Here is a 138,880-nt window from a genome sequence, read left to right as displayed (position 1 = left end):
AGGACCCAGCAGTCTAATTCTGAAAAGAATTAGCCAGTGAAAACCTTGTGAATAGCAGGGGAACACTGCCTGATAGAGTGCTGGAAGATAAGCTCCCCAGGTGGGAAGGCACTGAAAAGAAGACTGGAAGAGCTGCCTTCTCCTTAATGACGTGGATGGAGTCAAGCTTTTGGAACCTACATCTGCTGATGTAACACAACTCAAAACGAGAAGAAACAGCTGCAAACATCCATTAATAATCAGAAAGTGGAATGTATGAACTATGAATCTAGGAAAATTGGAAATGGTCAAAAATTAAATGGAACACATAAACATCGATATCCTAGGCATTAGTCAGCTGAAGTGGACCGGTACTGGCCATTTTGAATCAGACAATCATGTAGTCTACTATGCTGGGAATGACAACTTGAAGATGAATGGCGTTGCATTTTTCACCAAAAAGAACATTTCAAGATCTATCCTAAAGCACAACACTGTCAACGATAGGATGATATCCATATACCTACAAGGAAGACCAGTTAATAAGACTATTGTTCACTTTTATGCACCAACCACCAAGGTCAAAGATGAAGAAATTGAAGACTTTTTACCAACTTCCGCAGTCTGAAATTGATCAAACATGCAATCAGGATGCATTGATAATTATTGGTGATTGAAATGCAAAAGTTCGAAACAAAGAAGAAGGATTGGTAGTTGAAAAACATGGCCTTGATGATAGAAACGATGCCAGAGATCAGATGATAGAATTTTGCAAGACCAACAACACATTGCATTGGGCAAATCTGCTGCAAAAGACCTCTTTAAAGTGTTGAAAAGCAAAGATGTCACCTTGAAGACTAAGGTGTGCCTGACCCAAGCCATGGTGTTTTCAGTTGCCTTATATGCATGCGAAAGCTGAGCAATGCATAAGGAAGACCAAAGAATTGATGCCTTTGAATTGTGGTGTTGGAGAAGAATATTGAATATACCATGGACTGCCAAAAGAATGAACAAATCTGTCTTGGAAGAAGTACAGCCAGAATGCTCCTCAGAAGCAAGGATGGCAGGATTACATCTCACATACTTTGGACATGGTATCAGGAGGGATCAGTCCCTGGAGAAGGGCAACATGCTTGGTAAAGTAGAGAGTCAGTGAGGAAGACCCTTAACAAGATGGATTAACTCAGTGGCTGCAACAATGGGTTTGAGCATAACAACGATCGTGAGGATGGCGTTCTGTTGTACATAGGATCCCTATGAGTCAGAACCAACTCCATGGTACCTAACATCAACTGCCAACAATGATGTCTTCATTACAATTACCTTTTTTCACCAATATAAACAGCAACTATACACGTGGACCTCGCCAGAAGGAACACACAGGAATCAAATCAACTACATCTGTGGAAAGAGACAATGGAAAAGTTTGATATAATCAGTCAGAACAAGGCCAGGGCTGACTGTGGAACAGACCATCAATTGCTCATATGCAGTTTCAAGTTGAAGCTGAAGAAAATTAGAACAAGTCGACGAGAGCTGAAGTACAACCTTGAGTATATCTCACCTGAATTAGAGACCATCTCAAGAATAGATTTGACATATTGAATACTAATGACCGAAGACTGAACAAGTTGTGGAATGACATCAAGAACATCATACATGAAGAAAGCTAGAGGTCATTAAAAAGACAGAAAAGAAAGAAAAAACCAAAATGGATGTCAGAAGAGACCCTGAAACTTGCTCTTGAATGTCGAGTAGCTAAAGCAAAAGGAAGAAACGCTGAAGTCAAAGAGCTGAAAAAAGATTTCAAAGGGTGGCTTGAGAAGACAAAGTATTATAATGACACATGCAAAGAGCTGGAGATAGAAAACCAAAAGGGAAGAACATGCTTGGCATTTCTCCAGCTGAAAGAACAGAAGAAAAAATTCAGACCTTAAGTTGCAAAACTGAAGGATTCTAGAGGGAAAATATTAAACAATGCAGGAAGCATCAAAAGAAGTAAAGAATACACAGTCATTATACCAAAAAGAATTGATCGATGTTCAGCCATCTCAGGAGGTACCATACGAGCAGAAACCAGCGGTACTGAAGGAAGAAGTCCAAGCAGCACTGAAGGCATTGACAAAAAACAAGGCTCCAGGAATTGATGGAATACCATCTGGGAGATGTTTCAAAAAACGGACACAACGCTGGAAGTGCTCACTCGTCTATGCCAAGAAATTTGAAAGACAGCTACTTGGCCAACCAACTGGAAGAGATTCATATTTATGCCTATTCCCAAGAAAGGTGATCTTACCAAATGTGGAAATTATGAAACAATATCATTAATATCACACACAAGTAAAATTTTGCTGAAGATCATTCAAAAGCAGCTGCAGCAGTAAATCTACAAGGAACTGCCAGAAATTCGAGCCAGATTCAGAAGAGGACGTGGTACCAGGGATATCATTGCTGATGTCAGATGGATCCTGGCTGAAAGCAGAGAGTGCCAGAAGGATGTTTACCTGTGTTTTATTGACTATGCAAAGGCACTCAGCTTGTGGATCATAACAAATTATGGATAACATTGCAAAGAATGAGAATTCCACAGCACTTAATTGTGCTTATGAGGAACCTGTATGTAGATCAAGAAGCAGTCGTTTGGACAGAGCAAGGGGATACTGAGTGGTCTAAAGTCAGGAAAGGTGTGAGTCAGGGTTGTATCACCTTGAAGACTGAGGTACAACTGACTCAAGCCATGATGCTTTCAATCGCCTCATATGTATGCGAAAGCTGAATGATGAATAAGGAAGACTGAAGAATTGATGTCTTTGAATTGTGGTGTTGGCAAAGAATATTGAATATACCATGGACTGCCAAAAGAACGAACAAATCTGTCTTGGAAGAAGTACATCCAGAATGCTCCTTAGAAGCAATGATGGCGAGGCTACATCTCACATGCTTTGGACTTGTAATCGTGCTTGGTAAAGTACAGGGTCAGCAAAAAAGAGGAAGACCTCAACGAGATGGATTGACACAGTGGCTGCAACAATGGGCTCAAGCATAACCACAATTGTGGGGATGGCGCAGGACCGGCGCGGTGTTTCGCTCTGTTGTAGGTCGCTATGAGTCGGAACTGACTCCGCAGCACCTAATAACAACAATCAAAATGTTACCCCAATTTCCAAATCGTATATTAAATAACTTTAATCTATTTCTATTATTGGCTAAATATGATTTTTATTCTAACATTCTGAGAGTTGCATGCTAACATTTATGGTATTTTAGACTCCATGAGTGACAGGGCAGTTGGGGCAATCACCCAGATTTGCCAAACCCTTAAAACAAGTCTAGTCGGGACTGACTGGCTTTCAGGCTGGGTCATTTCTTCCCAGTATGTCTATTTCAAAACAAAAACTGGTTTGATTCTTTTTCTTTCTCAGACTCATCTACAAATTCAATGTATCAACTTTGAATGCTTGCAAGTCTGTCAGCTGATGGCTTATTTGAGTCAGGAGAAGCAAGCTCTTAGAACTTGACAAAAAGTGACACCTCCCCAATGTTTTGATGTGCCTTAGGGCTCTGCTCTTGTTGCCAAACCGATACCAAAACACACACCTCTCCACACAGTGTGAATTTGTTTTCTGGGGGAGCATCTGCTGCCTGTTTCAACTTTCTCACCCATTTCAGAGCAGTTGCAAATCTATTCTCAGCCATTACAGCCATTTTGGTCTAGTTACTAAATAGGACAGAGGAAGTCAATGCTAAACTCCCACACCTCATATGACTGTGACACAGGGCTTCTCGACTTCTGGGTACTTGAAACAATTCTGATTCCCGGCTCACCCCAGACCAATTAAATCAGAATATTTGGGAATGGGATCTTGGGTATCTGGTATGTTTTAGAAGATTTCCAGGTGATTCCAACGCTTTGCTCTGGTTGAGAGGTACTGTGCCGTTTTCCTAAGAGTAAATCCCTTGCTGTGTGTGTATGTATGAAGGAGATCCTCTTTGTCCTCTGTGATTCTCAAAGGTGGGAGTCACACACACACATACACACACAAGTGAGAAACTAGCTCCTGAACGTCCAGGATTATTTGCTTTTAAAACTGTTCATCAAACAGATGGAATCCCAACCTCTGCCATCAGGCTCCTTGCTGGACTGTTGATCCAAACTGTCCATTTCTTGGCCCGCTCTAGGGTCTGAGATCCTGGCCCATCAAGCCAGAAGCTGTGTGAACGGAGAGATGGGCAACAACCTTGAGAAGGCTGGTCATAATAGGACTGATGAGAAAAGGAAATCCCAGACACCCAATGCTCACCAGGAAAAAACTGGAACATGGGAGCTGTCTACTTATGCGTCAGACCACAGCAATACCTGTCTCCCAAGAAGTCACACCCACAGCATGAAGAAGAAATGCACAATCCTGCCTCAGAATAATGGGAGGCACTAAAGAGAATCATGTAAGATATAAAACCACTCAAGTTCCCACACAGTGTTTGCTCAGCTTGACAATCTCTGAAGTCCTATAGATACTTTTGTCTTATCATGTTCTACTTTGTACTGTACCAGAACATAGCATTTTTAACTTATTCTAAATCTCCACTGTCAAAGTGCTTTCACATTCATTATTCCCTTCAGTCTACACATTAGCCCTGCACGATAGGCATTATCACCATTCTACAGATGAAGAAATTGAGGTTCAGCGAGACTTGTTCAAGTCTGCAACAAAGATCTTTTATTTTAAACAATTTTCATTAGGGTTTTGTCTTGTTAAATAAGTAATATATATTAATTGAAGTAAAAACAGATACACAAAGATTAAAATAAAACTACTCATCCTGTCACTTCCCAGAGATAACCATTGTTAACATTTCGAGGTACATCCTTCCAGTCTTTATTCTATCCCGAGAAGCAATATGGAATAGTGGTAGGAGCAGATTCTGAAGTTAGCCCAGGCTCAAATCTCAGCTCTGTGACTTATTAGTATATGACCTGGGCTGGTTGTTTAGTCTCTTTCTGCCTCAGTTTCTTCACCTGTAAAATGGGATAATAACAATACCTAACTTAGGTAGTTAGCGTAAGGATTAAATAAGTCACCATTTTTCAAGTACTTAGGATCATGCCTGGCATATAGAAAGCCTTCGATTACTGAAGTGGGGTTTTGTTAGTTTTTTTTTTTTAAACAAAAAATGGTACCAAATGGTTTATATTCTTTTGTTGCCTGATTTTTTGCACTTTTTAAACTCAATATATTGTACACGTTTCCATGTATACACACATATCTACATCATTGTTAAAAGTACTTTATTATATGACTGTCATTAATCTTGTCACCCCATTGTTGTTTTCAATTTTTTGCTATTATATGCTGAATTGAATATTCTAATAGGTTAATCTAAGGGGCCCTGGTGGCGCAGTGGTTAAGCACTCGGCTGCTAACCAAAAGGTCGGTGGTTCAACCCCACCAGTGGCCCCGCGAAAGAAAGACATGGCAATATGTTTCCATAAAGACTATAGCTTTGGAAACAGTTCTACTCTGTCTTATAGGGTCTCTATGAGTTGAAATTGACTCGAAGGCACACAGCAACCGCATAGATAGATCTTCATGCATATCCTTAATTCCTTTAAATTCCTAGAGGTGAAATTACTAGGTCATAGGGGAAATATATAGGAAAGACTTTTGATACAAATTACCAAATGCCTTCCAGAAAGTTTGTATCTGTTTACAAGTGGGGTCTCCATGAGTAGGAATGACTCTAAGGGAATTGGTTTTTTTACAATCCCACTATCAGGATAAATATCAAGTCCCAGGCTTTGACTTTGAGGATACTTTTCTCCCTCCTTGTTTATGACTTCTTCCCTGACGTTGAATCTGTAAGAGTTGGTGAATTTACAGAGAGGGGAGGTAGTTGAAAGAATTCTAGAAGTTTTTTTAAACGTCACATATCAGAATTGGCTCAATGGAACACAATAACAACAACAAGTTACATAGAAACAAACCCTTTCTCCAGAGGAATATGGAACTAGTAAGGTCTACTTAGTCATCATAGTTGACAGCCTCCATAGCTGTTAATTTGGCTGTTAAGGAGCTACAAAAACCAAAAAAAAAAAAAAAAAACCCACTGCCATCGAGTCGATTCCGACTCATAGAAACCGTATAGGACAGAGTAGAACTGCCCCATAGAGTTTCCAAGAAGCGCCTGGTGGATTCGAACTGCCGACCCTTTGGTTAGCAGCCATAGCACTTAACCACTAGGCCACCAGGGTTTCCAAGGAGCTATAAGCAACTGGAATTGTCCATTGACTCAGGCAGGCCAATGTTTGTCCCCTGGCTGATTGCCTGGTTTGAGGAAGAGATTGTGAGTCACGCTTGCAAGGCCCAAAAGCCTGTGTTTTGCCACCGCAGAAAAAATACACCAATTGACACAGTTGAAATAGATGATTAAAAACAACTGCTTGGTCTACTTGCCACCATGGTGTTCCCACAGCTTCTAAGGCATGGGGAGGTGAAGAGATTTGCCCAAGGACAGTCTGATTTCTGGACTTCACTTAATACTCTTTCTAGTTCACTGCGGTTGAATTTTTACACCATCGCCTCGTCTTTAACTGATAGGTCTTGTTTTATTTGATTATAACTGTGACCTTTTTCCTACCCCCATTTAACAGACAAGAAAATTGAGGCTCAGAGAGGTAGGTTAAGTGATTTGTCCAAAGTTGCCCACATGGAACTTGAACCTGAGTCAGTCTAATACCAAAGCATCTGCTCTTAGCCACTCTGCAACACTGGCAGAGTCTTCAGGGTCCAGATTGCTAGAAAGTACTCAGAATACAGCTTGCTCTGGGGTGGGAGGTGACCACCCTTCTAGGTCCAAGCCATCTTTGGCCCAGTAAATGTACACATATGTTTTCAATGCCCATTAGAAAAGAGGTAAAGAAAAATTAGACTATTTATAGACCCTCACATGAGGGATTATTTTCACAGGGATCCTGCCTGCCAGGGTGGCCCCTGAAGTAAGTCTTGCTCTGAGGTGTACTGCTGAGAGGCAGAACCTGAGGGAGCCTCCAGGGCTGGTGCCCAAGGCGGGGCATTGCTCATTGCAAAGAAGTTGCAGCCAGGAGAATTCATGATAAGGCGTTTGCTGAAGAGCCCCCAGAGCACTCATGAGAGGAAGAGGCAGCTACAGGCATCCATCAGGTCAGGAAAACATGAAGCCATCTGACGGACACTCTAGTCCAGCAAGAATTTTCTTGCCCGGCTTTATTGTCCTCCCTCCTCGACCGCATGCCCAGAGAGATCAAAAACTACAGTTAGCCAGCTGCAGAGGGAGGACTAGGGAAGTAGAGAACATTCAACTCTCATTCAAATTCAGAGTTTTGATTATTACCTGGACTGGCCAATTTTAATTACTGAATGGAAATTGGATTGACTACAGGATTCTATTACCCAAAAGAAAGGGTAATAATGAAAATAACAGCTGCTAGAGTGCAGATGGAGGCCCTGGGTGATGTAAACAGTTAATATGCTTGGCTGCTGAGAGGCTGGCAGTTCAAGTCCATCCAGGGGTGCCTCAGAAGAAAGGCATGGTAGTCTACATCCCAAAAATCAGCCATTGAAAGCCCTATGGAGCACCGTTCTACTCTGACACACGTGGGGCCGCCATGAGTTGGAAACAACTCCACAGCAGCTGGCTTTTACTGGTATAGCACAGACAGAACAGACACTCAACTAATCAAAATTAAACAACCAGGAGGGCCATCCGGAGCGTACTGGCTAAGCATCAGCTCTGCCTAGAAGGGAGCAAAAAGGTCACTTCCCCCTTTCCACACACACACAAGTTTTCATTCAGTGGCTGGAGAAGAACTACCCACCTTGAGCCAATTTCAAGGGAGAATAAGTAAAATAAGGGTACTTCTTTGTACTGTGGATTCTGTTTTTCCAACATATCAATACACTTGCTGAGGCCTGTCCCTGACATTTGTGGAATCTGGGACAAGAATACAAAGGGAGGCTCACGTATCATTTGTCTAAATATTTAAAAGGGGCAGGCTAACATTGCAGCAGTATTCACAATAGCCGAAAGGTGGAAACAAGCCAAGTGTCCACCAACAGATGCACGACTCAACAAAATGTGGCATCGTTATACAATAGAATGTTATTCAGCGCTAAAGAGAGATGAAGTTCTGACCCATGTTAGACATAGATAAACCTTGAAAACAATATGCTGAATGAAGTAAGTCAGACACAGAAGGACAAATATATGATTTCACTTATATAAAATTTCTGGAAGAGGCAAATGCGTAAAGACAAAAATTTATCAGTGGTTCTCAAAGGCTAGGAGTCCCTGGGTGGAGCAATGGTTAAGGGCTGTACTATTAACCTAACAGTTGGCGGTTCAAACACACCCTGAGGCACTTTGGAAGACAGGCCTAGTGATCTGCTTCTGAAAGGCAACTAAAAACAACAGGGGTTACAGGGAGGGGAAAATAAAGTTTTTGCCAAAGGGCTGCTGAGTTTCTGTTTGGGGTGATGAAAAAGTTTCAGAAATAGATAGTGATGATAGTAGCACAAGATGGCAAAAGGAATTAATGTCCCTCAATTGTATGCTGAAAAAAGGTTCAAATGGCAATTTCTTGTTATATGTATTTTGGCAGGATAAAGAATTTTACAAGGACAAGCTAACAAACATTTAAATAAGAGATGTTCCATCTTCCGACTTTGACGGGTTTACACTCGTCACAACAAAATCAACCACATACCTTCATGCAGCTTGAATGCACTTGCCTTTTGTTTTGAGGTCATGGGACAAGCGATGTGGTGAAGCATCCCTGGGGCCTTAGTATGTTGGTGGTGAGAGTGGATGTTGGGGTAACAGGTTGTGTTGCCCCAGCCCTGAGTGCCAGGTCCTGAGTGATAGGAGTACCCACGCGTTCTTACCATGCAGCGCAGTCCTCGTGACCACGTGGTGATTTGACCCCTACAAAAAACCCATGGCTGGCAGAATTAGGTTTATTCAGACATTCTAGTTTTCATTCCTGTATTCGTTTACCTTTTATACGTTCTTTCATAAATTTATTTTATGTGTGGTTGTGATTGTGCATTGTATTGGGCAAATCTGCTGCAAAAGTCCCCTTTAAAGTGTTAAAAAGCAAAGATGTCACCTTGAAGACTAAGGCGTGCCTGACCCAAGTCAATCTCCTCCTATGAGTGCGAAAGCTGGACGACGAATAAAGAAGACCAAAAAAGAACTGATGCCTTTGAATTGTGGTGTTGGCAAAGAATATTGAATATACCATGGACTGCCAAAAGAGCAAGTAAGCCTGTCTTGGAAGAAGTACAACCAGAATGCTCCTTAGAAGCAAGGCTGATGAGACTACATCTCACAAACTTTGGACATATCATCAGGAGGGATCAGTCCCTGGAGAAGGACATCATGCTTGGTGAAGTAGAGGGTCAGCCAAAAAGAGGAAGACCCTCAGTGAGATGGATTGACACAGTGGGTGCAACAATGGGCTCAAGCATAGCAATAACTGTGAGGATGGTGCAGGACCAAGCAGTGTTTCATTCTGTTATACGTAGGGTCGCTATGAATTGGAACCAACTTGACAGCACCTAACAACGACAACAAAGGGTGGGACTCAGGGCAAGAGCCACTCTTGCTTGATCTAGGGGAGTAATGTATTTGCTTACATGCCCCTAAAATCTGGTAGAAATAGAGATCAACTTGGGCATGTCCTGTGACAGCTATCTCCATTAGAAAGACCCTGGAGTAGTCATTGATCCCATAATGGGACCACAAGTGCCACCAACTGCTATGGCTCAGGATCTTCCCTTTGGAACCCCTTTTCTGGTAAGACTCTGGTACAACTAACACCTCAGCCCCCCCCCTTCTTTCCTTTTGAAGTTCTCAGACACATAAAAGAGTGTCTGGAAATCCAGTAGAAAATCCCATTATGGCTGCCCAAATGCCAAACCATTCCTTTGATTGACTGTCCCAGCCTATTCAAACATCTTTATAAGTTCATTGAATAAATGCATGGATGGAAAAGGCAGAGCTCCAGGTAACTAAATTATGCATTCATACTATGATTTAAAAATTTGAGTTGTAGAAAAGTATGTGAAAATGTAAAAAAAATAAAAATAAAAATAAACAGATTATAAAAGAGTATGTTCCATATTAAATCATTTGTATAAAAATAGTAATAGCTGTCTTGATAATTTTTTTTTGCTGCGTAACAAATTACCCCAAAACAAGGGCTTAAGACAACAAACATTTATTACCTCACTGTTTCTGTGGGTCAGGAATCTGGGTGCGGCCTAGCTGAGTCCTCTCTCAGGGTCCCTCACAAGATTTCAGTGAAGGTGTCAGCTGGGGCTGCAGTGATTTCAAGGCTCCACTTGAAGGGGGAATTCGTTTCCACACTCCCTCACATGGCGGTTGGCAGTCCTCAGGTCCTCACACTGTGTGGACTAGAGAGACATCATGTCCTGCCACATGAGCCTCTCCACAGGGCAGCTCACAATGTGGCAGCAGCTTTCCTCAGGGTAAGTGAGAGAGTAAGCAAGACAGAAGTCACAGTCTTTTTGTAACCTAACCTCAGAGGTGATATCCCATCACTTTTTCTGTTACTATTTCTTAGAAGTTGAGTCAGTAGGTCCAGCCCACACTCAAGGAGAGGAGATCACACAAAGGGCATGGTTACCAAGAGGCAGGGACTACCGAAGCCATTTTAGAGGCCGTCTACAGTAACATTTACTAAGGACTTAATATGTCCATCCAGAGGCACCTCAAAAGAAAGGCCTCGTGGTCTACTCCCCAAAAACCAGCCACTGAAAACCCTATGGAGCACAGTTCTACTCTGACACACATGGGGTTGCTTTGAGTCAGAACTGACTCAGCAACATCTGGTTTAATATACCAAGCCACGTGTGCACACACTCATTTAATCCTCACAACAACCCTGGGAATCTGGAAATATTATTATACTCATTTGTACTAGAGGGAATTGAGGTTTAAAGAGGTTAAACAACTTAGCTATGACCCCATAGCTGAAGTGCTGAAAAACAAAGACATCACCTGTGAGACAAAGGTGCATTGACCCAAGCCATGGTGTTTTCAATCGCCTCCTATGCCTGTGAAAGCTGGACGATGAATAAAGACTGAAGAAGAATTGATGCCTTTAAATTGTGGTGTTGGGAAGGAATATTGAATATACCATGGGCTGCCAAAAGGACAAACAAAACTATCTTGGAAGAAGTACAACCAGAATGTTCCTCAGAAGCAAGGATGGTGATACTACGTCTCATATACTTCGGATATGTTGTCAGGAGGGATCAATCCCTGGAGCAGGACATCACGCTTGGTAAAGTAGGGGGTCAGTGAAAAAAAGACCCTCGATGAAATGGATTGACACAGTGGCTGCAGCAATGGGTTCACACGTAACAATTGTGAGGACGGCACAGGACCAGACAGTGTTTCGTTCTGTTGTACACAGGGTCGCTATGAGTCAGAATGGACTCGATGGCACCTAACAACAACAGTAACACGACCCCATGGCTATGAGATGATGGAGCTGGGATCCAAACCCAGCCTGTCCAAACCCAAAGCTGTGCTTTTAACCATTGTACTATCTATGCACATGCGGTTGCTTCAATATCTCTGGTGAATGTGAAATGCCCTTGGTTATAATTTAAAGCTTAGCTTTATGATTTGTAAAAGTCTCAGATGGCTGCTCATGAGTAGAAGACTAAGCTCTTTCAGCTGTATTTAGGTGTGGTCAAATAAATTTGAGAAACCCTTCTATTTTAGTTCAATGACAACTTGCTATGAAAGCTTCCTACCCACTGTGGAAAAGGAAACACAAGCCCACTAGCACAAATATGTCGAAGAATTTTCCTTCCTGCTACATTGGAAACTATGTTCAGGTTCTTCAGGCTTCTATAAGAAAGGCGTTGGCTTGAGGGAGGCTTCTGGGCCTAATTTCATATGCAGCGGCCTCATAACATCAAAGTTTCTCTGGAGCTTCTCCCAGAGTTTCTGGGTCAGTTCACACACAAGAGAGCTTTGTGAAAACAAGTTTCAACAGGGCCTCTTGACAACTCCCCCTCTCCTCCCCAGCGCTCTACTTTCAGATAATCCTCCACCCTGTCAGGTTCTGCCACTTGTGAATGAATGGCCTCCTTCCCACCCTAAGGAGTGTGTCAGGCACCATCTGATGGAGTCCTGAAGACTGTTTGCTTCTCTTTTTCCCCTTCTTTTGAGCCCACATCTGCAGACTCTCAGAAAGAAAACACTGGGTTGAGTTTGAAAGCCCAGACTAGAAAGCTGAAGTTAGAAGTGTTTCAGGAATGTTGAGAATTTGTTTTAACACGTTTGTAAAAGGTGTTCTTCTTTTCAGTACATTTTTCTGAGTAGAAAATGGGTGGCGCAAATGGTTAAGCACTCAGCTACTAACTGAAAAATTGGTTGTTCGAAACCACCCAGAGGCACCTCCAGAGAAAGGCCTGGCGATCCGCTTCTGAAAGGTCACAGCCTTGAAAAACCCTATGGAGCGCGGTTCTACTCTGTAACACATGGGGTCTCCATGAGTAGGAATCCACTGGACAGCAACTGGTTTAGGTTTTTTCGTTATTGTTGTTGTTACTTATTGTTCCCACTGAAAAAGGGAATCCACTCAATTCAGACATTTGTTCTCAGCCCACTTCAGTCCTTGGCCCTGGGTTGGATGCTGTGCAGGGTGCAGAGATGAATTAAGATGTGAACCTTGCCCTTAAGGAGCTGTGCCAGTCAGTCCAGAAACAGGAGGAACTGTCTGTAATTCAAGGCAGAGCAGGCCAAGTGCTATAAAGGAGTTGCGAATAATTATAAAAATGTTTCCTCAACTTCGCATATAGCACTTTTTTTTACAGAAGCCCTTTCATAAGTTTCTCAATGGCATTGCACCCCTGCCCCCACCCAAGCTGGGTCAATACCGTGTAAGCACAAGCTCTGGAGCCAGACAGCCTGGTTTGGAGCCCCAGCTCTGCCACTAGGAAGATGTGTAACCCTCGGCGACAATTACTTAATGCCACTGAGTCAGATTCCTCACCCGTAAAATGAAGATAATATTTCCTGCCTCATTGGGTGGTTGTGAGGATTAAGTGAAGCGGCTCTAAAGGATTTAGTACCCAGGACGCAGAAGGTGCTTCATAAATGTTAGTAGTTACAACTTCTCCACCTTATACATGAGGAGGCTGAGGTTTAGCTAGTCAAACTGACTTGCCCAGAATTACTCAGCTAGTAGATGGTGGAACAGGGCATGTACCCATGACTTCTGACTCCAAATCCAGTGCTCTTTTTATTATTCAACAGCCTGAAAGCTATGGGGGATCAGAACCTGCCCCGAAGGCTGCAGAAGGAGCAGTTGGGGAAGGGAGGACTCCAAACACTCAACTAAACCCGTTGCCATCAAGTGCATTCTGACTCTGAGTTAAACTGCCCCATAGGGTTTCCAAGAGCAGCTGATGGGTTCGAACTGCCAGCCTTTTGGTTAGCAGCCAAATGCTTAAGCACTGCACCGCCAGGGCTCAAACACTCAGCTAGGCCCTTAATATAGATTATTTCACCTAATCTTCATGTTGAGCATAAAATGGGGATAATATACTTAACTATATTTGAGTTAAGTATATTATCCCCAATTTATAATTGAGGAAGCTAAAGATCAAAATGGTGCAGTGACACGGAGAAGCCATGATTCAAAATTGTTCCCGAGCCTATGCCCATTCCTTACACCAGGCTGTACTCCCAGCATCAACATAGCCTGGTCACTTCTAGGGCCTTTGGGCCTGTGCCTTGGTGAAACTCTTTGCCCTCCATTTCTCCAGGGCAGGTCCTACAGGCCAGGGAAAGAAATGAGGGAGACATGGCCTAGGGCCAATGGCAAGGAACCCCAAGTCCCGTCCCAGCCACGGGGCTTCCAGCTGTGGTCCCAGAGGTTCTGGCTGCAGAGCATAGGGTGCCTTTATTGTGCCCTTATTAATAAGATGACAACACCTATACACACGTGGCAAATAGTTTGTCTTGGTGACATCTCCAATCAGTTCACTGTGGCAACCTAGACTGCTGTACTGAGAAGGCTCATGAGCAGCACCTGGACTCCACAGTCATGAGGGTCTTGATTGACTAGTCATGTCTGCCATGGGCTGGTAATGAAAGAGTGTCAGCCCTCAGGCCTTGCTTCTGCCTTTGCAGCCTTATAATGTTAGAGGATACGAGGTGAGCACTGTGAGAGCAAGGATTTTTGTCTGTTTTATTCACTTCTATATCCCCAGCACTTAAAACAGTGAGGGATTGTTGTTAGGTGCCATCTAGTCTGTTCCAACTCATAGCAACCCTATGTACAACAAAATGAAACACTGTGTGGTCCTGTGCTATCCTCACAATCATTACTATGCTTGAGCCCATTGTTGCAGCCACCGTGTCAATCCATCTTATCAAAGGTCTTCCTTTCTTTTGCTGACCCTCTACTTTATCAAGCGTGATGTCCTTCTCCGGGGCCTGGTTCCTCCTAATAACATATCCAAAATACATGAAACGAGGTCTCATCATCCTCACCTCCAAGAAGCATTCTGGCTGTACTTCTTCCAAGAGAGATATATTTGTTCATTCTTCTGGCAGTCCACGGTATATTTGGTATTCTTCACCAACCCCATAATTCAAAAGCATCAATTCTTCTTTGGTCTTCCTTATTCATTGTCCAGCTTTCACATTGTATATGAGGTAAGTGAAAATATCATGGCTTGGGTCAGGTGCACCTTAGTCCTCAAAGTGACATTTTTGCATTTTAATACTTTAAGGAGGTCTTTTGCAGCAGATTTTGCCCGAAGCAATACATCATCTGATTTCTTGACTGCTGCTTCCTTGGGCACTGACTACAGATCCATGTGAAATGAAATCCTTGACAGCTTCAATCTTTTCTTCATTTATCATTATGTTGCTTATTGGTCCAGTTGTGAGGGTTTTTGTTTTCTTTATGCTGAGTTGTGATTCATACTAAAGGCTGTAGTCTTTGGCCAGAGGGATTAGGCTCTCAATATGTATTTGTTGAATGAATGAGACTGTTATGGTATAGAGGGTAAACAGATTGGCCCCACGGTGTAGGAGTCACAGTGCTGGGTTTGAATTTCAGCTTTGTGTATTGTTGGCTGGATGGATGTCTTAGTTTCCTAGCACTGCCATAACAAAACTACCACAAGTGAGTGGCATTAATGAACAGATATTTTTTTTCTCAACGTTCTAGAGCCTAGAAATCCAAATCCAGGGCACCGGCTCTGGGGCAAGGCTAATATGTGCTTCCTTCTCTCTGTGTCATGAAGCCCTGGTGGCACAGTGTTTAAGAGTTCTGCTGCTAACCAGAAAGTTGGTGGTTTGAATCCGCCAGCTCCTCCTTGGGAACCCTATGGGGCAGTTCTACTCTGTCCTACAGTGCTGCTAGGAGTCAGAATCAACTCGATGACAAAGGGTTTGGTTTTTGGATTGGTTTGTTTCTGTGTCTAGGCTGCTCCTTATAAGGCGGACATGATTGGGTATAGGACACACTCTATACTGATGTGGAACCATTAACATAGTAAAGAAATCCCAAATGAGATTATATACCCAGATATGTTGTTGTTAGTTGCCACTGAGTGATTTTGACTCATGGTGACCCCGTGTGTGCAAAGTAGAGCTGCTCCATAGGTTTTCAAGGCTGTGACTCTTTGGAAGCAGATCACCAAGTCTGTCTTCGCAGGCACCTGTGGGTGGGTTCAAACCACCAACCTTTGAGTTAGCAATCGAGCGCTTAACTGTTTGCACCACCCAGAGACTCCTTTCACAGGTATAGGGCCAACACAATTTTGGGAACACAATTCAATCCATAACAATGACCTTGGATAAATTATTTAGTTTCTCTGAGCCTCAGCTACCTCATTACTTAATTCATTTAACAAATATTAGTTGAGCACCAGCATGTATCAACTACTGTTCTAGGCACTGGAATGTAAAAGACAAAACAGACATAGACCCCTGCTCTTGTGGAGTTCATATTTTAAGAAAGAAACAGACAAGTGAACAAATAAGGAAAATATATAGTGGGTCTGAGATGGTAATAAGTGCTTTGAAGAAACATTAAGTGAGGAGGGGGACAGGAGATTCTGGGGTGAGGTGGGAGGAGATTTGCCTCCTGGTCTATAGGACCATTTGAAGAGTAGATCCCTGGCTGGGCAAAAAGATGGTGGATGTGATCTTACTCAAAGCACCTGAAGCTTCTTTCACCTCCCTCCTGGTAAAAGTATTCTTGGGGAATACTATGGTTAAGTGTTGTGAGGATTAAATGAGAAAATATTTGTCAAAAGCTTAGCTCTATGCCTAGTGCTAAGTGAGGGTTCAAGTTTTTATTGTTTTCCGTTTATTTATTCAATAGACATTTACCAAATACCTACTATGCACCAAGAGTAGTCCCTGGGTGGCACAAATGGTCAACTACTAGCCAAAAAATTGGTGGCTCAAATCTACCCAGAGTTGACTCTGAAAAAAGGCCTGGTGATTTGCATCCAAAAGGTCACAGCCATGAAAACCCTATGGAGCACAGCTGTCCTCTGATGCACGTGGGGTTGCCATGAGTAGGAATCGACTAGATGACTACGAATTATTGGTTTTCACACCAAGCACTAGCCAGTGGAGATAAAGACCTGAATGACTCCTGACCCAGTTTGGCCAACCTGCCTGTTACAGGTTGAATTATATCCCCCCAAAATTGTTATTGTTGTTGTTAGGTGCCACTGAGTCGGTTCCAACTCATAGTGACCCTATGCACAACAGAAAGAAACACTGCCCGGTCCTGCGCCATCCTCACAACCGTTGTTATGCTTGAGCCCATTGTTGCAGCCACTGTGTCCATCTATCTCATTGAGGGTCTTCCTCTTTTTTGCTGACCCTTTACTTGACCAAGCGTGATGTCCTCCAAGGACTGATCTCTCCTGATACATATCCAAAGTATGTGAGATGTAATCTCGCCATCCTTGCTTCTAAGGAGCATTCTGGTTGTACTTCTTCTAAGACAGATTTGTTTGTTCTTTTGGCAGTCCATCATATATTCAATATTCTACACCAACACCACAATTCAAAGACATCAATTCTTCTTCAATCTTCCTTATTTATCGACCAGCTTTCACATGCGTATGAGGCAATTGAAAATACCATGGCTTGGGTCAGGCACAGCTTAGTCTTCAAGGTGACTTCTTTACTTTTGAACACTTTAAAGAGGTCTTTTGCAGCAGATTTGTCCAATGCAATACATCATTTGATTTCTTGACTGCTGCTTCCGTGGGTGTTGATTGTGAATCCAAGTAAAATAAAATCCTTAACAACTTCAGTCTTTTCTCTGTTTATCATGATGTTGCTTATTGGTCCAGTTGGGAGGATTTTTGTTCCCTTTATATTGAGGTGTAATCCATACTGAAGGGCCTCAAAATATGTGTTGTAAATCCTGATCTCTATGCCTGTGGTTATAATCTCATTTGAGAATGGGTTGTCTCAGTTACGTTAATGAGGCAGGATTAATGTAAGGTGTATCTTAAACCAACCTCTTTTGAGATATAAAAGAGATTAAACAAGCAAGCTAGAGAAGCTGAGATGGGGGAAGAGAGATGCCAAGCCACATGATGATGGCCTGGGACCACAGGCTCAGAGACAAGGACCTTCCTCCACAGCCGACAGAGAGAGACAGAGCCTTCGCCTAGGGCCCACACTCTTAATTCAGACTTCTAGCCTCCTAAGCTGTGAGAAAATAAATTTCTGTTTGTTAAAGCCACCCCTCAATGGTATTTCTGTTATAGCAGCACTAGAGAACTAAGACACTTCCCAGTTGGATTATAAACACTTTGAGGGCAGGGGCTGTGTCTAATGCAGCCTGACACAGAACGTCAGATCTGGAAGGTCCATCCCATCCTCTAATTCTACAGGAGAAGAATCTAAGACTCAAACTTGACAAGAGCACACAGCCAGGATGATGCAGAGCCAGAACTCGGTCCCCTGATCGGATCTTTCTTTCCTCCTCATCCACCCAAGCCTTCCCCACCACCCTTTGCTTACCGTTTCCTATGCCCTTTCGTGGGCCCTGCAGCTATTCAGCCTCAATGTAAAACCATGTAAGAGTTCAGTCAACTTTCTTTTCCCAGAAGGTCCAAGATAAACCTGCACACAGCTTCTCAAGCCACCTCTGGGTCCGCAGTGTCCAGCCAGTTTGGCACCGTGGCATCAGCCCAGAGTGGAAACTGCAGTTGCTAACCCTGGGATTGCTTAATCACCGGTGACCCAGCCAGAGTAGTGGCAGGAAGCACTTCCCTCTGACCCATTTCCCTGCACTCCTGCACTGGGGCCTTGGGCTTGGGCTTCTCTTTGTTTGGGAGTTAGCTTTTCCTGCCTCTCCCTTCCCCTTTGGGCTCTGCTTTTGTCCTCAGACCTAACTCTTTGGCAGCCATCGCCTTTGAATTCCTGCAGCCCTGAAGGTGGGGACAGGGGGTTGGGGGTGAGAACGGAAGGAGGGTTCCCTCACCTTCCTCCTCTTCATTCCTATATCGGCTGACTGCTCAAGGCCCATGTTCTCTGTGTCTTGTCTGTCACACCAGCTCAGCACATGGGTCCCTGAACGTGTCTAAGGTCTTTGATTTCCCCAAAGCCCCTAGCACAGTCCTAGATACATAAATACCTGCCCATTTATTGACAGAGAGAGCCACTTAAGAAAAAAAAATAACAGTACAGATTAAGAAGTGGAATTCAGGATCTAGCAGGGAGGCTTCCTACAGAAGAAAGGATGTGAGTTAGGCCCAGGAGAAGGCATTAAGTTCAAAAAGTCAAGTAGGAAGGAGAGGGCATTGCAGGAAGGGGAACTGTGTGATGAAGCAGAAATAGGAGGCAGGTTAGAAATCCAGACCTAGGGCAGATCCTCTCAGATTGCAGTTTGTGATAAAAGTGGGTGATAAAGATGATTTTGTTGCTTAAAAAAGTTTTTAGAGAATAAAATAGAAAGGAAAACATCAGAGTTATCTCACCTAGGAAGAAGAGTAGTTATTATTTCTAGAAACTCATGTTACAATTTTACATACAATATGTAAGTGTTACATGTGTGCTGGGTCACAATGTAAAATGAATTTCTTATGGACTATAGTTAAAAAAAAAAAAAAATCCCTACCCAACTAGCTGTCATTTTACAGCTGAGGGGACTGCAGCCCATAGAAGAAAGGGTTTGCTCAGGCCCATAGAGGGCGCTAGGGCAGACCTGGGAATTGGACACAGGTCTCCTGACTCCCTTGCTCTCTCTCTATGTACCATTCTCCTTCCTGAGCTAAGCACACAGATCTTAACTCAAATACTATGGTTCCTATTTTTTGCCATCTCATGGGCACTCAGCACTTATTCATTTAGCAAATACTTATTGAGGGAGTTGGACTTGACTCTAAGGCAGCCGGTTTGGTTTGGGTTTGCCCATGGGCTTGGAGGGCATTGGTGGTTCAGTGGTAGAATTCTCTCCTTTCATTACAGGAGATTGGGTTCCATTCCTGGCCAATGTACCTCATGCAAAGTCACCACCCATCTGTCAGTGGAGGCTTGCATGTTGCTATGATGCCTAACAGATTTCAGCAGAGCTTCCAGATTAAGACAGACTAGGAAGAATGGCGGGGGATCGACTTCTGAAAATCATCCTGTGGGTCACAACAGTCTGGTCAGCAGCCGATTGTGGGGATGGTGCAGAACCAGGCAGCATTCCCATGGATCGCCATGAGTTGGAGGCAAACTCAAAGGCAGCAAACAACACCACAACCATTGGGCATTTGTACCAGGTGCTGGCATAGCATGGTAAACACCACAAGAATGTCTGCTTCCATGGAGTTTACAACTGGAGTGTAGAATTTACTGCCTGACATTGGTTTTCTCGTGGGTTAATTTTTTGTTATTATTGGGAGCAACATGTATGTCTTATTTATGTTGAGTTTACACTAATTCCTGTTATATGTATGGTACACCACCCCAGTGCCATGGTGCTTTTCAAAATTTTTTTGCATTTGATTTGCTTCAACTAGGTAGGTAGAATTAGTACGATGCCCATTTTAAAGACGGTAAAACTGAGACTCGAGGAAGTTACCAGGTTCGTATAGCTATTCAGTTTCAGTGGCAGAGCTGGGAATAGAACCAAGCCTATCTGGCTTCAGAGGCCAAGCTTTTAATTATTGTGCTATGTTGCTTCTTATGGCCAGGATTGAGATTGAAAATTCAAATCTAAACTTTTCCTGTGAAAGGTTCCTGCCTGTCGTGAATTGAATTGTGTCCCTCCAAAATACGTGTCAACTTGGTTAGGCCATGATTCGCAGTATTGTGGTTGTCCTCCATTTTTTATTGTAATTTTATGTTAAAGAAGATTAGGATGGGGTTGTAACACCCTTACTAAGGTCACATCCCTGATCCGTTGTAAAGGGAGTTTCCCTGGGGTATGGCCTGTGCCACCTTTTATCTTACAAGAGATAAAAGGAAAGGGAAGCAAGCAGAGAGGGGACCTCATACCACCAAGAAAGCAGTGCCAGGAGCAAGGCCTGTCCTTTGGCCCCAGGGTTCCTGCATGGAGAAACTCCTAGTCCAGGGGAAGATTGATGACAAGGACCTTTCTCTTGAGCCAATGGAGAAAAAAAGCCTTCCCCTGGAGCTGATGCCCTGAATTTCGACTTCTAGACTACTAGACTGTGAGAAAATAAATTCCTCTTTGTTAAAGCCATCCACTTGTGGTATTTCTATTACAGCAGCACTAGATGACAGACACTGCCCAGTTCTATTTTGGAGGGTAGGGTGTTAGCTGCCCAGGAGTCAAGGCTATTATTAAACTCTTAGGTCCCTGTGCCTGGTAGGCTCAGGTCTGCCTTCAGCCACTGCCCACGCAATTATTTATAGATTTGATTATTGACTGCTTGGGCAGGGCTGTGAAACAATGGAATTGAGCCAGTCAAAATACCGGCTGGTGCTTGACCTGAAGGACTGTCTGCCAGACATTCAGAATGTTAGAATGTCTGACAGACATTTCCCTCCCCACCCCCCCCCACCCCCCCCACCCCTCCACCCCCACCAAGAAAAGCTGTCAGTAGCAGCAGTAGGGCAGCTCAGATGGGGCTTCTTTTCCAGGGCAGATTTCAGACAAAGCTGTACTCCATATTCAAGTTCTATTGGTCAAGCCTCTAGTTCATCTCTTGAAATGTTCCCTCCAGTCTCTGTCCCCACAGCTCCCATCCGTGTGCTGGGTCACTCAACACCTCTAGCCTGGACACTTGTGGCAACCTAGAGAAAAACACGCCTAAAAGTTAGCTGTGGATACATCCCAGTGATTGGATCAGAGGGCGTTTTTGTTTTGTTCCTTATATTTTTCTAAATTTACAAGACATCTGCAATGGGATTATTACTTTTTTAGAGGAACCCTCAGGAGCAGATGTTATCTTATGCAAATACCCTTCCCAGTTTATGGCTCACTATCATTGTCTGGTGGCACAGTGGTGCTAACCATAAAGGTTGGCAGTTGGAATCCACCAGCTGCTCCTTGGAAACCCTGTGGAGCAGTTCTCCTCTGTCCTATAGGGTTGACTCAGCAGCAGTGGGTTTGGTTTTTGGCTTAACATTATACTGGTGGCCCCTGGTAATGCAGTGGTTAAGCGCTATGACTGCTAACCAAAAGGTCGGCAGTTCGAATCCACTAGCTGCTCCCTGGAAACCGTATTGAAGCAGTTCTACTGTGTCCTACAGAATTGCTGAGTTGGAATCAACTCGACAGCAACAGGTTTGTTTTTTTTTTATCATCATACTTTGCGCAAGGCCTCTCTTATTCAATTGAGTCATTAATGCATAGAATTTCTTTCATCCCATCCTGTTTCTCCCTCTACCCCTCACCACTACCACAGGTAATCCCTCTGGGTACATCTTAGGTATGATAAGTAACCTTGACTTTGAAAGTATCCTTGCAGAATGTGTTGTATTATTTGGTATGTGTAAGTATTTTATAACCTACATAAAAGGCACCTCGTTACAGATTTTATTCTGTTTTGTCCCTATTTTTTAACTTGGCACATGTATGGACACCTGGTTTGTTGCTTCTGTTTACTTTCATAATCAGAAAAAAATGGCATAGCAAATAAGAGAGGTTGGCAGCCCTGGTGGGTTTCAGGGATAGCTGGGAATGAATGTTGTCTTAGACTGGGTTCTGTAAAGAATCAAAATCAATGAAGAATCTAGAGAGGGAGAGAAATAGAGATTTATACCAAGGGAATGGCTCATGCAGTTGTAGAGGCTGAAAAGTTCCAAATCTGTGCGTTCTCCTGACTCATGCAGCCGCAGCGGCTGGTGAACCTAAGACGGCAGGTCAGACAACAGGCCTCTAGCTCACAGCTGCAGAGGTCAACAAATCCCAAGATCAGCAGGTAAGCTGGCAGGCCACTGGCTCACAGACAGCAGAGGCTGACAAACCCCAAGATCAGCAGCTAAGCTGCCAGCTCAAGTCCCAAGAACCAGAGGTCAGATGAAGCAGGATCCAGAGCAAGCAAAAGCCTGAGAGCCTTGGCAGAAAGTCCACCTATACTGGATGCAGGCCACATGCCAAGGAAACTTCCTTTCAAGTGATTGGTTACTCACAGTAGATCCCATCATGGAGGTGATCACGTTATATCAGATCTCACCATGAAGGTGATTACATTATTATACGACTGTCCTGAGTCCAAAGAACACACTACACTACTGAGCTAACAGAGAGGGAAAGCCTTCCCCTGGAGTTGATGCCCTGAATTCAGACTTCTGGCCTCCTAGACTGTGAGAGAATAAATTTCTGTTTGTTGAAGCCATCCACTTGTGGTATTTCTGTTATAGCAGCGCTAGATAACTAAGACAGATGTGAAGTCAAATGTTCCCTTCCCTCCTTGGTAGGTGCCTTGTGGAGCCCCTGGGGGGTGCAAACTGATTAGTGCACTTGGCTGCTAACCAAAAGTTTGGAGGTTCAAGACTACACAGAGGCATCTCAGAAAAAAGGCCTGGCAATCTACTTCCAAAACATCAGCCATTGAAAACCCTGTGAATGGAGAAAAATGTAGAACAAAATTCTAACTCAAAAAGAAAGACCAGACTTGCTGACCTTGCAGAGACTGGAGAAACCCTGGGAGTATGGCCCCTGGACACCTTTTCACCTCACTAATGAAGTTACTCCTAAGATTCCCCCCTCAGCCAAAGATTAGACACACCAGCCCTGGGGCAAGAACTAGAAGGCAGGAGGGGACAGGAAAGCTGGCAACAGGGAACCCAGGGCTGAGAAGGGAGAATGTTGACATGTCATGGGGTGGTTAACCAATGTCATGAAATAATATGTGTACTAACTGTTTAATGAGAAATTAGTTTATTCTGTAAACCTTCGTCTAAAGTACAATAAAAAAAAAAAAAAGAAAACCCTGTGAAGCAGTTCTACTCTGACACACATGGATGGGGTCGCTGTGAGTCAGAATCTACAACTGGTTTGATTAAAGTGCCCTTGGGAGGGAGCCCTAGGGGTGCAGTGGTTAAAATCCTAACCAAAAGATCTGTGGTTGGAACCCACCAGCAGCTCTGCAGAAGAAAGATGTGGCGGTTTGCTTCTGTAAAGACTTATAGCCTTGGAAACCCTACAGTGCAGTTCTGCCCTGTCCTATACGGTCACTGTGTGTTGGAATCGACTCGATGGCAACAGGTTTGGTTTGATTTTGGGGAGGCGGTGTATACGTACTCACATATGTGAAGCATTTAGCTGTCCTCCCTGGGAGGGGCAGGAGAGGGAGAAGATGGGGCCCAGCACAGAAAAGGCAGAGTGGGAAGGGCCCTTAGGAAAAGGTTGCAAACTGGAGGCCTGGGGGATGGGAGCCTAGATCAGCCCACAGACATGTTTTCTTTGATTGATCCTTACAGTGTTTGATTAAATCAAGGAATTTTACGTAAAAATCCCTATTTTTGAATTCTTTTGAAAAACCGTATGTTCAGCCACCTGAATCCCATTCCCATAAGAAAGAATCAGCAGAGCTGAGGGGCACTGCCTCCTTTAGGCCCAGCACAGGCCTCCCCTTTGCCTCAGGCATCTCCACTCCCTCCTGACACCCAGCTCTCTCTCTGCCCCCTGAAGACACTTGATTTGCAACCCTCATCTTAGACTCCACCAGATTCTCACAGGGGGCTAAGACCCATAAAACCTTAAGAACTATTGCTGTATTCCAAGGATGCCAAACCCTGGCCTGCCAACTACCACTCCCCCTTCTATCATTACAAACCTCATTATTGGTTATGGCACTCTTTTTTTTTTTAATAATTTTTATTGTGCTTTAAGTAAAAGTTTATAAATCAAGCCAGTCCCTCACATAAAAACTTATATACACCTTGCTACATTCTTCCAATTACTCTCCCTCTAATGAGACAGCCCGCTCTCTCCCTCCACTCTGCCTTTTCGTGTCCATTTCGCCAGCTTCTAATCCTCTCTACCCTCTCATCTCCCCTCCAGACAGGAGATGCCAACATAATCTCAACTGTCCACCTGATCCAAGAAGCTCAACCTCACCAGCATCCCTTTCCAACTGTTTGTCCAGTCCAATCCATGTCTGAAGAGTTGGCTTTGGGAATGGTTCCTGTCCTGGGCCAACAGAAGGTCTGGGGGCCATGACCACTGGGGTCCTTCTAGTCTCAGTCAGACCAATAAGTCTGGTCTTTTTATGAGAATTTGGGGTCTGCATCCCACTGCTCTCCTGCTCCCTCAGGGGTTCTCTGTTGAGTTCCCTGTCAGGGCAGTCATCGGTTGTAGCCGGGTACCATCTAGTTCTTCTGGCCTCAGGATGATGTAGTCTCTGGTTCATGTGGCCCTTTCTGTCTCTTGGGCTCGTAATTACCTTGTGCCCTTGGTGTTCTTCATTCTCCTTTGATCCAGATGGGTTGAGACCAATTGATGCCTCTTAGATGGCTGCTTGCTAGGGTTTAAGACCCCAGACGTATGGCACTCTTTCTTGCTGAACTGAAACCCAGCTCAGAGTCCTTCTCAACACATGCCCTAGGCAGCAAACCACCAAAATACTGGACTTGACACTCCAGATAAAAATCTGTGTGTCATCCCTGGAAGCCCAACAGTCTCATTTGCAGAAGAGGAAACTAAAGCCCAGAATGAAGAAATGACTTACCCAAGGTCTGCACACTGTGAAGTCAACATTGCCCAAGGATTAAGGTTATATTCACCAAGTCTCCTTCTTATGCTAGTTTTTCTCCCAAATAAAACTTGAGTGACCTCACCTAGATTTATTTACTCATTCACCATTGTTTATTGAACACCTACTATGTACCAGAAGGAGCCCTGGTGGTGCACCACTTAAGCACTTGGCTGCTAACCGAAAGGTTGGCCCTTCGAACCGACCCAGCAGCTCCATGGGAGAAAGACAGGGTAATCTACTTCCCTAAAGATTACAGGCTAGGAAACCCTAATGGGGCAATTCTACTCTGTCATATGGGATCACTATGAGTCAAAATTAACCCAATGGCACCTAACAACAACACTGTGTGCCAGGCACTGTGACCAGTTGCAGAGAATATGGCAGTGACTATGACAGGCAGCGTTTGTGCTTTTATGGAGTTTGCAGTCATCCGAAGGGGAGGACAAATAATTTTAAGTGTTAGAAATGCCATGAAAAAAAAGTACTGGGTGCCATGGACGCTTTTAACAGTGGGGCTTAACCTGCCTGAGTAGACAAGGAGGACTTCCCAGGGGAGGCAATGACATTTCAGGTGACACCTAGAGGATGAATCAGGAGGGAAGAGCTGTCTAGGCAAAGAGAATGACACTGAAGGCCCTGATGTTGGACAGATTGTGGCACATTTGAGAAACTGAGATAAGGCCCCAGTGGCTTGAATATAGAGAGGAGAGAGGAACTCTAGGAGATTCTAGAGAGGCCAGAGACTGGGTGGGGACAGTCAGTCTAAACCAGCTGACTGGAGTGTTTTTCTCTTCTGTTTCAAACACAGCGGCAGGTGCTTTAAAAATACTTGCTGAATGATTGGATTGAGTGAATGAAGTCACTCCCAGACCAGCGCGATGTAATGGACTGAGAACTGGCTGGCAGACAGAACCCGAAGTGCCGGCAATGCCTCTGGCCATCTGTGTAAACGTGGATGAGTCATGCCATGTCCCTAGGCCTCCGTTTCCTCGTCTGGGGGTTGACGGAGGCCTAGATGATCTCTACAGGCCTGTTCTACTCTGAGAACCCTTCAGGCCGATGAGGAACGCAGATGAGGAAAGCAGCAGCGTGATCTCTTTCAGAAGCTGAAGAGTCTCAGTGTTCTTCAGCTTCTCTTTATCATCTTATTTCACTTCCTTCTGTTACTTTTCTAGGAATTCTACCTAGTCTTTCCACATTTAAAAGTCACTTCTAGCCAATTACAAAAATAGTGACTGGTTATTGAAGACTTGGAAAAGACACTTTTTAAAGACGAAAACAATGACCATCCATATAAATAAATTTTGATGGATTTTCTTTTTTTCTATAGGTATATGTAAAATCTCCCCATAATTCAGATCATGCTATAAGTAAAGTTTTAAAATACTTTTTATTGAAATATCATATACATACAGAAAACTGCACATTCATGTGCACATGTCTTAGCTATCCGGTGCTGCTATAACAGAAACACCACAATTGGTGACTTCAACAAACAGAAATCCATTTCCTCACAGTTTAAGAGGCTGGAAGTCCGAAATCAGGGTGCTGGCTCTAAGGAAAGCCTTTCTCTCTCTGACCACTGTTGGGGAAGGTCCTCATCAATCTTCCCTTGGGTCTAGGAGGCTTTTAGCTCAGGGACCCCAGTCCAAAGGACAGGGTCCACTCCTAGCTCTTCTTCCTTGGTGGTAATAGGTCTCCCCATTTCTGCTCACTTCTCTCTCCTTTTATCTCTTGTAACACAAAAGATGACGCAGGACACACCCCAGGGAAACTCTCCTTGCATCCAGTCAGAGCTGTGACCTGAGTAAGGATGTTGCATCCCACCCTAATCCTCATTAACATGGCCTAATCCTGCCTCATTAACATAACAAACAGCTCACTCCCAAATGGGACCATAACCACAAACAAAGAGACTAGGATTTACAACATGTCGCAAAATGGAGGCCAATCAGATCCAAAATGGAGGATAACCACACAATACTGGGAATTATGACCTAGCCAACTTAACACATATTTTTGAGGGACACAGTTCAATCCATGACATTCTACCCTTTGGCCCCCAAAAATTCATGTCCTTACCACATGTAAAACATTTTCACCCCATCAAATCATCCCAAAATCTTAAATCAACTCCAAGTCCAAATCCCATCCTGGGGCAAAACTCTTCTTCATCTGTGAACCTGTGAAATCTAGAGTATAATTATCTGCTTCCAAATTTCAATGGTGGAACAGGCACAAGGTAGACATTTCCATCACAAATGGGAGAAACTGGAGGGAAAGAAGGGATAACAGGCATCAGGCAAGTCCAAAATCCAGCAGAACAATTTCCATTAGCTCTCAAGACTTGAAAATAATCATCTATTCTCTGAGGCCACCTAAGCCATTCCCTGCCCTCCAGATTCTGGGTGTTGGTCATGCTCTCTGGATTCTGGGTGAAGGCTCCTCAGCCCTAGGCTTCAGCTCTGCCTTTCAGGTCCACTGGGAGAGCAGCTCTGCTTCCCCGGCTTTGGGAGGTCCCATTTCCTAGTCCATCTGAGTAGTAACCCTATGCCCTCAGCCCCAACAGATCCCATTCTTCTGCCCCTTGGCCATTGTAGCCCTGCCCCCTCAGCTTTGGGCGGTGGATCTGGCTCCATCCTCCGGGCACTCGTGAAAGATGGCCCCATACTCCAGAACTGAGTTGGTGAAGATCTGACTCTTTGAGGCTTAGGAGGCTGTAGCCCCACCTTTTAAAACCCCGGAGGCCATAGCCCTACCCCTTGATACCCCACAGGTCATGGCTGTATCCTCTGAGGCAGCTCTGCTTCCCTTGCTCTTTGTCTCTTCAGTTTCTGCTTCCTGTTTCCTTGGCCTCTTGGCTCCTCAGCCCCTTGGACCTCTTAGGCTGGCCCAGCCTCTGCTCTGCTCTTCAGCTCTACCAACAAGTGTCCAGAGGCACCCTTCTCTGCCAGTAAACCTCAGCCTGAAGGTACTTAGCTCTCCCACTGCATGGGTCGGCAAGCCTAGCTCTGCTGACAAGTGCCCAGAGGCACCCTAGTCCGCCAGGAAGCCTCCTGCCCAAAGGTGCTCAGCTCTCTTGCTCCGTAGATCAAGTCCTGCACCATCTCGTGCCAGTCTCCTGGTTCTGCTGCCACCATTTCTCTGCCACTGCTTCTTGCCATCTGTGCTGTCTCCGGGGTTACAGCTCTCCTCGCTTCCTTCTGAGCCCTCATCAGAATTGCCTTTGACATCCATAATTCCACCAACAGACTTTTACTATTAGGCACCTTAAAAGTCTTCCATCCTCTACCCATTACCCAATTCCATAACCACTTCCACATTTTAGGTATCTCTTAGAGCAGCACTCCACTGCTGGTACCAAATTCTGCCTTAGTTATCTAGTGTTGCTATAACAGAATTACCACAAGTGGATGGCTTTAACAAACAAATTTATTCTCTCACAGTTTAGGAGGCTAGAAGTTTGAATTCAGGGTGCCAGCTCTAGGGGAAGGCTTTCTCTGTCCACTGTTGGGGAAGGTCCTCAGCAATCTTCCCCTGGGTCTAGGAGGTTCTTAGCGCAGGAACCCCGGATCCAAAGGACACACTCCACTCTCAGCCTTCTTTATTGGTGGTAGAAGATCTCCCCATTTCTGCTTACTTCTCTCGCCTTTCATCTCTTGTAAGATAAAAGGTGATATAGACCACGCCCCGAGGAAACTCCCTTTACATCCCATCAGGGCTGTGACCTGAGTGTGTTGCATCCCACCCTAATCCTCATAAAAAAAAAAAAAAAAGTGCCATCGACATGACCTAATCCTGCCCCATTAACATAACAGACAGTTCACTCCCCAATGGGACCATAACCACAGGCATTAAAAAAAAAAAAATCCTTTCAGTAGAATCAATTCTGACTCCTAGTAATCCTGTAAGACAGAGTAGAACTGCCCCATACTGTTTCCAAGGAGCTCCTGGTGGATTCGAACTGCTAAACTTTTGGTTAGCATCCGTAGCTCTTATCTACTACACCACCAGGGTTTCCATAGAGGCTAGGATTTACAACACATCACAAAATGGAGGCTAATCAGATCACAAAATGGAGGGCAACCATACAATACTGGGAATCAAGGCCTGGCCAAACTGACACATATTTTTGGGGGACACAATTCAATCCATGACAGCACATAATTCAATGAATTTTTACAAACTGAACACTAGTGTATAATCAGCATCCAAATTAAAAAAAAAAAAAATAGAACATACTAGCACCCAGAAGGCCCCAACATACTCCCTTCCATTCACTATCCCCTCAAGGACAACCATTATCTTAACTTTTAAGACCATAGATTAGTTTCAACTGTTTTTGTACTTTGTACAAAGAACCATCTTTATAGTTATAAGATTCATCAGGAGGGGCATTTCTGGGGCATAGCATATCTTGTTTAGTTCTAGGGGATTCTTCCAAACAGTTTCCCAAGTGGTTGAACCAATTTTATCTCCCACCTGCTGTGTGTGAGCGTTCCAGTTCCTCCACATCCTCATTAACACTTGACATAGGCTGCCTTATTTCATTTTTACCTTTCTGGTGAGTGTGCTATGGTAACTTATTCAGTTGAAATCTGCATTAACTTGATGATTAATGCTGTTGAGCACTTTTTCATGTGTTTAATGGTCATTTGCGTATCTTCTTTTGATGGCCACTTTTCTAATGGGTGGTTTGTCTTGAAAATCGTTTTGTATTTTGAAAACTTCATTTTTAATAGTTGCATTACATTCCAACACAGTTGTACCATAATTTATGGAATAACTCCTCTATTATTGGATGTCGAATGTGTTTCCAAGTTCTCACTATCATAAATAATACCACTGTGAACATCTCTGATCATTTGATTAATTTCTTAAAATCTATTTCGAGAAGTATAATTACTGATTCAAATGCTATGAACATGTTTAAGATTCATAAGAAATGATAATGTTACACAAGTTATCTTAGGTAATACCCACAATCATACTTTGAAGATTTCCAGGTGAGGAAGCTGAGGCTGGGAAGGAAGCACCAGCCAACATCACATATTCACACAGGTCACCTGAGACCTTGTTAGGAATGCGGGGTATCCAGGCCACCTCAGTCCTGCCTGCTGAGTCAGCATCACAAGCTCGCTCAGGAATCTCTACTTTAACCAGCTTCTGATGCAGCTAAAGCTTGAGAAACATTGATAGCCTCCAAGTTCCTCATTTTGGGTTCAAGAAATTGAAACCAGAAAAACAGATTGCCTTGCCCAAGGTGATGTACATTCTCCTGAGCTAGAATTTAAACTAAAAAAAAAAAACCAAACCCATTGCCATTGAGTCGATTCCAACTCATAGCAACCTTTTAGGACAGAGTAGAAGTGCTTCCATATGGTTTTCAAGACTGTAATTTTCACAGAAGCAGGCCGCCCCATCTTTCTCCTGCAGAGCAGCCGGTGGCTTTGAACTGGCAGCCTTTTGGTTAGCAGCCAAGTACTTAACCACAGCACCACTAGGGCTCCTTAGAGTTTAAACTTAGATCTAGCCTAATTCCAGAGACTGCTCAAAGCACCATACCACACCGGAAAACCTAGCGTCAAGTTAGTTCCCCAAAAGCTTACACCAAGTTTCACTCCCATCAACAGGTGTATGAGAGTGTCTATTTTACCACACAGGAGTGCCTGTTGTTGTTGTTAGGTGCCATCGAGTCAGTTCTGACTCATAACGACCCTATGTACAACAGAACAAAACTCTGCCTGGCCCTGTGCCATCCTCACAATCGTTGTTATTCTTGAGGCCCTTGTTGCAGCCACTGTGTCAGTCCATCTCATTGAGGGTCTTCCTTTTTTTAAAGCAGATGACCCTCTGCTTTACCAAGGGACCAATCCCGCCTGATAACATATCCAAAACATGTAAGATTTAGTCTCACCATGCTTGCTTCTAAGGAGCATTCTGGTTGTACTTCATCCAAGAGAGATTTGTTTCTCCCAAGACAGATGGCTCTGTCTAACTGAAAGGTAGGCAGTTCAAATCCACCCAGAAACATCTCAGAAGAAAGATCTACTTTCAAAAAATCATAGCCATTGAAAACCCCATGCAGTGCGTTTCTACTCTGACACACGTGGAGCTGCCACGAGTCGAAATCGACTCCATGGCAACAGTTGGTGTTTATCCTATCAGGACCTTGCCAATGCTATTGTCTCTTTTTTCTTTTTTGCCTAATTCAATAAGTGGATCACCATGGTTTAAACATGGCTTATGGAACCACCTAAAAAGGTGCCTGTAGTATAGAATTTGTAATACATACAAATCTTTTTCCATAGAAATATCCCCACCAAGGTTTGTGTTTAGTATTCTAAGATAATCGCATGCCAGGTTTTTTAAAAGCAAAAGATATCACGATTTGGTGAAAATATGTTTTATGTTATCCCACACGCTTGCAGACTCTCTCTTTTTCTGCCCCACTTAATTCAGGCACCAACATCTATATTGGAAACCGAATCATCTGAAGGGGTCAGATGGCCCAGACATGACAAAAGCTGCTTCCCTCTGGCCTACTTGGAAAGGCACCACTGGAGAATGTTCCTCCTTCAATCAGACCATAACTGTGGCTGAGCTCTGGGCCCAGCCTGGAAGATCCAATAGATGGCAGCATCTCACAAGACACGGGCCGTTGGGGATGGAACTCAGAGAAAAAACCAACTCCTGTGCTTGCCCTTCTAGGGGAAAAGGAGAACAGACCTCCCGTATGGGCCCCATCAGCCCTTCCCAGGTACTGGGGGGACTTCAGGATCCTGGAATGACTGAGCAAGATGACCCTTAGGGGTCATCTTGTCCAATGCTACCCAATGTGGATCCAAGAACCGGCAGCATCAGCCTCACCTCTGTGAAATTGTTAAACCAGTTACCGATTCTGACTTACAGTGACCCTGTAGGACCGAGTAGAAATTGCCCCATAGGGTTTCCAAGGAGGGGCCGGTGGATTCTAACTGCTGATCTTTTGGTTAGCAGCTGTTGCTTGCTGTAGCTCTTAACCACTGAGCCACCAGAGCTCCATGAACTTGTTAGGAATGCAGATTCTCAGGGCCAACCCCAGACCTGGCAACTCTGGGGGTGTGACCTGGCAACCTGCCTTTTAATAAGCCCTACAGGTGATTCTGATGTATGCGGAAGTTTTAAGAAACACCTCTCATCTCCAGTGTTCTCCTCTTAGGAATGGGGACCTTAAGACCAGGCAAAGGAAGTAACTGGTCACACAGCCAGGCAATGGCATAGATGACACTGGAACCCAGATGCCCAGTGTTCTTTCCATCTTAGCTTTTAAGCAGCTTCCTTCCTTTCTTCATTCATTCATTGATGCATGCATTCATTCAGTCTACCGCTACGCTGGGCTGCAATGGAGAGCCAGGCATTTCAGTGCAGCCTACTCTTTTTCATCCACTGGGACTTCCTCAAGGCCAGTGGTCCAAGGTTCAGCATCATGAAAGCATCTGCTAGATCTTTTTGAGCTCACCCTTGGTGTTCTCACTCTGACCCAGACAGAAGTCTGAGGTAGGCTGTGAATGGCTCCTACTCTTCAGCACCCTCTAGCCTCCTTTTTCCTCTCTCAGTGCCCCTGGACTCTCTGTCCCAGTCTTTACAGACAATTACTTGCTTTGGGGAAAGGTAGAAGAGCAAAGGGAGCAGTGAAGGCTCAGTGGTAAAATTCTAACCTTCCGTGGGCTACAGCTGGTTCTGGTGGGACAGTGGTTATGTGTTCAGCTACTAACCAACAAGTCGGCAGTTTGAATCCACCAGCTGCTCCTTGGAAACCCTGTGGGGCAGTTCTACCCTGCCCTATAGAGTTGCTATGAGTCAGAATAGAGTTGATGGCAACGGGTTATGTGGGAGACCCAGGTTTGATTTCCAGTCAATGCACCTCGTGTACAGTCATCTTTTGTCTTCAGTGGAGGTCGGCGTGTTGTTATGATGGCGAACAGACTTCAGCAGTGCTTCCAGACCAAGAAAGACAAGAAAGATCTAGCCGATCTACTTCTGAAAATTGGGGAATGAAAACCCTAGGAATCACAAGGGTCTGATCAGCGACCAATCATGGGAATGAAGTAGGGACCAGGCAGCATTTTGTTCCATTGAGCATCGGGTTGCCATGAATTGAGGACCAACTCGATGGCAGCCAACAACAGTAACAACACAAACACAGAAGGCTGTTACTCTGCCCTCTCCCAAGGGGACTAATTATCAAATTAAAGCCCCCCCCCAATTTTTTTTTTTTTTTTTTTTCTGGTGGGGCTAGAGCTAGTTCTAGATCAACCAGAGTTTTGCAACCTCAGCACAACTGACTTTTTAAGCTGGGTAATTCCTGTTGAAGGGGGGTGTCCTCTGCATTGCAGAATTTTTAGCAGCATTCCTGGCCTCTAGACATCCTTAGAAATCCACCAGTTGAGACAACCAAAAATGTCTCCAGATATTACCAGATGTCCCCTCAGGGTAGGGTTGCCAGATGGAAGATAAAACACCCAGTTAAATTTGAATTTCAGGCAAACAATGAATATATATGTCCCAAATTTTGCAGTCCTTTATTTTTACTTGCTGAATCTGGCAACTCTACCTCGGGGGCAAAATCTCCTTTGTTGAGAACCACTGGCCCAGATTCATTCCTCTGTATCTGGGGTGAATCTGGGATGTGGAGGGCAGCTAGTGAGAAGCGCTGATGAGATAATCATAGACTATGAGCTAGGAGGGCAGGAATTTATCATATTCATCTTTGCATCCCTAGTAGATTCTAATTAAATATTTTATATGACAATATATGTGAAAACACTTTGAACCATATCACGTATATTATACCTGAGTACCACAATACCTCAGGGAGCTCGTGGTCTAGTAAACATGGTGTTTTTTTTGACCCACATAACATTTCTTAAAATTTTGACTTTGTGGTCAACATTCTGCGATGGGAAGCTATCACATAAAAGCCAGGATTTCTAGTATCTCTAGAAAAATGTGATACATTTTCCCTGTGTTTGGAATATCTGGCTACTGGATTTGAACTCCCAAGTGGCGAAGATTGGCTGGAGCTAATAGGTGCCTAGAGAAGGACATCATGCCTGGTAAAGTAGAGGGTCAATGAAAAAGACAAAGACCCTCAACGAGACGGACTGACACAGTGGCTGCAACAATGGGCTCAAACATAGCAAATGATTGTGAGGACAACACAGGACTGGGCAGTGTTTCATTCTGTTGTACATAGGATCACTATAAGTTGGAACCAACTCAACAGCACCTAACAACAACAACAACAGGAGGTGCCTGCTAATAGGCCACGTGCTCCCCTATTCCCCACAGTCTCCACCACTCCCTATTGCCCCATTCCAGTACCTTTCATTCACTTATGTTATCCAACTGCTAAACGGGGAAAAGATTGAAATTGTCAAGGATTTCATTTTACTTGGATCCACAATCAACACCCATAGAAGCAGCAGTCAAGAAATCAAAAGATGCATTGCATTGGACAAATCTGCTGCAAAGGACCTCTTTAAAGTGTTGAAAAGCAAATATGCCACCTTGAAGACTAAGGTGCACCTGACCCAAGTCACAGTGTTTTCAATCGCCTCCTATACATGTGAGAGCTGGATGATGAATAAAGAAGACCAAAGAAGAATTGACACCTTTGAACTGTGGTGTTGGAGAAGAATAATGAATATACCATGGACTGCCAAAAAAAGGAACAAATCTGTCTCGGAAGAAGTACAACCAGAATGCTCTTTAGAAGCAGACGGTGAGATTACGTCTCACATACTTTGGACTTGTCAGGAGGGATCAGTTCCCGGAGAAGGACATCATGCTTGGTAACGTAGAGGTTCAGGGAAGAAGAGGAAGACCTTCAATGAGATAGACTGACACAGTGGCTACGACAATGGACCCAAGCATAACAATTGTGAGGATGGTGCAGGACCAGGCAGTGTTTTGTTCTGCAGCACATAGGGTTGTTATGAGTTGGAACTCACTCGACGACAACAACAACAACAACAACACGTAAGGTAGGTCTATTATTTCTGTTTTACAGATGACAAAACTAAGGTTTAGGAAGTTTAAGTGAATTGCTCAAGGTCATACAGCTAAACTGGATTAGAACTCAAGTCCCTGAACACCAGGGCCTATGCCCATGCCCCACCCTGACCAGAGCTCATCATGAGAAACAGCTCAACTGCAAGGGCACGAAAGCTGTGGTATTGGGGACCAGAGGGGAAGTGGGGACAGAGGCGGAAGGCCAGATCTCCTCATGCTCACTCATCTGTGAGACAGAGCAAGAGCAAGGGAAAGCAGGCTTGAGGGCAGGCAGCTCAACAGGAACTCTGACAGAGACCCAGCGCCAGGTCTTGGGAGCGGACACGTAACAGCCGGGATCCCACAACACCAGGCAGGGGTCAGGAGCCCAGCCGCAGGCAACAGTGAGTAACTTTTTAAATTTTCTTTGCCTACTTCCTCATTCCAAAAAGCCTATGGTCTTCTTATCTTACCCCTTCCCTCCAGGGATGTAATAAGCTGGCTTCTGTCTGGGGCAGGGGGTGAGTGTTATATCAGGACTCCTGAGGTTTTTGAAGATGGGTCACAGGAATGCTGAGGACTTGTGGGGTTCGCTCTGGACTTCTGGGGTTCTTTTCTTCAGATGGGACCAAAAATCAGCACTTGGTTTTCATTCCCACAAAGGTCAGAACAGAAGGTAATCATAGCAAACACGCATATAGACTTGAAGTCCCTGGGTGATGCAAGCAGTTAATGTGCTCAGCTGCTAACCCAAAGGTGGGAGGTTCGAGTCCACCCAGAGTTGCCTTGAAAGAAAGGCCTGGTGATCTACCTGATGAATAATCAGCCGTTGAAAACTCGATGGCCCCTGGATGCTCTGTTAACTCAGAACTAAAACCATTCCCAAAGCCCACTTTTCAGACAAAGATTAGACTGGACTATAAATCATAAACTAAGAGTGCGCTCCTCAGTTCAAGCAGATAAACAAAAAAGCAAACCAAACTCATTGTCCTCAAGTCGATTCCAACTCAGCATGAGACCAAATGGGCAGCTCCTGTCTCGAGGCAGGATGAATAGCCAGGAAGGGACAAGAGCTGGTTGAAAGGACACAAGAAACCTGGGCTGGAAAGGGGGAGTGTGCTGTCTCATTATAGGAACTGCAACTAAAGTCACATAACAATATGTATACAAATTTTTGTATAAGAAATTAACTTGAGCTGTAAACTTTTACTTAAAACACAATTAAAAAAAAAAACCCTATGGAGCCCATACAGGTCTATGCTGATACACATGGGTCACCATGGCAAGTGGCAAGGGTAGTGATATAGCCTTACTATGGGTTGGAAACCCTGATGGTGTAGGAAACCCTGGTAACATAGTGGCTAAGAGCTACAGGGGCTAACCAAAGGGCTGGCTGTTCATATCCACCAGGTGTTCCTTGGAAACCCTATGTGGCAGTTCTACTCTGTCCTATAGGGTTACTATGAGTTGGAATCCACTTGATGGCAATAGGTTTGGTTTTATGGGTCAGCACTGCTCTATGGGCCTTTTATGGTTTAATTTATTTAATCCCCGCAGCAACTATTAAAAAAATCCATTGCCATCGAGTCAGTTCCAACTCATAGCAGCCCTATATACAGCATTATTATTATCCCCACTTTACCGATGGGAGGCTAAGTGACTTACTTGAAGTCATACAGGCATTAAGCGAGGGCACTGGGCTTGAACCAAGGCACCCTGGTTCCACGTTCCACCCTTTAACCAGCAACCTATACTGCCTTGAAGTCCCTGTGTGGCACAAGCAGTTAAGCACGTGACTACTAATTGAAAGGCTGGTGGTTTGGGTCCACCCAGAGGCACCACGGAAGAAATGCCTGGCTTCCAAAAGGTCATAGCATTGAAAACCCTATGGAGCACTTCAACTGTGCAACACACAGGATCATCATGAGTTGGAATCTGCTCAATAGCAACTGGTTTGGTTTGGTATACTGCCTTAAAAGTTGCAGGCTTAAATAGCAGGCGGTGGGCCAGGAAAGGACCCCAAAGTGCTAGAACCAAAGAGGCTTTAGAGATCAGCTGGTGAGTTCAGTGCCCTCATTTTTCAGATGGGGAGCCTCAGGCACAGAGAGAAATTTAGGTAGCTAGATAGTCCAGCACTAGACCCGAGGCCAGGTGTCAAATTCAGAGGAAGTTCCTCTCTGTTGAAGGGCAGTGTTAGGGAGCATTGTCCTGGAGGCAGAGCTCTGTCCCACTAGCTCTATGGCTTCAGGAAAATCACTCCACTTCCCTCCGGCTCGCTTCTTTTTCTGAGAAATGTGGACCCCGAGGACATCAGTCAGGGTTGATTAGATGGTGGTGACCACACTAAGACGGGTACTTCGTGGGGCTCCATAGAAGGTAATTGTCAGGATTTTGATCTTCGCCTCATCTTGCTTCATCCACGTCCATTGCTGTGGACCAGAGATGAGAATAAGATGAAGCAGCAGGCTGTTTCTCACTAGAATGGGTGGCATGTAGACACTCTGAGGGCATGAAGTCCAGGATTGAGCCTTTAAGGGCAGAGGAGGGGATGGTGAGGAATGTGGGAAGGCCATAATGACCCTGCCCCCAGCTCTGTTGTCACCTGTGGCTTACCTGGATGTGGCAGCCCCCTGACTGCCCTGGGCTCCAGCGTCTCCTTCCACCAGTGAAGCATGTCTTTACACTTGGCCAACATTCCTGGGATGGCAGGGAAGGCGGGCCAACTGGTAGCCAGGCTCAGGTTAGCAGAGCCCTCAAGCACCAGTCTCCTCTTCCCTCTGGTTGCACCAGTTAATCTACTGCATGCCCTCAGAGGTGCATAGACATTCTTTTATTATCGATATTCAGCAGGACTCGGAGCCCTCATCCTAGTGGGCTGTTTGGAAATTGAACCTTAGTGCATATTGAGCTTCTCTTGCCCCCACCCTCCACCTCCTAGCATCCTATTTAGACTCCCAGGGTCACAAGCAGAGCAGCAGGGTGAGGGAGGCCCCTGGCCTTCATGCCACCCTGGCTCCCCCTGTAATGGATGCCTATTGTCTGAATGGGCTTGATCCCTTAAGTCCAGCCTGTGTGCTTCCTGCTGTCCGGAAATCTTTGCCAAGACTTGAAACCACTGTGCCTTGGGTTCAACCTCTGGGGTGTGCCACCCAGCGATTTCCCCCAGAGGCCTTGCTATCTCCAGAGTGGGGCCCAGGTCCCCAACACTCAAGGGACCCATGAGCTCTGGGGTGATCTCTGCTCTCTCCTTGTGAGGATCTCAGAGGCACATTCTTCTCTCCCCACCCACCTGGGGCACCCAGTTTAAGCTTCCTGAGCTCAGGTTTTCACAAAGGACAGGAAGAATGGTTGTCTTCAAATAGCTTCTGCTTTCTACCCCCACCCCTGTAAAAAGTCCCTGAGCCAGGAGACACAATGGGGACTCTTTGAGGTGAGATGAGGCAGACAGTTGTCCTTATAGATAAAGACAACTAAGGCTCAGAGGCAATAGTGACTTGCTCAAGGTCACCTGGCTGGGAACGGTGGAGCTGGCCTTCAAGTCCAGGTCTGTGGGCCTCCAAAGCTTGTGCTGTCAATAAATGAGTCACATGGAAGACCCAAGTCTCCTTTGCCCTTAGTCAGGTGACCTCAGTTGAGTCACATCACCTTTCTGAAGCGCAGTTTCTTCAGCTCTTAAGATGAAGTCCTCATAGCATTGACAACCTGCCTTCAAGGTGTGTTTGTTTTGTTCTCAAACTAACATGTATTGAGCATTTACCTCACTTTTGGAGCCCTGGTGGCACCAGTCGTTAAGCATTCAGCTGCTAACAAAAAGGTTGGCAGCTGGAATCCACCAGCCACTCCTTGGAAACTCTGTTGAGCAGTTCTACTTTATCCTATGGGGTCAACTATGAGTCAGAATTGACTCAATGTCAACAGGTTTTTTTTTCAGAGCTCTGCAAGCACTGAGACATTACCAGACTTAATTTGCACCACAGCTTGTGAGGGAGATGCTCTTATTACCCACATTTGAGAGATGAGAAACTGAAGCTCACACGGGCTTAAGACCTTGCCCAAGGTCATGCAGCTGGTGGTTCTTGGCAAAGTCAAGACTCAAACCCAGGTCTGTTTGACTCTAGAATGATGTTAGATTATGGGGCGAATCGAGTAGGAGAACGAGTGTGGAAAGGGCTTTGCAAGCTCTGAGATGCAATGCTGGCTCAGGATCAGTCATCGCTGCATGGATGCATTCGTTGCCATCACTTGCAGGGTTGTGTTTCAGGCTCCTCAGCAGTGGACCGCTGGGAGCCTTTGCTGTGTGTCGGAAGGGAAGCATATAATACAAATGTCCCCCCCAAGTGGACATTGGTCTAACGATAACTTTGTGTTGCCCACTCTGTGCCAAACCCTGGGGCTTCAGCCATCGGCCCAGGCGGTTCCTGCTTCTGGAGAATCATCTCTGACAGTCACTGTGACCTTTCCTGCCTCTGCTTGGGCTGTTACCAGCATTATCTGGTTTCATCCTTACCACAGCCCTGTAAAGGCAGTTCTCTTTCTCTCCCCGTTATAAAGGAGGGGCTGGGGTCCAGGGAGAGAAACTGCCTGGCCAAGGCCAAAGGGCCAGAGGTCAAAGTCAGAGGCAGGCAGTCTGAACCCAGAGCCAGGGCTCTTAACCCACAACTATGTGCCAAGTTCAGGGCCAAAAGGAGTAACTCCACTAGCTCCTCTTCCAGGAGAGGACAGGAAAGGATAAAACCATTCTCTCTTTACTCCATCTCCTGGGGAGAAAAAGGGTCACCAGAGAATGGAGGTGCCCTACCCCTACCACATCATCCAAGACCCCAAGTGCCAAACAAAGTAAATGACAGACAAGGGCAGATCAATCCGTAAATCAAAGCAGGAGGAGTCCCACAATGTCATTAGAGCCAGGCAGGGAGGGAAGGCTGCCGGGCATCTCATCCAAACAGGAGGCTGTTGCTGTGGCCTCGGGACAGAAGTGATTGCATGGGTTGGAGTCCTGTGACTTTTGCTTCTTCCCCTCCCCTCCCCCATTGCTCTAACCCCTAGGGGAGAGGCCCCTGATCTATTCACACAGTGAGTCAAAGGCAGCCTCTCCCTACCACAGCCCCCTTCCCACCACTGTTCTCTCGGTGCTCCTCTGTCTCCCTAGGGGTTGGGGCCACCCCAAAGTTCCTCTTTGAAAACCACAGCTGCGTTCACGGCGGTGCCTCTGCCAGAACTCAGCGAGTCCATTCTCTGTGTCTCTTTGCGGGTCTCTCCAGGTCTCAGGAGATTTGTGGAGCTGTGAGCAGGGGGTGCGAGTCTGCTGAGAATCAGGGAGGATGGAGGTGCTCATCAACCTTCTCTAGTCCTCTCTTGAGACCTCTCTTAATAATACCCACTTTATAGATGAGACCACTGAGGCTCGGAGGTGCCTGAAGATACGGCACGGAAATGGCAGAGACAGGATGCAAGCCTGTCTGTCTTTCTACTACTTTCCACCACCTTTTCCCGGAAGGGAAGAGGACAGGATCACAAAAGTGTTCCAGAAGGTTCCCATCATTAGAAGGCCATGGCACTTGTTTCTGTTTAAAAATAAATAAACAAATCAGTGCAAACAGTCATTATTTTAATATTTAAAAGATACATTTCCCTCTTTAAACTGTTTGAGAGTTTTCCAGGGTAAACAGAAGAATCGAAAATGGAAGTTAGTGGCAATCAAACAAACCATTGTCTCGTTATTCAAAACCAAGAAATTTATCATTTGGCCACTGGAATGGCTTTGGCTGATATATTGTTTTTTACATTGTTTTTATCCTTTAATCTTGCATTGTTTCATTTACACCCTTAACAAGCCAATGGTAAAAGACGGAAAGTATCAGGAACTCTGATACCAAAAATGCAAAGAAATAAGGAAGATGAAGATGGTAGCTCCTGCAAATTTACCTCAAGATTCATAATTTGCATTTATCTGATCAAATTTCTTATACGACATATCAGGGAAATTCCAGTACTTAAAATAGTGTCAAAGATTATAAAAAAGAGGAAATAGTATATACTCTTTCTTTTCATGTATTGAGCATAAAAGTGATTTACACCTGCGAGGCATTCGCAGAGAGGTGCTTGACAAAAGAAACCTGAGAACTTCTATTTTATCTCATCATTTAGCAAACATAAAATTCAAAAGAGATTGGGTTTCTAAGCACCAAATGCAAGAATTCCACCTCTCAGTTCATGGAAGAGTTTTTTGTCCTCTTGTTACATTTCAGTCATTTTAATGTGCATTTGTTTTCTGTCATGGATTGAATTGTGTCCCCCCAAAATAGGTGTCAACTTGGCTAGGCCATGATTCCCAGTATTGTGTGGTTATTCTCCATTTTGTGATGTGATGTAATTATCCTCCATTTTGTGATGTGTTGTAAATCCTAGCCTCTACGTCTATGATTATACACCCATTTGGGAGTGAGTTGTCTGTTATGTTAATGAGGCAGGATTAGTATGGTATACATCTTGAGTCACCACTTTACTGGAGGGTGTGACTCAAGTTACCACCTTTACCCCAGTCTGACTGGTGGCCAGTCATCACCCTTACCACCCTTATTCAAGGTATGCCCTTACTTGAATCACATCTTTTATCTTACAAGAGAGAAAAAGAGAGAGAAGCAAGCAGAGATAAGGACCTCAGTACCACCAAGAAGAAGAGACAGGAGTGGAGTACATCCTTTGGACCTGGGGTCCCTGCACTGTGAACCTCCTAGAACCAGGAGACGCAGATCTTTTGGTGGATTCAAACTGCTGATCTTTTGGTTAGCAGCAATGAGTTGTATGGAACCCTAACAAGATTGTTCAGTTTTGCCATCCTGCTAGGCTTAAACTGAGCCATCCCAGAGTCAGAAAAGGGGAACCTTACTATCATAAACAAGGAAGAGCCAGGAGCAGAACACATCTTCTGGACTCAGGGTCCCTGTGCTAAGAACCTCCTAGACCCGGGAGACAAAGAGAGCTATAACACCAAAGATGGTGAGAAGTGGCAGCAAGCATGGCAGAGTCCAGCATCAGAGAAATGGCAGCATCAGAACCAGGAAAGCAATGTGAAACTGTGCGGTGGGCTTCCCAGCTCAATGAATGAGACAGCTACAGTAGGTGTGCCAACCCATGGAGTGCCAGAGCTGAGCTTCTGCTTCAGACAGGAGGCTTACTGGTGGGGTGGGGTACCTCTGGGCACTTGTTGGCAGAGCTAAAAGAGCTTTGTAACACTTGCCCAAGAATGGCAGAGGCCAGGCCAATGGTCGAGGGCCGAGAGAGGACTGTTCTGAGCAGGCCGAGAGGAGCCTATCCTCAGGGAGCTGGGAAGAGGCCTCCCCTCAGGGGCCTGAAAGGAGCCCTGCATGTCTGGGAGGAGCTGTCCTGCACTGAAGAAGAGAGACTTTGCCTACATGCTTCCTGATCCCGATCCTAGTCGTTAACTGTTACTTCCCTAATATACCCCATAACTGCAAATATGATCTGTGAGTTCTGTGTGGCCATTGCAACGAATTATCAAACACAGCAGAGAAGTAGAGAGTGCCGTGGGAGGGACGGCTGGTGTCAGAATTGGTAAGACAGGTTGCAGGAGGGAGGTATGTTTGGCCTCCGCCTCATAGGAATCAGCCTCTGGCTGATGTTCATCTTGATTCTCTCCGCCCCCTTGTGAAGTCAGACGAGAAGGTCTGAAGAAAACGCACCATGCCAATTTTATGCTTATAAAGTGGGGAAAATTAAAATTTGTTTTTGCATATCATGGATATAATTTAAAATAAATATTAGTACAAATTTTAAATGACACACTTATTGGAAATAGTACATTGGTCTAAAAATCACTTCTTTTATCATGGACCTTGGAAAATTATGAAATGGTTCAAATCCCACTGGAGTTTGTAAAATTATGTATTACTGTGAAACAGTTTTCTGAGTCTGAAGAGACGGGAGACAATCTAGTCCAACCTCCTCATTCTATTTTGTTTAACTGTTTAAAATTTGAATATACTCCTTAAGTACCCTTGCAGAGAAAATGCACACATCAACAACAAACATAATAGCTAATATTTATTGGGTATTTACTGAGGACCAGCCAAGTACTGAGCTATGCATTTTCTGTGCTCCACACACTCCATTTATACCAAAAGAATCAGTCAACATTCAACCATTTCAAGAGGTAGTGTATGATCAGGAACCGATGGTACTGAAGGAAGAAGTCCAAGCTGCACTGAAGGCATTGGCGAAAAACAAGGCTCCAGGAATTGATGGGATATCAACTGAGATGTTTCAACAAACGGGCGCATAGCTGGAAGTTCTCACTCATCTACGCCAAGAGATCTGGAAGACAGCTACCTGGCCAACAGACTGGAAGAGATCCATATTTATGCCTATTGCCAAGAAAGGTGATCTGACCACATGTAGAAATTATTGAATAATATCGTTATTATAACACGCAAGCAAAATTTTGCTGAAGATCATTCAAAAGCGGCTGCAGCAGTATGTTGACAAAAAACTGCCAGAAATTCAGGTCAGGTTCAGAAGAGGACGTGGAACCGGGGATATCACTGCTGATGTCAGATGGATCCTGGCTGGAAGCAGAGAATACCAGAAGGATGTCTACCTGTGTTTTATTGACGATGCAAAGGCATTAACTGTGTGGATCATAACAAATTATGGATAACATTGTGAAGAATGGGAATTCCAGAACGCTTAACTGTGCTCATGAGGAATCTTTACATAGATCAAGAGGCAGTTGTTCCGACGGAACAAGGGGATACTGATTGATTTAAAGTCAGGAAAGGTGTGTGTCAGGGTCGTATCCTTTCACCATACTTATTCAATCTGTATGCTGAGCAAATAATCCGAGAAGCTGGACTATATGAAGAAGAATGAGGTATCAGGGCTGGAGGAAGACTCATTAACAACCTGCGTTATGCAGATGACACAACTTTGCTTGCTGAAAGTGAAGAGGACTTGGAGCACTTATGGATGAAGATCAAAGACCACGGCCTTTAGTGTGGATTATGCCTCCACAAAAAGAAAACAAAAATCCTCACAACTGGACCAATGAGCAACATCATGATAAAAGGACAAAAGTTTGAAGTTGTCAAGGATTTCATTTTACTTGGATCCACAATCAACACCCATGGAAGCAGCAGTCAAGAAATCAAAAGACTCATTGCTTTGGGTAAATCTGCTGCAAAGGACCTCTTTAAAGTGTTGAAGAGCAAAGATGTCACCTTGAAGACTAAGGTGTGCCTGACCCAAGCCATGGTATTTTCAATCGCATCATATGCATGCGAAAGCTGGACAACGACTAAGGAAGACCGAAGAAGAATTGACGCCTCTGAATTGTGGCGCTGGCGAAAAATATTGAATATACCACGGACTGCCAAAAGAACAAACAAATCTGTCTTTGAGGAAGTACAACAAGTGTGCTTCTTAGAAGAAAGGATGGCGAGACTGCATCTTACATAGTTTGGACATGTTGTCAGGAGGGATTCCCTGGAGAAGGACATCATGCTTGGTAAAGTAGAGGGTCGGCAAAAAAGAGGAAGACCCTCAACGAGATGGATTGGCATAGTAGCTACAACAATGGGCTGAAGCATAACCATTGTGAGGATGGCACAGGACCGGGCAGTGTTTTATTCTGTTGTGCATGGGTTCGCTGCAAGTTGGAATCAGCTTGATGGAAACTAACAACAGCATTCTCCGTTTAATCTTCACAACAGCTCTGTGTACAGGTACTTTTATTATCTCTATTTTAAAGATGAGTACAGTGAGGCTCAGGGAGGTGAGACGGTTTGCTCAATTTTAATAAGGGGCAGAATCAGAACTTACAACTGTAACTCTGGGCTGCCTCTTAAACCTCTGTCTACCTATTTTCTTCTTATTCTCAGTTGATCTTTACCTGCCAACCACCTCTCTTCACAGAAGGAGGAGATAGAAATCCAGGTCACCTTGCAGGTTAGCGGTACAGTTGGGCCTGGTGCCAAGTCCTGGGCCAGAGACGGTGACATGCTTTCCTCTTCAGGGTCTCAGGGGCTGAAAGCCAGTCGCACAAATACCTACTAATTAATTATATAATAAAGGGGTAGATGGGGCATGCACAAGGGTCAGCTCCCCAGATGTGTGACCCATTCCTTGTCTCTCCTCCTCTGTCCATGGCCTGAGTGCCCACCGTTGTTAGGTGCCCAGTTGGCTCTGACATAGTGACCTTATTTATAACAGTGTGAAACATTGCCTAATTCTGCACCGTCCTCACAATCATTGCTATGTTTGAGCCCGTTGTTGTACCCACTGTGTCAGTCCATCTCATTGGAGGTCTCCCTCTTTCCCACTGAGCTGTCCACCACAGGTGACCCTACTGGTATTAGAGATACCAGTGACATAGCTTCCAGTGTCATAGCAACACTCAAGCCACCACAGTACCACAAACCGTCAAACAGGTAGTGGTGAGTGCCCACAATCACATTTAGTTCGTCCATTAACCTCTATCCAGCTGTCCTTGTGATTCCTCCAGCAACTTTGCTGCCACTCAGATTTAGTACCCTAGTTTCCTCCACTATGAAATGGGAGTGATACCAGCCCCTTTCATTGGCAGTTTGTGTAGAGTGTATGAGTTAATATGTTTAAAGCATGTATAATGGTATCAGGCATACGTGATGCAGCATGTACTCATTTGGTGTTTGTTGAGATTATTGTTACCACGGTGTTTCAAGAACTGAGCTTCCAAGACTTTACATATCACCCCACCACCCACGCCTTCTGCTGGGGGAACTAGCCTGAATTGCCGCCTCAACCCTGCCTATAAACCTATAAACTAGAGTCTCACTTAGGGCAGGGACCCCACCCTTTGGGATCTGGCCAAGCCAAGAACAGGCAGAGTAGCCTTGAGGGAAACCGCAGGTAATTCAGAACAGCCACTTTATGATTAACCCTTTCCTGCCCCACTGCTGTTTAGACATGCCTCCGTGATAAGTTTGTGTCATCATTCAAACAAACAAACAAACAAAAAAAATTAAACTGACCAGTTGCTGTGAATTTGATTCAGACTCATGGCAACCCCATGTGTGTCAGAGTAGAACTGTGCTCCATAGGGTTTTCAATGGCTGATTTTTCAAAAGTAGATTGCCAGGCCTTTCTTCCAAGGTACCTCTGGGTAGACTCAAACCTCTAACCTTTAGGTTAGTGATGGAGTGCATTAACTATTTTAACCATCCAGTGGCTCCATCATCACTCAAAGACCCCCTATACATCTGTATATTCAGTTAAAATGCCTTGTTTTCTATGAAGAATTTCTTTCCTCCAGAGAGGACTTCATGGGCAGAAGGGGTGATGAGCCACTTCCCACCTCCTATTGTGATTTCAACAGTGCTCCCCAAGCCCTTGCCTCCTCCTTCCCAGTGGTTGATGACTAAGATTCCACTAAAGCCTCCCCAGGCTGCAAGAGACCTCTACTCCGTTGTCAGTCACTGACACCTTCATAGGGCAGCTTCAAATCATTTTTCACAGCAGGTTTTCTTTGAAAGAGGGATATACGTCTTTCACTCCTATTATAAAGATGAGGATAGAGGCTGGAGGATCCGAGTGACAACAGAATCACAGGGAGCATCCTGTAGGAGCAAAATTAAGACACATGTCTTCAGACAGCCTAGTGTCAAGGTGCCCATCTTGAGGCCCTGAATCCTGGGGCCTGGTGAGGCAGGAAGCAGGGAGCCTGTCTCACAGAAAGGACAGAGGTCTCCAGGAGGAAGCCAAAGGAGCCAGCTCAGTGACCGGGAGGCAGGATGGTGTGATGGTGTTATGGACTGAATTGTGGCCCCCCCTCAAAATACGTGTTGGAATCCTAACCCTTATACCTGTGGATGTAATCCCATTTGGAAATAGGGTTTCCTTTGTGGCATTAATGAGACTATTATCAGCGCAGGATGTGCCTTAAAACTAACCAGTTTTGAGATATAAAAAGAGCAGATTAGGCACAGAGACAAATAAGCACGAAAGGAGGAAACCTAGATGCCCTGTGGAAATTGCCAAAGAACTGAGGAACACCGGGTTTACAGAAGCTGAGACAAGGATTTCCCCTAAAGCTTACAGAGAGAGAGACTTCCCCTAGAGCCACTTCTCTGAATTCAGACTTCTAGCCCCCTAAACTGTGAGAAAATAAATTTCCATGTTAAAGCCACCCACTTGTGACATTTCTGTTATAGCAGCACAGAAAACTAAGACAGATGGCTATGGGCCTGGGCCTGGCTCCAGTCGAGCTCTGCTTTTCGTGTGACCAGAAAAGTCACTTCATCTCTCTGTGCCTTGGTCTACTCGACTTTAAAACAGAGATCATGATAATAGAACCTCTCTCCCTGAATCACTGTGAGGACGAATTGAGTTTACACATGTCAAGTTTACACAGTGCTTACTATTAAGGTAAACAGCTATTACTATTAAGGTACGATTCCAGCTCGATTCTGCTCCCGCCTGAGCATTGATGTCAGAGCAAGTTTGGTTCTGAAAGGCCATCCCTAAGTTCCCACGTCACAGGCCCTCGGAGGGGAACTTTTGGAACGTTAAACCAGGCATGCTTTTCTCCTTCCTTGTATATGTTCTATCAGGGATCTTCTCAAATGGATCAGTTTTGTGCTTCGAATATCTTGAAGAAGGTAACCTTTCTCGAGGTTTTCACAGTGTTAGAGAAAATTCCTTGAACCGAATTCATTCAACAAATATTTTTTGAGCACCTACTGTTTTTCAGGTAGTGTTCTAGGTACTTGAGATACGACAGTAAACAAATCAATTGAGCCCTGCCCTCATGGAGCTTCCATTCTAGTGCCCTAGCAGTTCATGGTGCTACTGCAGACTCTGATTAGAAAAAGTGGTCCATGAAGGAAAGAATCAAAAGGAGAAATCAGGGGAGGGATCGTGACCAGAGGTGTGAGAAAGAGTGCCCAGGTCCCTCCATCTAGGCCGCCTGCCTTCTGATAGCAGGGACTGGCACTAGGTGCAGCACAGTGCTCACAGTCACAGCCTCCGGAGTCAGGCAGCCTGGGTTCCTATTCAGGCGCTGCCACTTACAAGCTGTGTAACCTCAGGCAAATCTATTCTCACCAAGCTTCGGGTTTCTCATCTATAAAACCACATCACAAACCCCAGTGCTGTTGAGTTGATTCCGACTCGTAGTGAGCCTGTAGAACAGACCAGAGCTGCCCCACAGGGTTTCCAAGCCTGTAATCTTTCCAGAAGCAGGCTGCCGTATCCTCCTTCTGCAGAGCAGCTGGTGGGTTTGAACGCTGACCTTTTGGTTAGCAGCTGAGTGCTTAACCACTGCACCACCAAGGCTTCTTTCTTCATCTATAAAATAGGGAAAATAAGACAACCTACCTCCAAAGGCAGTTGGAGGGTAAATGAGACAATGCATGTAAAAAGCCACTTGTAATGCCTGCCACATAAGGTCACTTTGTACTCTTTCCAACACCTACTGCCTGACCTATGGACTTGCCAGTCCCCACAAAAGTGTGACCCAATTCCTTAAAGTAAAACTCTCTCCATATATATGTATATATTATATATACTGTATATATTATACACATACTTGCATCAAGTCAATTCCAACTCATAGGGACCTCACAGGACAGGGTAGAACTGCCCCATAGAGTTTCCAAGGAGCACCTGACGGATTCAAACTGCTGACCTTCTGGTTAGCAGCCGTAGCTCTTAACCACTACACCAACAAAGTTTCCTATTATACACATAATATATACACTGTATATAATATATATTATATACAATATGTTATATTTAAGAGGGATTTACATATACATATATTAACTTACATATATTTGAGACTGGGCAGTGTTTCATTCTGTCCTACATAGGGTTGCTGTGTGTCAGAACCGACTCAATGGCACCTAACAACAATAACAACACATCTGTTTATAGAGATATATATAAACAGACAGAAATTTATACACATAATATATATGTATATTATATGTACATATGTGTGTAAGGAGCCCTGCTAGCTCAATGGTTAGCGCTCAGCTCCTAACCAAAAGTTGGAGGTTCAAACCACCAGTGGTTCTGTGGGAGAAAAGACCTGGCGGTCTGCTCCTGTAAAGATTTCAGCCTAGGAAACCCTATGGAGCAGTTCTACTCCGTCATATAGGGTCGCTATCCATCAGAATCAATTCAAGGGCACACAACAACAATATACATGCACACATATATGTCTCACTGGTTCTGTTTCTCTAGAGAACCCCACCACTTTGTCATAACACAAGGGCTCAAGTCCTAGCTTCACCTGCTACTCGTGAATTTTGGGTGACTCACTCACCTGCTCTGAATCCATGTACTCAAGGAATGCTACCTTCCTCACATCATACCATGACTCTTCTCTACTTTGTAAATTGTCAGGCTTATATGAATGTGGGTATCAGTCCAGTCTCTGAATGAGAAGTTGCTGGAGTATCAGACAGTTGAAAGAGGAAGCGGATATTTGAAAAGACTGAACAAAACGGTCCTGTGGTCCTTATTTCAAATAAGTCAGCTAATTTACTAAGTGTCTCAGTCATCTAGTGCTGCTGTAACAGAAGTACCACAAGTGGATGGCTTTAACAAAGAGAAGTTTATTCTCTCAGTCCAGTAAGCTAGAAGTCTGAATTCAGGGCGCCGTCTCCAGGTGAAGGCTTTCTCTCTCTGTTGGCTATAGAGGAAGGTCTTTGTCATCAGTCTTCCCTTGGTCTGGGAGCTTCTCCGTGCAGGAACCTCAGGTCCAAAGGACGCGCTCTGTTCCTGGCACTGCTTTCTTGGTACTATGAAGTCCCCATGCCTCTCTGCTTGATCCTCTCTTTTATACCTCAAAAGAGATTGGCTTAAGACACTGTCTAATCTTGTAGATCTCATCAATATAATTGCCACTAATCCATCTCATTATATCATAGTGATAGGGTTTACAACACATAGGGAAATCACATCAGATGACAAAATGGTAGACAATCATCTAATACTGGGAATCATGACCTAGCCAAGTTGACAGATATTTTCGGAGGACACAATTCAATCCATGCCACCAAGCATTGCTTGGAGGTGGGGAAGGAAGAACTCAAAGCAATAAGATGAGATCCGGGTCCTCAGAGAAATGGGTAAGAGTGGAGATTTTCAGTGCCACCAGCAAGTATCTTAACATCTCTGGGCCCCAATTTCCTCATCTCTAAAATGTGGAAAATAATAATAACACCAGTCTCAGGGTTGTTTTGAGGTTTAAATGAGATAATAAAATGCTTAATATAATGCCAAGTACAGAGCAATCAATAAATGTTGATTATTCTCATCATCCTCCTCCTCCAATCTACTTTTCAGATGGCTATACTGGGACGAGAAAGTAAGTGACTTCTCCATATAGCTGGCTGGCGCCAGATCCAGGGCTCAAATCCTGAGCACTGATTCCTAACTTGGAACCCTTTTTTTCCCCACTACATCACACACAGGGTCTATAGGTAGTTCAATCAGGCAGTCAAGATACTGCTTAACAAATTTAAAATAATTATCAAATCTGCACATCAAGAATGGTAGGTATTAGTTTCCCTGTTGACGGATGAAGAAACTGAGGTCAGAGAGTTTGAATAACTTCCCTCAAGGACACGCAGCCCATGAAGGGCAGGGCTGCGTTTTGAACCCAGTGATGTTTTTATCCCAAAGCCTTGGCGCTCAACATTTGCTGCAGTGGAAGGAAGCCTCAGATAGCACCTAGTTCAAGCCCACCCAGGAGGGAGGCTGGAGATACAGACAGTTGAGGAAGGAAGGTCCGGAGAGAAATAGCATGTCCAACAACAGTGAGCCCACAGAACCCAGGGTGAAGGGTGATGTGTGGTGAGTGGACAGCAGGCTTGGGATGGAATCCTTCAGCCCCGCAGGGCAGAAAACCAATAGACACTTAAGAAACTCTAGAAGAGCCTTCAATGGTCATTTGCCCCAATGTTGTCAATTACAGATTATTTTCAAAAAGGACTGGAGGTGGCTTATAATATGAACTAAACCGGTTGCCATCAATTCTGACTCATGGAGACCACACGTGTTTCAGAGTAGAGTTGTGCTCCACAAGGTTTTCAATGGCTGACTTGGGAGAAGTAGATCACCAGGCCCTTCTCCCAAGGCATACCCAAATGGACTCCAACCTTCAAGCTTTATATTAGCAGCTGAGTGCATTAGTGATTTGCACCACCCAGGGACTCCACAATATGAATTAGGACAGTTAAAATAAAAACAAAGCATTAGAAACCACTAACAGGAGTAATAGGAGTCCCTGGGTGTGCAAACAGTTAAGCACCCAATTGCTAGCCAAAAGGTTGGCAGCTCGAAACCACCCAGAGGGGCGTCGAAAGACAGGCCTGGTGATCTGCTTCTGAAAGGTCACAGCCTTGAAAACCAACCCTATGGAGCAGTTCTACACTACACACGTGGAGTCGTCGTGAGTCAGAATCGACTTGACAGCAATTAACAGTAACAATAAAAAGAGTAATAAATGAATCAAGAACCTTGAATGCATAGTTTATAAAGAAAATGTTCTACATTCTACTTTGGTGAGTAGCGACTGGGGTCTTAAAAGCTTGTGAGCGGCCATCTAAGATACTCCACTGGTCTCACCCCTTTGGGAGCAAGGGAGAATGAAGAAAACTAAAGATACAAGGAAAAGATACTAATGGACCACAATTACCACGGCCTCCACCACACTGAGTCCAGTACAACTAGATGGTGCCCAGCTACCATCACTAACTGCTCTGACAGGGATCACAATAGAGGGTCCCAGACAGAGCTAAAGAAAAATGTAGAACAAAATTCTAACTCACAAAAAAAGATCAGACTTACTGTCCTGACAGGGATTGGAGAAACCCCAAGAGTATGGCCCCCGGACAACCTTTTAGCTCAGCAACGAAGTCACTCCTGAGGTTCACCCTTCATGCAAAGATTAGACAGGCCCCGTAAAACAAAACGAGACTAAAAAGAAACAACAGCCCAGGGGCAAGGACTAGAAGGCAAGAGGGGACAGGAAATCTGATAACAGGGAAACCAAGGTCGAGAGGGGAGAGTGTTGACATGCCGTGGGGTTGTTAACCAATGTCATAAAACAATATGTGCACTAACTGTTTAATGAGAAGCCTAGTTTGTTCTGTAAACCTTCATCTAAAGTATAATAAAAAATAAATAAAAAAGAACCTTGAATGGCTCTGGGACTACCAGCTAGCCATTACATTTAGCCCTGAGCTTCCTGGCAGCTGAGGGAAAAGGAACCCCAGAAGCTGGTCTGGAGAAGTCTGCTTTTTTCCTAATATGCATTTATTCGTTCGTTCAATAAATCAACTTTAAAATATTTATTCACATGCCTACCTTTTGCCAGGCACAGTGCCCGGAAATCCCAGGAAGAATTTGTTAAAGGAATCGATTTGGGAAACAATCTCTTTGGCAACTCTTTTTAGTTCTCTACTAGCACATCTTCTACGTTCTGCCTGGCATTAATAAACGTCTCCTGTGAGTCATATTGTAAATTCCTTCCCCTACAGTGCTGTTCCACCTTCCCTGCCACACCCATCTTAGGCGTGACTACCTTGGTAGTCTGTGCACAAGGTCAGAGCCTGGACAGTCACCAACCTTCTAGCTCAATTTCTGCTTTATAGCCTGCAGCTGTGGTTCCCACTTCTTTCCTTTCCACAAGTCTGATTCCCAGGCCCAGGAGCATTATGTCAAGAAGCACAGCAAAGGTTAAGGTGAAGGAAGACAATGGCTGACGAGCAATGTCTGCCATGGGCTTAGGAACAGAGACTAGTGTCTGGGGGGCCATCTAATTGTCTCGCCTAGCTGCGCTGAGTTCTCTCTCCATAAGGTTTACTTAGCTTAGCTTTAGCCTCTCTTTCAAAAGATCTTCTCTGAGAATCTACTGTGGGCATAACATTTATGCTAAGAGACACTTTTTCTGGTGTGAAGAGGAGTGGACTACAAAAATGACTCACACCTGCATTCTAAGCTCCAGATTAGAAGCTCACAGTCCTGGAAGCAAGATGAGGAGTGGACACAAATAATACAAGGTAGATAGTGATCTATGCAGTAGGATTCAATGAGTTTTAGCCAACTGGAGGGGTGAGGGGAGAGCAGAGACTGTTTCCTGGAGGAAATGACTTTTGATGTAGAGCCTGAAAAAATTGCTAAGATTTGGGCAAAGGCACACAGCCTAGAGCCCAAGACTTCAGAAAACTGTCTTGCAACTGCAAGCAAGTGCCACTAAGCACAATGGGGACTCCAAGGAAGAAATGTGAAGAGAAGTCCTTACGACACCCTTCCTATGCCCAGACAGAGACCAAGGGCCCAGCTGGCTGGGGAGCGGATCACGAGAGTCACCTTGGTCTATTACTGATGGGTCATTCATGCCAGTCAAACAAGTTTTTAAAATGTGCTGATTTGGCTCTCATGGTGGTAAAGCTTCAGTAGAGAATGAGTGCAGATCTTTCTGTCTGCCTCTATTTGAGGTTCTCAGATGAAGATTGGGCAAGACTCGAACACAGAATCCTGTTAGAATCCTATAATCCAACTCTATTGAGCACATCCTGCCTGCCTCTCATTAGGCTCTTACTGTAAGCCAGGCACTGCGCCATGAACTTGGTTAACTTCTGTCACTTGGTGTGCACAATAATGTGATTGATACAAGTAGTTTTTCTCACGGTTTACAGATGAACGAAGCAGAGATTCAGAGAGGTGAAGTGACTTGCCCAAGGTCACAAAGTTACAGAAGTTACAGAAACCAGGGAGGTCTGGTTCCAAAGTCTGTGGCATTGGAGTCCAATGTGGTCTCTCAGAGGAGACCTTAGAAGTCACCTAGCCCAACCCAGCTGCTTTAGAGATGAGAAAAAGACAGGCCCCAAGAGAAGAAGGGACCCATCCAAAGTCACACAGTGGAAGAACAGGGACTAGAACCCAGGCCTCCCCACTCCCAGTGTTATGGTTTAAATTGCATCCCCCCAAGATATGTGTTGGAATCCTAAACCCTGTACCTGTGTATGCAATCCTATTTGGAAATAAGGTTTTCATTAGTTCATATCTGAGTAGGGTGGGTTCTAAATCTTATCACTTTTAAGTTATAAAAAGGGCAGATTAGACACAGATACACACACGGCAGGGAAGACAGACTCTATGTAACAGTCCTAAGGATCAGCGAGGAACCAAGGCACACCCAGGGCTACCTACAGAGAAGGAATCAATAGGGCCTATGAGAAAATAAATTTCTGTTCTTTAAAGGCACCTACTTGTGGTATTTCTGCTACAGCAGCACTAGGAAACTAAGACACCCAGTCAAGCATAAAAGTCAAATCTCAGCTTCCCAGTGCAGGTGTGGCAGCCATCACAAAGGGTTGTCCTACTCAATTCACATCTTGGTCTTCCGGCACTTTAAACACGGTGGGGCCATCTGTAACAGTGGCGTTCTTTCACTTCACGCTTTTTTTCACTTCGGGTCAGCAAACCCCGTGATGCACAGTTCCCTGAGCAGGTGCCCCTGCCCTTGAGGTGCCCTTCCCAGGTGCTCAGCTGGAGACAGGGCTCCTCCAGGTGGCAGCCTCTGGATACCCAGGGAAGGCGTCAGGGGACTTCTGGCCTTTGGCAATTTTGCTAGGTGGGGAAAAGAGTTGGCTGGTTGGTTCTCTTTGACTCTTACCTTCCTACAGTGTCAGTGCACAGACGCTTTTGCATCCTTCAGTTTTTCTTAGCATGTGGAACTGTACTGACATGCTGATTATATATATATGCACTCTTTCCCCTAACAAAAATGCACAGACATAAAGTCTTTTATATATATATATATATATACACACATATATACACTTTAAAAGAACTGAAGGATCGATATATACGTCAAAGTCCACCCAAGGACTCCAGGTTAAAAAACTATGATGGATGAATCTTGAAAACATTACGCTGAGTGGAATAACCCAGACACAAAAGAACAAATGTTGTTTAATTCCACTTACATGAAAAATCTAGAGTAGGCAAATGCATAGAAACAGAAAGTAGATTAGTTGTTACCAGGGGTTTGGCGGGGGCATTATGGGGAGTTTCTACTGTTTATTGGGTCCAGGGTTTCTGTTTAGGGTAATGGAAGAGTTCTGGAAATAAATAGTGATGATGGTTGCACAATATTGTGAATATAATTGTTGTTGTTGTTCGCTGCCCTTGACAGCTGCCGACTCATGGCAACTCCATGAACAATGGAATGAAGCACTGCCCAGTCCTGTGCCATCTCCATGATCGGTTGTGGATCGGACAGCTGTGATCCATAGGTTTTCACTGGCTGATTTCAAGAAGTAGATCATCACACCTTTGTTCCTAGTCTTAGCCTGGAAGCTCTGCTGAAACCTGTTCAGCATCATAGCAGCACGCAAGCCTCCACTGACAGACGGTGGTAGCTCTGCATGATGTGCGTTGGCCAGAAATCAAACCAGGGCACCCTGCATGGAGGAGGCGAGCATTCTACCACTAACCACAACTGCCTCCTATAAAGATAATTACTGCACTGAATTGTACACTTGAAAAATGGTTAAAATGACAATTTTATGCTATATAACATTTTAGCACAATGAAAAAAAGAAAAGCTCTGATGGAGATCTCCCCAAGGAAAATAGGACAGGTATGGTATTATCATTTCATAGATGAGAAAAGGAGCTCAGAAGGTTAAAGGGACTTCCCAAAGTCACATGACAAGCCATGGCAGAGGTGGAACTAAAACAACTTTTTGGCTCATCGAACACCAAGTCTTTCTCTGTGCTGGGTATTCTGTGACAAATAAGCCATAGTCCTTGCCCTAGAGGATGGCCTGGACTAGAAACCAGGTCTCCTGACTCCGAAAGGGATGTCTATCTGCCCAAAGGGAAGACAGACAGGGAACTGAGTTTCCTGTTGCTCTGCATATCCTGTGGTTGTCAGATGCTGTCTTATTAGAATCTCCATTCAAATGTCTGCATTTCCTGCCCTTACCCACTTTGGGTAATAGTCCCCTTGTGGTGGCCACACCAGGCCTGGGTGAGGCACAAATCCCAGCTGTACCCCCCGCCCCGATTCCTCTTCTAGGCTGTAGGTGGGTAAGTCATTCCCTGACTGAAGGAAGGTGGTATGGAGGAAGGGTACGGGGATTGCTTTATCTATCTCCAGTTCCTTGGGATGGAAGCCTCCAGAAGTGGCAGGGTGGAGATGTGGGAGCTGAGAAAGACTTGCACTGTCACTCACTCACCACCAGAACTAGCCTGGCATCACTTTCTGTCTCTGTCAGCTCAGATGTGAACTCAGCTTAGATCTGTCGTAGGGAAGCACTGCTGTCCAGCTGTGCATCCAAGTGCAAGATCTTGTCTTGTGACTACCTCCCACTTGGGATGTGGAATCCAGTCCTGGCTCTGCCATGAATTTTTTGGGTGAACTTAGGTAAATTACCCTTGATCTGTTTCCTCAGTGGTAAAATGATGGCGGTAGATGAGATCAGAGGTTTTTAATCTGTGTCCTTGGAGTCCGAGGGTTCCAACAGAGGAAACTGGGCTGCCTTGAAGAGAGGGCAAAAGTAACATGAACTCAGATTTTACCTGTTCTATGAATAAGGATTCCATCAATTGTAAAAAGCATGCTGCTTTCTTAAAAATTTAAAAGCCACCGGATTATAATAAAGTCTACCATTTATTGAGTGCTTCTTATGTGCCAGACACGTTGTTTCTCACAACAACCTCTCAAAGTAAGTGGATTCCCCCCATATGAGTATGCTCCTTATAATCACAACAATGCAACAGCAGCAACAACAAGAAGCACTTGCAGGTATTAATTTATTTAAATTCACGTACACGTATACACACAAACCATTTTACAGATGAGGAAACCAAGCCATTAGGTGTCTTGAACAAGGTCACAAGGCTGGGATTTGAACTTACACTGTCTGTGCTCCTCCTTCTCATACCCTTACCTCGGGTCTACTCCATTCAAGACAGCGCCTTTCCATCCAAGTGGGTTTCATTCAACTAAATAGACAGTTTCTGAGCACCTACTATATAGCTAGGGCACTGCAGATCCATAAATAATGAAGGCTCAGCCCCTGATCTCTAGGAGCTCAATCTTTCTAGCTATGTGTCTCAGTGAAGTGGTTTAATGTCTCTGAGCCTCATTAGCCTTGAAATGATAACAACCATAATTCCTACATCTTAGACTTGTGTGGATTAAATTAGACTATGGCCATGAAGAATATTTTGTCAAATTTAAACCCCATACACGTGTTGGTTAGTGCAGTTATTAATCTAGTTGGAGGAAGATGAATGCAGCCTTCACCAGGCAGGAGATGAGCCCAGAAGGAAGCTCAAGAAGGAAGGGAAGCCAGGGAAAGGAACCCCAGGGCAAAGGTATGGAGGCAGGAAAGCAGACTGTTTGGGGAATGGTGAAGTATCCGGTTGAGCAGGACCAGGGCTGCCTGCTCTGGAAGGTCTTCTGACGTGGCTGTTAATAGGTCATACAGCACATTGGTGCGGGCTACCACTGTACCATAGGAATAGAACAAGAGCCACATAGGCAATTTTTAACTTTTCTATAGCCACATTTAGAAAAAATAAAAAGAAACAGGTGAAATTAATTTTTAATCATGTTTTATTTAACCCAATATATCCAAAATATTATCACTTCAAGTTGTAATATAAAAATTATTAACATGATTGTATGTATATATTGATATTGTTAATTATAAACATGAATTATTGAGATATTTCATGTTCTTTTTTCCTACTGCCTTTGAAATCCTACTGTATGTCTTACACTGCCATCTCGATTCAGACTAGCCACATTTACAGCCCAGGTGTAGACACAATTGGAGCTGAAACCCAGTTTTTCATATGTAAATAGCTAAGTCATTTTGGGCAAGGGCAAAATTAGTAATAGGTACCCACTATGAGCAAATAATCCAAGAAGCTGAATTATATGAAGAACAGGGCATCAGGATTAGTGGAAGACTCATTAACAAATTATGATATCCAGATGACATAACCTTGCTTGCTGAAAGTGAAGAAGACTTGAAGCACTTACTGTCTTCAGTATGGATTACACCTCAACACAAAGAAAACAAAAATCCTCACAACTGGACCAATAAGCAACATCATAATAAATGGAGAAAAGATTGAAGTTGTTAAGGATTTCATTTTGCTTCGATCCACAGTCAAAGCCCATGCAAGCAGCAGTTAAGAAATTAAACAACGCATTGCATTGGGCAAATCTGCTGCAAAAGACCTCTTTCAAGTGTTGAAAAGCAAAAATGTCACCTTGAGGACTCAAGTGCGCCTGACCCAAGCCATGGTATTTTCAGTTACCTCCTATGCATGCAAAAGCTGGACAATGAAAAAGGAAGACCGAAGAAGAATTGATGCCTTTGAATTATGGTGTTGGCAAAGGGTATTGAATATACCATGGACTACCAGCAGAACAAACAAGTCTGTCTTGGAAGTACAGCCAGAGTGTTCCTTGGAAGCGAGGATGGCGAGACTTGGTTTATTTTGGACACGTTATCAGGAGGGACCAGTCCCTGGAGAAGAACATCATGCTTGGTAAGGCAGAGGGTCATCAAAAAAGAGGAAGACACTCAACAAGATGGTCTGACACAGTGGCTGCAACAGTGGGCTCAAGCATAAAAACAATTATGAGGAAGGCACAGGACCAGGCAGTGCTTCCTTCTATTGAACTGTGAGTTGTGAGTTGGAACTGACTCAATGGCACCTAACAACAACAAACTCCCTAAGAGCTCTCTTTTAAATGAATTTTACATATTACTGTAGTTCATTTGGAAACCCTGATGGCGTAGTGGTTAAGTGCTATGGCTGCTAACCAAAGGGTCGGCAGTTTGAATCTGCCAGGCGCTCTTTGGAAACTCTGTGGGGCAGCTCTACTCTGCCCTATAGGGTCGCTATGAGTCGAAATCAACTTGATGGCACTGGGTTTGGTTTTGGTTGGTAGTTCATTTAGACCTCACAATATGAATTCCCTATAAAGATGGGTTACTATCATCACCTCCATTTTTCAGAGACGAAAATTGAGTCACAACAAGCCCAGAGAGCTTATTATCTCTGAGACTGTTTCTTTCTCTGTAAAATGAGCGTAAGTATACCTACTGTGGTGGCTGTTATGAGGGTTAGATTTGAAAATGCTGTTACAATCTTCTTACCTAGACACACCAAGAAGCCATTATTGGGGAAGCCACAGATCTTTCTTGTCTCAAAGTCCAGTCCCTAGGAATCTCTAGCAGGGCAGTGATTAGGGTGAGGCTAGTGAGACACTTACCTTGGGCACAAAATTTAAAGGGGAGCCAATAAATTAGAATAAATTCTATTTGAGTATAAATAAAAAATGTTAATTTAAAATAATATGGTGAGTTTCAATATACCTACTTTTCAGGTTTTCAGTGTTAACTACTTTAGTGTTTTAATGCTTTAAAAAAATAACCAGTAAAAAATACATTAAAATGTCCACGTAGAGGCACATAGATTTCCTTTTGCCTCAGGTGAGGCGCTGCTTTCTGGCCTAGTCTGGGAAAACAATCCTGCTCTCCCTCCTATTTCTCTGAGATACTCTGCCACTGCCTTCAAATTCTCTTCTCCCTTATCTACTTCATAAATCTTCTAAATTCTCCTAAAGGATTAGGCTTTTGGCCCAACATTGTGTTTTTAAGACTTATCCTTATTGATAAGTACAACCAAACCAAACTGAGCTCATTGTTATCAAGTCAATTCTGACTCATAGTGACCCTATAGGACAGAGTAGAACTGCCCCCATATGGTTTCCAAGGAGGATCTAGTGGATTCAAACTGCTGACCTTTTGGTTAGCAGCCAAGTTCTTAACCACTTAACCATTGATAAGTATTTAAAAAAAAAAAATTGCCATAGAGTTGATTTCGACTCATAGTGACCCTATAGTCCAGAGTAGAACTGCCCATTTGGCTTCCTAGGAGCGCCTGGTTGATTTGAGCTGCCAACCTTTTGGTTAGCAGCCATAGCTCTTAACCACTATGCCACCAGGGTTTCCAATTGATAAGTGTAGTTCTAGTCTTATTTTCATTTCTTCATAGTATTCCTTTGTATTAATATATCACAATTTACCTATTTTCCACTTGACGGACATTTAGATTATTTCCAATTCTTTTGTTATTTCAAAAAAGCTAAAAGGAATGTTCTTGTACATGTCTCCCTAAGCACATGCACAAAAATTCCCCTGGGCATATTCCCAGGAGTGGAATTGACGCATCCAAGATGGCAGGCGCATTGTCAGCCTCATTAGATTTTGCTAAAATGCTCTCCAAAGAGGTTGTACCAATTCCAAACGGTCGTAACAATGTACAACTCCATCAGCAGTGCTGAGAGTTTTTATTGCTCCACACCTTTCCTAACTCTCATGTGTTGAGTGTTCTCCACATACTTCTCCAACACAAATACTGTCAGGCTTATTTTTTGCCAGTCTGATGGGGGTGAAACTTGCATTTAACTGGCATTTCTCTGTCTACTATTTGAGGGTGAGCATTTTTTCAAAGGATTATTGGTCATTTCTTTGTCATGCTTAATATTTTTCTTATTTGTGGTTTCTCCCCTTTTTTCTTAATCTTTCCTGAGATTTGTTCTTTTCAAAGAACTAGCTTTGGTCTTTGCCCTTTCTTTCCATTTTCTTTATATTTGTTTAACGTTTTTTTACTTTGTCCTCATTCTTGAGTAATAGTTTAGCTGGGTATAAAACTATAGGCTGACAGGTTTTTTGGTTTTTCTCTTCTTTTTTGTATCTTCTGGCTTCTATTTTTGTTATTGGAAAATCTGCGTTTACATTTAATTATGGCTTTTTTTGCAGGTAATTTCTATTTTATTTGTGATCGCTTGTAGATTTTTCTCTTTGTCTTCGGTGTTCTGAAGTTTTATTATGATATATGCAAATGTGGAATTTGTTTTTTAAATTCTACTCAAAGTTCACTGTGATTTCTGAATTTGAGGCTGTCTGTCTCATTAATTCTGGACAGTTTTCCATTATTATGTCTTTGACTAACCCCTCCCTGTGTCTGCCACCAGTTCTCTCTATTCTTCCTTTCTGAAACTCCAATTAAATATATTTTAAACATTTTCTTTCAATTCTTCTTGTCTTTTAACCTCTCTTTCATATTTTCCATCTCCTTATGCTGCATTTTGAGAAATGTCTTCAGATCTACTTTCTAGATCAATGAGTTTCAATTGGTCTGTTCTGCTGTATGATCTATCCCTTAAGCATTTCATTTTCAATGACTTTATTTTTCATTTCTAGAAATTTTACTTGATTCTACTTCAAACCTGCTCGGGCGGTCTCTTATTCCATTCTCATGTTTTTCTATTCCTTATTGTTTAATCATATTAAACACAATTTCTGGATATATATTATTAAAAAAAAATCCATGGGCCTTTATTTGTTGGAATCCTGTATGATCTGGATACTGTATCCCTCTAGGGAAATTTGGAGTTTCTCTTTTTTTTTCTTTCAGGGTGGAGGGGAGTGTCATGGATTGAATTACGTTTCCCAGATAATGTGTGTATGTACCGGTTTGGCTGGGCCATGTTCCCAGTATTGTGTGATTTTCCTATATATTGTAAATCCTGTCTCTATGATGTTAATGAGAGAGGATGGGCGGCAGTTGTATTAGTGAGGCAGGACTCAATCTACAAGATTGGATTGTGTCTTGAGGCAACCTATTTTGAGATATAAAAGAGAGAAGCGAACAGAGAGATAGGGGACCTCATACCACCAAGAAAACAGTGCCAGGAGTAGGCCCAGGGTCCCTGCGCAGAGAAGCTCCTAGTTAGGAAAGATTGATGAGAACGCTGATAGAGAGAAATCCTTCCCCTGAAGCTGATGCCCTGAATTGGGACTTTTAGCTTACTTTATTGTGAGGAAATAAACTTCTCTTTGTTAAAGCCATCCACTTGTGGTATTTCTGTTACAGCAGCACTAGGTGACTAAGACAGGGCCAGTGGTGAGCAGGGGGCTGAGGAGGCGAGGACATAATATACGATACATACCTATACTAAAAAACTGTTGTTTATCTGACATTCAGATTTAGCTGGACTCCTGTATTTTATCAGACAACACTCCTACTTGGTGCGAAGCCAAAATTGCCTCTCCCATCCCCAAACAGTTGTTAAGACTTTAGCACCTTACCAAAATTGGTGAACAAAACAAAACACCAATGCAAAAAAACCTATTAACCTTATGACTCCAGAATCCATTTCTTCTTGGTTTTGATTTCATCTTAGTTTTTGAACCCTTGGGGATTTCCTTAATGCTCAAAGGGAAGTCTTCAAATTAGTCTTTTGGAAAACAAAAGGCCAAAAAGCTTGCAGGCCACTTCTGCTTCTTGCATTCCACATACTTCCCCTGAGGCAAACAGTAGAGACCTGGCTCCCCTCTTGAACGGAGAAAGGGCAAAATACAGGGGAACAAAATATAAATTGATATTTCTTCAACATATGATCCATCCACACAGGTAAAGGATTTGAATAGAATCAGTTATTGTGTGATGTCATTATTGTGCTGATTGAAAAAGACTCTTTTCTTCTTTCCATTGTACCACAGCAAAGTCTTCTTGACAAGTTCAGCTAAAGTTGAGAGATCCACCCCATGGAGAGATGCCTAGTGGATGCCAATGTCTCCAAGGATGGCTTGGATTTCAACTTCATGAAGGATTACATGATTCTGAACGGTCCCCAAAAGATAGCTGTTGCGGTGCTGTGTACCCTTCTGGGCCTGCTAAGTGCCCTGGAGAACCTGGCTGTGCTCTACCTGATCCTGTCCTCCCACCGGCTCCGCAGGAAGCCCTCATACCTATTCATTGGCAGCTTGGCTGGGGCTGACTTCCTGGCCAGCGTGGTCTTTACCTGCAACTTTGTAAATTTCCATGTCTTCCATGGCGTGGATTCCAAGGCCGTCTTCCTGCTGAAGATAGGCAGTGTGACCATGACTTTCACAGCCTCGGTGGGCAGTCTACTTCTCACCGCCATTGACCGCTACCTCTGCCTGCACCACCCACCCACATACAAAGCTCTACTCACCCAGAGGAGGGCAGTGGTGACCCTGGGCATCATGTGGGTCCTCTCTGCTTTGGTCTCCTACCTGCCCCTCATGGGATGGACTTGCTGTCCCAGTCCCTGCTCTGAGCTTTTCCCGCTGATCCCCAATAACTATCTGCTGGGTTGGCTTCTGTTCATCACCTTCCTCTTCTCTGGCATCATCTACACCTATGGGCATGTCCTTTGGAAGGCCCATCAGCATGTAGCTAGCTTGGCTGGGCACCAGGAAAGGCAGGTGCCAGGAATGGCCCGGATGAGGCTGGACGTGAGATTGGCCAAGACCCTGGGGGTGGTGCTGGCTGTGCTGCTCATTTGCTGGTTCCCAGTACTGGCCCTCATGATCTACAGCCTTGCCACCAAGCTAAGCGACCAGATTAAGAAGGTCTTCGCCTTCTGCTCCATGCTGTGCCTTTTCAACTCCATGGTCAACCCTGTCATCTATGCCCTTCGGAGTGGGGAAATCCGCTCTTCTGCTCACCACTGCCTGGCCCACTGGAAGAAGTACCTGCCAGGCCTTGGGCCTGAGGGAAAAGAAGAGGTCCCTCGGTCTTCAGTCACTGAGACAGAAGTTGATGTGAAAATCACCCAGTGGGCAGATGCTAGAGGTCTGTACAGTTTTAGTTTCCGATGAGGCCTCTTTCCCAGTTTTAAACCACCCAAGTCAGAAACCATTTCACTCCCTAGAGGTCAGAGAGCAGTCTTGACTGCCTCATCTTATTTGAACCACCCCAGGAGCCCGGACATGTACCATTCCTCACAGATGAGTATTGGGACTGCCCTCTGGAGCATGACCAGGCCATGCCTACTGTTGTGTATCTAGGCCCTACAAGGGGTAGCAGGAGACAAAAGGGCCTGGGACAGGCTCAGTCCACGTCAGGTCAGGAAAACCTCCAGCAAGTCAATTTTGTGCCCTCATCCTTCAAAGACCATAGGGAGCCAGAGGGGGCCTTCAGGGCCAGCAATGAATGACTCGAAGGAAATCTGAGAAAAAAGGATCATTCTCCTGGGAACTCAGTGTATGGGCTGGCCGCCCAGCCCCTTGTTTCTGCTTAATTGTTGGGACCTCCTTGGTTTTGGAGCTGTGAAAGCAGATGCCCTAGACCCCACCTTTAAGTCCCTCTTGTCCATTGAGGACCAAGAACTGGGACTGATGAGGCCGTTGATACATCTCTTACAGAGGAAACTGATAAACCTCCAGCTCAGGACATCTTGTTATTAGGACAAGAGCCCTCCCTGATACCCTGCTAATCCCCACTCACGGTCACGGTGATCTCTTAGGTCCCTAGGAAACAAGAAGGAGGCCGGAATTGCTTCGGATACAGAATCTTGTTTTTTACTGACCTTGTAAAACCCTGCTTGATGGAGCCAATGAGAGCAGTGTCCCTGTTTAACCAAGCTCCAGAAAAGGAGATATTAACAAAGATTTTATAAGCCCCAAAGTGTTCCCACTCTTCTCAATTCAGCCCCCTTTGCCTCCTCTGCACCCCTATAATGTATAATAAGCAGAAAAAGTGGGAGGAGGGGGTAATTCTCTGTCTATGCCCATGGCACTGGGCTGGTATCCCATGGTCCATTATCCCATCTCAAATGCAGTAAGAATACAGTCCCATATTTTTGAAGATTCCAGAGTACCTATATTTTACATATCAGAGAGGCTGAGTTCCTACCAAGAGGCTTAAAATAATAGGCAAGAGGTGTGAGGTGGTAGGGGGATTACTAAGGAATTCTAATGCAAGTAGAAGGAAAGATATTGAGTAAACATGTCTTCACTGAATAGTTACAAGAGAACGACTCCACTATTCATTCACTCATTCATCCATCTCACAGAAGTGTACCAGGATCTCCACTAGGTCCTGGGTGCCCAGTCATCAATGAGACTGCCCCTGTCTAATGGGGCTTACATTCTACATTCAGGTGGAGAGAGAGCCCGTGAAGAGGCAAACAAGTAAACAAAGAAGATAATTACAGATGGTATGATGACAGAAATCAACAGGGAGATGTGATAGAGATTAATTGGGGCATACAACTTTAGGTAGGATAGACCTACTATGTGATACCGTCATAAATGATGGCTGGCTTTTATCGAGCTCTTACTATGTGCTGGAGTCCCTTTGTGTTAGACATGGTTAAGCTCTCAGCTGCTAACTGAAAGGTTGGAGCCTTGAGTCCACCCAGAGCCCACCCAAAGGCTTGTTTATCTACTTCAAAAAAATCAGCCATTGAAAACCCAATGGAGCAAAACTTAAAACAAAAATATCCCTGGAGTCTTCTTAAAACTAAACAATAATAATAATAAAAAAAAGATTAGCAAAACTAGTAAAGAATGTCTGCCTTGAGCATTGTGCTCTTTTAAGAACTCTCTATATGGGATCAAAGTGACAACAGCAAGTTGAAAGATTAGATATTCCTATCTAATCTTTAGGGGGCAGTGAGTCTATGTTAATGGGGGAGGAACAACTCAGAAAAGGAGGGTGAGAAGGGCTGCACAACTCAACGAATATAATCAATATCAACAAATTGTACATGTAGAAAGGGCTGAATTAGTGTAGGTATGTTTTCTGTGTGTATTATCAAAAACAACCACAAAATAAATTTTAAAAAAGAAAACCCAATGGAGTAAAGTTCTACTCTGACATACATCGTGTTGGTATAAGCAGAATGGCATTGACGACAAGTGGGTTGGTTTTACTACGTGCCAGGCACTGGGCTGCATGATGATGACAATGATATTGATGCGAAGTCAATATGTACTTAGATTTTGAAGCAACTACTTTGGCTTCTGCATGCTTGATGTTTTTTTTGGTTGGTTCTGTTTTGGTTTTTAATGCCTCGATAGAGATAGAAACAGACTCAAGGTTGTCGTGGTTTTTGAACTCAATGGATACGCACATTTTGACCATAGTCTCAGCAGCCAGTTGGAACAGAAACATACGTCAACAGTGCTAAGATTCTAGTCATCTTAATTTTCATGTTGAATTTGATCGTTAGATATAAATCATCATTTGAGATCAATAACCTGATAAAGAAGGTTGTCATGGATTGAATTATGTCCCCCGCCAAAATGTGTGTATCAGCTTGGTTAGGCCATGATTCCCAGTATTCTATTGTCCTCCATTTTGTGACTGTAATTTTATGTTAAAAAGGATTAGGGTGGGATTATAACACCCCTACCAGGTCACATCCCTGATCCAATGGAAAGGGAGTTTCTCTGGGGTGTGGCCTGTACCACCTTTTATCTTACGAGAGATAAAAGGAAAGAGAAGCAAGCAGAGAGTGGTGAACCTCATACCACCAAGAAAGCAGTTCCAGGAGCATCCCTTGGACCCGGGGTCCCTGCGCAGAGAAGCTCCTAGTCTGGGGGAAGATTGATGAGAAGGCCGACAGAGAGACAAAGCCTTCCTCTGGAGCTGACACCCTGAATTTGGACTTTTAGTCTACTTTACTGTGAGAAAATAAATGTCTCTTTGTTAAAGCCATCCACTTGTGGTATTTCGGTTATAGCAGCATTTAGATGACTAAGACAAAGGTCTTGGTATCTGGATACCTCCTAGAGGCAAAGACACTTGTTCGAGGTCATACCGCGAAAGCGGGGGTTTCCAAACCAGATCTGTTTGACTCCAAAGCCTGCCCTGTTAGCCACTAGCCTGTTAGCCTACTTTAGTCAAATTCTGTTTGAATTATCACTCCTTAGATCATTGCAAAGTTGTTTGCATAATTATATCTCAACATACTTCATTTTATGTCCCCAAGGACAAAGTCTGACCAGGTGTCATAGCCCATATCACAGACTGTGTTAAATTGCAGTCACCAGTTCATCTTCCCCACAAGATGATGAGCTCTGTGTTCCCCTGGGGGTCCCCAGCGCTCAGCTAGGACCCAGCATATGGTCCCGAGGGGTCTGGTCAATAACTTAGAAATGAAATGTTTCTGAAAAGCTCATTGTGAACTGCATTTTGGAAAATCAAATTTTATTTTAACCCAACTCTTCGTAAAGCGAAGAAATGCTGTAATTTTTTTAAATAAATTTGCATGTTCATATGTTGTGATTCCTTAAAGCTGCAGTGTGCCTTTCTTTATTCATTGGTGGGTCTTCTCTCATTTGCACATAAAAGATGCCCAAGTGCCTGGCACATTGATACTCAGTAAATATTTGTCGAAAAAATAAAACTAGATTTAAAAATTCATTAAATTAAATGCTGTCACTTCCCTACTTTCTACCTCTCTCCTTCTGCAGTTATACTCTCTGCTTTAACTAGGGAGCAGAATTTATGCAGAAGGGTGACAGGAGGGAGGAGGAACCCTAAATATCACTGAGAACTGCCCTCATTATTTAGATAAGGAAACAGGGCCCAGATTTGCCCAAGGAGACCCAGCGAGATGGTATCTAGTACGAGAAACCCAGATTTCCTAGCTTCCAGTTCTGTCCACTCTACCACAGTGCCTGTCATCTGCTCCTGCAGATGTACATTTTGGTTATAAGCATAAGGAGAAATGAAGGTCACAGTGTCCCATTTTATCTTCCTCAAGACATGTTTTGCAACATCAAAGACCAATTGCTTATCCTGATCACTGGAAAAAGTGTCTAACTGAGTTTATTTTAAGGTGTCAATGTTTATTGTTTTGGACAATATTTCAACATAATCTTACAGAAGAAGAAACACGGAATAAGAATGTCGTTGTTGTTGCTAAGTACCATCAAGTTGGTTCCAACTTATAGCAATCCTGTGTACAACAGAATGAAACACTGTCTGGTCCTGCACCACCCTCACAACTGCTGCTGTGTTTGAGCCCATTGTTGCAGCCACTGTGTCAATCCATCTCATTGAGGGTCTTCCTCTTTTTCTCTGATCCTCTACTTTACCAAGCATGATGTCCTTCTCCAGGAACTGGTCCCTTCTGATAACATGTTCAAAGTATGTAAGACAGGGTCTCACCATCCTTGCTTCTAAGAAGCATTCTGGGTGTGCTTCTTCCTAGACAGATTTGTTCATTCTTCTGGTAAAAAAAAAAAAAAGTTTTTTTTTTTGAGCCCATGGTATATTCAATATTCTTCATCAACACCATAATTCAAAGACATCAATTTTTCTCCCATCTTCCTTATTCATTGTCCCCCTTTCACATGCATGCGAGGCAATTGAAAATACCATGGCTTGGGTAAGGTACGCCTTAGTCCTCAGGGTGACATCTTTGCTTTTCAACACTTTAAAGAGGTCTTTTGCAGGAGATTTGCCCAATACAATACATCATTTGATTTCATGAATGCTGCTTCAATGGGTATAGATTATGGATCCAAGTAAAATGAAACCCTCAACAGCTTCAATCTTTTCCCCATTCATCATGATGTTGCTTATTGATCTAGTTGTGAGAATTTTTGTTTTCTTTATGTTGAGGTGAAATCCATACTGAAGGCTGTAGTCTTTCATCTTCATCCGTAACTGCTTCAAGTCCTCTTCACTTTCAACAAGAAAGGTAACGTCATCTGTATATCACAGGCTGTTCATGAATCTTCCTTCAATCCTGATGCTGCATTCTTCATATAGTCCAGCTTCTCGGATTATTTGCTCAGCATACAGATTGGGTCAAAATACAAAATAGAAAACAGCTGTTTACTCAGAAACAGTCACTGTCTTTCCTTATTACTCCCAGGATGAGGACGCTCTTGGTTCTGCTAACACAGGTTCTGACCCCCTCTGGGGTTCAAAAGAGAAGCTGTGTGGAGACAGCCATAGATTCTGCATCCAAAGACCTAAGTTCTGGTCCCACCTTTGACTCAAACTAGCTGTGTGATCTTAGGCTACTCCCTTCCTCTCACTGGGCCTCAGTTTCCTCCTCTGTAAAATGGGGGAGATGGGAAAGGGGATGGCTCTGAGGATCTCCGAAGTCCCTTCCAACTCTGTCACACTGCAGTTTTCACTGATATGTGGGACTGATAGTGCCACGTGGGACATCAGAGCAATAGAAACATTTTGGTTAGCAGTCAAGCGCTTAACCATTGCGCCACCAGGGCTCCTTTTCTCTCCCATACCCTCTCATAATGCTTTCTTTCTGCCATCATCCCTCTACTTCAAGTCCTATTTTGTCTGCCAGGACTGTTACAATGCCCTTCCATCTGGTATCCCTGCCTCCAGGCTTGGCCTCGCCATACTACAGCTCAAAAAGCCCCTATGGCTCCCAACTGCCTAGTAACTAAAACCCGAAATCAGACTTCAGCCTGTCTCTGCAGGATTGCTGCAGAAAAATGGACTGCTCCACGGTTTGATCCCGCAGCTAAATCCCTTTTAAAGATTTCCTTCATCCCTCCGCCGAGCGCTCTGAACACCTCCTTGCGTCTTTCCGACTCTGAGCGCCAGAGGGCGCTGCAGGGACCGCCGGCGCTGAGGGAAGAGACTCGGTCGCTCAGGCGTCCGGCGCGACCCGCCCCTTTACTTCCCTCCGAGCCAATCATTAGTCGGAGTGGGCTGAGACCGCGCGCCCCGCACCTGCGCGATAAGAGGGGGCCCCCGGGGAGGCGCGCCGGCCCTGCCGCGTACCCCGAAGATGCGGTCGCGGGCGGTGGGCGCGGCGCTGCTCCTGCTGCTGGCTCTCGGAGCGGCCGAGTCGAGGCACAGAGCCTGGCCACGACGGGGGGCTCATCAGCGCTACACCCCGGACTGGGAAAGTCTGGACGCCCGGCCGCTGCCCGGCTGGTACGACGAGGCCAAGTTCGGGGTGTTTGTGCACTGGGGCGTCTACTCGGTGCCGGCCTGGGGCAGCGAGTGGTTCTGGTGGCACTGGAAGGGCGAGGGGCAGCGCCAGTACGAGCTCTTCATGAAGAAGAACTACCCGCCCGGCTTCAGTTACGCCGACTTCGGGCCGCAGTTCACGGCCACCTTCTTCGAGCCGGACGACTGGGCCGACCTCTTCCGGGCGGCGGGGGCCAGGTGAGCGGTCGCCGGGGCCAGGGGAGCGATCGCGGGGGCCAGGTGAGCGGTCGCCGGGGCCAGGGGAGCGATCGCGGGGGCCAGGGGAGCGGTCGCGGGGGCCAGGGGAGCGGTCGCGGGGGCCAGGGGAGCGATCGCGGGGCCAGGGGAGCGGTCGCGGGGGCCCGGGCCGGCTGGAGCTGCAGGAGGTGGGGTTTGGGGACGTGGACACGGAGCGGAGGGAGGCGAGCCCACACGGATGTGTGCCTGACCCATATACTCAAGTCCTGTGTTTTGCTTCCTGAAGGATGCAGAATTGGGAAGCAAGAGAAGGTGCGTCTTCTTGGGGACTAGAAAATAAAGGTTGCAGGGAGGAAGTGAGCTGGAAAGCCCTCGGTATCTATAGCTTTATCTCGAGAGGATTGAGCAAGGTGATACCGGATGACCCTCCCAGGCTGACAGGACGGTCAGGATTCCAGGATATTAAACCAGTGGTATGGGTTCTACCTCAACTCTGAACCAATCTTCTGGTCCTACCTCAACCTTGGACAAACGGCTTCACCTCCCTGCAGCCCCCTTTGATGGTAGTAGGAAGGAGTTGTCCTAGGTCTTTTCAGCTCGAATATAATAGGATGGAAAGGGAGAGATGGGAATTCTGGAGTGTTTGGGAAACTGTATGGATTACATCTACTCTTCTCGGAGTCTTGTACATAGAATGTGCTCAAGCAGTGTTTGAATTGTGTTGAGGACTACTTGGCACTTGCAGGTGGTTGGTTCAGAGAAGCGCAAGCAGAGTAAAGAACCAAAAGCAGAGCACTGGGGTGGGGGAGAGGGAGACTAGAGCCTTGAGGTTGTTGAAGGCTAGGGCAGTCATGAAGGAGTAAGCCTTGAGGGCAGTGTATTGCAGGTCGTTAAGTTAGGGAGTGGTTCTCTCAACTTCTAGGAAAGCTGGTGGAACAGTGATTAAGCACTCAGCTGCTAACAGGCAGCAGTTTGAAACCACCAGCCAGTCCGCAGGAGAAAGGACCTGGCAATCTGCTCCCATAAAGATTGCTGCTGTTCTTAGGTGCCGTGGAGTCGTTTCTGACTCATAGTGACCCCGTGTCCAACAGAATGAAACACTGCCTGGTCCTGTCCCAACCTCACAGTCATTGCTATGTTTGAGCCCATTGTTGCAGCCACTGTGTCAGTCCATCTCATTGAGGGTCTTCCTCTTTTTCGCTGGCCCTCTCCTTTACCAAGCATGGTGCCCTTCTCCAGGGACTGGTTCCTCCTGATAACATGTCCAAAGTATGTCCTCACTTCTAAGGAGCATTCACGCTGTACTTCTTCCAAGACAGATTTGTTCATTCTTGTGGAGCCCATGGTATGTCCAGTATTCTTCATCAGCAACATAATTCAAATGCATCAATTCTTCTTCCATCTTCCATTGTTCAGCTTTCACGTGCATATAAGGCAATTGAAAATACCAAGGCTTGGGTCAGGTGCACCTTAGTCCCCAAGGTGACATCTTTGATTTTTAACGCTTTAAAGAGGTCTTTTGCAGCAGATTTGCCGAATGCAATGCATCATTTGATTTCTTGACTGCTGCTTCAATGGGTGTTGATTATGCATCCAAGTAAAATGAAATCCTTGACAACAACAAACTTTTTTCCATTTATTATGATGTTGCATATTGGTCCAGCTGTGAGGATTTTTGTTTTCTTTAGGTTGAGCCTCCATACTGAAGGCTGTGGTCTTTGATCTTCCTCAGTAAGTGCTTCCAGTCCTCTTCAGTTTCAGCAAGCAAGGTTGTGTCATCTGCATAATGCAGGTTGTTAATGAGTCTTCCTCCAATCCTGATGCTGTGTTCTTTTTTATGTAGTCCACCTTTTCAAGTTATTTGCTCAGCATACAGACTGAATGAAATCCATTGCCATCAAGTCAATTCTGACTCATAATGACTCCCTCTAGGACAGAGTCCTAGAGGAGTTGTGGAATGACATCAAGGACATCGTACGTGAAGAAAGCAAGAGGTCATTGAAAAGACAGGAAAGAAAGAAAAAAACAAGACGGATGTCAGAGGAGACTCTGAAACTTGCTCTCGAACGTCAAGCAGCTAAAACAAAAGGAAGAATTGATGAGGTAAAAGAACTGAACAGAAGATTTCAAAGGGGCTCTCGAGAAGACAAAGTAAAGTATTATAAAGACATGTGCAGAGAGTTGGAGATGGAAAACCAAAAGGGAAGAACACACTCAGCATTTCTCAAGCTGAAAGAACTGAAGAAAAAATTCAAGCCTTGAGTTGCAATAGTGAAGGATTCTATGGGGAAAATATTAAATGACGCAGGAAGCATCAAAAGAAGATGGAAGGAATACACAGAGTCATTATACCAAAAAGAATTAGTTGATGTTCAACCATTTCAAGAGGTGGCATATGATCAGGAACTGATGGTACTGAAGGAAGAAGTCCAAGCTGCTCTGAAGGCATTGGTGAAAAACAAGGCTCTGGGAATTGATGGACTATCAATTGAGATGTTTCAACAAACAGATGGAGCGCTGGAGGTGCTGACCCGCCTATGCCAAGAAATATGGAAAACAGCTTCCTGGCCAAATGACTAGAAGAGATCCATATCTATGCCTATTCCCAAGACGGGTGATCCAACCAAATGTGGAAATTATAGAACAATATCATTAATATCACCTGCAAGCAAAATTTTGCTGAAGATCCATCAAAAATGGCTGCAGCAGTATATCAACAGGGAACTGCCAGAAATTCAGGCAGTTTCAGAAGAGGATGTGGAACCAGGGATATCATTGCTGATGTCAGATGGATCCTGGCTGAAAGCAGAGAATACCAGAAGGATGTTTACCTGTGTTTTATTGACTATGCGAAGGCATTTGACTGTGTGGATCATAACAAATTATGGATGGCGTTGTGAAGAATGGGAATTCCAGAACACTTAATTGTGCTCATGAGGAACCGTTACATAGATCAAGAGGCAGTTGTTTGGACAGAGCAAGGGGATACTGATTGGTTTAAAGTCAGGAAAGGTGTGCATCGGGGTTGTATTCTTTCACCATACCTATTCAATCTGTATGCTGAGCAAATAATCCAAGAAGTTGGACTACATGAAGAAGAACGGGGCATCAGGATTAGAGGAAGACTCATTAACAACCTGTGTTATGCAGACGACGCAACCTTGCTTGCTGAAAGTGAAGAGGACTTGAAGCACTTACTAATGAAGATCAAAGACCATAGTCGGCAGTATGGATTGCACCTCAACATACAGAAAACAAAAATCTTCACCACTGGACCAATAAGCAACATCATGATAAACGGAGAAAAGACTGAAGTTGTCAAGGATTTCGTTTTACGTGGATCCACAATCAACAGCCACGGAAGCAGCAGTCAAGAAATCAAAAGACGCGTTGGATTGGGTAAATCTGCTGCAAAGGACCTCTTTAAAGTGTTGAAGAGCAAAGAATGTCACCTTGAAGACTAAGGTGAGCCTGACCCAAGCCATGGTATTTTCAATCGCATCATATGCATGTGAAAGCTGGACAATGAATAAGGAAGACCAAAGAAGAGTTGATGCCTTTGAATTGTGGTATTGGCGAAGAATATCGAATATACCATGGACTGCCAAAAGAACGAACAAATCTGTCTTAGAAGAAGTACAACCTGAATGCTCCTTAGAAGCAAGGATGGCAGACTGCGTCTTACATACTTTGGAGATGTTGTCAGGAGGGATCAGTCCCTGGAGAAGGACATCATGCTTGGCAGAGTACAGGGTCAGCAGAAAAGAGGAAAACCCTCAACGAGGTGGATTGACAGAGTGACTGCAACAATGAGCTCAAGCATAACAATGATTGTAAGGATGGCTCAGGACCAGGCAATGTTTCGTTCTGTCCTGCATAGGGTCACTATGAGTCGGAACTGATTTGACGGCATCTAACAACAACAACAAGGACAGAGTAGAACTGCCCTATAGGGTTTCCAGGGAGCAGCTGGTGGATTGCAACTGCCTACCTTTTGGTTAGCAGCCGAGCTCTTAACCCCTGCGCTGCCAGAGCTCCTTATATACGGATTGAGTAAGAATGGTGAAAGGATACAATCCTGTCGCACACCTTTCCTGATTTTAAACCACGCAGTATCCCCTTGTTCTGTTCGAACGACTGCCTCTTGGTTTATGTACTGGTTCCTCATGAACACTGTTAAGTGTTCTGGAATTCTTCATAATGTTATCCATGACTTGTTATGATCCACACAGTCGAATGCCTTTGCATAGTCAATAAAACACAAGTGAACATCTTTCTGGTATTCTCTGCTTTCAGCCAAGGTCCATCTGACATCAACAATGATGTCCCTCATTCCACATCCTCTTCGGAATCCGGTTTGAATTTTGGGCAGTTCTATTTCCATGTACTGCTGCATCCATTTTTGAATTATCTTTAGCATAGTCTTACTTGCGTGTGATATTAATGATATTCTTTGATAATTTCTGCATTCGGTTGGATCACCTTTCTTTGGAATGGGCATGAATATGGATCTCTTCTGGTCGTTCGGCTGAGGAGCAGCTGGTGGATTCAAACTGCTGACCTTTTGGTTTGCATTTGGGCTCTTAACCAGTGTGCCACAAGGCTCCTCTTTGTCTACTACGGGCTTTAAAAAAAAAAAAAAAACCTGTTATCAAGTTGATTCTGACTCCTGATGACCCCGTGGGTTACAGAATAGAAAGGCTGCATGGGATTTTCTTGTCGATCATCTTTATGGAAGCAGATTGTTAGGCCTTTTTTCCATGGTGCCGCTGGATGGGTTTGAACCACCAACCTTTACGTTAGTAGTTGAGTGCAAACTGTTTGCTCCACCCAGGAACCAACTTCTAGGGGCCTTAGAGATCCCTAATTTACGAGCAAAAAAAATTAAAATCTGGGAGACAGCCTCTGTCCGGCCCCCTTATATTGTAGACAAGGTGACTGGCCCAGAAAGAGGAAGGAACTGGATGTCCTAGACTCCAAATCTCATGACACTAAGATGAAGGTTCTTACCACTACAAACTATGTTGTAGGGTCTGCAAACTATGTCCGGAGGTATTGGTACTCTGCCTGTTTTTCTAAGGCCCATGAGGTAAGAATGGTTTTTACATTTTTAAAGGGTTGTTTTTTTTAAAAAAGAGTATGCCACAGAGACAAATGTTACCTACCTGGTCCATTATAGGAAAAGCTTGCCAGTCCCTAAACTACAGTGCAAAGAGGGCAAGCCCTAAAATGCCTTAAATTTGTGAAAATGGTTTCAGGCCTTTAGATAAAAGCTGTTTCTCAGACAGACCACATCAGTCATATATAGTTTTTTGTTTTTTTTTTTTAGATAAAGTTCACAGAGCAAATTAGTTTTCCGTATGATAGTTGGTACATGAAGTGTTCCATGACATTGGTTGCATTCCCCACAATGTGTCAGCACTCTCCCCATGTCCACCCTAGGTTCCGCGTTTCCTTTCTTTTTTTTTAATTTATACTTTCATTTCTTTTTTATTGTATTTTAGAGGAAGGTGTACAGAGCAAATTAGTTTCTCAACAGTTAATACACATCCTGTTCTGTCACGTTGGTTGCCAACCCCATGACATGTCAACGCTCTCCCTTTCCCGACCTTGAGTTCTCCTTTACCAGCTTTCCTGTCCCCTTCTACTTTCTTGTCCTTGCCCCTGGGCTGGTGTGCCCCTTTAGCCTCGTTTTGTTTTATGGACCTGTCTATGGCTGAAGAGTGAACCTCAGGAGTGACTTCAGTACTGAGTTAAAAGGATGTCTGGGGGCCATACTCTTGGGGTTTCCCCAGTCTCTGTCAGACCAGTAAGTCTGCTCTTTTTTTGTTTGTGTGTGAGTTAGAATTTTATTCTACATTGTTTTCCAGCTCTGTCGGGGACCCTCTATTGTGATCCCTGTCAGAGCAGTCAGTGGTGGCAGCCAGGCTCCATCTAGTTGTACAGGACTCGGTCTGGTAGAGGCTGTGGTATTTGGGGTCCGTTAGTCCTTTGGACTAAATTTTCCATTGTGTCTTTAATTTTCTTCATTCTCCCTTGCTCCAGACGGGGTGGGACCAGTGGAGTATCTTAGACGACTGCTCACAAGCTTTTCAGACCTCACATGCTACTCACCAAAGTAGGATATAGAACATTTTCTTTATAAACACCAGTTGAGCTACATGATAGTTTCGACAGCCTTTCTTATTAAAGTCCTGGAGTTCCCCACCCCAGTCAGTGATTATATTATCACATGTAGGTAATATCTGTTTTTTCTGCCAAAAAACCAAATAAAACTGTAATTATTTGGTTGCTCTTTCAACACTTGCCTTTTTTCCAGCTCTTTCAATCCTTTTAGTCCTTTGTCACCTCTGTAAATGAGAGGCAATTCATAGAGGCTTGATAAAACAAACAACTCAATATTCTGTCATCTGCTCTTTCCAATAGAGGTCTTTTTCTACTGAGGGCAAAGGGTTAAAAAAGCTAATCAGGTATGCTCGGAAGGCTTGAAGAACCTGAGAGTTACGGTTCCCGTCTTTTCCCCTGTTACTCCTTTCTTCCTTCCGGGCCTTCTCCTTGGCTGGGGACAAAGGACTGTGGCATTCTCAAGTTTGCTTCCATCCCTGGAGCGATACCCAAGGGGGCTTGTGACTGCAGCAACCCCCTGGGTATCACTTATATATAGTCACTCGCTAAGTACATTTCCTGTAGTCAAGTTCTCTGACCATTTTAAAAACCACAAGCATGCTGGGCGTGAACTTGGTCCTGATCTGCTACCCACTTCCTTTGTTCACATGGTGTTCATGTCCACAGGTATGTAGTCCTGACCGCAAAGCATCATGAAGGCTTCACAAACTGGCCAAGTCCCGTGTCTTGGAACTGGAACTCTCAGGACCTGGGACCCCATCGTGATTTGGTTGGGGAACTGGGAACAGCTCTTCGGAAGAGGTGTGTATCTGGGGATGGTTACTCCGTCATCTCTTTTGAGCTCCATACCTTCTCTACTCTGTGTGTTTTCCCAGTTTGCATTTAGCAGGGACTTGAGGTAACCTTGAGGGCTTCTAGCCATTCAATTAGCAGTGTATTTGAAGCTTGGCAGTTTTCACATGGCCAACAGTGACCCTGGCCGTGTCTGATTAGGTGAGGGGTGCCCAGCACAGATCACGGAGCTCCATCTGCAGTCTGAGAAGAAGTCCCTCTCGGAACCTCCCAATGCAGGGCCTTTTCCGGCCTGGATCCTGTGTCTGATGGAGGCCTTAGCGGTCAGCACAGAGCTTTGCAGGCCTCCAGGAAAAGTTTGGGTAAATGATAGATTAAGTAGGAGACCAAAAAAAAGGCAGTTACAGCAGCAAAAAATGAGGTGAGGAGGCACGCAGTTAAGATTCTAATGAACAATTTCTAATATTTGCCATTCAATAGGAAGTAACTTCCAAGATCAAAGAACTGGGAAGTAGCAGAGCTAGAATTTAAACTCAGATATTCTGGTGATGCAGTGGTTAAAACTCTCAGCTGCTAGCCAGCAGGTCAGCAGTTCAAACCCACCAGCTGCTCAGTGGGAGACAGATGTGGCAATCTGCTTCCATAAAGATTTACAGCCTTGGAAACCTTATGGGGCAGTTCTGCTCTGTCCTCTAAAATTGCTGTGAGTTGGAATTAACTTAATGGCAGTGGGTTTGGTTTTGGTTTACTCTGGCTGGATCCTACAGTCTGGGTGTGTTTGCCTCTAAGGAGGAAAAGTGGTACCCATGCCACTCCGAACCTCAGCTCTGTGGTGATTTGGTAAAATTGATATCCTGTTTCAGGGGCAGGCCAGCCCTCTGTGTACATAAAGTTTGATTGGGACACAGCCACACCCACTAGTTTATATGTGCTTTCAAGCTACACTGAGCTACAATTTCAGAGTTGAGTAGCTGTAATAAAAAAGCAATGGCCCGCAAAGCCTGACATACTGTCTGAGCCTTTGAGGAAAGATTTGCTGACTTCTGTTACCTGTGCAATACTCAGTTTCCCAGCACTGTATATGACTAGTAGTCATGCTGTAAAATTCCAAGATGTTGCTTAGATTTGGACTTTAAGAGACATGATTTTTACCTTCTTTTTATCTATCTAGTCGGAGTCATGTGATGAAGTACTTCAGTCCTTCCTGCCTTATTTGTGCCATTGCAGCGTTAGCTTTACATTGCTTGCGTTATGTAACATTGCATTATATATAATATTACTTGCATTATAGTGTTTATGTAACACTCACCGTTCTTTACTCAAAACAAACTTTATTCTGATGAAAATAAGTCACTTTAACCATGTTTCATTTTGGAACTATCGGTAAACCTTAGGTAAATACAACGCTAAGCATATATTCACTTATTTCAGCTAGGTGGAAAATGTTACTAATGATTACTTCTGCGGATAGGATTTTGGATATTTTATTCTTTATACTTCTATTTTCCAATTTCCCTATAATATGTATTTTGTAATAATTGGCTGAGAAAAAGTTTTTAAAAAGTAGGACTATGTCATTTATTGAGACAATTGCCTTAAAAATGGTTTAAATGACATGTTGGTGTTAAAATATTTATGTGTAAAGAGTGGTTGTATGTATTATAAAAAACACAGTAAACCCAGTCTTTTTTCCTTAAGTGAATAAGAGAGAATTTGAGGAAATGGTTTTGGATCCCATCCCCCTCCATGCCCTTATGGGTGAGTTTCATTGAGATATGAAAATGCTGCAACTTAAGATAAGATGTGTTTTCTTTGCTTAATGACATCTGCTGCTCTGTTTTTTTATTCAAGGAACATACGCTATGGACTTTATCATTCACTTTTAGAGTGGTTCCATCCGCTCTACCTACTTGATAAGAAAAATGGCTTCAAGACCCAGTATTTTGTGAGTTCGAAAACAATGCCCGAGCTTTATGATCTCGTTAATAGGTAAGAGACAAATGTTTTGGCATGTGACTTTTACCAGTGAAAGCAGAGCCTCCTCTAGGGTATGTTCGGTGAGACCCGTGGGGAGGGGGCAGAGAAGACGTGTGAAAAAAACTAGAAGACATCGAAATAATAAATGTGGTGCTTATATCAAGGCAACATATGGTGGTTGTTTTTTTCCCTCCGACTTTTAAAAACTTCTGTAATGTGGCCACATTGCCTTTATAAATTAAAACAAACCAAAAGCAGGACGGCGGTAAGTCAAACAGTTCTTTCCTTGCCAGCTGTTTGCCCTCTGTCAGGACACTGGGGAGAGGCAGCCTGGTCTAATGGACACTGCATAGGATTTGGCTTTGAGCTTCAGTTTTTGTTACTTAAAAGCTTTGTCACCTTAAACAGATCTCCCCTCTGAGCCTCAGTCTCGCTCTATAAAATGGGGATAATAATGCCTTACTTATAAAAAAAAAAATTCACTACCGTCGAGTCAATTCTGACTCATAGTGACCCTAAAAGACAGAGTAGAACTGCCCCATTGGGTTTCCAAGGCTGTAAATCTTTACGGAGGCAGACTGCCACATCTTTTTCCCGTGGAGCAGCTGGTGGGTTTGAACTGCCAGTCTTGCAGTAAGCAGCTGAGTGCTTAACCACTGCACCACCTGGGAAGAATGCTTCCTAATAGGACTCAGAATAATATGTCAAAAGGACCTGTCACAGTGCCTGGTACATAGTAAGGCTGTTGTTAGTATCATCATTATTCTTAAAATGATCGCTTTTACTTAGGGATTTGTCACTTGTTTTCACTGTGTTTTAGCCCTAGTGTGCCCTTTTGGTATCTGGGGTCTTTATAGGCGATGGTGGGCCCTTAAAGCTTAAAAGGCAGCCATTTCTCCTTTGACACTCGTTTTAGACCAAAAAAACTCCTTGTATCCAGATTCTGTCCACATAATTTCTCTAAGAAGATAGCATGGTTGTAAGAGACCAGCAGAGGCTTAGGGTCAGATAGTACTGAACTTGAGACCCCAGGTTTTTTTTCTAACTGGCTGTGTGGCCTTGAGCAAACTACTTAATGTTTCTAGATCTCAGTTTCTCCACCTGCAAAATAGAATAGTACACTATAGGGTTGTCAGTGAGTAATGAGTATAAAGTGCCTGGTACGGTTTCTTGCGCACGGTAAAACACACTGTCTGTGTTACAGCTTGCCGCTTAGACTGGCCGTCTTTTTCCTGGCCACCTACTTACCGTCCTAATTATGAAGCACAGCAAAGGTTTGGCATTTGGCTGATTTGCTTTTGAGTTCCACTCCTGTTACTTACAAGCATTGTTACCTAAAACAAATAGCCCTTGTTTAATGAGAAACTTGTTTGCTGTATAAACCTTCACCTAAAGTACAATAAAAATTAATAAAATAAAGCAAATAGCCCTTCTGAGCCTCAGATTCTCATTCTCTAAAATGGGAATAATAATGCCTGCCTTATAGGGCTCAATAATAATATGTGAAAGGTACAAGTAGGGCACAAGTGGATTCTGTAGATCCTTTACAGTAGAAGCTTTGAGTACGTAATAAAAAAATGCATTTGGGGGAATAGTTCAAGCTTCTAACACGTTGTAAAAGAAACCCTAGTCCTAGAGTTTTGCAGCACCACTGATGTAACTGAAATTAGTTACTGGAAGGAAACCAAATTAGTAAATATATTAATTAGAGCTCCGTTTTCTAAAACAGTATAAAACAAAACCAAACTTCTTGGGATTGAGTCAGTTCTGACTCAAAGCGACCCTATAGGACAGAGTAGAACTGCCTCATATGGTTTCCAAGGGTGTACATCTTCGTGAAAGCGGACTGCCACGTCTATCTCTGGTGGAGCAACTGGTGGGTTCAATCCACGGACCTTTTTTTTCCCAATACCTTTCTATTTATTTATTCATTGTGCTTTAAGTGAAAGTTTCCAAATCAAGTCAGTCTCTCATACAAAAGGTTAGCTATGCACAGCTTGCTATGTACTCCTAGCTGCTCTCCCCATAATGAAACAGCACACTCCTCCTCTCCTCCCTGTATTCCCTGTGTCCATTCAGCCAGCTTTTGTCCCCCTCTTCCTTCTCATTTCACCTCCAGACAGGAATTGCCCACATAGTCTCATGTGTCTACTTGAGCCAAGAAGCTCAATCCTCACCAGTATCATTATCTATCTTATAGTCCAGTCCAATCCCTGTCTGAAGAGTTGGCTTCAGGAATGGTTCCAGTCTTAGGCTAACAAAGAGTCCTGGGACCGTGACCTCCAGGGTCCCTCTAGTCTCAGTCAGACCATTAAGCCTGGACTTTTTACTAGAATTTGAGATCTGCATCCCACTGTTCTCCTGCTCCATCAGGGATTCTCTGTTGTGTTCCCTGTCAGGGCAGTCATGGTGGGAGCCGGGCACTATCTAGTTCTTCCAGTCTCAGGCTGGTGTAATCTCTGGTTTATGTGGACCCACCGACCTTTTGGTTAGCAGCCAAGCACTGTAACCACTGCACCATCAGGGCGTCTTTATAAAGAAAAAGACTAGGAGAAAATACACTGAAATGCTGTGTTTGTATTAAATAGTGGTTATGTTAGCAAAGTGGGTTTTGCTTGTTTTTGTTTGTCTCGGTTTTCACATTTTCTGTATTTTAATTTTATGTTACTTTCAAAATGGGGGAAATGAATTTTGAAATGTTTGTTGCAATGTCTTTGAGTTGTAAACTTGAAAGTTGTTGTCTTGGCAGGTGTTTTGGTGCATATGTTTCCACCACAATAAAAAAAAGAAAGAAAAGCTATGCATAAAACAAATGTTCGTGGCAAAAATAAGTTCACAAGACTTTACTGTAAATGCATTCAGATGATAAACTTTGTCCTCATCTCATGTCTTTCAGGTACAAGCCTGACCTGATTTGGTCTGATGGAGAGTGGGAATGTCCTGATACTTACTGGAACTCTACAGATTTTCTTGCTTGGCTCTATAATGATAGCCCGGTCAAGGTATATAACTGTATGACTTATTTCTTATTTGTTAGTTTCGATAAAAGACGGCACAGGAGCCAAGATGTGGCATAATAACAATAACCAAACAGCAGCGGTAATAAATAGTGATATCGACGCTGGGGTGGTGGGAAAGGGGCGCTTAACGGCTGTTAAGGGCTTCCCTTTTATTCTTCATTGATTTTGACAAATACAGGTTTAAATATTGTTCAGTTTAAGTAGTAGAAAAGAAATCGTATGTAGAATTCCCAAACCACTGTAGGGGAAAGAAAGAGAACTCTAATAAGCAAACAAACATTATAAATGGGAAAACCACCCAAAAAATTAATATACAAAAAACATAAAATTAAGTGATAGGAATAAAATGCACATGTCTTGACCTCACCTACTCTATGTTGACTATACAGTTTACTTCTCAAGGAGCAAATTCATTTCCCTTACATCCAAATTCTTTTTTTTTTCTTATTGTACTTCAGATGAAGGTTTTCAGAGCAAATTAGTTTCTCATTAAACAAAAATTGTTTTGTGATATTGGTTGCCAACCCCATGACATGTCAACACTCTCCCATTCTTGACCTTGGGTTCCCCATTACCAGCTTACCTGTCCCCTCCTGCCTTCCCGTCCTTGCCCCTGGGCTGGTGTGCCCATTCAGTCTCATTTTGTTTTATGGGCCTGTCTGATCTTTGGCTGAAGGTTGAACCTCAGGAGTGACTTCAGTACTGAGTTAAAAGGGTGAACCTTATGTTCAGATTCTTGAGGGAACTTTGCTTACTCCTAGCCACTTCCCAATAATCAATACTATTAACCGATACATAACAGCTGCCTGTTTATAGTTTGTATTTTGGTACATTTTCAAAGTAGCAGAAATCTTAATCTTCATTGTAGACAATTTTCAAATGTTTATGTACATGTTCTAAATTTGTTGTGGGTTTTGAATAAAACTCTAAGTATAAAACCGATTTGAACTGAGGTAACTTGGTAGAGTCATAAGCTTCTCAGGAGCTTATTGGGTAACTCTTACCAAACAGAAAATGAGAAGAAAGGAAAAAGGGACAGAGATCCAAGGTGACAAATAAAGACAGATGACGGCTGGTTTACTGGGACTTGTTGAATGTGTGGGGACTCCTAGCCATACATCATCACCGTTCTCCCCAAGGGTCCTCACGCTAGGGTGGCTCAGACTTGGGACCTGGAGGCACTGCAGACCCTGTTCTACCCACTCTTCTGAATGCTTTCTTGTGCATTCAGGAAAGGGTTATTTTGAACTGTACTCATGTTAGGAAAGTATTTTGAGGAGAAATTGGGGGTACTCTTGTTTAACAAGGCAACCAGATGGTAAATGTGTGATCTCAGCTGTCTGGAGTAGCTCAGAGAAAAATCAGGGAGGGGCAGAGACTCTGGGCTGATGGCGCCTGCTCTCATTTCCTGCTAACTTCCGCCCTCTTTCCAGTACTTCTGACACTTTCTGTTCTCCTTTTTGCAGTCTGCGCACAGTATAGTGTTCCCTACAAGGCAGCAGGGTGGGTGTTTTAGTCATCGGGAGAAGTAGGCCCCTACCCTTCCTGTGCCTTCCGTCTGCAGTACCTGCACTGCTCACCCCCGCACTTTCCACAGGTCTTTACTCAGTTGTCATCGACTTAGTACACCTGTCTAAAATGGCTGCTCACCGCTGTCACACTGTACACCTTTCCCTGCTTTATTTTTTTCTTAGTCTCATAGTCTAACATATTACAGATATTACTTACCCATGTTCATTGTCTTTCTCTCCTACTAAGGTGTCATCTTCACGAGAGTGAAGGTTTTGGTCTATTTGGAGCTTTATCCCCAGCCCCAAAAACAGTACTTGGCACATGTTAGGCCCATAATAAGTACTGGCTGAATATAAACTAAGTCCGGCTCCTGGCAGTTTATATCCTTTTCTGACAGGAGTGAGAAACACTCCCTGGGTCAGTTTATGCTAATCATTAGGCGATTACCTCTGATGTGAGGTCACACTGTTATTGCCCTCATGTCTGTCTCCGCTGCCAGTCTCCAAGGACTGTGCTTTATTTACCTTGGATACCCCAGACCCTGCCACAAGATCAGCCCTATAGTAGTTGCTGAGTAAGGAGTTATTGATTAAATAGATGAGTGCTGAATGAAGGACTAGGATTTCTGATGCCCCGTTTTTCTCTGAAGTGGTTTTCACATACTTCTTCAGAATACATACCCACGGAGCCAGGTCATTTGCTGTGTGGCATTACAGGCAAGTGTTCATGATGGGAGCCAGGTCATTTGCTGTGTGGGATTACAGGCAAGTGTTCATGATGGGAGCCAGGTCGTTTGCTGTGTGGGATTACATGATGGGAGTATCACACAAAGGAAAAAAGATTAGCAAAGATACAGGTTTGGAAGATCATATCAACCCCAATGCCATTTTAAAAGCTTAACTAGTCAGGGCCCTGAGTGTTTTGGGGCTTTCTTAAACAGTAATTCTGGAGCAACCAGGACAGCTTGCTTCTCTTTGTGAGGTGGTGGCTACCCATTTCCATGCTCACTGTGTTGTCTCTTCTGCTTCTGCAGGGATTTATTGAAAGCCTGCTCTGTGGCATGCCCTGTGCTAGCCCAGGGGATACAGAATTGAATAAAATGGTTTCTGCTATCAAGGAACTCAGAGTCTGAAGAGAAAGACAAACATGTAAACAAATTACATTAAAAACCAAACCCACTGCCGTCGAGTTGATTCCGACTCATAGCGACCCTATAGGACAGAGCAGAACTGCCCCATAGAGTTTCCAAGGAGCGCCTGGTGGATTCAAAACCCTTTGGTTAGCAGCCGTAGCACTTAACCACTACGCCACCAGGGTTTCCACAGATTACATTACAAGGTGATAAATAATGGCAATAGAAGTACATCCTAAGGGCTTCACAATCCGCAGACATTGGCCTGAACACCATACTGTAGGGTACCGAGTTAGAGAGTGCAGGTATGAAGAAGTTCAAGGCCGTGTGTCTTTAACGGCCAAGTGTGCAGGGAGAAGTACAGACTGTCTGAGGGTGCTAAGAATGAGGGAGTGAGTGAAGGAGACAGGAACAGAGTATCATTGAGCAGCCACTGTGCCAGGACACACTGTCGTTTTTATTCTCTTCAAAACCCTCTGGAGTAGGTGGTATTTTCTTTTTTTTTAACAGATAAGGCAAGTGAGGCTTAAAGATGTGAAGTCACTTGCCTAAGACCCCCTGAGTAGCCTAGTAGTTGGTGGATCCAGGGGTGGACCTCAAAGCCAGTGATGCCCATGCATTGCCCTTTTCAGTTCTGAGACCACAAAAGGAGCCCCGGTGGTGCAGTGGTAAGTGCTCAGCTGTTAACGAAGAGGTTGGCGGTTCAAACCCACCAGCTGTTCTGCAGGAGAAAGATGTAGCAGTCTGCTCCCGTAAAAATTACAGCCTTGGAAACCCTCTGGGGCAGTTCTCCTCTGTCCTATAGGGTCGCTGTGAGTCAGAATCAACTCTGTGGCCACGAGTTTGGTTTTAGGTATGATGCCAGGCATTGCTAATTGAATACAGGATATTCGATCAAACTCAGCTTCAAACAACAAATGTTCTTCTGTTTTGCTTTGGCACTTACTAGTTGTAGGAAAAATTTACTTAGCAGTGTGAATGAACCTGAAACAGAAATAATAGGGATTTTAAACTTAAAAAAAATCTTTTTTTTTTTAAAGATGAGTTGAAAGTGTTTTCAGTTATACCTTGTATTTACCACCCTGTTATAAAATATACCACTGCATTAAGCATTTACATTAAGATATGCCAGGTAATGATTTCTCATAGTTCAGCTAACCTTAAAGGAAGGAAACAAATATTTGATTGCTGACTTTTCAGGGTTACACAGTGGAAAGTCTTCTGGGCTGGATTCAGATACCTAATTCATAGTCCCAGCTTCCCCCAGCCTAGGAGTTGTGCCCTCAGGCGAGTCTTCTCCTCTGAACCTCCATTTCTATGTTTAATAGAACACTAAGTGATTTACTAGATGGTCTTTAAAACAGACTCACCCAGCTCTGACACTATGCGTCTCTCGAGCAGGGTTCCTCAGCCTTGGCACTATTGACATTTGGGGCTGGGCAATTCTTTGTTGTAGGGGAGTGTCCTGTGCACCATAGGATGTTTAGCAGCATCCTTGGCCTATATCTAGATGCAAGTAGCACCACCCCAGTTGTGACAACCAAAAACATCTACAGACATTGCCAAATGTTCCCTGAGGAACAAACTGCTCCCGGTTGAGAACCAGTCCTGTAGACTAAGGAGCCCTGGTGACACAATGGTTAAGCACTTGGCTGCTAAACCGAAAGGTTTGAACCCACTCTATGGCTCCACGGGAGAAATACCTGGCGATCTGCTCCCATAAAAATTACGGCCTAGGAAACCCAACCCTATGGGGCAGTTCTACTTTGTCACATAGGGTTGCTATGAGTCCAAATCGACTTTACGGCACAATTCCACATAGACTTTTCATTTATTAAAATGCTTTAATTCAGGAAACTAGGTGATGACCTAGTACACTTCCTTCCTTTAGGATCAGGTGGTAGTAAATGACCGGTGGGGTCAAAACTGCTCCTGTCACCATGGAGGATTCTACAACTGTCAAGATAAGTACATGCCAAAGAGCTTGCCAGCTCACAAGTGGGAGATGTGCACCTCCGTGGACAAGTCATCCTGGGGCTATCGCCGCAACATGGTGATGGCAGGCATTGCAAGCGAAGAGGAGATCATTTCGGTAAGAGCACCTCTGAGGTATTTTGTAACGACTCCTCTCAAACCAGCCTTCTAACCAAGAGCGACAGAGATACTCCAGATAGAAGTGTAAATTGATAGACCCGTTTAGGGTTACTGAACATATTAATGTAAACCTGCCCTAAGGAAATAAGTGTAATTACCAAAGGAAGTTGTACGTACAGAGATGTCCTTCTCAGGGTTGTTATTCAGTTGGACGTGAGTTATTTTTTTTCTCGTATCCATGAAGATATAACGAAGTTAGAAGTTTTCCTTTGACCGTTAAAATGTTTATGAACGTAACATGGGTTAAACGTTAGAGGGTTAAGTAAAAGAATAAGTTACATATTATCAGCATTATCACAACTGTGAAATTAACTGCATAGGAAAAAGACTGGAAGGAAACATTAAAAGTTCATGGTGTGGCATCTTGGGGTACTGAATTTCTCCATTTTTAAGATTGCTATACGTAACCTTATTTTTACTTGGCTTCCTTGAAGTGCACCTGGTCAAGGTCATGGTAAATACACACAGAGATTCTACCCCAGGAACGTAGAAGAAAGTATCTCTTTATAGCGTGTTTTCCCGGAGGGCATCAGCCCATGGCACAGCAGCAGAGTGTCCTAAAATCCTTCAGCTCTCTTCCATCTTTCCAGAATCCCCATGGCAGCTGCTTAGAATCTCTCTGTTCCCTGTATTCTCTGCATTGTTCCATGTGATCTCTTCACTGCCAGGTGCTTGCTGTCTCAGCGTCCCAGCCCACAGTTTGTGCTTCTGACACGCCATCCTTCCTTCCACTGCACACAGCACCATGGGAAGTACAGCCTCACTTCTGATTCCAATTGCTTTCTTTGCCCCTAATCATCACCCCCTGGAATTCGAGTTAATATATTTCTCCATCTTGTAACACGAATTTTTCAGTTTTTTAATGAGTCTGTTCTGCTTTTACAATGACAAAAAATAAAGATGTTATTTCTAAAAGAGTCAAGGATATTCACAAAGCAGGAAGAATGTGCCTTAAATTCTTATTCTTTCAGCATCTGTGTGTCCTAAGCACTGTGTCAGGTTTGGCATTCATAGCTAGGCCTTCTCTGTTTCTGGTCTCTCCAGGAACTGGTTCAGGCAGTGAGTCTGGGAGGCAACTATCTTCTCAATGTTGGACCAACTAAGGATGGAGTGATTGTTCCCATCTTCCAAGAAAGGCTTCTTGCCGTCGGGAAGTGGCTGAGCATCAGTGGGGAGGCTATCTATGCCTCTCAGCCGTGGAGGGTGCAGTCAGATAGGAACACCACATCTGTCTGGTGAGTCTTACCTTCTGTTGCGTGCAGGAACAAGACTGTGGCCCATCCTCAACTGTGTCCTTGTTAGATCCACATGTTGCAAGCCAGGCTGGACGTTGTCTTAAAGAAACCCCAAAGCACTTCTTTTGCTCTAAAATGTGTGCCCCATTGGGTTATGTCTTATTCCACCAGGATATCATTGACTGGTGAGGGAGGCAGTGGGCTTGGTGGGAAGAGAAGGAGCTACAAAGTATCATTCGATCTAGCTGAGAATGTTACCCTGCCTTCTAAAATCTGTAGTAGCTAATGCTTGGATACCACCTACCAGTATGCCTCCAGTAAGTGGAGAGGCCGTGATTCACACTTGGAATTCTGTCTTTAGGTATTTTGATCTTGGGCCTCAGTTATTTCAACCACAAAATGGGATGGTGATGCTTAGCCTCATAGGAGGTTGTGAGAATTAAATGAGATAAAATACGTAAAGTGTCAGGGGGTGCCAGGCACATATGTGTCCAATAAAAGGGAACTGCTAATGTTATTACTAAAGAGCCCAGGTCTTTGTATCAGGAGAAACACATTAATCCCTCTGTTTTGGCGGAGTTTCCATTTAGTGATTTTCACCCTCTTCTCTCAAACAGTGACATCTCAGAGCAACAAATTTGTCTTCATTTCTTATCTCACCTTTGTGCTACTTTCACTTAGATTGGGAGATGAAAAGATTTGAATAATAAGTTAAGTGGCTTCTATGTGAAATACCTAGTAGAAGAGTTAACAATTTTGAAAGAAAACTTAATACCCATCCAGAGAGAGGAAATGGAGGAGATGCCCAGAAAGCGTTTTAGAGGCTGCTGCCTTCCCGTCGACCTTCACTGGCATCCACTTCTCAGTGTTTCCCAGTAGCCGGGACAGGCTCCAAGTCTTGGAATTGGTAGCTGATGGAAAGGGAACTGTGTAAGACTACGTGTCAGAGTAGCAAGCCAGGTATCTTTGACAATGATGTTTCTTTTTTCCCAGGTATACCTCAAACGTACCAGACGTTTATGCCATTTTACTGCAGTGGCCAAAAAATGGAGTCTTATACCTTGCGTCCCCTAAAACTACCTCGGCTACAAAGGTGGGGAGCCTCAGTTAGTCCTTTCTAAGATACACCTTTTTACAAAGGAAGCAACAGACCTTTGCTACTTTTTCTTTCCTTCTCCAGGTTTCTCCCATATTTATTCCCCTTTTAGACTATCTTCCTTGACCCAGCATTGTGTCACCCACCATGTCAGGCCCCATTCTGTATTCACTGGGTTCTCTTTTTGCTTTCTTGCAGGTAACGATGCTGGGACTCGAAGGTGATCTGAAATGGTCCCAGGATCCGGGTCAAGGCCTCTTCATTTCCCTGCCTCAGTTACCACCCTCTGCTCTCCCTGTTAAGTTTGCTTGGACTCTCAAGCTGACAGGAGTGGAGTGATGTTTGAGTTCCAGAGGAAAGGGACACTACCCGCTGATCCTTGCCAATGACTTTAGATGAAAACTAAGCCCAGTTATACTGTTGCCTGTGGGAGGAAGCGGACTGGATTTGATAAGCTGCATCAGTTGTCACCAGCTGTTCCCGCTCCCCTCCAAAGGGCTGGGGAGCCTAGTGGGAAAGGAAAAGGCGTAAGGGTGTTACTGGTCAGTTCCAAAGCAAACTAAGTGCCCTGAAATCCAGTCTGTTTACAGTGATACTGTGAGGAAAGTGAATGTGATTCTACCCTGTGCCTTTGTACATATCAAATAAGTAAATTTATATGTCAAATCCTTTGTCAAAACGCTTATAGTAACTTTATTTTCCTAGTTTCCATTTGGATTGTAGCTTTATGAGCAGTCTCTGCTTTAAAAAAAAAAAAAATACTGCCAAGTCTCCTTAATACAGAATATAGAACAAAGAATGTAATTTCTGCCCCTCACTTCTAGTACCATTCTGAGCTGACTGCCAGTTCAGCCTCTTTAATCACAGGTCTAATCAGATTTTCTGTGTCTTTTTTATTCAGAAGATGTATTTCAGAATCCTTGCCCAACACTTCAGGAATATATATTTTTCTCAGGTACCTTTGGAACATTTATAAGTCTCAGATACCAAAGAAGCAGTATCCTATAGACTGTATAGTGTGTCTACAATATAATTAGAGGACAATAACAAAAACTTGGAGGAAAAAAAGCCCATGATTGGAAATTTTAAAAACATACTTCTAAATAATTCCCTAACTCCTCATAAGCAGAATTAGGAAAATGTATACCTGTAAGGGCTTTTTTTTTTTTTTAAGGGCTTATGTGGAAAAGAAGAAAAGCTGAAATTTAAGGAGCTAAGTATCATTAGGACTTAAGAAATCAGGAAAAAAAGCGCACTAATCCAAAGAAGTAATGAAATTAAAACCAGGAACAGTAATGATCAATACTGCCAAGAGTTGATTCATTGAAATACTAACAAAATAGACAATAGAAAAGAGAGAGATAAGGTACAAATAAATTTTGGGAATGAAAAGGACACTTTACAGTTGCTGCCTAGATTAAAAAGAGAATAAAGAGCCCTGGTAGTGCAATGGTTAAGTGCTCCACTGCTAACTGAAAGGTTAGCCGCTCCATGGGAGAAAGATGCGGCGATCTGCTTCTGTAAAGATACACAGCCTTGGAAACTCTACAGGGCAGTTCTGCTCTGTCCTGTAAGAATAATATGGATGATTTTAAACCAGTAAAATGTAAAACAAAGTACACACATGCCTAGAAAATATCATGAAGAGAAATGGTTTAAAGGGTGATAACCTGAAACTCCTTTTAATATATAAAGAAACTAAATCAGTGGTACAGAATCGGTAGTATGCAATCTTCCCACAAAGAAAATGCCAGAACCAAGCAGTTTTACAGTTAAGAAGATCATTTCAGTCTTAAGAGTATTTCAGATAACACAAAAAGGGAACACTTTCCTCAACATAGTGTATAATACTACAGTAACTTTGATACCACAGTCAGGTGAGGGTAAAGTAAAAGTACAGTCCAATTCACTCATGAATTTAGATGCAAAAAATTTAAGCAGAGTATTGGCAAACAATCCAAGCGATATTCATAAAAACATAATTAATCATATCCAAATTGATTATATTTCAGGAATTCAAGGTTGTTTTGATATAAGAAAAATCTATCAATGAATTCACCACATTAAAGGAGAAAATTCAGATGATATTCTCAACAGTTTCCGAAAAATCTTAATAAAATTCAAAACGCATTTGTGATAAAGGCTTGTAAAGCAGGACTAAGAGTAGGTATCAATTAGCAATTTACAGTAAATGTTATACTTCAAGGCAAGATGTTAGAAGCAAACCTCTCCAATCTGGTCTGGCCGACTGCAGAATAGACCATCAGTTGCTCATATGCAAGTTCAAGTTGAAGCTGAAGAAAATTAAAACAAGTTCACAGGAGCCAAAATACAATCTTGAGTAATCCCACCTGAATTTAGAGACTATCCCAAGAGTAGATTTGATGCACTGAATGCTAATGACCGAAGACCAGATGAATTGTGGAATGATGTCAAGGACATCATACATGAAGAAAGCAAAAGGTGATTTAAAAGACAGGAAAGAAAGAAAAGACTAAAATGGATGTCAGAAGAGACTCTGAAACTTCCTCTCGAACGTAGAGTAGCTAAAGTGAAATGAAGAAGTAAAAGGGCTGAATAGAAGATTTTAAATGGCAGCTCAAGAAGACAAAGTATAATGAAATAAATGTACAAAGATCTGGAGTTAGAAAACCAAAAAGTACACATTCAGCATTTGTCAAGCTGAAGGAACTGAAGAAAAAAGTCAAGCCTCGAGTTTCAGTACTGAAGGATTCTATGGGCAAAATGTTAAATGATTCAGGACGCATCAAAAGAAGATGGGAGGAATACCCAGTCACTGATCAAAGAGAATTGGTTGACATTCAACCATTTCAGGAGGTAGCATATGGTCAAGAACTAATAGTATCGAAGGAAGAAGTCCGAGCTGCACTGAAGGCATTGGCAAAAAAAAATAAAAAGCTCTGGGAATTAATGAAATACCAAATGAGATGTTTCAACACATGGATGCAACACTGGAAGGGCTCACCTATGCCAAGAAATTTGGAAAACAGCTGCTGGGCCAACTGACTGGAAGAGATCCATATTTGTGCTTATTCCAAAGAAAGGCGATTCAACAGGATGTGGAAATTATCAAACAATATCATTAGTATCACAAGTAAAATTTTGCTAAAGATAATTCAAAAGTGGTTGCAGCAGCGTATCAACAGGAAACTGGCAGAAATTCAAGCCAGATTCAGAAGAGGACGTGGAACCAGGAATATCACTGCTGATGTCAGATGGGTCTTAGCTGAAAGCAGAGAATACCAAAAGATGTTTACCTGTGTTTTATTGACTATCTAAAGGTATTCAACTGTGTGGATCATAACAAATTATGGATAGCATTTTAAAGAATAGGAATTCCAGAACACTTAATTGTGCTGATGAGGAACCAGTACATAGAACAAGAAGCAGTTGTTCGAACGGAACAAGGGGATACCGCATTTTTTAAAATCAGGAAAGGTGTGCATCTCAGTTGTATGTTTTCACCATACCTATACAATCTGTATGCTGAGCAAATAATCCAAAAAGCTGGACCATATGAAGAAGAACGGCGTCAGGACTGGAGGAAGACTCATTAACAACCTGCGATGTACAGATGACACAGCCTTGCTTACTAAAAGCAAGGAGAACTTGAAGCACTTACTGATGAAGATCAAAGACTACAGCCTTCAGTATAGATTACACCTCAACATAAAGAAAACAAAAATTCCTCACAACTGAACCAATTAAGCAACATCATGATAAACGGAGAAAATACTGAAATTGTCAAGATTTCATTTTACTTGGATTCACAACACCCATGGAAGCAGCAGTCAAGAAATCAAATGATGTATTTTTTTGGGCAAATCTGCTGCAAAAGACCTCTTTAAAGTGTTAAAAAGCAAAGATGTTATTTTTAAGGACTAAGGTGGCCTGAGCCAAGCTATGGTGTTTTCCATCGCCTCATATGCATTCATTCCCTGTCAATGTACTGCTGCAATCGTTTTTGGATAATCTTTGGCAAAATTTTACTTACGTATGATATTGTTCAATAATTGCCACATTCTGTTGGATTGCCGTTCTTTGGAATGGACACAAATTTGGATCTCTTACAGTCAGTTGGCCAGGTAATGAAAGCTGGACAATGAACAAGGGAGCACCTAACAACAACAGAGGCACCTAACATTGCTTAAAGCAAGGTAATAATCTCTTAGCTTGCTCAACCTGCTTCACATGTCAAAGCAATTTAAAAAAAAAAAAAAGCCTAGTAAGCAAACCTAATACCACAAAATCAGAAGCCCTGAGAAAGTTGCATAGAATTTTCCTGAGTCTTGCTTTCTACTGTATTCCCAGAATCTAGCGCAGGGTTGTGCTTTAGCAACAGAGACCTCTCTCTCTTAGTAAATTATATTTTTTTGTAGAGGTTGGTGAAGAAGGAAGAGGAAAGAGAAAAATGGTGGTAACTTGCAGCAACAAAAGCACGGCCTGTAGTCAGACCTGGTTCTGAACTTACCTACCTTGTATGGTCTTAGGAAAGTTGGCTAACCTCTCTTGAGCCTCAGCTTCATTTTGTGTGTGTGTGTGTGTGTGCATTACGTGAAAGTTTACAGCTTAAGTTAATTTCTCATATAAAAATTTATACACATACTGTTATGTGACATCGGTTGCAATTCCTAGAATGTGACAGCACACTCCCCCTTTCCACCCAGGTTTCTTGTGTCCATTCAACCAGTTCCTGTCCCATCCTTCTCATTCTGCTTCCGGACAGGAGCTGCCCATTTGGTTTCATGTATCTGACTGAACTAAGAAGCACACTCTTCACGAGTATTATTTTATGTTCTATAGTTCAGTCTAATCTTTGTCTGAAGAGTAGGCTTTGGGAATGGTTTTAATTCTGGGTTAACAGAGCATCCAGGGACCATGGCTTCAGGGGTTCCTCCAGTCTCAGACCATTAAGTCCAGTCTTGTTATGTGAATTTGAGTTCTGCTCCACACTTTTCTCCTGCTCCATCAGGGACTCTCTATTGTGTTCCCTCTCAGGGCAGTCATTGATGGTAGCAGGGCACCATCTAGTTCTTCTGGTCTCAGGCTGATGGAGTCTCTGGCTTATATGGGTCTTTTGTCTCTTGGGCTAATATTTTCCTTGTGTCTTTGGTGTTCTTCCTTCTCCTTTTCTCCAAGTGGTTTGGGACCAATTGATTCATCTTAGATGGCTGCTCGCAAGCCTTTAAGACCCCAGACACCACTCACCAAAGTGGGATGCAGAAGATTTTCTTAATAAACTTTGTTATGCCAATTGACCTAGCCCAAAACCATGCCCCTCCCCCAGACCCCAGTCCCAGCTACCCTGTCCCTCAAAGTGTTTGCATTTAGGAAACTTCTTAGCTTTTGCTTTAATCCAGTTGTACTGACTTCTCCTGTGTTGTATGCTGTTCTTCTCCTCACCTAAGATGATTCTTGTCTACTACCTAGTTAGTGAATTCACCTCTCACTCCCTCCCCACCCTTGTAACCATCAAAGAATGTTTTCTTCTGTGTTTAAACCTTTTCTTGAGTTCTTATAATACAATATTTGCCCTTTCACGAGTAATTTCACTCAGCATAATGCCTTCCAGATTCATTCCTGTTGTGAGATGTTTCGCTGATTCATCACTATTCTTTATTGTTGCATGGCATTCCATTGTGTGTGTAGGTACCATAATTTATCCATTCATCTGTTGATGGGCATCTGCTTCCCCATTTCTTAAGTGGAAATAGTAATATCTATCTTGTAGAGTTTATGATAAATAAGTTATGTAAAGCTCCTATATATCATGACTAGTGTATAAAAGATGACTAATGGTAAAAAACAAAAAACAAAAAAAAACTGTTGTCATCGATTCCAACTCATAGTTTACCCTAAAGAACAGAGTAGAATTGCCCCATAGGGTTTCCAAGGAGCATCTTGTGAATTCGAACTGCTGACATTTTGGTTAGCAGCCGTACCTCTTAACCACTACACCACCAGGGTTTCTATTATTCTTGCGAGCTTTTTAGTGAGAGCAAGTTACAGGGCAAACAAACAAAGCACCTTGGTTAAAATAAGATCTCAACTGAAGGTGACCCTGAGCAGAGTCTTGTACACTTGCTAGTATTTATTTGGTATTGGTCACGCCACAATGAACAAACAGTTAAAATCTCTGTCCTGCAGGTACTCACCTTTGAACTAGTCTTGTAAATAATTTACATTTGCAGTTTGCCAAGGGCAGACAGGGAACTGAGTGAAGGAGAAATTTGCAAAACAAGGGGGAGTGGCAGGGACTGAGGAACTGGCAAGGACATGCCTAAAGACATTTTTTTTTTTAATTTTTATTAAGCTTCAAGTGTAAAGACATTTTTTTAAACACCGCGCTAGCATCTTTGGACCAAGTTCAGCCCTCTAGCTGCAGGTTTAGAATTCTGTGAGAAGTGTTCTAAGTGTTATGACAGAAGGAAATTTCTGGTGCCCTGGAAGCCTAACAGAACACTTAAAATGTCTTGTTCTTTCTCCAGCTAAAACCTGAGCTCCTTGAAGGCAGGCACAGTGCCTTCAATATCTATTTATTAAAAAAAAAAAAAAGCAGTTGATACCCACTTAATTGAATTTATGACCAGTTAGAGTCCCCACACACATTTTGAAAAACTCTGCTCTACATTTGATGGAAACCCTGGTGGTGTAGTGGCTAAGAGCTACAGTTGTTAACCAAAAGATCAGCAGTTCAAATACACCAGGAGCTCCTTGGAAACTCTATGGGGCAGTTCTACTCTGCCCCACGAGGTTGCTATGAGTCAGAATTGACTTAATGGGTTTTAAGCACTCAATTTCTTTGCCTCAGGGTCTTTGCATATACTATTCCCTCTGTCTGAGGAGCTTTCCTTGCATATTTTTCACCTGGGTAGATCTTACTCAACCTTCAAGGTATGAAAGAAAAGGATGCTGTCTTGTTTGGTGTCAACTGCCTGAGTTTGAATTTTGAAGATCCTGATGAATTTCAGTTAATACATACAAAGAACTCATAACAGTGCGTAGCAAATAGTGTGGCTTCTTATTATTGTCAAAGTAGTAACTACGCAACTATTTGCGTGATTATTAATGTCTCCCCAGACTATGAACTCATGAAACCAGAGACTTTAGTTAAACTTGTTTATATTTATATTCCACAATTAACAATAAACCAAACCAACTCGTTGCTGTCAAGTCGATTCCGACTCATAGTGACCCCAAAGGACAGAGTAGAACCGCCCCATGGAGTTTTCAAGGAGTGCCTGGTGGATTCGAACTGCCTACCTTTCAACTAGCAGCTGTAGCTCTTAACCACAACGCCGCCAGGGTTTCCTAACAACAACAATAACAATAACCGCTCAGTAAACAAGTAAGGAGAACTTTCCAAAAAAACAGAGTCTGAAGGCGGAGCCAGCATAGAGCGTCGTCGCCGTCGTCCCGGAGGCCCCGCCCCCGTGGCGTGGCCACGCCCACCAGGCCGGCTCTTCTCAGCCGGCGGTCGGGTGCGGCTCAGAGGGGCGGGTGCGGCTCAGAGGGGCGGCCGCGGGGGAAGCCGGGCCAAGATGGCGACAGCGAGGAAGGCGATGCGGCTGCGACTGGCGGGCTTGGAGTCCCTCCGGGCTGTAAGTGCCTCGCCCGCTGAAGGGGCGGCCTGCAGGCACCGTGACGGTCGGGGTGCGAGGTTTGGCCTCTCTCTGGCGGCTGCTTTCCTAGAGGCGAAGTCCGCAGCTCCTCAGGCCAGAGTCGTGAGGGCCTTGGAGTCCTGGACGTTCCCGGTCCCCCGAGATCTTGAGGGGTGTCGGGAAACTGAGACCAGGAGAGGGGGAGCGACTGGCCTGGGTCACGGGAACCTGCGGCGCGAGCCCAGGCGTCCTGGCTCCAGTCCAGTCTCTTCCTCGGTGGCCCTGGCCCCTTTCTCCTCTAACTGAGAACCTGAGACCTCCCTAACCTCCTCGTTAGTACGAATCACCGACACTCCTGCTCCGCGTGGGGGCCCGCCGCCGCCTGCCTTCCCAGCTCTTGGTGCTCGTGGGGACGCTTGGGACGCCATCGCCGCGCGCCGAGCAGGGCTTGGGCCGTGGGGCCGCGCTGTGACTCCCCTGAACTAGGACTGGGGGGCTGTTCGGTCCCGGTGTTCTTCCCTTCCCCGCGCTCAGTGAGTGGGTGGAAAGTGTAGGAGACCTAGTTGTGTAAAGGGTGGAATAAATTATCTTGGTTAAAATTCAAGCTACGTTGTTCCTGTGGCTTTGCCACTTTCTAGGTCAAGTGACATAGTTATTTACCCTCTAAACCTCAGGTTTTAGAAACGGGTAACCTTAAAGGAGCCCTGGTGGTGCAGTGGTTAAGCGCTTGGCTGCTAACCGAAAGGGCAAAGGGCGGTGGTTGTAAACCCCCAGCCCCTCAGTGGGAGGACGATATGGCAGTCTGTTTCCATAATGATTTACAGCCTGGGAAACCCTCTGGGGCAGTTCTACTCTGTCCTATAGGGTTGCAATGACTCGGAATTCGACTGGAGTGCAGTTTGAGGTTTTTTGTGTTTTTTTTTTTCCAGTTATATCTCAGGATTGTTTAGGAGATTAAATGAAATGTAGGTAAAGCATTTGGCATTACCCTGGCTCTTAAGTGATCAGCCAGTGGCGGGATTGTTACCTTAGGTAGTTTAGAAAGAGTTAGAGCTGTATGGTGGGAAAAATTACACTGTGCAGGCAGTGTACCCTTCTCAGAAAGCCACTCTCCTGTCTTTACTAGCCCACCTACCTCCACCAATTACTCATGGGTAAAACGAAGATGGGGCAGCGGTGGTTCAGGAGTAGAATTCTTGCCACTGGAAGGCTCAAGTTCGATTTGCAGCCAGTGCACCTCCTGTGCAGCCACGACCCCTCTGTCAGGGAGGCTTGTGTGTTGTTATGATGCTGAACAGGTTTCAGCAGAGCTTCCAGACTAATACAGACTCAGAAGGAACCCAGAACCCAGTGCCCTCGAGTCGATTCCGACTCAGACTAGGAAGGAAGGCCTGGTGATCTACTTGCAAAAAAGCAGCCAGTGAAAACCCTATGGGTCATAGTTGTCCGATCCTGTTGTGCTAACATGAAAAACAACAAAATAAAGATGGTAATTCCAACTCGAAAAGTTAAGAAAATCAAACAAGATGGTGGGTATTAATGTGCTTTGAAAAAAATTCCTGGTGTAATGAGGCAGGTGGTGATAGGTCCCCATGGGGTTACTAGCATAATCTTGGTATCAGAACCAGACCTGGGTTCAAGTCCAAGCTCTATAACTTCCTGGCTGTGTGATTTTGGGTAATTTCTTTGAGGCCCTGTTTCTTCCTCCATCAAGTGGGGATAATAGTCCCTGTAGTTAGTACTGGGCTTTCGTCAATATTATCTGTGGTTATTGATGTTGGTGCACCATAGCACAGGAGACTGGCATAGGACTTGTGTGGTTAGAGGGGATCACCTCTGAGCAGAATGTTACAGAGGGAAGAAACTGGGGTGGTTTACAGAAGAGAGGACCAGGGGGACTGAAGGGCAGCAAAGAGGCAACATGGCCTGGGAGTTAGGAGCATCTAGAGTCACACTGCTACATTCAGATATTGGCTTAGTGACTTGCTAGCCCTGTGAACTTGAGAAAGTAATTTAATCTCTTTGGGCCTCAGATTTCTCACAGACTCGCAGTAAGATAGGGATTGCAGTAGTTCCTATCTAAAAAGGTGGTTGACAGGATGATATGGGTTAATATGTAAAAGGCTCTTATAAATACCTGGCAAATACTAAGTGCCTAATAAATGTGAGTTGTTGTCTTTCGGTTGTTATTATATGATGAGTTGTTATGGGGAAGGAAGTAGAAATGAGTTTATTCTGATCTAATAAAAGGAACTTGGAAGTAGGTTTTACCTCTCTCGACTACATTCAACAGATATTTATTGAACCCCTACAGTGTCCCAGGGCCTTGGAGACATACCAGTGAATAAAACAAAATCCCTGCCCTTATGAAACTTACTTTCCAATGGGATAATTCTAGAGTAATGTGCCAGCAGAGGCTGGGAATCCCTTTTGGCAGGAGATTCGCATTGCAGTGACCTTCCAATTTATGCCTTCCAGCTGGTGACTTCATGAAATTCAATGGTCCATCACCTTTGTTTCCAGGAAGCTTTGCTGGCCAAAACCAAGGCCAATTCAAGTGAGTTGTCCACGTGCCAACTGATTCATAAAAAAACAGTTGGCATCAAGGCAGCTGCAACTCATGGAGACCCCATGTGGGTCAGAGTAGAGCTGTGCTCCGTAGGGTTTTTAATAGCGGATTTTTCTAAAGTTGATCACCAGGCCTTTCTTCTGAGGCACCTCTGGGTGAAGTTGAACCTCCAGCCTTTCTATTAGCCAACCTAACTGACTGATAGCCAGGACTAGTTCCCTTCTTCGGCATTTCAGGATTTGAGGGTTTGGTATCCTTAGCAGGTTGCTCGGTGGCACCTCTCCCTTTGCCGCATTGCAGTGTTTATCCCAATTAAATCTGGTAAAACAAAATACATTTGAAGAGTTGTGGTATTAAGAAGGGTAGCACAAAGAGGGAAAAGAAGCATCATGTTACTTGGTGGGAAGGAGAGGAAGATTTGGGGCAGACTTTATGTAGAAGCAACTTAAGGCCTTTTTTTTTCTTAGCATCTTCAGCTGCTAGGGGTGTCATCGCCCCTCAGACCCACTCTCCTTGTCAGCCTATGATTGTAACAGAACAGAGTCTCCCCCTACTCAGAGTTTAGGACTAACCACAGCTCCCTACACCCAATAATTGCCCTCCTCTGGGGCAGCTGTGCCCTTCATGGATTTATGTGTTGTTTCAGTCATTTTTAAATGAATGCCTACTTTTTGCCAAGCTCAGTGCCAAACACATAGGATGAAGTGGAAATCATGACAGACAGGGTCCCTCATAGAGCTAACTATATACTACTGGAGGAAGCACTGGGTAGGTATTCTTCTTAGTGCTCCAAAGGAAATAGTTGTCCTGAGATAGAGAGTAATGGGGCAGGAGTTGCTTAGCAAGGGTGGTCAGAGGAGACCTCTTTGAGTCTGAAAGATAAGAGGGAGCCAGACGAGAAGAGCGAGGTGAAGAGCATTCCAGGCAGTGGGAACAGGAAACCCAGAGGCCCTGCTGTGGGAGAGAGAAGGCCAGTGGGGCTGTGGCATAGTGGCCCTGCAGGAGGAGGGGGCGGGCAGTAGGACGAAGTGATGAGGTTACTGAGCCTGGCAGAAGCCAAGTCATGCAGAGCCTTCTAGGCCATGCGAATGAGAAAGGGGATGAGTCAGGTGTGTGGCTCAAGCACCGGGGTACAAGGTTACGCCTTTTACTGAGAGAAAGCATGGAGTCAAACAGGGCTTTGAGAGAAATGAAAGCATCGGTTTTGGGACTGCCAAGTTTTAAGTGTCTTACGAGAGGTGCATGGAACTGCCATACCTGTCCTACCAGCAGTTAGAAGCATGAGTCTCACCTCCAGTGACAGTCTGTACGGGGAGCATGACTCTCTTGTTCATTCCTGTTTCTAGAGTGAAATATTTTTATTCTTAATTCTAAAACAGACCAAATATGTGAACTAAACAGGTGAGAGATAATGCTTCTTGTCTCAGTATTGGTAAAGATGGATCTGTTCTTTCAGCTCTGTGCTCCCTGAAGAAATATGACAATCTCTTCCTATTACTTTTTGTTTCCTTTATTAAACTGAAGGTCAGCACCTCAACTGTGGGCACTCTTCCAAAACGGGTGAAAATTGTGGAAGTCGGCCCCCGAGATGGACTACAGAATGAAAAGGTAAAGATGGAATAAAACCAAAAAGGGTTTTTCGAGCATCTGCTTTGAGTGTCCAGTGGTAGGTGCAGCAGGGGTGGACAGAGCTATGTAAGACATGATCACTGCTTTGGAAGAACTTAGGGCGGATCTGGGTTGGCCAGGCAGACACCCAGGACAGATGATCTCAGATGGCTGTGCAATAGGTATGGTGTCACCAGGTCTATCCCAAGGCCCAGGGCAGTGAGTGCTGGGGGAGTATAGAGTGAAGGTGAAGGAGGACAGTTTGCGTAGGCAGGGTGTGGAAAAGGCATTTCAGGTGTAGGGCATCAGCAGAGTATATCAGGAGTAATGGGAAAAGGTAAAACACAGCTGGCAAAGTGAGTGTGCCTTTTGATCTAGTAGTCCCCGAGGAGGATTTATGCACAGGAAGTCCTAATGGCCGTATGCAAAGATTTAGCCTTAGGGATGTTCTCACAACCCTGCTGGTAATAGCAGAGCAGTTAGAAACAACGGAAATGCTCGATGTGGGGAGGGTTAGGTCACAGACACTATGAACTTTTCATAAAACGGAACGCTATGAAACGGTTAACAATATAGATGTGTATTAAGTGACTCGGGCAGGTTATAAAATAGTATATGTATTTTAAAATTTTAGTTGTGTAAGAAACAAAAACATTTATACATGCGGGGGAGCATCTGCCTAGAGAGGGATCTAGATCAGTGCTGCCCAGTGGAGCTTTCTGCTGTGATGCAAATGGTCTACACCTACGCTGTCCAGTATAGTAGCCACTGGGCCCATATGGCTGTTGAGCACTTGAAATGTGACTCGTGTGGTTTAGAAACTGATTTTTTATTTTTATATACTTTGAGTTGATTTCAATAATCAAAGATATGGCTAGTGGCTACCATACTAGACTGCAGAGAGTTAAATATCTAAGTGCTAATAGTGTTCTCTGGGAGGTTTTTGTTTTTTCTCTTTTTAATTGTGGTGTAAACATACACACCAGAATATTTGCCAAGACAACAACTTCCATATTTACAACTCAGTGGCACTGATTACATTTTTCATGTTGTACCACCATTATCACTGTCCTCCTGCAAAACATTCCAGGCTGGCAGTTCAAACCCACCAGCCACTCCACAAGAGAAAGATGTGGCAGTCTGCTTGGCAGTCTGCTTCCTTAACAATGACAGCCTAGGAAACTCCACAGCAGCAGTTTAACATAAAACCCCCAAAACAAAAATCTCCCCCTCCCCCTGCCTCTGGGAGGTTTTAAGAGTGCTTTTCTTTGGTTTTTGGCATGTTTTTTTTAAATAATCATATATAAATTATTTTTTCAATAAGAAAAGCTTTTTTTCTTTTTTAAATCTAAGGATGACCAGCCTAGATTTAATAGTGAGTACTTGTCGGAAACAATAAACTCTAAGTACCATGAGGGCATCTGCTCATTTCTGTATCCCTGGCACCTAGCACAATGCTTGGAACATGAAGGGCTGTCAAAACTATTTGTGGAGTGGATTGAATTAAAGCAATGGGAAAGAAATTGGAGAGAGAGAGGGCAGAAGGGCTTGGTGAAAAGGACCTAGAGTTCTTAGGAATTTTAACTTAATTCTGTAGGTAGCCATGAAAGCCTCTCGAGCAGGAGAGTGAGACAACAGACTGCCTTTTAGGAGGATTCCCGTGTGGGATGACTTGGTGGAGTGAGACCTTAGGAGGCAGCAAGATCCGTTAGACCGCTGTTGCCACAACATGCACAGGATAGTGGTGGTAGGTTTGGAAAGGAGTCCATAGAATCTGATGAGTGACTAGGACATGGTGGGGGAGGGAGGGAGAGCCAGAGGCTGACCTGTGAAGATGAGGTCCCAGCTAAGTTGGGAGACGGAAGAGGGGAACATGTGATACTTTGGGGGTGTCATCCCCAAAACCCAGAAGATAAGTCATGTCTGTGCCCTTTCAGGCCACAGCATGTTGCTCCCGATTTATGATGGGTCATAAATTAACACATGGTTAAGGAAAAGTCTATATGTCAGAAAAAGATTGTTTCCATGTAAATAGTAACTCCTCTGCAGGTGAGAAACTGCCTCCACTGCAAACTGCTGTCGGTAAATATGAAGACAAGCCTTGTACCACGCTATTGGCAGGGATTACATGTGACTCCTGTTACTACTCAGAAATTGAGGCGATTGTGAGGTGCTTGCTGTAACAAAAGCACAGTCACATGGCTTTGTTGTTGTTAGGTGCCGTCGAGTCGGTTCCGACTCATAGCGACCCTACGCGCAACAGAATGAAACACTGCCCGGTCCTGAGCCATCCTTACGATCGTTACGGTTAAGCTCATTGTTGCAGCCACTGTGTCAGTCCACCTCGTTGAGGGTCTTCCTCTTTTCCGCTGACCCTGTACTCTGCCAAGCATGATGTCCCTCTGCAGGGACTGATCCCTCCTGACGACATGTCCAAAGTATGTAAGATGCAGTCTCGCCATCCTTGCCTCTAAGGAACATTCTGGCTGTACTTCTTCCAAGACAGATTTGTTCATTCTTTTGGCAGTCCATGGTATGCTCAATATTCTTCGCCAACACTACAATTCAAAGGCGTCAACTCTTCTTTGGTCTTCCTTATTCATTGTCCAGCTTTCACATGCATATGATGTGATTGAAAATACCATGGCTTGGGTCAGGCTCACCTTAGTCTTCAGGGTGACATCTTTGCTTTTCAACACTTTGAAGAGGTCCTTTGCACCAGTTTTGCCCAATGCAATGCATCTTTTGATTTCTTGACTACTGCTTCCATGGCTGTTGATTGTGGATCCAAGTAAAATGAAATCCTTGACAACTTCAATCTTTTCTCCGTTTATCATGATGTTGCTCGTTGGTCCAGTTGTGAGGATTTTTGTTTTCTTTATGTTGAGGTGCAATCCATACTGAAGGCTGTGATCTTTGACCTTCATTAGTAAGTGCTTCAGTTCCTCTTCACTTTCAGCAAGCAAGGTTGTGTCATCTGCATAACGCAGGTCGTTAATGAGTCTTCCTCCAATCCTGACGCCCCATTCTTCTTCATATAGTCCAGCTTCTCGGATTATTTGTTCAGCATACAGATTAAATAGGCATGGTGAAAGAATACAACCCTGGCACACACCTTTCCTGACTTTAAACCAATCAGTATCCCCTTGTTCTGTCTGAACAACTGCCTCTTGATCTATGTAAAGGTTCCTCATGAGCACAATTAAGTGTTCTGGAATTCCCATTCTTCACAATTTTATCCATAATTTGTTATGATCCACACAGTCGAATGCCTTTGCATAGTCAATAAAACACAGGTAAACATCCTTCTGGTACTCTCTGCTTTCAGCCAGGATCCATCTGACATCAGCAGTGATATCCCTGGTTCCACGTCCTCTTCTGAAACTGGCCTGAATTGCTGGCAGTTCCCTGTCGATATACTGCTGCAGCTGTTTTTGAATGATCTTCAGTAAAATTTTGCTTGCGTGTAATATTAATGATATTGTTCTATAATTTCCACATTCGGTTGGATCACCCATCTTGGGAATAGGCAAAAATACGGATCTCTTCCAGTCAGTCGGCCAGGAAGCTGTCTTACATATTTCTTGTCATAGATGAGTTAACACCTCCAGCGCTGCATCTGTTTGTTGAAACATCTCAATTGATAGTCCATCAATTCCTGGAGCCTTGTTTTTCACCAATGCCTTCAGAGCAGCGTGGACTTCTTCCTTCAGTACCATCAGTTCCTGATCATATGCCACCTCTTGAAATGGTTGAATATTGACTAACTCTTTTTGGTATAATGACTCTGTGTATTCCTTCCATCTTCTTTTGATGCTTCCTGCGTCATTTAATATTTTCCCCATGGAATCCTTCACTATTGCAACTCGAGGCTTGAATTTTTTCTTCAGTTCTTTCAGCTTGAGAAACACCAAGCGTGTTCTTCCCTTTTGGTTTTCCATCTCCAGCTCTTTGCACATGTCTTTAAGTCACATGGCTTAGAGGCTTTGAATTGACAGGCACTGGGTTCTGAGACCATTTTTCCCCCCACTTTGCTGACCTGTCTTCTGTCTAATGTTTCTCTCTCCATTGTAGGACATTATACCTACTCCAGTGAAAATCAAGCTGATAGACATGCTTTCTGAAGCGGGACTCCCTGTTATAGAAGCTACCAGCTTTGTGTCTCCGAAGTGGGTTCCCCAGGTGAGCCCCAGCCCTCAGTGAGAAGGATTTCTCAGGTGACGGGGATGGAAAGCTTTGCATTTGCCTTAGAAGTAAGTAGAAGTTGGGAACATAGGTTTCTGGGTCCCTGGCTTTGAGAGGGTCAGGTCATTCATAGCAGCATGGCACAGCAAACGGAATATAGCCTGGGAGTCAGGAGGCCTGGAGTCAATCTTGCGTCCACCCCTGACTTGCTTGGTGACCTTGGAGAGGTCTTTTGCCTCCCCAAATTGCAAATGGCCTTTCCAGTCTCTTCTGGCAGTAGAAGTCTGGAATCTCCATGTCTTTTTCTGGTTTCTGCGTATGTGACGGGAAAACTGATGACTCCTGCTTCACAGAGGCTGTCAAGTGGGTAATAAAAACCCTGTTAAAAAAAACAAATGTTAGCTAACACAGGGAGAGTTGAAGCCATGCCTAGCTCGGAGAACATTCTCAGTAAATGGCTGGTATTGTTATTACTCCTGGTGGGTTTTGCCATATGGAGAAGTTGGGGGTGTCACCCAAACCTAGGGGCCTTCAGGCCCATCAGCAGTCAAACAAACAGTGACAGCACTGGGGAGACTCAGTTCTGCAGACGGAGTCACTCTCCAGGGGTTCTGGAGAACAGAGATTTTGTGATAAAAAGGTTCTCTCTGACTGCCCTCGGTGATGACTTGTCAGTATCTCCTTTGGTTCCCAGTTGGCTGACGCTGCTGAAGTCTTGAAGGGCATTCAGAGGTTTCCTGGCATCAACTACCCAGTCTTGACCCCAAATCTCAAAGGCTTTCAGGACGCGGTAAGAGGATTGCTTGGTGGGTGGGGGGGGCTCCTGGAATGAGATTGATTGCATTTGTCCTTGCCTTGTCTGGACCTCTGTCCCCTGTCCTGGGGTGTCTATCTGAATGGCTTTCTCCAGCGATGAAGAGCACCATCAGATAGACCCAGACCAGTCCTGGCTCTGCCACTCCCAGCTCTGTGATCTTAACGGGTTGCGTAACTGCTCTGAGCTTCATTTTCTGCCTATAAAAAAGGACTAACAGTACTACCTAAAATCGTGAGAATTTCAGAAGGTAGAATGCATATAAATTGCTTAGCAAGAGCCTTAATAAAGGTTAGCTCTTGTTTTTATTACCCACTTCCTCTCTGGAGAAAGGTAACCAAGCTCTAAACAAGAGTTTGAACAGTAGTTGCTGGTATCTGTCTACTTTCTTAGGATTCTCAACAAGAGAGGTGTTGAGAGGTGTTGCTTCTGCATTTAGGCAACAGGCTTCTTTCAAGAGTGGTTTCCAGCGTGGTAGTGGTTTCCTTGGGGGAAAGATAGGGTTTTTTCTTTTCATTGAAAAGTCATTCACACATCATAAAATTCACCACAAGACAAAGGTTTTTTTTTTTTTTTCCTCTCTGTGTCAGTGTCTCTGTTGAGAAAAATGCTGAAAGGAGTTCACCTGGCTGTTGGCAGGTTGCTGCTGGAGCCAAGGAAGTGGCGGTCTTGGGAGCTGCCTCGGAGCTGTTCACTAAGAAGAACATCAACTGCTCCTTGGATGAGAGCTTGCAGCGGTCTGACGAGGTCTTAAAGGCAGCTCAAGCGCGAAGCATTCCTGTGCGGGGGTGAGTCAGACCACTTTGGTGCCACATACCTTTTCTTCAGAACCATTCTGGAATGGGGCTAGGTTCTCATTCAGGTGACCCTCCCACACACATACCCCTTTTCCTGCAGCAGGGCAGCCCAACTAAGCGTGGTCAGGAGAAATCCTAGCAGGTGATTTCTCTCAAGCCCGAGTTTGGGGTTCGTTCGCTGGAGAGGGGTGTGAAGAGGAATTTGGCAGGACAGGACAGTAAATGGGGCCTGTGAGGTCAGTGTGGTCATGGCTTCAGCGCCAACTCCTCACACATCCTTGAAGACTGCCTTAGGCCTTTAAGTTGCTATATCAACAGCAACAGTGCCAGCTACTGTATGTGCATTAGCTAACTTAACCCACACAACACTCCAGCCAGGAGGGGGCTAGCCCCACTTTACAGATGACAAAACAGGCTCAGAGAGGATGACTAGCTACTTTAAGGTCATACAGTTGTCCAAATTGCAGCCAGAGTGCTCTCTCAAAAGTGCACATGTGATCACATCTCTCCCTGGTTAAAAATTTTTCATGGACTCCCCAAGTTCAGACTTTTCCACATGGCTTACAAGGCCCTGTGGGATTTGGCCCTGGCCACTCTCTACAGCCTCATTGTGCACTGTGCCCCACTGGCCACTGCTTCCTCTACGCACCACACTCCAGCCCAGCTGGGATGTCTTTCAGTTGGCATGTGTGCCCAGGCTCTCTTGCCTCTGGGCCTGTGCACGTGCTTTCCGTATACTCAGACAGTTCCTCCTACATCCTGCTCCTGCTTATTCCTCAGGTCCTCTTGTGAATGCCAGCTCCTCTGAGCAGCTTTCCCTGTCCCTTAGTTGGAGTTAGCATGCCTCCTCCGGGAGCCCATAGTCCCATGGACATCCTCCACCATAGCACTTAGCTGCTTTTTAAGTTCTTCCCTGTGCCCACGAGGGCGGAGCCTGCATCACTCTCAGTCCCTGGGTGCTCCTGTGCAGAGCAGTCCAGGGAGACTAAAATTACCTGACTCCCAAACCTGTGCCGTTTTTTCAGTATCTCATAATTTTCTTGCCCAGCTATGTTTGGAGAATAAGTGAGAGAATTAAAATGGAAAAATACACTGAGATCTTTGAATCTGAAACTATTTATCCAGCAAAAATTTATCATGCCTCTTAATATGCGAAATATTTCGCTAGACTCTAAAGGGTTTTAAAGGTACCTCGGCCCCAAAGGGATGGGTGGAAATAGATGCCGTCTATGTCTAAACTTGTTACCATAGTCTACAAGACCCCATAATCAGGCCCCTGCCCACCTCCAACCTCATCTCTGCCCATTGCTGTCTGTGCCTCAGCTGTTCCGTCCTTTGGTCTGTGTCTTGAGCACACCCAGCCCTTTTCCATCTCAGGACCTTTATACATCCTCCCCTCTTGGCCTGGAGTGCCCTTCCTCCAGATCGTCTTCCTTCTCTCAGCTCCAATATCACGTCCTAGCTACTGTTGGCCTCTTCTAGTCGCTCCTGGTTGCTGAAAGCATTGGTGAAAAACGAGGCTCCAGGAATTGACGGAATGCCAATGTACATGCTTCAGTACACAGATGCAACGCTGCAAGCGCTCACTCATCTATGCCAAGAATTTCGGAAGCCAGCTACCTGGCCAGCTGACTAGAAGAGAGTTCTGTATTTGTGCCCATTCCAAAGAAAGGTGATCTAAGAAAATGTGAAAGTTATCAAACGATACCATTAATTTCACATGCTAGCAAAATTTTGCTGAAGATAATTCAAAAACGGCTGCAGCTATACATCGACAGGGAACTGCCAGAAGTTAAAGAGAGATTCAGAAGAGGACATGGAATGAGGGATATCATTGCTGATGTCAGATGGATCTTGGCCAAAAGCAGAGAATACCAGAAAGATGTTTACCTGTGTGTTACTGACTTCGCGAAGGCATTCCAATGTGTGGATCATAGCAAATTATGGATAATATTGCAAAGAGTGGGACTTCTAGAACACTCAGTTGTGCTCGTGCGAAACTTGTACATGGATCAAGAGGCAGTCGTCAAACAGAACAAGGGGATACCGCCTGGTTTAAAATGGAAAAAGGTATGCGGCAGCGTTGTATTCCTTCACCTTACTTATTTAATCTATATGCTGAACAAATAATCTGAGAAGCTGGGCTGTATGAAGGAAAATGCAGCATCAGGATTGGAGGAAGACTCATTAACAACCTGCGATGTGCAGATGACTTACAACCTTGTTTGCCAAAAGTGAGAGGGACTTGAAGCACTTACTGATGAAGGTAACAGACTACAGCCTTCATTATGGATTGCACCTCAACATAAAATGAAAATCTTTACAACTGAACCAATAAACAGCATCATGATAAATGGTGAGAAATTGAATTTGTCAAGGATTTCAGTCTTCTTGGGTCAACAATCAAGTGTCCATGGAAGTAGCAGTCAGGATATCAAATGACATGTTACATTGGGCAAGTCTGCTGCAAAAGACCTCTTTAACGTGTTAAAAGCAAAGCTGACTAAGGTTTACCTGACCCAAGCCATGGTATTTTCATTTGCTTCATATTCATATGAAAGCTGGACAATGAAAAAGGGAAGGCCGAAAAAGAATTGATGCATTTGAATTACGGTGTTGGCGAAAAATACTGAATATGCCATGAACTCCAGAAGAACAAACAAGTCTGTCTTGGAAGAAGTACAGCCAGACTGGTTCCTTAGATGTGCGGATGGTGAGACTTCATATCAAAATGGCTTGGAGACAGTGTCTGACCTCCTCTGACTTCACAAGGGGGAAGGAGAACCAAGATCAACAGCCCAAGGCTGACTCCTATGAGGCAGAGGTCAGACGTGCTTCCTCTCTCTGCTGTCTTTACCAGTCCTGACACCAGCTGTCCCTCTACTTCTCTGCTGGGTTCATTAATTCACTGCAGTGGCCACACACAACTCACAGACAATGCTCACGATTATGGGGTTTTTTTTTAGGGAAGTAACAGTTAAAATCCAGGCTTAGGAACACTCAGGATATAGTTCTTCCATCAGGACAGCCTCTTCCCAGCTGTGCTTGCAGGCAAGCCTCTCCCTAGCCCCCAGCCTTTGCCCAAAGGCAGCCGGCTTTCTCTCTCCATGGGCTGGGAAGCCCACGGTGCTGTCTTCTCCTACCAGGTAACTCCTGCTACTGCTTCTTACTGACTTTAGAGGGTTACAGCTCCCTCTCTTGGTTTCCTGGTTCCAGGAACTTCTTAGCACAGGAATCCTGGGTCCAAAGGACATGCTGGCTTCTGGCTGTTCTTCCTTCATGGTGGTGGGATCTTCTCTTTCCTGCCTCTGGTATGGCTTATTTCAAGCCCAGCAGGATGGCAAAACTGACCAATCCCTTTGGTGGGCTGTAATTACCATATCTGCACAGTCCTGCCCAATCACTTGCTTGGAAGTTAAAAGATCATGGCTAGAACGACCACGCAAAAGTGATCCATCACACCGCACTTCGCCTCACTTACTTTGCACATGTCATCGGGAAGGACCGGTCCCTGGAGGAGGACATCATGTTTGATAAAGTAGAGGGTCAGCTAAAAAGAGGGAGACCCTAAATGAGATGGATTGACACAGTGACTGCAACAATAGGCTTAAAGATAGCAATGACTGTAAGGATGGCACAGGACCACGCAACATTTCATTCTGTTATATGTAGGGTCGCTATGAGTTGGAGCCAACTCAGTGATACCTGACAACAATAGTTGCTCCTATCACATTTTGCTTTTCTTTCCTTCATAGCACATCATTTTCTGAGATTATCTCACTTATTTGATTGTCTCTCTGTTGGCTTTCTCCCTAACTAGAAGTCAGCTCCATGAGGGTAGAGACCTTAGCAGTCTTGCTCACTGCTCTGTACCCAGTGTCTGCCATATAGTAGGCAACTCAGTAAGGATCAGTTGGATGAATGAATGAATCCTCTGGCAACTCATTGGAGCAGCTAAGCCTTTGGCTCTCAGGCCCATCCAGCCTGCCATTGACTCAGATCCTACCCAGCTCTCGTTCCTGCGTTTGGTTTCATCTAGTCCTGAGTCTCCTTGCAAGTGCTAGTCCCAGCTACCCTGGTGCATGGGTCTGCTTTACCTCAGCTCCATACAGTTCAGGTGCCTGCTCATATTGCCCTCTCTAGCTCCTCCTCCTTGCTTGGTCTTTGTCTCTTACTGTAAATTCTTGGCGGGCTTTCCTGAGGCTTAAGCAACTCCTATTTCCTGAAATACAGGCCTGTTAGGCCCCCTCCCGTCTCTGCCATGGCTCTCTACTGCCACTCCTGGTGCTAAGCAGTACTACCTGCATTCTGGCCTCACCGCTTTAATTTCAGCTACACTCTGCCTCCCACCCAACTTGAGGTTTTGTGACTGCAGGCGGACCAGGGATGGTTGTCAAACAGCCACCCTGTCTCAGCCCTGCTGGCCAGAGAGTTCAGGGGCATTGACTTCATTCCTCCCCTGTCTTCCCGCAGGTACGTCTCCTGTGTGCTTGGATGCCCCTACCAAGGAAAGATCTCCCCGGCTAAAGTAGCTGAGGTGTGTGTCTGTTGGCGCTGGGGTTTTGGCTGACTTGCCTGCCCCTGAGTGTAGAGATTCCTCTTCCCACCCTTTTCTGGCAGGTCACTGATATCATTCATTTACCCAGCTCCTTTAATAAGCCCTCCTGCGTGCACAACCCTGAACTTGCTCCCTGGAAGCTACCTCCTGGGCAGGCGTATAGTCTCTGAAGCTCGTTCTCTACCCCAGAGGAAGAGCCCGTGACTCTGTTTGCAGTTTGTGGTCAGTCGGCAGGTGCTAACTAAGCAACGAGGGTGTGCAGACCTCTGACGAGGGATTTGTGCAGTTCTTGGTTGGAGGTGCCACACCCTTGATGCCCAATGACCGAGTCAGCACTGAGAAGAGCACGGTTCGGGAATTGATTTTGAGAAGCCCAACAGCTTATGTCATTTAGTTCTCCAAACCACCCTGCACACTTGGTAGTATTATTCCATTTTATAGTTGAGGAAACTGAGACTAGATAATTTGCCACACAGGTTGTAAATGGTAAAACCAGGGCTCAGACCCAATTTTGTCCACCTCTAGAGCCCAGTTCCTCTTCCCACCGCACCGTGTAACATCCAGGTATGGGGAATGGTAACCATAGCTCTGCCGTTGAGAGTGGTGCTGTACTCCAGGTCCTGGCCTCCCGGTGCCCAGTCCTCGCCGTGGCCCTACGAGGGGTCACCACCATTTTTCAAAAGCAGAAATGGAAACTCAGAAAGGTTAAGTCCCTTGCCCGAGGCCCCATGGCTGTGAGCAGCAGAACTGGGATTTGACTCTGGCATCCTGTGACTTCAGAGGCCCACTCCTATCACTCACCCTGCTGCCTCCCAACAGAGACAGAGGCCGCTGTTCCTCATACTGCTGGTGTGGGCAATGGTGGAGAGGCCAGCACTTCCCTTCTCTGGCAGGTCATTGCTGAGTATCCTCTGTGTTCCGGGCCCTGCCACATCCTTCCTCTGCCTCATGCAGCAGCCTGGCAGGGGCAGTGTCCCCTCTGTACCTGTACCTCTCTAGTCTTGCTGTGATTTTAGGGGTATGCAAATGGACTTCTAAAATTTAAATAATGATGTTCATCTGTTAAAAATATCTAGCTAGCATCTCAGACTCAATAATTTCACAGGTCTTATTGCTGAGGCTATAGGTCCCTGGGTGGTGCAAGTGGCTTGCGATCAACTACTAACCTAAAGGTTGGTGGTGCAAACTCACCCAGTGGTGCTGTGGAAGAAAGTCCTAGCAATCTGCTTCTGTTAAGATTACAACCAAGAAAATCATATGGAGCAGTTCTACTGTGTAACACATGGGGTCTCCATGCGTCAGAATCATCTCAACGGCAGTGAGTTTGGTTTGGTTTTCACTGCTGAGGCTAAAGCTACATGAAAGGAATCAATTTTCCTGGTTCCAGCACCTGGGAATGACAATGTGTGTAGGTGGTAAGTGAAGGACTGAGTCTGAGAGACACGGGTGGTGAGGAACCACGGGGTGGAGCTGTGGGCCCTGCCATGGGGCTGGCTCTGCTCCTTTAAGGCTCAGTCCCCTGCCTTAGCTGTCAGTAGAATGAGGATTTTTATTCTTGGTTAAATTGTGAGGAGCCCATGATCTGATAGGAATTTAGCACTTCAGACCTTGGAAGTGCTCTGCTCAGGCCAAAGCCCCCCATCCCTGAGCCCTTGAGCCCTGGCTGCTGGAACGTGGTATCCTCCAGTGATGGCTTGCTTTCCCCAGGTCGCCAAGAAGTTGTACTCAATGGGCTGCTACGAGATCTCCCTGGGGGACACCATCGGTGTAGGCACCCCAGGGGTGATGAAAGACATGCTGTCCGCTGTCATGCACGAGGTGCCTGTGACTGCCCTGGCTGTCCACTGCCATGATACCTACGGACAGGCCCTGGCCAATACCTTGATGGCCCTGCAGGTAACCAGGGTGTGTTCTAGGAGAGAGGCACATGCCCGCTCTCCCAAAGGGCATGGGGCAGGACAGCTTGGTTTTGTTTCTTCTTTCAGCAAACATTTACTGATGCCTGTGTCCAGGCCCTGGGCTAGACACAGTGGACACAGACATGCCACCCTGCCCTGAAAGTGCCCACCTCTCCTAGGGGATTACCTGCTAATCCTTATGCATCATGACAGATGCCAGGAAGAGGGGAGCATGGGGCTGAGGACACCTGGAGCAGGCCCTGTCCCAGCTGTGGAGGTCAGGGAGGATCTGCCAGGAGAGGTGAGGCCTGAGCGAGGCTTGCAGGATGCAGAGGAGTAGAGCGATTGGAAAAGGAAAGGGGACCAGGGAGAACCACTTTGGAAGATTAAGGTGGGCCGGCTACTTTATATAGTGTTCTCACTGAGAGGGTGACATTTGGGACAGACTGAGAGAAGCAAGGGAGTGAGCCACACACATCCCGAATGGGCTGGGAGTAGGGGAGTATCCCAGACACAGCAACAGCAGGTGCAGCTCGGGGTGCTTGCTGTGTTGAAGGAACAGCAAGGCAGTCTGTGGCAGGCGCAGCGTGAGTGAGGGGCGGGAGGTAGAAGAGCACCTGGTAGTGTGAGGCCAGATCAGGACCCTGTGGGACTTCCTCTCTTTCTGTGAGCCGGGAGGAGGGGGAAGTGTGATCAGATTTTCTCCCTTTAAAGGGATCCTTCTGGTTACTGCATGGCCAACAGACCTTAGGAGGACAGGGATGGAAGCGGAGAAACCAGTTTGGAGGCTGTAATAATCCGGGTGAAAGGTGGAAGAAGCAGGTGTGTGGAAGGATAGTCTGGAGTTTGTTTTATTGACACCTGAAGTGTGAGGTATCTGTTAGGCATCCCTAGGGTAGCTATGAGTCAGAATCGACTCAACGGCAATGGGTTTTTTTTGGGTGGAGCTGCTGAGGAGGCATTGGTGTAAGAATCTAGATTTCAGAGAGAATCTGGGCTGGGGATAAATATTTTGGTGTCTTTAGCACATAGGTGGAGTATTTAAAGTAGATCAAGAAGTGCTCAGGGAGATAAGAAAGATCCGGAAAAGACTGGCCTGAGCCCTCAGGAGAGGCCAGAGGGTTGGGCGGAAAGGCCGGAGGACTGGCCCATGTGGAGAAAGTGTTCCAAGGTGATGGTGCTTATAGGTCAAGTACGGAGGACTGAGAATCGACCTTTGGATTAGCTGGCTGGAGGGTGCAGTGACCTTGACTAGAGCTGTCTCAGGGAAGACTGTAGGGATAAAAACTTTAAAGTGGGTTCAGGTGAGAATGGGAGGAGGCGGTAGGTAGCGGTAGCCCCATCAGGGAGTTTTGCTGTGAATGGGAGCAAAGAAACGGGAGCCTGGACAGGATATGGGTTCCAAAAAAGAGTTTGTGAAAGACGTCCCTGCCAGCTGATGTGGGAACGAGCCAGTAGAGGGAGGAACTGCTGTTGCAGGAGCGAGGAGGGACTAATGGAGCTGCCTTTGAGCAAGGGCACGCATGGGCATGGGCCTCGGACAGAAGCGGAGGGGTGGGCCTTGGCTGGGGGCTTGGGGAGTCCACCCCGGCACACAAGGTAGACCAGGTATAGGTGGGAGTGGATGTGATGGTGGGAGCCAATGGAGACATATCTTCTGATGGATTTGTCTCCTCTGAATAAGGAAGCAGCTGAGCGTGAGGATGGAGAAAGGGGTGTGAGAGGTTTAAGGAGAGAAGGTGAAACTGTCATCTAAAAGAGTGGAAAGTGACTGCCCGAGGAGGACCCACAGTGTAGGGGAGGTTAGAGCAGCCTGGGGGGCCGTGGTAAATGTTTCCCAGCAAACAGCAGGGGTGTGAAATCTCCACAGTGATGGGGGGGGTTCCGGTTGGTGGTCAGGAAGGGCCTCCTTGAGGAGGTGGCTTTTAGGCTAAGACCTCAAGGGCAAGAAGTCGGCCGTGAAAGGAATGGAGGAGAGTTATACAGGCAGAGGAAACTATGCAAAAAAGACTCACTGTTCCAGGAACTAAAAGGGGAAACACCTTCTCTTTCAGTGGAATTTTCACTTCAACAGAATCATAAGGCCAAGAATGAACACCTGTCATAGTAAAATTTCAGGCAGCAGACAATTGGGTCGTTTGTGAGGATCAGCTGTACAGGCCCTGGTCGTCGTCGTCCCCCCCCCCCCCCCCCCCGGTTTCACCATATCCTTATGTTTTCAGATGGGAGTGAGTGTCGTGGACTCTTCTGTGGCAGGACTTGGAGGCTGTCCCTATGCACAAGGAGCATCGGGAAACTTGGCCACAGAGGACCTCCTTTACATGCTAGCAGGCCTGGGCATTCACACGGTAAGCCAGCCTGCCCCCTGGTGGCGACAGCCCTGAACTGACCGGAGCTCAGCCTGGAGCCAGAGGGCAGCAGCTGAGGGGGTTTTTTTGTTTTGTGGAGGAGTGGTTCAAGAGGGGGAGGGTCCCAGGGGAGTAAGGGTGCTCTGTCTTATGTTTTTAAGGCAGCAGCATGTGGTTAAACAAAGCCATGAGTTGGGCACAAGAGGGCTAGGCTCTCATGTGATTTTGACAGTTCAATTCCAGGAGGCACCAGGGTATAGGAAAAAGTCCTTACAGGAGTCATGCCCATGCCCATGCCCTGAAATGAGTCACTTCTCTCTGGGCCTGTTTTGTTCTCTGTAAAATGAGTGCAGCAGAATTGGACAGCGTGACGGGCCCTGCCCAGGTCAGCGAGGGCCTTCAGTGATAGGATGGAAGCAATGTGGCATCTGTGCTTTGGATCAGATGGAACTGGGTCTTAAAACCCAGCTCTCCACTCAGAGGCTCTGTGACCTCAGACAAGTTACTTCACCTCTCTGGGCCTATGAAATGGGAATCATAACAGCACCTATCTGACAGGGCTATTAGGATTAAGGAAGGAAATGTATATACAGGTCTTAGCACAGAGCCAAGCATCACTAAATATGAGCTACTCTTAGGAACAGATTTTCGGCCTGGCCTTCGGGTTGGTGTTGTCGGTCCTACCTCTCTCTTCCCACAGTCCTTACACTGATATGCAGTTTTGGGCCAGTGTGACCAGGCCCTGCTTTAGGCCCTGAGGTGGAGTACTGCACAAGACTGGTGCTACCACTGCCCTCGAGGCAGCACTGCAAACCATTGGCACAGACTGGTGCATCTTATACAGTGAGGAGTCAGGCTAACCCCAGATGCCAGAAGGACAGGACCTCACAGGTAGCCCATGTCCCACCATCAAGAGGAACAAGGGCCTGTTTGTCTTCACCTTTATTTTTCCAGTAGCCCGATTGCCTGTCCAGTCTGATGTTGCCCTGGGTGGAGGGCATGCCATGACTTACTGCTTCCTCTAACTTGTTTCTCAAAGGGTGTGAACCTCCAGAAGCTCCTGGAAGCTGGGACCTTTATCTCTAAGGCCCTAAACAGAAAAACCAGCTCCAAAGTGGCTCAGGCCACCAGTAAACTCTGAGCTACTTGGCCACCTGACGTTCCGGGGACTGTATAGGAGTAGGGCACACATGGATGAATCGTGGACGGGGATATGGAAGTGGAATTAAAAGTGAAAAGAGCAGGTACCTCACAGAAAGGAGGAGGGGGACAGGAGGAGCCACATGGCCTCAGCTGTCCCGTCAGACGTGAGTAAGAGGCTTTGGGGGCTGAAGGTGTCCCTTCACTGTGGACCCAGCAGTTGAATGTGTCCATTGAGGGCACTTGGGAGCCCAAGTCCTTGGCTTGGGCTGATCCGAGAGTCCTGTCTCTGGATGAAATCTGGCAGCTAGCTACCCTCTGCACAGCTTGACCTTGCCCTAGCTCTGCGGCCATTGCTCTCTGACTTCTTAGAGCAAAGGAACATTGCTGTGGGGTGGCCAACTGCCAACTTGAGCACTCCTGGAAATTCTCATGGAGGACACTCTTCCCTCGGAATGTGATTTCTGAAAGCAGCTTATGTGACTAAAGGCGTAATGGCACAGAAGGTCCCGATATTCCGTTGTGCAGGTGTGTGTGTATGTGAGAGGGGGGAAGACTGTTGGGGAATAAAACGTCTTTAGAACATTGCACTCTGAAAGGAAAATGTAGTCTTTGAAGTAGTTTATTAATCATTTGGTTTCTTCCCTGTTTACCCACCTGAGCCCCAGATTCATAGTGACTAGAAATTGGTGAGCTTTGGTCTCAAGACAATGCCTGCAGCATTGGCGGCCAGAACAGCCAAAGAGGAAGTTTCTGAGGATCCTGCCTCTGAGCGAGGGCACTTACACAAGCTCGCTGGTGGGCTGCAGCTGCCACTTGTCCCCTGGGCCTGGGCAGCAGTCTCTGTAGCTAGCTGGAGCTCTCTTGTCTCTGTACCTCAGGCTCTGGGGTCTGCCGGTCATCCTTGCTGGGCTCAGGCAGGGAGGGCACTCTATGCTGGGGACATGCCTATGCAGGATGGACTTCTTTGCTCAGGTTTCATCACTCCGTGTGGCACACAACTTTTTACACATCGTTCCCTAGCGCTACCTTTCTTTGCACAGAAACGTACAACGGTTTCTAACATACTGTGGTGGGCAAGGAGCAAACCTTCCCCAGCAGTTAGACGGCCACAGTGAGGGCCACACAGTGAGGCCACAGTGAGGGCTAAGAGCCCTCGGCACTGTAACTCCTACTTTAGCTTTCCAGGTGTCTTTCAAACTAAATCTCCCCTTTTATCACCACAGCCCCCTTTTGCCGTTGTTCCACGTAGTAGTCGCATACTTCATGCAAGACGTAATTTGAAGAATAAGTTTGGCAAATACAAAAAAGTTTGAAAACCTGCTGGTTAGCTTGGGGCCAGGGGCTTAGCAGCACTGCTCCTTATCCCTGTCGCTCCTGCAGCTGGACAGCTGCCGGGTGGCCCCGGAGGGGCCCGATCTTCCTCCTCCCTGCCCCCAGCCTGCTTCTAGGACTCAGACCGAGCGCTCGCGCTTGCTCGGGGGCCCCCGGGGGCCTGGCCAGCGAGCGGACCCCCGCCCCCGCAGTCACCGGCACGACGGCCCCCTCACCGCTCTGGTCCCGGGGATGGTACCGGGACTTCCTCGCCCTGCGAGAGCGCGCCGCGCAGGCCCCGTGGTAACTGCAGCGACCTTTTTGTCCTCCCAGAGTCTCCGTAGTGGCCGCCTCCCACATGACACGTTGCTGTAGGGGCGTGGGAGGGGGCGGGACCTGGGTGGACCGTCTGCTGCTAAAAGAACCACCGCGCGGGGCGCCGAGGGCAGCGCCGCTGGAGCCAGCGCGGAGCGTGGGGTGCCGAGTAGGTTCGGGAGGCGGGCCGTGGGGGCAGGTGGGCTGCGGGAGGGGCGGGTGGCCCGCAGGAAGCGAGGGGAGAGTTTCTGCGGGGCCCTGGCCGCGTACCGGCCGCCCCCCCTGCTCCCAGTTCCCCGCCGCCGTGGCTGGGGTGGCCCGGGCTCATTCATTCCCGGCCGGAGGACTCCTGGCTCGGTCCCTCCGAACCGTGGCCCGATTCGCAGCCCGAGGCTCAGCTGCACTTGAGCGCTTACGACTCAACGCCCCGTCAAGTCGATTATACAGACTAGGAAAACTGAGGCGACGGCAGCTGGCCAAGGACACCAAGCGGATGGGTCCGGGGCGAGACGGACCGCAAGCCTTGTCTCCCAGGCCCCTCTGCAACTAGTCTCCAGGGTTCCGAACAGTGGGTAGAGCTCGGTGGGGTGGTTAGAAGTGGCTGCAGCGTCCAGAGCAGGGGAGCAGAGTCCAGCGGAAGTGGGGGTGGGAGGGTGGTGGGGAAGAGAGACTGGGCTGCGGTCCTGGAGATCGGCGTTTTAACCTAGCTGTTTAACCTCAGGTAAATTACTTCACCTGTCTGACCCTCTACAGCCTTCTCTGTGAAGTGCCAGTAATCACCTACCTCATCCCGGAAAATAGTGCAAAAGTGCCCAGTACAGAGCCTGGGGCTCAGGGGGTGCTCAGTCAACCGGGTTGGAGCTGGATGAGCTGAGAGGGAGATTGTGGCAGCCTGGATGGAGGAAGGCGGCTGCAGGCCAGACACCCTAGAATGAAAGGCCTCAGTGTCTGGGGTTTCCTCCTCCCTCCACCCTTCTGCCCTGCAGAGTTTGCTCAGGGCGGAGGTGCACACCTGGTAGTGGAGACAGGGCCAAGGCCACGTATTCACACCCACCCCGTTCGGCCTAAAGTTGGGCGAGATCCCTAGTTCCAAACCTGGAGAACACTGGCATGGGCAGAGGCAGAGGCTGAGCCAGCCTGGCAGCCCTCCGGTGGGGTGGAGTGGGGTCCATTCCAGGACAGTGGGTACTGCAGCCCCAAAGCTGGTCTCACCCTGCCTGCCAGAGGACCCACCCTTGAGCCATCTGTATATTTCCTGTTTCCTCCCAGCTAACCCTTGAGGGAGAAGGAGACAGGAGGACTGCCTGGATGGGGAGGTATTAGTCACTGAGCTGAAAAGCCTGTTTACCTAGAGCGATGGCAGAGGAACTGGGAAGGCTGTTTGAGCAGACAGAACCCCTTCTCTCTGGCTGCTGAAGTCCCAGTCCTGCTGCCACGTTTCCTTCTGCCCAGGCCTCCCCAGCCCTCGGGCACCCTAGGGAGGGTCCTCAGGTTCGGTCTTCACATTCCATCTTCCCAACCTTAAGCCAGAAAATAGGCCTGTGTGTCAGTCTCCTTACCTGTACCATGGGGCAGGGCTCTTAAAATCACTTCATTTAACTGTCACACCACCATGTGAAATAGTACAATTAGGTCCATCTCATCAAAATGAAAACTGAGGCCAAGAAAGGGTAAGTGAGCTGCCCTAGGGCTAAGGCCAGAAAGCGATGGTACCGAGACTCGAACCAGGGCTGACTCCTGAGCCAGCCTTTTAGTTAAGACATACTGCTGCCTCCCTCTAAGGTGAGCTCACGGGGCCAGCCGCTGGTTAGGATGCCCCAAGTCGGCATCCTCAGTCACCCCTGAACTTTGTGTCCTGTCTAGGTGCAATGGAGGAGAAGGTGCTTGTAACAGGTGGAGCTGGCTACATTGGCAGCCACACGGTGCTGGAGCTGCTGGAGGCAGGCTACTCACCTGTGGTCATTGACAACTTCCATAATGCCATCCGTGGTGAGTGTGGAGTGGCCAGGGGCCGGGGCTTCTTGAGAGAATGGCAGAAGGAAAGCCCTGGGTTCCACCTACACCACAGAGGGGTGTGTGTCTAGCTAATCCCTTGGCAACCCTGGATCCCATCTCCTCTGATTTTGATGGCCTCCATGTGCCCAACCAGGAGGGGGCTCCATGCCTGAGAGCCTTCGACGGGTACAGAAGCTGACAGGCCGCTCTGTGGAATTTGAGGAAATTGACATCTTGGACAAAGCAGCCCTACAGCGTCTCTTCAAGAAGGTGGGGGCTTGGTAGTCAGGCAAGCAGGCAGGATGCACTGCCCAGGGCCTGGAGAGCAACCTCTGACCCACCTGTGCCCCCACAGCACAGCTTTGTGGCGGTCATCCACTTCGCGGGGCTCAAGGCTGTGGGCGAGTCGGTACAGAAACCTCTGGATTATTACCGAGTCAACCTGACAGGGACCATCCAGCTTCTGGAGGTGAGAGGCCTAGGGCAGAGACACAGACATAGGGAGGGCCCCTAGCCAGGCCGGCAGGCCGTCTCAGGCCCCAGTCTGGCAGGCAGTGCCAACCAAACACAGTGGCTAAGGACCTGGTGCTAGAGTGATATGTACACAGCCTCCGTTTCCAGTCCCAGTTGACCTAGCCAGGCCCTGAACATCTTCACCTCTGTCAGTGTGAGCGCCCATCAGCTCAGCTCCATGCTGATTCTGACTCCCAGTGATCCTACAGGGTAGAGGAGAACTGCCCCACAAAGGTTCTAAGGCTGGAAATCTTTAAGGGCAGACTGCGGCTGGTAGGTTTGAACTGCTGACCTTTTGGTTAGTAGCCAAGTGCTTAACCAATGCACCACCAGGGCTTCTGGAGGAAGTCCCAGGGTGGGGATAATATGTGAGGCCGAGGCTGCTGACTCCTCCCCTCCCTCCACGGCCAGATCATGAGGGCCCACGGGGTGAAGAACCTAGTGTTCAGCAGCTCGGCCACTGTGTACGGGAATCCCCAGTACCTGCCTCTGGATGAGGCCCACCCCACAGGTGGCTGTACCAACCCCTACGGCAAGTCCAAGTTCTTCATCGAGGAGATGATCCAGGACCTGTGCCGAGCAGACAAGGTGAGGACTCCCCTTGACCCAGTAGTGCTCCGCTCCTGGACTCCTCACAGCCACCCCACGGCCTGAGGGTGGACTCCTGAGCAAGCCCCACCAAGGAAGAAGTGCAGGCTCAGAAAAGAGTGGTGACATGCCCAAGGTCAGAGCGCCGAGGGCAGGGTCCTGTCCCCTGCACATTTCTAGAGACAGAGAACAGGCGTAGGGGGTGAGGTAGGGAGCTCTGGATTCACCCAAGACATGCTGCCCGCCGCCCCCCATCATCTGATCCCTGTACCCACAGGCCTGGAATGCAGTGCTGCTGCGATACTTCAACCCCACAGGTGCCCACGCCTCAGGCTGTATCGGCGAGGATCCCCAGGGCGTCCCAAACAACCTCATGCCTTATGTCTCACAGGTGGGGGAAGGGGGTAGGGACCGAGAGGGGGTAGCCCTAGGGTTGGGGTGCAGCTGGTGCTGGGAGCCTGGGAGGAGCTGACCTGATCACCACCACCAGGTGGCGATTGGGCGACGGGAGGCCGTCAATGTCTTCGGCAATGATTATGACACAGAGGATGGCACAGGTGAGCCCAGGACCAGGAGGACCCAGGAGGGGAGGCTGAGGTGGGGCAGAGGCTGTATTGAACCTCTCTGACCCCCACCTCCTCTCTGTAGGCGTCCGGGATTATATCCATGTCGTGGATCTGGCCAAGGGCCACATTGCTGCTTTGAGGAAGCTGAAGGAGCAGTGCGGCTGCCGGGTAGAAAGAGAAGAGGGAGAGAGGGAAGGAGGGCCTAGGCCTGGGCAGAGGGAGCCTTCCACAAACCCTGGCCTCCTCTCCTGGGCAGATCTACAACCTGGGCACGGGCACAGGCTACTCGGTGCTGCAGATGGTCCATGCCATGGAGAAGGCCTCTGGGAAGAAGGTAGGCCACCCCAGCCAACGCTCAGCAAGAGAAGAGCCTGGGTGCCCACCAGCCTGCCCTGTCTCCTCGGCTCTGCCTTGCCCCTTAGCACCAGGTGACCGAGCAAGACCCTGCTCTGCAGCCTCCTTTCTTGAGGACCTGGCCAGCAGCTGGGTGGTTGGGGCCGAGCTGGCTCAGCTCAGCTCCATCTCCTCTTACAGATCCCTTACAAGGTGGTTGCACGGCGGGAAGGTGATGTGGCCGCCTGCTATGCCAACCCCAGCCTGGCCTGTGAGGAGCTGGGCTGGTCAGCAGCCTTAGGGCTGGACAAGATGTGTGAGTACTGCCCAAGCCCTGACCCCTGGGAGAGAGTTTGAGGCTCAGAAGGGGATAATCAGCTCTTGGCGTGCCCACCTGGGCACATCCCATTGTAGGCCCTGACCACACCCCCCACACCCGATCCTACTGCAGGTGAGGATCTGTGGCGCTGGCAGAAGCAGAATCCGTCAGGCTTTGGCACGCAGGCCTGAGGACCCTCCTATGATGGACCAGAAAAAGAACAGAGAAACAACTGTCTGATCTCCAGCCTCCAGCAGGAACCTAGGGACCCATGAACCTCTGGGCAAAGCCAAGGTCTCCCTACCTCAAACCCCAGCTTGGCTGCTTAGCCCACCAGGCAGGCCTGAGGCCAGGAGCTCCACTGACCAGGAGTCAGGGGTCTCTAATGGCTACCTTCCACAGTGTCCAGAACCCCACAGGAACCACCAAGAGCAAGTGGGGGCAGCAAGGACCCTTGGACAAATACCCTCCTCCCAAGCACTAATTTATACTGCTATGAAGAGCTTTGCAAAGTATTTAAAATAAAAGGTTTTCTTACACTGGGGCAGGCTCTCAGAGATGATCATTCTCTCTCCCTTGAATAGAATCAGCCAGGCCCAAGCTGAGGAAGCGATTTCTTTAATTTTATCGGAATCCAGGACACAACAAGAAAAACACCCAAAAACCACATGGAGACAGAAGACAAGACACAACTCCTCCCCCACCACCTCCCTGGCCCGAGAGTGGGGACACAGTGTGGGTGGGACAGCTGGTGGAGACCTTGAGCCTCAGTCCAGCCCTGCAGGCTCCAGGCCTGCGGGGAGGGAGTGGAAAGGGGAGGTGGGCCCAGCCCCCAAGGGTTAGGGAACAGCTGAGGGAAGGCCCCTGGGGGGACTCCACCCCCCTCACCAACAGTCCTGTCCAGGGACAGGTGGCCCACAGCAGCAAGGGGGTGGGGCCGTGGACACATTCATGATTGAAAAGCAGCTGGAGAGGAGGCAGGAAACAAGATTATCTGGGCAAAATTGGTGGGGGTCAGTAGGTGGGGCCTGGGAGGGCCCCATGGGCCAAACCCTGAGGTCACAGGAGGGGGGCCCAAGGCGGGGCTAGTGAGTGAGGTCCTGAGTGAGTGGGTCAGCGGCTGGGCCCCTTCCTCCCGCTGCCTACAGCCCCTCCAATACTGCTGCTTGGGGGGGGCCCCGCCTCCAGGGAAATGGGATAAGGAAGCAGCCCACCCCTGCTGCAGACAGCGCCAGGTGGCTGAGGCCAGGAGGGCAGGCTGGGCCAGGCCTTGGCCTGTCTGCCTCAAGGCCTGTGGGAGAGAACAGGTTGAGGAAGGTGAGAACAGGGGCTCGACCGGCTCAGATCCAAGATGGTGCCGCGCGTGCTGGGTCCCTCAAGAGCTGAGGGACTGCGCTGGGGGCCGACTCTGGTTAGACGGGAGGCAGCAGCTTCTCAAGAAATTCCTTTACGGCTGCCATCTCCTGGGGGCGAGGGGGGATTGTGAGAGAGTTCTGGCTGGAGGGAAGAGAGGGGTAGGTGTGGGAAGTGGTCCTTCGTCACTGACCTGAGGGCAGGAACTGTGCATGACGCCTGGGTAAGTCTTGAATTGGACCCTGGCGGGCGTGACAACAGACCGCAACTTTTCAGCCGTCAGGGCCCCAAACCGTACGGGCACCATGGGGTCCAGTTCCCCATGGCACTGAAGGATAGCCAGGTCCTTGGCACTGCCATTGGCTGCCTGTGGGCCAGACAGGACTCAGGGCAAAGCCAGTTCACCAGCACTATCCCTAGGCCAGGAGACTGGAAGGGCAGGAGGCGGGGTCTGTGGGGACACTCACCTGGGGGAAGGCTCGGTGCAGAGGCAGCCAACAGCTCAATGCCACAATGCCAGCCAGAGGGTGGGGGCAGGTGAGAGCAGTGTAGAGGGACAGGGCCCCACCCTGATGAGAGAACAAGAAGTCATGAGGGCACAGCCCACCTACCCACCACCCACCACCCACCTCTCCTCTCACCTGTGAAAATCCTCCCAGGACGATACGATTGGCAGGGATCCCATTCTTCATCTCATGCTCAATCAAAGCCTTGACTGGGAGGGAGGAGGGGCATGACTGGGTGGGTGGGAAGCTGCTGAGGGGCCCAGGGAAGGGAACCCGGCAGGCACTGCCCAACCTTTCTGGGGAAGGGGCAGGGAGGACACTGATGAGAGGCTAGAGCCTTACTGTTCTCCGCTGCCTTCTTGATGCCAGCTTCATCCTCCGGGGCATCTGGACTCAGCCCCATCAGGTCAAACCTGGGGGAGCAGAGGCAATGGCAGCCATTGGAGGATCCCGACCAGCCCCTTGTACCTCCTCAGCTTATGCCCCCTCCCGACACTCACCAGGAGGGCATCACCATCTTCATGTTGAGTGTCACGGGGATCCGAGGCCTGGGGAGGGACAGCAAGAAGGGCCCATGCTCAGGAGGGCTAAGGAGGGCACAGCAGAGAGGCTGGGAGGGAGCAGAGCAGCCCCTGGGGCTCCCTCCCAGCAGGGAGAGCCTGTGTTTAAGGTGTTGCCAGGCAAACAGCCACGTGGGGCAGGAAGCTGCGGTTGGGGCATCAGTGGTAGCGATGGAGAAGCAGAGACCAACACTTAGCATGAGAGGGTCCAGCACAGTGGGTGAGTACTTGGGGAAGGGACCCAGGGAGGTCCTGATTCTAGAAGGTCTCAGTTCTGGGAGGCCCTAGGGCTGGGGGCTGGTGCCGGGACCCGTTCCTGGAGGTGCCACAGGAGCTAAGGCTGAAATGGCACTCCTGATGCCCTGGGCCCAAGCCAGTACACAGGTGATGGGAGAGAACAGGCCTGGGACCACAGGACCACACCCCTGGGTGGTCACCATTCTCAGCCCCTCCCTTGCTGGGGTGACACTCACGCATGGGGACAGATGTACTTGACGTGAGGGAGCCGGATGGTGGAGAGGGCGTCAGCCCAGCTGTGCCTGTAGGAGGGAAGGAAGGAAAGACTCCGATGTAGGGCAGAGGAAGGGAGGGGTGGCAGGCCCCACCTCCCCAAGGAACATCCCCACCCAGCTCACTCACCCTGTGTCTCCAAGTCCATGTAAAAAAATAACCTGGAAAAGAATCAGAAATGAGAAGCTGGGGAAGAGGGTAGTCAGCATGCTGCTATCATTTCCCCTCTTTATCCTTCAAATTCTGCTACCTCTCCCCTACCCCAAAGGACCTGGGGGGAACTGAGGTAACAGCCTTCTGGCCTCGGGCTGCTCCCTTCTCATCACTGCCACCTCCATTTTTCCCACACTCCTCTAGCCAGCCACGTGGGCAGCCCCCAGCTAAGTATGAGTCTGGGTAGAAGGACCCTTACCGCAGCCGTTTCCCGCTCAGCTCCAGACACAGTGGCAGCATCGGTGAGCAGGGGCACAGACATGGTGTTACCGCACATACACTTCAAGGCTCCACGGCTGGGGCCTGAACAAATGGGGAGGGGGTGTTCACGAGCAAAGCCAGGCAGGTGAGAGACTCCTGTCACAGGGCGGGGCCTCGAACCTAGGGCCCGCCCAAGCCATCAGCCCTCACACAGCATCCTGGCCAGAGTTCTGTTCTGGCCACACACAAAAAAAAAAAGGCAGGCAGGAGGTCCCAGAGCAGAGAGGGCAAGAGGCTAGCCTCTGTTTTACAGGCAGTCAACCTAGTGGCCCAGAACTCACATCCCTGGTTCTGGCCCAACACAGAGCTTGAACTTGCTGGAGTGGGGCAGGAGCAGGACTCAGGGACAGCAGGGGAGGTAGGGCACCCCCTGCTGCCTCTCCTCAGCTACTGATGCCCAGCGAGCTACTGCTGCCCAGGCGGAACTGCCTCCCTGCTCTCCCGCCATCCCCCTTCTCTGAAGCCCCTGGGTGCCCCCCCCCCCCCCGCCGCCTCCACCAGCCCTTCTGGAAAATGAAGGGAAGAAAAATGCCAGGGAAATATGCTTTTAGCCTCTGTCCCCCAACACACAGACACACACACACACACACACACACACACACCCCTTCTCCACCCTCCCTCCTGCCCATCCAGCCCCCATCCAGCCTTCACAGCAGTTTCTGGTTCAGCCCTTCCCAGAGCCCCTGGGGGATGCCTATGTCCTCAGAAGACATATGGACTCCCTTCCACCACCCACTCCCCAAATGGTGCTCCAGCCTCCCTGAATGGGCTACCTGCTGCTGCTGTTGCCTACTGACTCCAAATGGGCTCCCCAGCTTGGCCAGGCCCTGGGACTCCCAAATACACAAAAGAATGTCAGGCTGGCTGGCTCCTCCCCATCCTCAGCATCCTCCAAACTCGCCCGGAAGCTTCTGCTACTTGCCTTTAAGTGCCTACCCCTCCCAGCAGCACCCACCTCTCCTAACTGACAGCCCCCTGTCCCCTGTGCACCTCTCCAGAGTGGGCTTTTTCACCTCTGACCCAGGGGGGTCCTTCTTCCCACAGGGGAGTGGACCTTTCTTCCTAAGCTGGGATTCCCTTCCTCCTCCACTGTGGGGACTTGCATCTCTCACCCCGTGTCCCCCCTTTCAGAGAGATGTCACCCCCATCCCAACGTGGTGTCTCCCTCCCCATAGTAAAAACTTCCACTCTGACCCAGGGTCTCCTACACCCTATAATGGGAACTTCCTTCTGACCAAGGGTCACCCCTCACTACAGTGACATTTTCTACCCTGACCCAGCACCGCTCCTGCCCACAAAGGGGCTTTCTACCTTTGGCCCTGGGGAGCCCCCGCCCCACAATGGCATCTTCCACTTCCGACCCCGGAGTCCCTCTCATCACACCCAGACACCCTCTTTCCTAGCCCCTTTCTACCCTCAAAGTCCCCAAGACTGGAGGGCGCCTCTCCGTACCTCACTCCCCACCCCCATCTTCACAATTGCAGCTCCCCCTTCCCACTCTTCGGGACCCTCCCGGTGGCCCTATCGGCCTCCCCATCCCCTCCCTCCGCCTGCCTGCCCCAGGACCAGGGTACCTCCACTCCCGAGGCGGGGTTCCAGACGTCTCGGGCGATTCTTCTCTTTCTCCCGCACAAGACACACACTCTTCCCCCTCGGCCGCCCCCGCCGGAACTTCCGTTTGTGTCCGGGGAACCCAGCCATCGTGCTGCCGGAAGTAGCCGGGACAGAGTTACGGAATCCGGAAGTGGGGTACAGGGTTTCGCCCGATAGAAGCTGCCATATTGGCTACGGCGGGACCACTCCCTGTAATTAAGACACCGAGTCACTGAGTTCTTGGCAGCACCGACCTGCAGTCTAGGCAGGGCATTGGAGACTCGCCTCCTAGAGGAGTGTTATCCGAGAGGCATTCCTCACACTACTAGCACAAAGTGTACCACCTTCCCATCCGCATGGGACACAATTCATTATGGCTTTGTGTGTCTACTACCACTGGAGCCCTGGTGGTGTGGTGTTTAAGAACCATGGCTCCTAACCGAAAGGGCGACAGTTCGAATCCTTCAGCCGGTCCTTGGAAACCCTATGGGACAGTTGGACTCTGTCCTATAGGGTTGCTATGAGCTGGAATAGACTCCAGGGCAATGGGTTTGGTTTTGATTTTGGTATCCACCGCTGGCTTTCTTGCCCTTAAGAATTCCAGGATCATAGATGGAATCGTATACTCTGAACTGAGACAATCCTTAGTGATCATCTAGTACTCCAGTCTTATTTTAAAGATGAGGAAACTGAGGCTCACGGTGGGGAAGTAAATAAGCCACCTCGATATTCTACTGTAATACTGCTTCTCTAGACCTGTTTTCTGAGCTATAAAATGGGAGTAAAAAACAGCCTGCCTACTTCACAACTCAGCTATGAGGCTCAAATGAGGTCACACGAAAATGCTTTATACACGGTAAAATCAGTGAGAGGTCTTAATGACTCTAAAAAGACCCCGGGAAAATAACACAGGCCATGCTCCATACCGGGATAGCTGGACAGGTCATCAGCAGTGTTGTCTTAGCTCGACCAGCAGTGCCATGCAGACAGTGCACAAAATAATGTCATCAATGAGCTCCAGTTAAGAACAGAAAGGGCTTCATTTGGTCACCAACGAGACACTATGCTCTTTGCTGCAAAAGTGGAAATGCGGCTCAGAATCCACAGAAAGGCTGGGAGGCATGGCAAACTGCAGTGAAGGACCATGTCTCTGAGTGAGCATGTGGACAACAGCAAACAGGAAATGAGTCACATTCGTCCTTCAGCAACTTAGTTTTTCTTTTAACAGAAAGAAAACAGTACTAACTGGAAGTTCACAAAGCACTTTCCCCAGGTCAAGAGGCAGGTTGGGCCTAAGTGCTCAACAGGTCACAGAGAGCCTAAAATAAAATACCAGGATTCCAGGCAGGAAACCTTCCAACCAGAGGACCAAAACAAGCCAAGGACCCAGAACTGTGGGTGGGACAAAGGGAAAAGGAGATAGCAGTGGAAGAGGGAAAAAAAAAATGCACTTGCCCCACTCCCTGCTGGGTCTGCTTATAGAACAATGAACAACTGATTCCTCCTCTGCCCGGAGATCACCTGAGACACTGTGGGACTCTGAGCAAATTCTTCAGAGTAAAGCTTCAAATTCAGAGGCCCAGTTGCTGGGCTACCAGTTAGTGCTTTTATTAGTGGAATTAATGAAGGGCTAGTCTTAAGTGTTGAAAATTGACTCTACAGCATAGTCAGTTCTAATACTTCTAACTTTATTCCACCTCTCCATCCCTTCAAATTAAAACATGGCTCTTCTTTTATCCCCAAGATGATTCAACTGGAACAGAGGTTGTGGCTGAGGGAGTAGGAGCCTTGGGCACCCAGAATTGCATTTGCCTTCTGGTTGATTTCAGACTGCATATTAGAAACGTTGAGGCTTCACAAGGCTTGGTGGTAGCAGGTTTCTCCCAGGACAGGGTGAAGCAGCGAGCATATCCTCCTAACCAAAGTGTGGACCAGTCCCTCGGAGGAATTCTCTCAAGTAACCCAGGTTCAATTCCCTTTATCAACCATTTCTATTTTCTAAGAGAGAATACTGACCATCTCAAATCCCTTTTTAGATCCATAAATTCTCTCCAACTGCTGTACTGATATACATAAATTCCTTTCAAAAAATAAGTCCAAGGTCTCTGGTCTACTTTCAGCCCCCACGTGCTGTGTGCGCTTAACTACTCTCCTCATCCTCATTTCTTTTGATCTCCAGAATCCATTCTCTTATGTTTGTAAATGTCCCTCTTGACCCTCCCTGGAGGAGCTAATCTAATCTTGATTTAATTGTAGTACTTCTTATGATCTACTTAGGTCAAAACTACACATTTTTTTCAAGGTTCGATACAGTTCACAGTAAGATAAAAGTTTCACCAGTGCTACCAAGAACTCAAAAGAAAATACAAACATTAAGTCTGGCAAGGATTTATTAGGAAGCTTATTAGTCACAAAGAATAAAAAGCCATGAACAGAAGAACTCAGAGATCTCCAAATTCTGGCATTAAAAACACTAGTGAGAAGCGAATAAACATTAAGGATCTTCTAAAAGGGAATCTTACCTAAGTCCCAATCTCACCCCCAAATCTTTCCACAAACATGGAAACGATTCCCATTTCTCCTCAGATTGCTTGCCTAGGCAGTGGAAAAAAGGCCTTCTCCTCAAGCTATTAAGTATCACCAGGAGACTCCTACCCTTCCAGCTATTACTTCTGGGACACTCGTGCGTGACAGACAACTCCAAGCTGGGCAACTTGACAAGAATGCTGAACAATGACAGGGAGAAGGAGCAAGCAGGGACAAGTATTTCTCACTGGAGACTCTCCTGATGGCTAATACAGACACGATCCAGAGGCTTCAGAAGTTCCCTGAAGCCCAGGAATCGTTTCCATTTTTTAAAAAACAGGTCACACACAAATCCTGCCACAAATCAACAAGACACTTGGGATTCCATGGCACATTCAGACTGGCAAAGCAGCCATTATTATCCATGACTGCCAAATGTCGGACCAGCCCAAGACCAAATTTCTGCAGTGCCCTAGAGAATCATGATTGTCCCTCAGCACCCACACAACCCTCCCAGTGGTGTGGTATCTTCTGTAGGCCAAGTTTCTACAGCAAGCCCCAAAGACAAAGCGTTGGCAGAGGCTGTGGCAGCCAACTCTCTTGGGAGCCCCATCATGTTTTCCTTCCAATAGGTAGTTATATATCTTCATTGACAGAGAGCCTCTGTGGGAGCCTCCGCCAGCCCTTAGGAAATGAAGTGCGTCTGTGGGGTAACCTGATGGACTTTGTGGTCTGCTGGGTTGGCCGATGCTTCATAATTGCAAATGGTGACTTCGTGTCGGCGAAGCTGCAAGAAAATCATGAAGCTGGGTTAGATGGCCATCAAAGAATGGTGCTTTCCAAGATCACACACATTGGAGTAGTCCTGATTAAGTTCATTTTTAGAAGTCATCATCTAGTATCTCTTCTTTTCTGATACTTTTTATCCTGAGAAGCCTGCAAAGATCATTATAAATGGTCCACCCCTTAACACAGAAGATTCCTATGTCTCCCCCCTACTGTAATGGCTACACCAGGAGAACAAGACCTTGCCTATCTTGTTTATAAGACTTTGTCTGATGCCTGGAACAAGAAAGTTTATCAAAAAATGTTTGTAGAATGAAGAAACTTTAAAGTGAAAAACCATGAATATCAATAATTCAACTCCCTTAAAAATAGTTACAGCCTATCAAATGAGATGGACAGTTTACAATGAAACCAGGAAAAAAAATTACAAACAGACTGGGGGTAACTGATGTCTCATTTGCTTGTTTCCCTCCTCTTAAAGCTCCCACCCACTACCATATGGTGCAGAAAAATACATATACAACCCCAACTTACCTCAGTCCATTCTCCTCTCAGGCCAATATAAAAGACCTTCGTGGTATCTGCTCCAAAGTTTTTTGAAATATGAATAGAGAGATGATGGACATTTGAAAAACGAGAAATTCTAGAAGATGAGAGGAGTGGGGGGAGAAGACACAGGTTAGAGTTCCTTGAATATCTCACCACCATGTCAAAAGCAATTCCAGCTCCAACTTGTGGACAAATATCACTGAACACTCTTAGATTCTTATTTCTCATCCCTCTCTTTTGGATAGGCAATTAATCCCGTGAAGATTTACTGACCATCTACTCTAGGCCAGACACTGTCCAAGCCAGAAGGGATGGAAAGATGAATCAATACTGTTCCTGCCCTCAAGAAGTAGGAATGAGAAATGCTGTATAACCAAGTTCAGTTTGGATCTTGCCCTTAGGTAAAAGGGAACTGGCAAAGAGTAAAGGAAGGTGGGCACATGAGAATTCAGCCTGCCATTGGTGGTTCAAATCCACCAGCCACTCCACGTGACAAAGACATGGCAGTCTACTTCAGTAAAGATTTACAGCCTTGGAAACCCTATGGGGCAGTTCTCTGTCCTATAGGGTTAAAATGTTGTTGTTAGGTGCCATCAAGTTGGTTCTGACTCACAGTGACCCTGAGTACCACAGAACAAAACACTGCCTGCTCCTGCGCCATTCTTACAATCATTGCTGTGTTTGAGCCCATTGTTGTAGCCACTGTGTCAAACCATCTCGTTGAGGGTCTTCCTCTTTTCCGCTGACCCTGTACTTTACCAAGCACGATGTCCTTCTCCAGGGACTGTTCCCTCCTGACAGCCATGTCCAAAGTATGTAAGACGCAGTCTCGCCAACGTTGCGTCTAAGGAGCATTCTGACTGTACTTCTTCCAGGACAGATTTGTTCGTTCTTTTGGCAGTCCATGGTATATTCAATATTCTTCTCCAACACTACAATTCAAAGGCGTCAATTCTTCAGTCGTCCTATTCACTGTCCAGCTTTCACATGCATATGATGCAACTGAAAATACCATGGCTTGGGCCAGGCGCACCTTAGTCTTCAAGGTGACATCTTTGCTTTTCAACACTTTAAAGAGGTCTTTTGCAGCATATCTGCCCAATGCAATGTGCCTTTCGATTTCTTCACTGCTGCTTCCATAGGTGTTGATTGTGGATCCAAGTAAAATGAAATCCTTTACAACTTCAATCTTTTCTCTGTTTATCATGATGTGGCTTATCGAGGGTCACTATGAGCTGGAATCAAATCCTGGGCAATGGGTTTGGTTTAGTGTTTTTTTTTTTTTATAAGCCCACTTTGCAAAGAGGAACTCTGAAAACCTCTTTCCTAAAACTACCTTAAGAGCTCACTTACATCTGCCAATTGCTTACAAGTTAACAAGTCGGTGGCTTGCACTGCATCTCTGCCAAAAATTGACCAAGCCAGGATCAAGCCTCCTCCTCCACTGTTTTAACTCAGTTTTGACGCGTGGAGCAGGAGAGCAGCCAAAAGGAAATGGCAAGTGCAGTAAGTGCTGATGCGTGTGTGCTGGCTGCAGATACGGGAGCACCTGCGGCTCCTCAGGGAAGGCCAGAGTAGAAGCCAGGCCAAGCGCTTACTTTGTAGCATACTCTAACTCTCCCGTCAGATCCCGGTTCAGACTAAAGGTCTGGTCTGGCTCCCTGTCCGTATCATCAAAGGACATCTGCGCAATGTTCTTATACCTGAGAAAGGAAAGGAAAGGAAGTTCAAGAAATGTGCAGTATCACGTTTCTCGACTTTTAAGAACTTTCTACTAACTCCTCAAAACTGCCTTTGGTTCTATCAAAAGGACATAAAATTTTGGAAATGGCATTTTATTGGCACTTAGACACAAATATCTTTAATCCAACAAGAAAAGAGCTGAAAGCTGCAACATAACCAAGTGGCATCTGAGTGGGTTAAGATCACATGACAAGTAATACACAAAGAGACAGCTCAAACTAGACCACGTGCACCAAATGCCCAGCGAAAAACACCCAGCTCAGCACATCATGCGAAGCTGGGGATGCTAAACCCAACAGCCTACTCATGGGTGAAAATACAGACTTTGGCAGAAACATATTAAACAGCTGAGAGATAAGATCAGGTAACTCAACACTCAAGCATTTTTTGTGTCCAGAAATTGGCCTATACACTCAGTCATCTTACAGCTCTCAAAAAAACACAATTTAAGGATTTCCATTTTGAAAAGAACACAAAAGGCTGCAAACTCACAAGAGATTTGGGAAAGTCAAGGTCAAACTGCTAGTGAAGAAAAGACTGCTCAAAGAAAAAATCTAAGAAAACAGCCGTCTTCCTACATAGAACACACAAATTCTAAAGGGCTGAGCTACACAGCCACACACCTATCTCCAGGGTATTTTATTAACACACCCACAGGAGAAGGGCCTAGATATTAAAAAAAAAAAAAATTTTTTTTTTTTTTTTTTTGAGCCGCAGCAAAACATATGTCATTTAAAAAACCAAATGTGTGCTTCGAAGTGTTTCTAAGACTGATGCGAGGCAGAATACTAACAGTAATAATAGTGAACATTTATGAGCGGCATTATGAGAAGCAGCATAACCCTGTAGTTACGCACAGCGTCTCTGGAGCCAGACTTCCTGGGTTTAAAGCCTGGCTCTCTCTTACCAGCTGTCTGCCTTTGGCAGGTGATTTAACCTCTGTCTCAGCTTCCTCATCTGAAAAATGGGGAGAGTGATAGTCCTTACCCCCTATAGTTGATGTGGAGATTAAAATGAACCAATTCTAAGAGATGCTAAGGAAAATTTCAAACACTGACAGAAGTAGAGATAATATAATGATCTCCACATACTTAACACCCAGTTTCAATAATCAACATTAAGCAGATTTTGCTTATCACCCTCAGTTTGTCTTTGCTCAGTATTAAAGCAAATCCCACACAGCATATCACTTCATCCATAAATACTTTAGTATGTATCTCCAAAAAGTTAAGGACTTTCACAGTCTCCGCCAGACTGAGTCCAGCACAACTAGATGGTGCCCAGCTACCACCGCTGACTGCTCTGACAGGGATCACAATGGAGGGTCCTGGAAAGAGCTGGAGAATAATGTAGAACAAAATTCTAACTCACAAAAAAAGACCAGGCTTACTGGCCTGACAGACTGGAGAAACCCCAAGAGTATGGCCCCTGACGCCCTTTTAGCTCAGTAATGAAGCACTCCTGAGGCATACCCTTCAGCCAAAGATTAGACAGGTCCGTAAAACAAAACAAGACTAGAAGGACACAACAGCCCAGGGACAAGAAGGCAGGAGAGGACAGGAAAGCTGGTAATAGGGAATCCAGCGTCAAGAAGGGAAAGTGTTGCCATGTCGTGGGGTTGGTAACCAATGTCACAAAACAATATGTGTACTAATTGTTTCATGAGAAGCTAGTTTGTTCAGTAAACCTTCATCTAAAGTACAAAAAAAAAGAACTTAATTGAAACAAACAAACAAAAAAAACTGATACCATTTTACATTAATTAACAATATTAACAATTCCTCAGTATCTTTAAATACCTAGTCTGTGTTCAGATTTCTCTGATTTAAGACTCTCAATTTAACTTTTCTGGTGTGTCAATGGTATATTATAGTTGAATTGGCAGCGTATTTTCCCTTATTAATGGTATATAAAATAATGGTCCATCTTACATGTTAGATTTAATAAAGTATAATATACATAAAATGCTTAAAACTGAAGGCTAAGTATGTATTTATACCTGCCTACCCAAAATGGAGCATTTACTATGGTTCAGACCTATTCTAAACACTTTACATCGTATAATTCATTTAATTCTCTCCTCAATCTTATGAGGTGTGTGTACCATTACTATTCCATTTTACATATGAGAAAATCAAGGCACAGAGAAGACAAGTAATGTCCCAAGGTGATGCAGCTAGCAAGTGGTCCAGCCAGAATTTGAGCCCACGCAGGTTATTTGACTCTACACTTTTTTTTTTTTTTTAAACTACAGAGCCTACATTCTTAACCATGATACAACATGGATGTTTAGTCTTCTAAAGCCAATTCATCCCAAAAGTAAATGAGCCCCCAAAAGCATCTCTGAATGCCATTTCCTGTTTTCTTAAAATGGTTAAGTATGTGGATGAGCTGCTTTTAAATTCATGTTTCTCACATCCAAAAATAGTGTTAATAACCTTTCTTAAATGTCCTTAAAATCCATTTAAATTGCTCATTTTTTCAAATGCAATTTATGTACCGTTCTTTAAACAAGAGCTTTTTGAAACCTATACTGCAAACAGTGCAGCTAACCACAAGATACCACTTCACTTACTCTCATCACCTGACATTTCTTCCTCCAGCACTCAAAAAGCTGCTTTCTCGTTTTCTTAGGGATAAGGTTAGTTGTCAAAAAGGAGTCCTATCTCTGATGGCAACAGAGCCACCGTTCCGAGAGATATACAGAACTTCATTAACTAAAAAGCCCACGCAAGTGCAGGTGAAAAAATTCCATGTCAACAAAACACACACAAAGATTATTACTGTATGAGCCGGCCAGGGGAAATTTTGACACTAACTTCAAGAACAGAATCTATAAAGGTCATTCAAGAACTGCAGCTGAGTTATTAAAAAAAAAAAAAAAACTGCAAAGTCATCAACAGTTGGCATTCATAGGATGCCCTCTGAATGAATGGTGCTGGAGTGAGCATTTTGAAAAAAGAGATAAGCTGTTGCCCAGAAGATGCTTAACCTAAAAAAAGCCGTTAATTCAGGAAGAGATAAGTGCGTTCACATACAGAACAACGAGAAGACCAGGAAATAAAAAAAAACATAAAAAAGAGTGAAAAGAAAAATAATACTCTATTAGTTAATAAAGTGCTACCAGAGAAAGAGAATGACTAGGAGCTTCTTGAGGGCCTAAGCCCTTGCCACTTACAGTCTCATCTCAGAGGGATGCGATTCATCGTCTTCTCCCATTATGATGATGCCTTTGAGCTTGACATTGCCCGTAAATCTGCCAGAAATGCAAGAGACGGTTGTCAACGCGGATTTGAATCCCTGCTTAGATGCGTCACCTTGGGCAAGACCCTCCCCTCTGGACTTCAGTTTAGTCACTGGTCAGGTTTGTACTAGATAATTTCTAAGATCCTGTCTAACTCTGGAATACTACAATTCTAAGAAATTTACCTTGACTTCTCAATTATCTTTCAACAAATACATCTGTTTCCAGTCTGCACCAAAAAAGGTATGCAGCTCACCTCCTCAAACCCACCGAACCCCATTTTTGGCAACTATGTGTGTACTCCTGATGCCACCAATGAAATAATCCATCTGACTAGGCAACTGGGTATAGCCTATTTAGCCTGAAGCAGGCACCAGGAGATACTTACGGAATATTAAACAGAAGCTCTTCATCTGCATCACTTTCAACAAACTGGAGGGGGTGGGGTGTGGAGAGAAGAGAGCAACAAATATTTGCTGAGAGCCTAATTTCAAGCATCCCCCACGCTGTTCTACAACTGGGGTGCAGTGCAAATCGTCAACCTCCCTCGGTTTTCCAGTATTTAACTTTAATTAGCTTTTTGGGGAACTTCCAGGGTCCACCAGCTTCCTGATATTGTGTGCAAATATCGGTGCCTCTGTTTATCTTTCTGGGGGGAGGGTCCACAGCTTTCAAATGACTCTGAAAGAGGCCTGTGGCCCCAAAATGGTGAAGAATCTGTGTTCTCAATAGAATAACACCCTTCATCTTCCTGGTCTGCTCTTCATCAGGTGATATGATCGGGCAGCCATTGGAACCAGCGATCAAATGCAACGGAAAACGCCCACAGACTATCGTCCCTCACAACCTCCCACAGCCCTGGAACAGCGCTGGGTAAAGCCGAGGCGTCCCTTTTCTTCTCGGGGCCTCAGTTTCCCTATCTGCAGAACAAGGAGACTCTACCCTATTCGCATCCCAAAAAGCTGGCCGGAGGTGGGCATGGGAGGGCGCTTGGCAAGCGGGCTGTCGTTATTTTTAACAGCACGAATCAGGCTGGCGGCCAGGGCCCGGCGCGGGTCCCCGCCTCTCCCACCCGCCGCAGGTCCCGTCAGGCCCACCTTGGAGCGGTCGGTCCGCTCCTCCCACGGCTTGAAGACGCCGCGACCACTGCCCTCGCGGCTCTCGTTGAGGCACTGCAGCCGCTCCAGGTCGATGCGCAGGTACAGGCCGTAGGCCAGACCGCGCTGCTCGGGTGGCTCCTCCCGTTCGGCAGCGCAGCGGCAGCCGCCCCCGCCGTGGCTGTGGCCGTGCGACATGGCGACGCGGCCGGCCGCCAGACCCCTCGGCCCCACCGCCGCCCGCGCCGCGCCGCGCCGCGCTCGCTCCACTCCCGCCGCCAAGCGCGACGCGCCCGCCGCGTCGTAAAAGGCGCGCCTGTAAGGCGCATGCGCCCGGGGCAGGGGGCGGGGCTGGGAGAGGATTGACGTTTGACAAGTGCCTGTCGGGTGCCAGGGAACTAATGTTGTCTTATCTTTGAGACGAACGCTGTACTACCGCAGCTTTACAGATATGGCAACTGAAGGGTAGAGAGATTCAGCTGGTGTTCCGAATAAGTGATGGGGCTGGAATTCGATACCTGCTGCCCCTCAGCTAAAGTGTATGTTCTTTTCCATTCTGAGACTCCGTTTCCTCATCTGTAAAGTGGGAATAATGATCATTTCTATATCTATATCGTAGGATCGCAGTGAGTATTCAATGAAATAATGCACCAGAACTCAGCACACCACCTGACATGTGGTCTAAGAATTCAATAGATTTTGGTTATTACAGTAATTACTATTTAATTTTAGAAGCGGTCTTGAAGTCAGATCTTGGTTCAAATTCAAGCATTGCCACTTACTAGCTGAGTGGCCTTGGGCAAGTGGCTTAACCTCTCTGGGTCTCAGTTTTCCTCCTGTAAATTGAAGAGATTGGACTACATGACTGTTAAGTTCCCATCCCTGGGATGATTCAGATCAGTTTTTTTTCAAATAGCTGATTGCGATTCATTAATAGACTCAAAATGAGAAGAAACAGCTGAAAACATCCATTACACAGAGGCTGCAACAATGGCCTCAAGCATAACAATGATTGTCAGGATGGTGCATGACCGGGCAGTGTTTTGTTCTGTGGTACATGGGGTCGCTATGAGTCAGAATGGACTCTATGACACCTAACAACAAATAGGTTTTAAAATCTATTTGGAAGATTGTGATTGG

At 45.7% G+C, this 138,880-nt stretch overlaps 6 protein-coding genes across 11 annotated transcripts; 4 read left to right on the top strand and 2 right to left on the bottom strand.

Annotated features, from left to right (window-relative positions):
• The first annotated feature begins 35,446 nt into the window (after window positions 1-35,446).
• CNR2 (cannabinoid receptor 2) lies at window positions 35,447-67,353 on the top strand. The gene is made up of 2 exons (XM_049878256.1): window positions 35,447-35,647; window positions 62,860-67,353. The coding sequence occupies exon 2, from the start codon at window positions 62,905-62,907 to the stop codon at window positions 63,982-63,984; it is 1,080 nt and encodes a 359-aa protein (XP_049734213.1). The 5' UTR covers window positions 35,447-35,647; window positions 62,860-62,904; the 3' UTR covers window positions 63,985-67,353.
• Window positions 67,354-69,814: 2,461 nt separating this feature from the next.
• On the top strand, window positions 69,815-90,003 carry FUCA1 (alpha-L-fucosidase 1). The gene is made up of 8 exons (XM_049878255.1): window positions 69,815-70,273; window positions 77,066-77,200; window positions 79,043-79,180; window positions 82,065-82,170; window positions 86,724-86,924; window positions 88,031-88,221; window positions 89,215-89,314; window positions 89,516-90,003. The coding sequence occupies exons 1-8, from the start codon at window positions 69,891-69,893 to the stop codon at window positions 89,654-89,656; spliced, it is 1,395 nt and encodes a 464-aa protein (XP_049734212.1). The 5' UTR covers window positions 69,815-69,890; the 3' UTR covers window positions 89,657-90,003.
• A 6,807-nt stretch (window positions 90,004-96,810) lies between these two features.
• HMGCL (3-hydroxy-3-methylglutaryl-CoA lyase) lies at window positions 96,811-117,570 on the top strand. Of its 2 annotated transcripts, none has more exons than XR_007516558.1 (9): window positions 96,811-96,939; window positions 101,033-101,116; window positions 105,191-105,298; window positions 105,996-106,091; window positions 106,755-106,903; window positions 111,386-111,449; window positions 113,178-113,366; window positions 113,456-113,669; window positions 115,591-115,677. XR_007516558.1 is itself a non-coding variant. In XM_049878252.1 (9 exons), exons 1-9 carry the CDS (start codon window positions 96,880-96,882, stop codon window positions 116,855-116,857), a joined length of 978 nt encoding a protein of 325 aa, XP_049734209.1. In that variant the 5' UTR covers window positions 96,815-96,879; the 3' UTR covers window positions 116,858-117,570. The 2 variants fall into 2 exon arrangements, 1 of the variants encoding a protein (XP_049734209.1); XM_049878252.1 differs by lacking the exon at window positions 113,456-113,669 and adding an exon at window positions 116,756-117,570 and having other exon boundaries at window positions 96,815-96,939; window positions 115,591-115,716.
• Window positions 117,571-118,559: 989 nt separating this feature from the next.
• Window positions 118,560-123,022, top strand: GALE (UDP-galactose-4-epimerase). 4 transcript variants are annotated; one of them, XM_049878249.1, is made up of 11 exons: window positions 118,564-118,654; window positions 120,349-120,474; window positions 120,635-120,750; window positions 120,836-120,949; window positions 121,405-121,581; window positions 121,859-121,972; window positions 122,072-122,138; window positions 122,230-122,315; window positions 122,404-122,481; window positions 122,682-122,796; window positions 122,932-123,022. In XM_049878249.1, the coding sequence occupies exons 2-11, from the start codon at window positions 120,354-120,356 to the stop codon at window positions 122,988-122,990; spliced, it is 1,047 nt and encodes a 348-aa protein (XP_049734206.1). In that variant the 5' UTR covers window positions 118,564-118,654; window positions 120,349-120,353; the 3' UTR covers window positions 122,991-123,022. The 4 variants fall into 4 exon arrangements, with proteins under 4 accessions (XP_049734204.1, XP_049734205.1, XP_049734207.1 ...); XM_049878250.1 differs by lacking the exon at window positions 122,932-123,022 and having other exon boundaries at window positions 118,561-118,654; window positions 122,404-122,575; window positions 122,682-122,767; XM_049878247.1 differs by lacking the exon at window positions 122,932-123,022 and having other exon boundaries at window positions 118,560-118,654; window positions 122,404-122,781.
• A 315-nt stretch (window positions 123,023-123,337) lies between these two features.
• On the bottom strand, window positions 123,338-127,904 carry LYPLA2 (lysophospholipase 2). 2 transcript variants are annotated; one of them, XR_007516559.1, is made up of 11 exons: window positions 127,777-127,904; window positions 126,141-126,244; window positions 125,858-125,889; window positions 125,692-125,757; window positions 125,159-125,206; window positions 125,001-125,071; window positions 124,794-124,867; window positions 124,620-124,721; window positions 124,346-124,519; window positions 124,014-124,262; window positions 123,338-123,415 (listed from the first exon to the last, which is right to left on the bottom strand). XR_007516559.1 is itself a non-coding variant. In XM_049878253.1 (10 exons), exons 1-10 carry the CDS (start codon window positions 127,901-127,903, stop codon window positions 124,212-124,214), a joined length of 849 nt encoding a protein of 282 aa, XP_049734210.1. In that variant the 5' UTR covers window position 127,904; the 3' UTR covers window positions 123,402-124,211. The 2 variants fall into 2 exon arrangements, 1 of the variants encoding a protein (XP_049734210.1); XM_049878253.1 differs by having other exon boundaries at window positions 123,402-124,262.
• A 2,263-nt stretch (window positions 127,905-130,167) lies between these two features.
• PITHD1 (PITH domain containing 1) lies at window positions 130,168-138,006 on the bottom strand. Its single transcript, XM_049878254.1, has 6 exons — window positions 137,741-138,006; window positions 137,032-137,075; window positions 136,578-136,655; window positions 133,255-133,359; window positions 131,642-131,750; window positions 130,168-131,108 (listed from the first exon to the last, which is right to left on the bottom strand). Exons 1-6 carry the CDS (start codon window positions 137,936-137,938, stop codon window positions 131,007-131,009), a joined length of 636 nt encoding a protein of 211 aa, XP_049734211.1. The 5' UTR covers window positions 137,939-138,006; the 3' UTR covers window positions 130,168-131,006.
• Window positions 138,007-138,880: the final 874 nt, after the last annotated feature.

This window comes from Elephas maximus, chromosome 3 (genome assembly GCF_024166365.1).
Source record: "Elephas maximus indicus isolate mEleMax1 chromosome 3, mEleMax1 primary haplotype, whole genome shotgun sequence".
Lineage (NCBI taxonomy): Eukaryota > Metazoa > Chordata > Mammalia > Proboscidea > Elephantidae > Elephas > Elephas maximus.
The sequence above is the reverse complement of the archived record's forward strand: the minus strand, read 5'-3'. Positions and strand labels throughout refer to the sequence as shown.

Bases quoted from the DNA above. Each gene is read 5' to 3' on its own strand.
- CNR2 (XM_049878256.1), top strand. From the start codon at position 62,905: ATGGAGAGATGCCTAGTGGATGCCAATGTCTCCAAGGATGGCTTGGAT.
- FUCA1 (XM_049878255.1), top strand. From the start codon at position 69,891: ATGCGGTCGCGGGCGGTGGGCGCGGCGCTGCTCCTGCTGCTGGCTCTC. The intron at 79,181-82,064 runs GTAAGAGACAAA...CATGTCTTTCAG, and splicing joins CTTTATGATCTCGTTAATAG to GTACAAGCCTGACCTGATTT. The intron at 88,222-89,214 runs GTGAGTCTTACC...CTTTTTTCCCAG, and splicing joins AGGAACACCACATCTGTCTG to GTATACCTCAAACGTACCAG.
- HMGCL (XM_049878252.1), top strand. From the start codon at position 96,880: ATGGCGACAGCGAGGAAGGCGATGCGGCTGCGACTGGCGGGCTTGGAG. The intron at 105,299-105,995 runs GTGAGCCCCAGC...TTTGGTTCCCAG, and splicing joins CTCCGAAGTGGGTTCCCCAG to TTGGCTGACGCTGCTGAAGT. The intron at 106,092-106,754 runs GTAAGAGGATTG...GGCTGTTGGCAG, and splicing joins TCAAAGGCTTTCAGGACGCG to GTTGCTGCTGGAGCCAAGGA.
- GALE (XM_049878247.1), top strand. From the start codon at position 120,354: ATGGAGGAGAAGGTGCTTGTAACAGGTGGAGCTGGCTACATTGGCAGC. The intron at 120,751-120,835 runs GTGGGGGCTTGG...GTGCCCCCACAG, and splicing joins TACAGCGTCTCTTCAAGAAG to CACAGCTTTGTGGCGGTCAT. The intron at 122,139-122,229 runs GTGAGCCCAGGA...TCCTCTCTGTAG, and splicing joins TGACACAGAGGATGGCACAG to GCGTCCGGGATTATATCCAT.
- LYPLA2 (XM_049878253.1), bottom strand. From the start codon at position 127,903: ATGGCTGGGTTCCCCGGACACAAACGGAAGTTCCGGCGGGGGCGGCCG. The intron at 125,072-125,158 runs GTGAGTGTCGGG...CTGCTCCCCCAG, and splicing joins AAGATGGTGATGCCCTCCTG to GTTTGACCTGATGGGGCTGA. The intron at 124,722-124,793 runs GTGAGAGGAGAG...TTCTCTCATCAG, and splicing joins TCCTGGGAGGATTTTCACAG to GGTGGGGCCCTGTCCCTCTA.
- PITHD1 (XM_049878254.1), bottom strand. From the start codon at position 137,938: ATGTCGCACGGCCACAGCCACGGCGGGGGCGGCTGCCGCTGCGCTGCC. The intron at 133,360-136,577 runs GTAAGTGGCAAG...TTCCTTTCTCAG, and splicing joins CATCCCTCTGAGATGAGACT to GTATAAGAACATTGCGCAGA. The intron at 131,751-133,254 runs GTAAGCGCTTGG...CTCATCTTCTAG, and splicing joins GAGTTAGAGTATGCTACAAA to AATTTCTCGTTTTTCAAATG.